This window comes from Cervus elaphus, chromosome 28 (assembly GCF_910594005.1).
Source record: "Cervus elaphus chromosome 28, mCerEla1.1, whole genome shotgun sequence".
NCBI lineage: Eukaryota > Metazoa > Chordata > Mammalia > Artiodactyla > Cervidae > Cervus > Cervus elaphus.
In genome coordinates this window covers 36,516,417-36,660,595 of record NC_057842.1, presented here as the reverse complement: position 1 = coordinate 36,660,595, position 144,179 = coordinate 36,516,417, and the positions used below count along the sequence as shown (strand labels likewise).

The following is a 144,179-nucleotide window of genomic DNA, read 5'->3' as shown; positions in this document are numbered from 1 at the left end:
AAGTAATTTTACTTTATATGGTCAAATACAGAGTTTAGCAGTCTTTAAAAAAAGAAAACACCAAAAACTAACACATTCGCTATGTTAATTTTTTAGACTGGTATTTAAAGGCTGAAGCAAAAACACTTGCTCAAAATGTGACAGAGTTCAAGGTAAATGAAAACTTTTTATTTTTGCTTAAATTTGGAAGATGAGGCCAATAATAGACTAGAGAGTAATTTGAAATCGTTGGAACTCAATCAGAAACTGAATACGTGGAGATGAACCTCTGTCTTATGGAGCATTGGTTGCTTTAACCAGTGAGCTAGAAGTGACCTTGGTGATTTATTTGATAGTAATTTTTATTTATAATATATCTGTATTAGTGTTCTCCAGAGTAACAGCAATATCAGGAGTTAGCTATAGATACCTTTATTTGGGGGAACTGGTTTATGTGATTGTGGAAGCTGAGAAGTCCCATAATCTGCCATCTGCAAACTGGAGACCCAGGAAAGCCCATGCTGTAATTCAGACTGAGTCCAAAGGCCTGAGGACCAGGGGAGCAGATGATGTGAATCCCAGTCCAAAGCAAGGAGATAGAGATGTTCCAGATCAAGCAGAGGCAGGGGAAAAGAAGTGAATTCCACTGCTTTTTGTTCTATTCAGGCTCTCCGTGGATTAGATGCTGCCCACTCACATTAGGGAGGGCAATCTACTGAGTTCATTGATTCAAATGTTAGTCTCATTCAGAAATACCCTTCACTGACACACCCAAAAATAGTATTTTGTGTCCAAAAACACATAAAATTAACTGTCACAATATGCAAGTTGTCACAATATGCAAGTTAGTAATTAGTGAATAGTTATTAAGTATGTCTGTTTTTCATAAAAGTTTATTTTATATGAAAGAAGGCTTAGAAGCAGGGTGCTGCAGTTAGCCAAAAATGGCAGCTTTCAAGATAAAAATAGTCTATTATAATTTATTAGAATTTCATTTAAAATAGGAACACTCCTATGTTCGTACCTTAGTTTAAGTAACTTAAATAACCTGTAAACCAACCTTCTTAGGTTGAACTTTGGGATCTAGACGTGTTAAGGAATAGGAAAGCCCTATTCTACTGATTATTAAAGTCAGTAGAAGAAAAGGTGTATAGCTTTAGGGTACAAGAGTCCTTGAGGACTGAAAATAGATGAGAGAGTATTCATAAAGGGTATTCATAAAAGGAGGTAGAAGATGTTAATTAAAAGACCTGCGAGATAGTATCTTACTCGTGGTGTTAGAGGTAGTATAGCAAGTCAGAACCTCAGTCCAGACTCTTCACTAGTCTCTGGCCCCATCTTGAGACCAGGAGAATATAAAGAAAAGGAGGAGACAGGAGCATAGCAAGTCTCTCCCTCAATCTCCTCCCATCCCATCTTTATTAACAACTACCAAGGCCAGTGATGCGAAGCGTCGACTCATTGGAAGACCCAGATGCTGGGAAAGATTGAAGGCAGGAGGAGAAGGGGATGACAGAGGACTAGATGGTGGGATGGTATCATCAACTCAATGGACATGAGTTTGAGCAAACTCTAGGAAATAGTGAAGGACAGGGAAGCCTAGCATGCTACAGCCATGGGATCACAAAGAGTCGGACATGAATGAGTAACTGAACAACGAAAACAACTGTTGTCGTTCTGCAGTATGCAGAGCATACTCTCTCAGAACCCTGGAGTGTATTGAAAGAACACTATTTATTCCTGGGCTTCCCAGGTGGTGCAGAGGTAAAGAATCTGCCTGCCAGTGCAGGAGATGCAAGAGACTCAGGTTCGATCCCTGTGTCAGAAAGATCCCCTGGAGTAGGAAACGGCAACCCGCTCCAATATTCTTGCCTGGAAGTCCCATGGACAGAGGTGCCTGGGAGGCTACCGTCCATGGGGTTGCAAAGAGTCAGACAAGACTGAGCACACATATGCACACACACACAGACACACACACACATTGAGACTTCCCAGGAATATATGAGAATGGAGGATTCCAGGATAAAGACACAGTTCCTGCCCTGAGAGATTATCCAGTGAGAGGTAGGACATTACATTGCCATTTGAAAAGGGGAACATTAGGCGTGTTTTACCCATTATAAACTGAGCACTCAGCACAGAAAAAAAAAAAAAAAGCACCTCCCTGGGGGTTGGAGAGAGCTTTATAGAAGAGGGGACACAGGCTGGGACTTGAAGGAAGACAAAAGGCATTAGAGGAGAGGACTGGAGATGAGCAAGTACAGACAAAGTCAGTGGCATGGGCAGGGGAAGAAGGGGGAGGGAGGAAGGCTGGAATGTGGGAGCTGTATTTTGGGGGCTTTGACGCTCACCGTGGAGTGTTGTGTTCTGCCATCAGCATCCTGTTGAACCCTGACTGTGTGCATTTATTTTTTTCCTGTTTAAAGTTTGCTGACTTTATCCAAACATTTTTTAATTTCAGGGTCTTTATATAAGATGAGATGTGATCTAATGAGTAAATTAGCCAATGTGTAGAAAGAGAAGGCAGGAAATACCACATGGAAAATAAAATATAACCACCTTAATTTAAATATTTAAACAAGAAAAGCTTTCAGATTTCAAGAAAGCAATAATTTACCTCCTGGAAATTGTTATGTTTTCTGATGCTGTTAGTTTCAGTAATTTTTCAATGCATGACTAAACCCTGGAACAGAACAATTTTAACTGAAAGCTACAAATGGGTTTACTTCAGGGGAAATAGAAAAATTGGAAGTTGTCATTTTATTTTCTTTCTAAAAATAGCTAGAACATTATCATTAAAAACCTCTTCAGAAGTAGAACTCCATTAACTGGGACTCCACTGATGAGAAATTTTCCATAATCTCACCAGTTTTGCCTTTTCTTAGCAAACCATCTCTTCTTAATTATTGTATACCAATGATAAACAGGGTATATTGAAGTTATGTTTACAATGTATAAGACAGAGAGGCCCTTTCATTCAACCTCATTAACCTTGGAAACATTTTTTCAGTGATGAATGTTTCTGAAATCCCTAGTATGCTCTAGGTACTGGGGATATAGCTTTGAATTCCTGCGAGCATGCCCAGCGGCTCAGTCATGTCTGACTCTTTGCGACCCCATAGACTGTAGCCCGCCATGCTGCTCTGTCCATGGAATTCTCCAGGCAAGAATACTGGAGTGAGTAGCCATTCCTTCTTCCAGGGTTTCTTTCCAAACCAGGGATTGAATCTGAATCTCCTGTGTCTCCTGCATTGGTGGGCGGATTGTTTACCACTGTACCACCTGGGAAGCCCCATAGCTTTGAATAATGCATGCCAAATCCCTGACTATCAGGAGTGTACTTTCTGGTGTGCAGACAAGAAATATGAAAACATATAAAAAGATAATTAGGGAGACTGATAAATGCTCTAAGGAAAGGCAGTTTATAAGGTGGTTACGGCTAAGATAGTAAGAGGAAGCCTTTGTGGGGAGGTGATATTTGAGTTATACCTGTGTGGTTAGAAGGTGATCCACTGGAAAGAGCAATATTAACAGAAGGAACAACAGAACAAAGGTTGAGACAAGTCTAATCAACACAGAGTGGGTGACTGGGTAGTCAACCAACTTTACTGAGGGGATAAGGTCAGAAATAGTGGGGCAGAAGATCATGTAAAAGGCTTTGAAGTCTGTAAGGAAGCTGGATTCTGTTCTGTAATCTCTGAATTTTTGGCAGAGTAAGGATGATATAATTGGAATCATGCTTTGGAAAAATCATCTGGGCGGTTTTGTGGGGATTTGGTGGGTGGAAGAATACAGGCAAGGAAGCCAATGAGGAAGCAGCTGCAGTGTTTCAGGAGAGAGTTGACATTGGCTTGGACTAGGGTTGTCACTGTAGAAAAGATAAGAAGTAAGACTCAGGATATAATTTGGATAGGTCAATTATAGGAAGACTGTTGGTCTATATTCTGTCCACATTCCCTGGACATTCACTGTTTCAGCGATGCCAAAGGCTTCCTACAGCCAGGCCAAAATGCTAACGAATTAGAGGAATAAACATCCCAGCTTCCTTTCCTTTCTGGTGGAGAACAACTCTGATGCATGAAAATCTCTCAAAGGTCCCAATGGGATGTAGTCCCAGCTACCTTCATCAGTAACCTGCTTATCATCACCCCTTACTGGCTTCCTTTCTTCCTTCTCTTTCCCCAGCCTCTCACTAGTGACTTTTGGGATCATCTCCTAAAGAAACTACTTGCAGTCCAGTACCTGACCCAGGGTCAGCTTCTGGGGGAGCTCAGTTTATGATACTAATTTTGGTAGATTCTAAATAATTACTGTAGACTACAGTGAGGACCTATAATAAGTGTGTTCCTTGCTCAGTCGTGTCCAACTCTGTGCGACCCCATGGACTGTATCCTACCAGGCTTCTCTGTCTGTGGAATTCTTCAGGCAAGAATACTGGAGTGGGTAGCCCATTCCCTTCTCTAGGGGATCTTCCTGACCCAGGGATCCTGCATTGCAGGCAGGTTCTTTACTGTCTGAGCCACGAGGGAGGCTCCAGACCTTTGATAGATAATATTTTAGGATTATTTGATTAGCTACACGTGCTGTGGTCTTCTGTGGTGTCTCAGTGGTTAAGAATACACTGCCAATACAGGAGACATGGGTTTGATCCTTGGGTTGAATCCACCTGTTAATGCAGTCCCTGGGTGGGGAAGATCCCCTGGAGAAGGAAATGGCAACCCACTCCAGTATTCTTGCCTGGGAAATCCCACGAACAGAGAAGCCTGGTGGGCTACAATCCATGGGGTCGCAAAGAGTCAGACAGGACTGAGCAACTAAACAACAGCAACACATGCTTCAAAATGACAGAATTGCATTTCCTTCTCAGATGTGTTTTCCCATCTAGTTTCAAGGTCCTGCTTATGAATCTTCTTAGGGTAAATTATCTGGACCATTTCCAGCAATTCACTTTTTGTCAAACCCGGGAAAAGGTGACTTGGAGGAAGAGGTAGAGTTTCTCTAGCAACTTTTGGTCTCATAAGGAATCGTCTCCCACCACAATGGAGTTCTCTGGAATTTAGATGTGGTCTGTGACCATCAGGCTTTTAATAAATTCTTGCTAAACCTTTGTAATTGGGGCTTGGGTAAAAGGTTCAGACATGGTGATTAACCATTCTGGTTTGCCTGGATGACATAAATTTGTAAATTATTAAGTATTATTAAGTAATAAATATAGGTAACAAGGAAGTAAAGGCAAGCAGTTTTCTAATGTGACCTAAAAAATCCCACAATCATATCCACTCACATGCCAATGGCAAAACTTGGTTTGCAAGAGAAATGCGTCTCTAGCTAAACTGGTTTTGTGTTCACCTAAAATTCTGGGGAAAGAAGGAAGGACTGAATATTGAGGAACAACTAGCAGTTTTTCTCCCTCTCATGGTTTTAAGAATAATTTGAACCAATTAAAAGTTATCTGTAATTATGGGTTTATAAAATTATGGGAACAAAATGACCCCAAGGCATGGTAAACTAAAAGAGTACTAAACTCTCTCATCTGGAAAGTCTGCTTAAATTTAAAAAAAAAAGATTGATTTTGTAGAATTTGAGCCCGTCTGAGTCTTATAGCTATTATGATTAGAATATATGTCTATTCTAGACCAAAATTTTTAAGAATATAAGCCAAGCTAAGTCAGCTTTGTAGACTGCCCTTCCGAATTTCCTCTTTTTCAGATTCCTGGGTTGAATGGTGCACAGAGTAAGAGAAAAAAGAAATGTGTGCTACATTTGTGGGTAGTGGAGAGATGGGTAGAGAAATAAATTCCATAGTATACTGTGTATATTAAAGTTCAGAAAGTAAAATTAACATGGTCTGAAAGAAAATTGCTTTGTACATTTTTCTGTTTTCTGAGATTGCTAGTGTTTTGGCAGTGGTTGGCTGTGGACAAGCATAATGTAGAACATGAGATGGAAATACAGTTGTGGAATTTTAATAATCTGCTGGTCTGCTAATAATTTGCTTTTGTTCAAACCATTTCTTTTTAATTTGACAGTTATTCATAAATCTTAGTCCAAAAAAAGAGTGTAAGTTTATCTTAGGAAGATCTGTACAGTAATAAGAAAGTAAAGTGTAGACACACTTTCACATCTTCTAGGAAGACATTTTATTCAGCACTAAACTACTAAATTTATGCTTCTGAAAGTTGCTGTTGTCCTTTGGGGCCCAAAGTCACAATTAGGAAATAAGTGGAAGTAGTAGAATCATGCTTGAAGCATAAGTTTCAAGTAGTACATTTGAAGTGGCTGTTACTATTTTGGGAATAATAGTAATAGCCACTTTAATAATACAGTACTCATTTCATGTTATATTTGGATATGATTTTCATACAAATGCAAAAATGAAAGCAAAAAAGCTCAACTTCAAATGTCCAAGTTCCTTTAACTTCTGAGTGTATAATTTTATCACTCTTTTTAATCAAATTCCACATGAATGAAGAGCTGGGAATTTTTAGAATTTAGAGGGTCTGGGTACAACATTTGCAGTTGCTTAATATGCTTCATTACATATATTTATCTTATCTTTCCCCTCCTTTGCAAAGATCTACTTTGCAAAATTGTTTTGCTGACTGTTCTGCCTCAGGCTATCAAGTCTAATAAAGAGATTTTTGGCCTTCTACTAACTTGCTTGTGTCAAAGAACTATTGTCCTTCCCGTTCCTCTCACCCTTTGAATTTAAGTCCAAAATAAATGAAATGGTAACAAGTTTTCTTCACTGCTTTTTAGTGTTGAGTTCCAGTTCAGAAAAAGTTCTGTTCAAGAATGAATTCCAGCAGTGTTCCTATTGCCAGCAGGCAGCATTAAAGTCTTGGAATATGGAAGTAAGCCAGAGTAATTGCTGCACTAGTTGAGTGAAGTCGTTTATATATGATAACACATGACTGTGATTCTTAATGCAAACTTCACAGCCATCTTATGATGAGCATTTATAGACAGTAAATTTAAAGGTGAAATCATCTCAAGTATGATTTTTATTCAAATACTGTACAAACAAAATATGGAGCAAGGTCCTAAGAGATAGAGCATCCTTTGATTACAGAGCAGTCGTTGGATTACTGAGTTGGTCAGGCTGAAAGATTTTGGAGTTGGTGTATGTGCTGGCATAAAGAGAGAGAGAGCAGGCAAACTGTTTGGGGTCAGGTTTCTCCCTTGGAGGTCAAGGCAGTCCTGAGGACCCACCTGGAGAGGGAGTCTTGTTCCTCTTCTTCCCTGGAGATGGCCAGGACTTCTGGAATCCCTGGCCTTACCCATGTGGAGCTAGGCTGTGTTTCAGGAGCAGGGAGGTCCAGTCCTGCTCAGGGACATGCTCCTTTGCTACGTTTCTGTATTACGTCTTATGTTATTAATAAATGTGTGTCCTAAGAGGGAAAAACTGTATTATTCTGTTCTTCATACATTCAGCTTTGATCTTCTAATCTCTTCACTGCACAACCAGAGGGACCAGATAGGCAGTAGCTGATTATGGCACATCCTTCCAGTAACCACCCCCCCCCCCCGCCCCCACCAACCCGTGGCTGATTATCTCTTAGCATAAAGACCTCACCCCAGGCCTCTCTCTTCCTTCTAGCCACAGTTAACACTTTCACTTCCACATTTAGGCAAAGTTCCTTCCTGCCTTGGGTTCTTCTGATGCAGTTTGCTTTGACTGGCATTCTCTCTACCTCATCCTCCCTGCTTCCTCGCCCTTTATACCCAGCTGCCTCCTTCTTACCCTCTCCTGTCACCTTTTCTGGGAAGACTTCCTTGAGCCTCTACACCAAGCCGGGCGTCTCCCTCTCACACACTCTGACTGCACTCAGCATCCCCATTTGTAGCACTTAACAATTGTAATTATTTATTCAATATGTATCCCTTGATAGATTGGAAATGCAATGATGACGTCAAATCTGTTTGTTAATTGCCATACTTGAAGAACCTAGCACAGCATCTGGCACATTATAGACATTCACTATATATTTCTTGAATAGATGAATAAATGATGAGCCAATAAATGGCCAGCTGGATGGTCTGATTCCTTTTTGCACACTCCCTCCCAACCCCACGGCGGGTGTGGGACAGGACAGTAGAAGAGAAGTGTAGGTGAAATGTTCTATAGTTTTCCAGATTTGGAAATTCTGGATGGGGGATTGTGAAGCTGGTACAAAGCATTGTTCCTCTGGGACCCTATTAATTCCTGTTTGAGTCTCTGCAGTGGGGAGGAGCCGCCCTGATCAGCTCAGGGCTTCCTCAATTCTGCAGGGAAATCCCCAGAATCTTCCCAGCCCTCATCTGCCTGGAAGAAAACTTGACCACCCTTTTGCCTTTCCCTTAAGCTATTGTGAGATGGTTGTCAGGTTACAATCCATCTTAAGCATCTCCTGTGTACAAGTCTCAACTGGAAGATGCAAAGCTCAGCAGAAGATAGGCTATTTAGGTTTGTTAGTCTTCAGGTACTCCTTCTCTACCCTAGATATCTTACCTAGGGTAAGATATCTTACACACAGAGCTCTGTGTCTTATTTCCAACTGCATGATACTTAGATCCACTTAGGACTCAAAAGCAAGACTGGTTGTCCTCCTTCAACCTAGAATCAAACAGAAGGCAAAATCTTTACTCATAATCCTATCACCATCCATTGAATGGACCAAGCTAGAAGCAAACTTTAATTTCTTGACTTTTCTCACAAAATCAACACTGAATGCTGTTGAATTTCCCATGTGGGTGCCCTTTTCACCGTCCAACTGGATCTTTATCACCTCAAGCTGTTTCTCCCAAGTCACCTCCCTGCCCCTTATTTTCTCATTCATTCATCTCTTTTTCACTGACCTTAGTGATTTTTCAATAATAAAGTATTTTTAGCTTATCATTTTCTTTAAAAATTCTCAATGTTTTTTAAAAATGTCATTATCTTGAAAAAGAAGGCTGAGGAACTTTGCAGATTAAAGGACATGAAAGAGACAAGAAAATGAAATGCAATACATGGTCCCGGATTTGATTCTACAGGGTAAAATTTTTCACAGTGTAAAACTCATTATTAGGACAGTTGACAAAATTGGAATTATATGGATTAAAATTTCTTGAATTTGAAAATTGTAATTTGCTTATAAAAGAGAATGCCTTCATTCTTGGAGAATACACACTGAACTATTAAGAGATAAAAGGATGAACTACTCTTACTTAGTTCGGAAAAAAATGTGTGTATATACGTGTGAGTACATATAAATGTGTGTGTGTGTACCTACCCATGCATATCTATGTGTCTATATAAGAAATATATATTTATATATATGAGAAATATATATATGAGAAATATATATATATATATATATATGGAGAGAGAGAAAGAGAATAAGGTATATGTGGCCAAATAGTAATAATTGGTAAATCTGTGTAAAGACTATACAGGAGTTCTTTGTGCTATTCTTGCTTTCTCTATGTTTGTTGTTATTTCATCATAAAAACTTATAAAAAAATCAATTTAAAATATTAAATTTGGTTGTAGTACTTTAGTCCAAACAACAGACTTTGTTAATAACACACACACAATTTCATCAGCTTCCTGCTACCCATACAAAGAAATTTTAAGCTTCTCAGAGTCATGCTCAGGACTTCCTATAATCTGGTCTGAAACTAATCTTCTGCCTCATTCACTGTTTCCTATCCTACAGTTACTCCTTATTCTATCCATAATGCAACAATCACCTTTCATTCTTCCCCCTGTGTTTTTTTTCCCCTGCTATTCTTTCTACAAAGTATGCCTTCACTGTTTCTTCACTGGCGACCTTTTATGTGTTCTGAGACCTCACGGGTCAATTCTTCTGCAATGCCCTACTCCATAACCCTAGGCAGAGTTAACACATCCCTCCTGTTATGGACTGAATGTTGTGTTCCCTGAAATTCATATGTTGTAATTCTAACCCCCAATGTGATAGTATTTGAAGATGGGGACTTTGGAGGTAAAAAGGGTAAGATGAGGTCATGAGGATGGGGCTCTCATGATGGGATTTGTGCCCTTATAAAAAGAGACACCAGAGAAGTTGTCTCTTACTCCATCATGTGAGGACACAGTGAGAAGGTGGACCTCTGCAAGCCTTAATCTTCTGGCACTTTGATCTTGGCTTCTCAGGTTCTAGAATAATGAGAAATGCATTTATGTTTGTTAAACCGTGCATTCCATTATGGCAACCCAAGCAGACTAATGTATCTCCTCTGTGTAAACATAGCAATTTGCATAGAAGTAAGCTATAGCAGTTAGGACTCTGATGTACAATGAGTTGCTGATGGATTTTTCTATCACACAAGAAAGTGAATCCTAAGGGCAGCAGGTGTGTACCTTATTTTTCTGTCCCTGAAACAGTGCCTGACCCACTGGAGTCCAGGCTTACTGAATGAAAGAAGCAGAATCTAAACCTGACCACTTCAGTTATTCATTAACTCTACTGTTTGAGTATGGATTCATTGTGACTTCCCTTGAAATTGTGACAGATTGATTTTCTCATTTTACAGAGAGAGCCACAGTTTCTAATGAAGAAGAGACATTGCAGATAGCCCTGCCTTCCTGTTTCTATATCAGCAGTGATGGATTCAGTAGCCTCAAGAGGATTCTTAGTAAAGAATATTTTAATTGAAAACTTATTCTGAAAAGAAACTTTCCTCCATACACTTTATATGAACATGAACTAGATAATACAGCATGCCTACACTAGTTAAGAAAGTTTTTTAAAGTGAAGTAACATTATTAATAAATTTCTATGAGCAATAAATAAATAATGAACATTAGGTAGTGCAAAGTTGAACAAGCGTAAAATATTAATCTCTATTTGTTTCTTTTACTCCAGCTCATTTTTTATTAAAACCTTATCCCTATATAGTCCCCTTCCCACCCCCTCACTCAGCAGACATTTCAGCAGGTATTTTACTCAAAACAAAACTGTGCAGCCTATGCTGCATATTGGAGGACATGTGCACAAGATCATTCCAAAGGGGAAGTATATATTTCCAGTTGAAAGTTGGAGAAAGGTTGTATAGATATGAACTATTTAGTCAAATTCCAACATAATTAGGAAGAAGTATTAGAAATACTGAAAAAATTGATATATTCCTAAATTCTAAGTTATCCAGTAGTAATTGCTGTCAACTCAGAGATCACTTTTGCTTGATTTCTTTGTTTTAATTTCATTCTCTACATGACCATGAATATTCAGTGAGATCTATAGCAATTGCCAAAATCTATCAATATACTCTATGTTCTCTGAAAGACCAGCTAGACTAATTCTGAATGTCCTGAATCACATATAACTCCAGCTCTATGTTAGCTATGTTACCGAGTGTCTTAGTCAATGCCTAGCTTGGGCTGCTATAACAAAATACTGTAGACTGGGTCATTTTTAATAGCAGATATTTATTTATCATAGTTCTTTAGGCTAAGAAGTCTAAGGTACCCAAATATTCAGTTCTTAGTAATATTCAGAACTATAGTATATAGTTCTTATAGAACTTACTATAGAAGTTCTTATATTACTATAAGAACTTACTATAGAAGTTCTTATATTACTATAAGAACTTATAGTAATATAAGAACTATATCCAGTCCTTAGTAAAGGCCTTCTTCCTGCCCTGTAGTCAGTCACTCTCTCTTGCGTGCTCACATGCCCAATCCTTGATCTGTGTGCGTGGAGGAAGCGAGAGCTCTCTCTCTCACTATTTTTATGCAGGCACTTACCCACCATGAATATACCACGCTCACGACCTGATCTAAATTTAATCATTTATAAAAGGCCCCTGCTCCTAATACCATCACGTTGAGAGCTAGGGCTTCAGCATGTTAACTTTAGGAGGAACACAGCCATTCAGTCCACAACAGAATAGATTCATTTCCTTTGTTGGCTGGCATACAGCCTGACTGATTCCACTCACTATTTGTTTGGCTGACACTGCCTGCCCCCATGACGTACATTGATAGCATTAGAGGCAAGTTGTTCCCTGGTAAGCTTTAGACTTAGAAATTCTGGAGTTTTTCTTGTTTTGATCTTGGCTTAAATTTTATAAGGGATTTGTAAATCTTGTAAGTGTGTAAAGTAACATAGAACTGGATGTGTCCTTTCTTGTTCTAATATATTTTGAACTGTTTAAGCAGAAAGTATCTGTTTGTAAATGAAAATGAAAACATTAGGAAGGTTGAACATGAAGAATAACTGTCAAAATATTATGATGATAGTCTAGTATAGTGAATGCAATGAGGCTTTTCTAATGAGAAAAACCAGAGTCCATGGTCTTGTTTTGTGACTTATTAACTCTATTTTTAAAACAACTTACATAAACCCACTGGGTCTCAAGTATTGACATATCTTTTTTCTTTATTTTTAATTTTTTTCTATTTCTTGAATTTTTTCCGCATACTGCATAGCTTATAGGATCTTAGTTCCCTGACCAGGGATTGAACCTGGACCCTCAGCAATGAAAGTACAGAGTCATAACCACTGGACTACTAGGGAATTCCCTCAAGTATATCTTCTATAAAATGGTGATAATAGCACCTATCTTTCTGTGGGACTGTTTTGAAAATGAAAAAATACATGTAAATTATGAGCTCCAGTTCCTTGAGCATAGTAGATACACAATAGTAGCTTTTATAATTAATAATTTTTATGTCAAGAGAAGAAAATAAACTGATAGGTAATTAGCATCTCTGATTATTGCTTTTATTCAAATTTCAAATTTTTTAGAACACCCTTTAGTAAATTGAACATATTAATACATCTCATGTTTTCTGAAGTTTTATGTCTATGTAAGTAAATCTGAATAATCTATTATAGTACATGACACATAGTAAGCACTCATAAATACTCTTTTTATTCTGTTCTCCCTCCAACCTTCACACACAAACTCTCTTTTTAGGAAACTTCTAAGATGGTCTAGAAAATAACATACTTAGTCATGATGTCATTTGAGTATGTGCACACGCACACACACACACACGCACATCACTCCAAAATGAAGGTCAGTTACCTATTGATTTTCTGTTATTTTCTGTGAATCCTACTCTTGCCACTTTGTGGCTTCAGATATTCATAGAGGAACACGTTCATCTTTACTTACCTTAACTCCAGTATGAAAATAGCCCAATAGTCATGTGTATAAACAACATTCTAAGTTTTGCCAACTATTAGAGTCTATTGAATATTTATCATGGCTAGGTTTTCTTACTTAACATATATAGTACTTAACATACATAGTTTCATTCATTCCCCACAAGTTCTTATAGGTAAGTACTGTTTTACAGATGAGGAAGCCAAAGCTCAAAGCCTAGATCGTGTAACTTGTATGTGGCTTCGGGATGCTTCATTCTCCAGTTGTTGCCCTTATTTTATAGGCAACTATTTCTTATCTTTGTTTGTCCTTCTTTTCTTCATAGCTTTTAATCATGGGAGGGTTCCAGATTTGGCCTCTTTTCTCCTCTGTATATGCTCCCTCCCTAGGTTGCTTCATCTACCAAATGGCTCCAAATATATTGATAAGTCATCTGTAGGCCGAAGAATTTTCTTTTTAAGTCACTGTCAAGGCCCTCTTATATCCAATCATTCCCTAAGATCCTCATCTGGATGCCTAATAGGTTTCTTACTCTTAACTATGTTCTTGTTGTGTGTGTGTGTGCATGCTAAGTTGTTTCAGTCGTGTCTGACTCTGATGCTTCCTAAGGCCCAGTTGACTTCACATTCCAGAATGTCTGGCTCTAGGTGAGTGATCACACCATCATGATTATCTGGGTTGTGAAGATCTTTTTTGTACCGTTCTTCTGTGTAGTCTTGGCACCTCTTCTTAATATCTTCTGCTTCTGTGAGGTCCATACCATTTTTGTCCTTTATTGAGCCCATCTTTGCAGGAAATGTTCCCTTGGTATCTCTAATTTTCTTGAAGAGATCTCTAGTCTTTCCCATTCTGTTGTTTTCCTCTATTTCTTTGCACTGATCACTGAGAAAGGCTTTCTTATTCTCCTTGCTATTCTTTGGAACTCTGCATTCAAATGGGTATATCTTTCCTTTTCTCCTTTGCTTTTCGCTTCTCTTCTTTTCACAGCTATTTGTAAGGCCTCATCAGACAGCCATTTTGCTTTTTTGCTTTTCCTTTTCTTGGGGATGATCTTGATCCCTGTCTCTTATACAGTGTCACGAACCTCCGTCCATAGTTCATCAGGCACTCTATCAGATCTAGTCCCTTAAATCTATTTCTCACTTCCACTGTATAATGGTAAGGGATTTGATTTAGGTCATACCTGAATGGTTTAGTGGTTTCCCCTACTTTCCTCAATTTAAGTTTGAATTTGGCAATAAGGAGTTCATGATCTGAGCCACAGTCAACTCCTGGGCTTGTTTTTGCTGACTGTATAGAGCTTCTCCATCTTTGGTTGCAAAGAATATAATCAATCTGATTTCAGTGTTGACCATCTGGTAGTGTCCATATGTAGAATCTTCTCTTGTGCTGTTGGAAGAGGGTGTTTGCTATGACCAGTGCATTCTCTTGGCAAAACTCTCTTAGCCTTTGCCCTGCTTCATTCTGTACTCCAAGGCCAAATTTGCCTGTTACTCCAGGTGTTTCTTGACTTCCTACTTTTGCTTTCCAGTCCCCTGTAATGAAAAGGACATCTTTTTTGGGTGTTAGTTCTAAAGGTCTTGTAAGTCTTCATAGAACCGTTCAACTTCAGCTTCTTCAGCATTACAGGTCGGGGCCATAGACTTGGATTACCGTGATATTGAATGGTTTGCCTTGGAAATGAGCAGAGATCATTCTGTCGTTTTTGAGATTTCATCCAAGTACTGCATTTCAGACTCTTTTGTTGACTATGAGGGCTACTCCATTTCTTCTAAGGGATTCTTGCCCACAGTAGTAGATATAATGGTCATCTGAGTTAAATTCACCCATTCCAGTCCATTTTATTTATACTATCTCTAAAATAAAATGAAACAAGCAGCAGACCTGTGCTCTGACCATCTGCCTTCCTCCTCTGGACATTTACTCATGCTGCTGCTTCTCTCGAGGATGCTCTTCAAACCTTCTCACTCTCTCAAATAGCACTTCTCAGAGGACACATCCCCACACGCTATTTAAATCATTTTTAAAGCCTCCTCACTCATTACTCTCTTCCCTTGCTTTACTTTTCTGCATGGTGATTATCACTATCCAAGATCATATTATTTACTCATAGATTTATATTGTTTTTAGATTCTTTGTCTGTCCTACAAGAATGTAATCACCGAGATGACAGGGACCTCAACAGTCTAATTTGCTCTTGCATTGTCAGGGCCTAGAACAGTGGCTGGAGTAAGGCAGAAATAGACAATGAGAGGGGACTTTTCTGGTGGTTTAGTGGTTAAGATTCCATGCTTCCATTGCAGGGGCATGGATTTGATCCCTGGTTGAGAAACAAAATTTCACATGCCCCATGGTGCAGCCAGAAAAAAATTTTTTTCAGAAACAAATATAGAAAGAGGTGGAACTAAGTTCCTAAATCAGGTTCTGTTTCATTGTAGAGCATATCAACTACCACAATGTGTTATCCCTCCTTCTTAAAATCTTCTATGTTAGGACCTTAGTGTTTTCAGATTGAAAGAGACCTTGGAGATCATCTAGTCCAAGCCTTCATTTTGCGGAATAGATGAAAGTGATGTGTGCAGGTGTAGGGAGTGTGGGGTTCAGGGTTGATTTGTTCAGTCGCTCAGCCGTGTGCTACTCTTTGCAACCCCCATGAACTGCAGCACGCCAGGCTTCCCTGTCCTTCACTGTCTCCCCAAGTTTGCTCAAACTCATGTCCGTTGAGTCAGCAATGCCATCCAACCGTCTCATCCTCTGTCATCCCCTTCTCTTGCCCTCAATCTTTCCCAGCACTGAGGTCTTTTCCAATGAGTTGGTTCTTCACATCAGGTGGCCAAAGTATTAGAGCTTTGGCTTTAGCAATAGTCCTTCCAATGAATATTCAGGATTGACTGGTTTGATCTACTTGCTGTCCAGGGGACTCTCCAGAGTCTTCTCTAGCACCACAGTTTGAAAGCATCAATTCTTTGGTGCTCAATCTTCTTTATGGTCCACCTCTCACAATGAGAGGACAATTTTTTTTTTTTTTGCTTTTATCAACTTTGGAGAGTGTAATGTATTCCTTTTTTGTTTTAGCTACTTAAGTAAAGTTTGAAAAATGTCAGTAAGATGGTAACCAGTTCAGTAATTCAGGCACAAAACTGTGAGTCAGGTTTAGAAAAACATAACTCACCATGTGCATAGTCACTGGTCAGGGCAGCCTTCCTGAAGAAGATTGCTGATCCTGAAAGGACGGAAGGGATGTGATAATGAAGAGGAAGGAGCATTTCAGGAACACAGTGAAGGAATGAGGAGTGGTTGGTGGGGTGATTCAGGTACAGGAGGGAGAATCTGAGAAGAGAAAGCTGTAAGGACTTAACAGGAGATCAATTAACACTTGTAATATGGTTTACTCTGGAAATAGAAACTGGAATGTCAATCTATAAATCTTTAGAGCTAATAATGGAGAAACTTACTCTCACATTTTTCTGGTTTATATACTTTAAACTTTTTTTCTTCTTTTTTGTAGACTGATAATGTAAGCCAAACACTAGTTATAGATTATTATGGTTTGAATTGTGTTTAGAAAAAAATGCTGATGTCCTAACCCCTAGTACCTCCAAATGTGACTTTATTGGGAGATGAAATGTTGCAGATGTAATTGGTTAAGATGTGGTCATATTGGGGTAGGGTAGGGCCCTAGGCCAGTATGACTCGTGTTCTTATGAAGAGATGGCCACGTGAAGACAGAGGCAGAGACTGGAATTATCTGCCAAGGAACATCTGGGGCTACCAGAAGCTGGAAGAGGCAAGAACAGATCCTCCCTGGAGGCTTAGAGGGAGCATAGTCCTGCCAATACTGTGATTTCGAATTGCTAGCCTCCAGAATTGTGATGATACATCTTTTCTGTACTAAGCTACCTAGTTTATGGTACTTTATGTATGGCAGCCCTGGAAAAATAATATACAATTTACACTTTTTTTTTTTTTTTTTTTTTTTTTTTTTGTTTTTTTTTTACAATTTACACTTTTGCAACCTAATTTTTAAATGAAGCCAAACCGTAGTAAACCATAGCATTGCTTTCTAAATGGGTTTATGCAGCACTTTGTATATTTGACTAGAACTCACTGTCTTTTTGTTGGTTAGTAATAATGATTGCTTACAAAATACCCATAAATATGTGAGCATCTTTAAATGCTTTTTGCATATAAATCCTTTATAAGTTAATTGCAAGCAGAGTTGGAGTAATTTAAGCCACCAAGAGTAAATCACCAGCAGATTCAGACATAGACCTTCAATAAACATTTTCCAGTTTAAAAGCTAAACCTTCAGTAGGCTTTCTTTTCCTTTTTCTTACTTGAAGCATTAATTTCTGTGTACAGCTGATCAAATGATTTAATTATTGCTTTCTTATAAAGCACAAATTCCAACTTTTTGGTTTTAAGCTCATGAACAGTCTGTCATCTAGTCATTTATTATGCCTATTCTTTTAGCTATTATAACAGATTTAGGACTCACTATCCTAGTAATTTTGCTAACTCATATCCTGAATCAGAAAATTCATAGAGAATTTAATTATACATAAACGTAAACCCTCCTAGGCTCAGAGTAGTTTTCTCACTGTTTACATCAAGTTTCACTTTACTTATCTTTGTATTCAAGACTCTCAGCCACTGCCTTGATGATTGCCTTTTTTCCTTTTTTTTTAAAAATCAGTGTAATCTCTTATACTAAAGCACGATTTACTATTTTGTCTTTTTTCCAGTTCATGTGCTTTCACAATAAGGATAAAAGAAAATTTTGTTGTGTTATCATAAGTCATGACCCTAATGGAACAAATTAGATTTTTCAAATTAGATTCTAGTATGTATTGCAACATGTTTAAATTGATTGCCTCTCCTTACTTTGTGTTGTTTAGCTGCTAAGTCACATCTGACTCTTTTGCGACCTAGAGGACTGTAACCCTTCAGGCTCCTCTGTCCACCAGATTTCCCAAGCAAGAATACTGGAGTGGGTTGTCCTTTCTTTCTCCAGGGGATCGTCCCAATGCAGGAATCAAACTTGAGTCTTCTGCATTGACAGGCACATTCTTTACCACTGAGCCACCAGGGAAGCCCTTCAATTTTGGGGTTTTTTTTTAAGACTTGAGGGTCATGGGAACAAGTTTGAGTTTAGTTATATCATGTGGATTTTAACCTTTATAGTTATCTTGTAATGCAAACAAATATTAGTAATTCAAATAAATGATTAGAAGAAATGTTTGGACATCTTATAGGAGTTTGGCTCAGATAAGTCATTCCAGTACATTTTCTCAAGGAAATGTCTTCAATTATTGCTTTCCTGACTTGTGGCCTCCTGTAAGCTTTCTATGTTCCATCTGACTCTAAAAATGCTTTAAAATAACACTCTGGCTTAAATATATTGGGGAAATTATCAAATTTGCTTTATTCAAAAGATAGTGCTATTTTATTTGAGAGAGGTTTTAATATTATAATTTTATATTAAATGCTATCAAAATATATTTTACAGCTGACTTTTACATTTTTCATACTGTTCATGGGGTTCTCAAGGCAAGAATACTGAAGTGGTTTGCCATTCCCTTCTCCAGTGGACCACATTTTGTCAGAACTCTCCACCATGACCCGTCTGTCTTGAGTGGCCCTACACGGCATGGCTCCTAGTTTCACTGAGTTAGACAAGGCTGTGGTCCATGTGATCAGATTGGTAAGTTTTCTGTGATTGTGTTTTTCAGTCTGTCTGCCCTCTGATGGAGAAGGATAAGAGGCTTATGGAAGCTTCCTGATGGGAGAGACTGACTGAGGGGGAAACTGGGTCTTGTTCTGATGGGCGGGGCCATGCTCAGTAAATCTTTAATCCAGTTTTCTGTTGATGGGTTGGGCTGAGTTCCTTCCATGTTATTTACCTGGGGCCAAACTATGGTGGTTTAGTCAAGTCAAGGCTATGGTTTTTCCGGTGGTCATGTATGGATGTGAGAGTTGGACTGTGAAGAAAGCTGAGCAGTGAAAAATTGATGCGTTTGAACTGTGGTGTTGGAGAAGACTCTTGAGAGTCCCTTTAACTGCAAGGAGATCCAACCAGTCCATCCTAAAGGAGATCAGTCCTGGGTGTTCATTGGAAGGACTGATGCTGAAGCTGAAACTCCAGTACTTTAGCCACCTGATGTGAAGAGTTGACTCATTGGAAAGACCCTGATGCTGGGAGGCATTGGGGACAGAGGATGAGATGGTTGGATGGCATCACTGACTCAATGGACATGACTTTGGATAAACTCTGGGAGTTGGTGATGGATAGGGAGGCCTGGCGTGCTGCAGTCCATGGGATCGCAAAGAGTCAAACATGACTAAGCAATTGAACTGAACTGAACTGACTTTACATTTTTTTCCTTTGTCATTTTTTACCTATTCATAATGTAAATGTAGAACAGTAGAAGAAGAAGTGAAGTTTCTCAGTCGTGTCCGACTCTTTGCGACCCCATGGAGTATAGCCTACCAGGTTCCCCGTCCATGAGATTTTCCAGGCAAGAGTACTGGAGTGGGTTGCCGTTTCCTTCTCCAAGAACAGTAGATAGCCCCTCATAAATGACTGTTATAAAGGTACTTAGAATTGGCTGGAGCTTCAAACAAGATGAGTTCCTTTAGCTCTTTATCTTATCTATGTCCTCAGGGATGTCAGATAAAAGTTTCATTTAGCAGTGTTTGTTTCTGATATATGGCACCAGCAAGTTCTCCATTCAACATAGGGGTCTGTGTCAAGAGACAGGCTCTGGCCGCATTGTTTTAGCATCTGTCTTCCAGCCCTAGACTGAAATTCTAGGAGTGAGTTGAGAGAGGTGAGCTGGGGGTAGCCTGGAGCCTGATTTGCCTCCTCTGTTAGTTACTTAGGGGGCTTCCCTCGTGGCTCAGATGATAAAGAATCTGCCTACGATGCAGGAGACTGGGGATTGATCCCTGGGTTGGGAAGATACCCTGGACAAGGGAATGGCTACCTGATATATAGGCAGACTCCTCTGGAGGCAGATATCCCTCTCTGGATATCAGTTTCCTCATTGGTAAAAGAAGGAAATAGCAGGTAGCATATGTTGAACCTTTTATACCAGGCACTGTTCCTGCTGCTGCTAAGTCACTTTAGTCATGTCCCACTCTGTGCGACCACACGGACAGCAGTCCACCAGGCTCCTCTGTCCCTGGGATTCTGCAGGCAAGAACACTGGAGTGGGTTGCCATTTCCTTCTCCAGCACTGTTCCTAGCACATCTTCACATACTCTCTCAATCCCCTTCCCTTGCCAAGATGTCCTTGCTCTAGAATGTAAACGTCACAGGGTAGGGATTTCCACCTGTTTTGTTCACTGGTATACCTCTAGAACTGGGTTTTCCAGGTGGCACTAGTGATGAAGAGCATACCTGTTAATGCAAGAGACAGGGGGGTGTGGGATCCCTGGGTTGAGAAGATGCCTAGAGGAGGAAATGGCAACCCACTCCACTGTTCTTGCCTGGGGAATCCCGTGAACAGAGGAGCCTGGTGGGCTCCAGTCCCTAGGACCACAGAGTCAGACGTGACTGAAGCAGCTTAGCACGTGCTCCACCCTCACATTTCAGTTGAATCATGACTTCTGAGGACTGTCTGACTCGCCATCAAATTTCTTGCCCCTTTCATTGTTTTTCATAAAACCTGATGCAGTGTGTTGCAACTGGGGGAGAGAGATGGGCTCCTGCAAGTGAAGAAGTTTATACAGCTTCTGTTTTGTCACGGTGTGACTCACGCTCTGCTGCATGTTATACAATTGTCCTCTGCCTTGCAGGGAAGACCACTACTCTCTGGTTTATAATTCTGCCTCCTCCAATGCCTGACCCATTTATAATTTGTTGTCTGACTTTCAGCGTGCATTCAGGTATTTCCCTGGCCCATCACTGTAGTAACGGCAAGAGAATCCTCATCCTGAAGGAGCTCAGAAAAGAAGAAAGCAGAAGCCTGAGGAACAAGCACTGACAGAATAAAGGAAAGTCTGAGGTAAGGGTCCCCTTCAACTCTCTCTGTGAAAGAAAATCCTTTCTGTTTGAAATGCCTTAGGAGCTGCTCGGGCCAAATGTGGCGAAATCTTTTGGAAGTCACTGTGATCTTCATACCTCTTTTGATCTTGTTGATAATATTTAAATGATGCCAGCATAGCACTGTTGGACCGTCTGCAAACTCACTGCCCTGTACTTTCATCTAAGTGCTCAGGCAGTCTAGGTGGTTTTTGGCTGATGCTGACGTGGCCAGATCATGACTCACTGTAGTCACAATCTGTCTCTCTCTTGCTTGGCTAAAGAAACTGTTACATTCTCCCTTCATTTCTCTGATGCAAAGCTATTGGGTGTTCCCTTAAATTTACTGCAGAGCTATAGGGCCTGAATTAAGATGTAGACTTCATGGAAGGAAAAGTAAATATAACTAAATCTAAATGGGGAAAATAGTGTGTAAGAGGAAAATGCAGCAGAAAATTACTAGAGGGGTGAAAAAATAAATACATTTTCCTAAATCCTGTCCAGTGGAAAAAGGGAAACCCCAAATAGAAATATAATCCTAAATAGACTGTTGAAAATGATTACAGTCAGGCAGTTAGATGTGATGATTCACATTTACTAAACTGTAGCCTTGGGATTCATGTTTGTTTGGTGTTATTTATATGATCTTCAAAGATGCAGGCCCTCTACGTAGGCCTTGCAACACCAGGGAAAATAAATTGACAGGTTCTAAAGGGGATTACAGTGCAGATAGTAAGAAGAGGACAGAACGGGGAAGAGTCAGGAAAAGGTATCCTCAGCTGGCATAGTGCCTTGCTTCTCCAGAGCAGACCCCGTTCTCCTCAGTTACCTGCTTACCCACCACATCACAAAGGGCAATATGTTGGCCCTGAGGTACTAAAAGGGGTGAGTCAAAGACTTAGGACATTACCTCCTAGTAGAAAATTACAATACACATTTCATGGGTTTCTCCTTTTTTTCTATCACAAGCTGAACGAACCAAGTAAGAAAGAGGAGGGTTAAGTTAAGGGGCAGGATTAGAATAAAATGTAAGCTTCCAAATGTGATCTGGAGAGCTTATAACTGACCCTGAATTATCTAGTATGGTGTTGGGGTTCCAGAAAATTGAGCAATTGAGGATGTAGCAATTGTTACAGAATTTTAGGACAATAGATTTTTTTATATGCATCATCAGAATCTTGGACAAATGATTTTCTGGAGGAAACATAACTGGTGTCCAAGGGATAGAAGTCATTGGATTACAGGGCATTTAGAGTTTAGAACTTTGAAGCATTCTCAGAATACTTGACTCTAGAATGCTCTTAGTAAGTAGTTCTGTTATCGAAGGGCCCATTATTGGTGTATGCTTCCAATCTCACTGGCCGTTTTATACATTTTTTAGAAAATGCCTTACGGGGTATTTTATCTGCCTAATTTTGAGGGTAGTTGAAACCATTAGGTGTGTTACTAAGAAATTATGTTCTTACACAGGAAGCTTAAAGACATGACTGCTGAAGTCAGACTCTTGACTGGCATTTTCACTACACCTCACAAGTTCATGTCTGTTCCTTCTCCGCAGAGGCCAGAACAGTACATTAAAGCCGGAAGTTCAGCTTGTCATCAGAGTTCAGATTCTTTCCTGGTTCCCTGTGGAGGGGTCAAGAATACAAACATCCTCAATTGCTACAGCAGAAGGGAACATTAGTCCATTAGCAGAACCAAACAGGAAGCACCGATGGGCATTTCTGCTATTTATTTTCTGACTATTAGGAAACATGTAGGTTAGCTCTTTGAACAAAATTTGTCAATAAAGCATAGAACACTTAAAAGGTGTAGTCATTTTGGTTAAACTCTGACTGCAAAATGATTTAATGCTGTTTTTCCAGTCATTTTACTTGCTACAACTTATGCAATACTACATTCTTCAGATGTTGGAATTTGACCATATCTTAAGTAATTTTTTTCTTTTTTTAAACTGTAAATCAGCAACTTACCATTTGCTCTAGCCTATTGAGAGTCACATTATAATTCTCAAGTCTTTAATTAAACTTGCTAGGCATTTCCTCTTTAGATTAAAAAAATTTTGCATATATTGAACAGAATGATTTTACCTCGCTTCAGTTTGTAGTAGGGTGCTAAAAAGGACAGATAAGGCAGGAAATACCTCAAATAGTACTTCAGAGGTTTGTTTGCCTTGTTTAATCTTACTTTATCAGTTGGTTATCCACCCCTATTACATCAGAGTAATTCTGCTTCTCCACTGTCAGTGACAGCAGATAAGCAATTGAGGCAGTGTAATGATTTCAACAAGTTTAATGAAGGAGCAAAAGGAAGTATAATTTGTATATTTATTAATATTTCTAGAAATAACACTTCATTGTATTATTCTCATAATTACTTGAAATCACTTAATTCTAAAAGATATGTGGCCTGCTGGGGTTAAAATGAAATAAATGTTTCTTGTCATTTCCTTCATTATTTTTTAACATACAGCCTGTGGTGTACCAAGGATGGGATGGTGCAAGTGGCCCACCCCTAATATAGGTAATAAGGGACTGCTTTGTGTGTAGAACATTTTAAAGAGATAAAATGAAACGAGAATAAAAAGCCAGTCTACCTTTTATTATCACTGTGTTGTGAGCTAAGTCACTTCAGTTGTGTCCAACTCTTTGCAACCCTGTGGACTGTTGTCCACCAGGCCCTTCTGTCCAGGGGATTCTCCAGGCAAGAATACTGGAGTGGGTTGCCATGCCTTCCTGCAGGATATCTTCCCAACCCAGGGACTGAACCAGAATCTGTTACGTCTGCCGCATTATCAGGCGGGTCCTTTAGCCCTAGCACCACCTGAAGCCCTTTATTATCACTATGCACTGACAATTCTAGGCAACGCCAAAGGTTCTACCCCTCTGTAAAAAAATTTTTTTGTAGGTCTAAGTTCTAAAGAACATTTGCCATTACTGAAATTTAACAGTATAATTATAAGCTGAAAATTATTTTTTTTTTGTGGTTACTTGCTCTTTAACAAACATTGTAGTCTACATGAAAATAAAACTAGCTCCTCTGGACATGTACTCAGCTACATATGTTTATTTCAAGAATAAGCAGCCAAGTTCTGTTTTTTCAATTTCATAATTACTGTGCTATAATTGTTTATTTTGAATCTATGTTTAAACACAGGTACATAGTACCAAAGAGGTTAGAGATATGAACTGAGCCTGAAGCACTTTCAAATAATTTGTTACCACTATATGCTTTGAAGAATTTTACTGAGTATAACATAATTTATGATGAATTTTCTGGTGAAGGTATTTTAGTGGAAATTTTTCAACTGAAGAAATGTTTAAAGCACTAGAGCTGATCCCAAAGAGCAAAAATATGGACAGTATTGCAATTTCTGGAATTTACTATGAAATGGGATTTGTCAAAGTCATTGACAAATTTGCAGAAGTGAAATCTCAAAGCCAGAAACCGCAGTGGGATTACTTGTTGCCACGCGGACCAATATGTAAGTATTTTTCTCCACTTTCAAAACATACATCAATGTACTTAAAAATACTAAAATTTTACTGTTTTACATTTATTAATTTTTTTACTAGCACTATTATTTATGCATTTCTTTTCTGGACATGATAACTGTTGTTTCTTTTATTTCATAATTATTACTGAAAATATTTTTTTATATTAAGGGAGAGGTGTTAAAAAATGTTCCTTTCAGGTGTCAAATACATTAGGTGTGCCGCTACATTCCTCTTTTCATTTTAACTCAAAAGAATATAACATGTTTTTAGTCTTTTTGGTACCAAAACTTTGTTTTTAAAAATTATGTTAAAAAGAAGTTCATTTTAATAAGGCAAACTTTTAATAAGAAATAGAACTACCCCTAAATGCACCTCTCATCCACCATAAAGTTTGGTAATAATTACATTTCTAATAAATGTATGGTTCATATCTTAACTATTTTGTATAAATTTCAGTTCAGTCACTCAGTCGTGTCCGACTCTTTGCGACCCCAGAGACTGCAAGCACACCTGGCTTCCCTATCCATCACCAACTCCCAGAACCTATACAAGCTCATGTCCATGAGTTGGCAATGTCACCCAACCATCTAATCCTCTGTCGTCCCCTTCTCCTCCTGCCTTCAATCTTTCCCAGCATGAGGTCTTTTCCAGTGAGTCAGTTCTTGACATCCGGTAGCCAAAGTATTGGAGTTTCAGCTTCAGCATCAGTCCTTTCAATGAATATTCAGGGTTGATTTCCTTTAGGCTTGACTGGTTGGATCTCCTTACAGTCCAAGGGACTCTCAAGAGTCTTCTCCAACACCAAGTTCAAAAGCCTTAGTAGAATGAAAAAAGATACAAAAAAATATAGCCTGTTGAAGTTTGACATGAAGAAATAGAAATTATGCATATTTCATAACAACTGAAAAAAGCTGAATCCCTAATTTAAAACTCTCCATTATAGGTCCAGAATTTCACTATTTAATTCTAGCAAATGTTTAATGAGTAAACATCTTTATGCTTTTCAAGAAAACAGAAAAAAAAATTAGGAAATACTCTCCAATTTAATTCAGAGGCTGGTATAACCCTGAAAACATGAACAGGAAATTATGAAGAAAAAATTGATTTATTTCAAAGGTGCATATCTTTCTGGACTCTGATTTGTGCCACTGATCTTTGTCTATTCTCACCCCAAAACTACACTATCTTAATTATTGCCCTCCTCCAGAGGATCTTCCCAGCCCAGGGATTGAACCCAGGTCTTCCGCATTGCTGGCAAATTCTTTACCAACTGAGCCACCAGGGAAGCCCTCTTAATTATTACAGACAGACAATAAGTATTAATACCTAGTAGAACAAATCCTCCTACTTTTACCCTCCTATTCAAAGAATGTCATGAACATATACAACAAAACTCTTCATTTCAGCTAACCAAATAACATGTATAAACAATAATATGTCACAAATAAGATGGGTTTGTTGTAATTATGCAATGTTAGTTTAACATTAGAAAACTAATCAGTAGAATTTACCATATTAAAAGAATAAAAAATAATCATATGACCATCTTAATAGAAAAGCAGCTAACCATCTTTTGGCAAACTAAGAAGCAAATTCCTTTAATAGAGGAAATCTACAAAACACCAATAGGCAGACACGATGGAAACACTGAAAGCTTTTCTTCTGAGATCCGGAATAAGACAAGTATGAGAGTTATCACCATTTCTGGTCAACCGTTTACGATATTCCTAATCAGTGTAGAAGGAAAGAAAGAGAATTCAAAGAAACAAAACTGCTATTATTTGTTATGATTGTGTGCATAGAAAATCCCAGAGATTCTACCAATAGATATAGAATTAAATGAGTTTAACAAGATTATCTTTGTGAAGCTCATTTAATTCTAATATCTACCTGTAGATTTTTAAAATTGCAGGACTATGACAAGTAGCAAACGAAAACAGAACTGAAAAATTTATAATAGTATCAAAATACTTAAAATCTAGGAATAGATATTGAAAAGTTGTGGGGCAAAAGCATAAAATATTCCTAAGAGACATAAAAAACAAATTAATGCAGGCTTATGTCACATTCACATATTGAAAGACCCAGCATTTTGTAATTATAATTATAATAATGTGACTCTCAATAGGCTAGAGCAAATGGTAAGTTGCTGATTTACAGTTTAAAAAAAGAAAAAAATTACTTAAGATATGGTCAAATTCCAACATCTGAAGAATGTAGTATTGCATAAGTTGTAGCAAGTAAAATGACTGGAAAAACAGCATTAAATCATTTTGCAGTCAGAGTTTAACCAAAATGACTACACCTTTTAAGTGTTCTATGCTTTATTGACAAATTTTGTTCAAAGAACTAACCTACATGTTTCCTAATAGTCAGAAAATAAATAGCAGAAATGCCCATCGGTGCTTCCTGTTTGGTTCTGCTAATGGACTAATGTTCCCTTCTGCTGTAGCAATTGAGGATGTTTGTATTCTTGACCCCTCCACAGGGAACCAGGAAAGAATCTGAACTCTGATGACAAGCTGAACTTCCGGCTTTAATGTACTGTTCTGGCCTCTGCGGAGGAGGAACAGACATGAACTTGTGAGGTGTAGTGAAAATGCCAGTCAAGAGTCTGACTTCAGCAGTCATGTCTTTAAGCTTCCTGTGTAAGAACATAATTTCTTAGTAACACACCTAATGGTTTCAACTACCCTCAAAATTAGGCAGATAAAATACTCCGTAAGGCATTTTCTAAAAAATGTATAAAACGGCCAGTGAGATTGGAAGCATACACCAATAATGGGCCCTTCGATAACAGAACTACTTACTAAGAGCATTCTAGAGTCAAGTATTCTGAGAATGCTTCAAAGTTCTAAACTCTAAATGCCCTGTAATCCAATGACTTCTATCCCTTGGACACCAGTTATGTTTCCTCCAGAAAATCATTTGTCCAAGATTCTGATGATGCATATAAAAAAATCTATTGTCCTAAAATTCTGTAACAATTGCTACATCCTCAATTGCTCAATTTTCTGGAACCCCAACACCATACTAGATAATTCAGGGTCAGTTATAAGCTCTCCAGATCACATTTGGAAGCTTACATTTTATTCTAATCCTGCCCCTTAACTTAACCCTCCTCTTTCTTACTTGGTTCGTTCAGCTTGTGATAGAAAAAAAGGAGAAACCCATGAAATGTGTATTGTAATTTTCTACTAGGAGGTAATGTCCTAAGTCTTTGACTCACCCCTTTTAGTACCTCAGGGCCAACATATTGCCCTTTGTGATGTGGTGGGTAAGCAGGTAACTGAGGAGAACGGGGTCTGCTCTGGAGAAGCAAGGCACTATGCCAGCTGAGGATACCTTTTCCTGACTCTTCCCCGTTCTGTCCTCTTCTTACTATCTGCACTGTAATCCCCTTTAGAACCTGTCAATTTATTTTCCCTGGAGTTGCAAGGCCTACGTAGAGGGCCTGCATCTTTGAAGATCATATAAATAACACCAAACAAACATGAATCCCAAGGCTACAGTTTAGTAAATGTGAATCATCACATCTAACTGCCTGACTGTAATCATTTTCAACAGTCTATTTAGGATTATATTTCTATTTGGGGTTTCCCTTTTTCCACTGGACAGGATTTAGGAAAATGTATTTATTTTTTCACCCCTCTAGTAATTTTCTGCTGCATTTTCCTCTTACACACTATTTTCCCCATTTAGATTTAGTTATATTTACTTTTCCTTCCATGAAGTCTACATCTTAATTCAGGCCCTATAGCTCTGCAGTAAATTTAAGGGAACACCCAATAGCTTTGCATCAGAGAAATGAAGGGAGAATGTAACAGTTTCTTTAGCCAAGCAAGAGAGAGACAGATTGTGACTACAGTGAGTCATGATCTGGCCACGTCAGCATCAGCCAAAAACCACCTAGACTGCCTGAGCACTTAGATGAAAGTACAGGGCAGTGAGTTTGCAGACGGTCCAACAGTGCTATGCTGGCATCATTTAAATATTATCAACAAGATCAAAAGAGGTATGAAGATCACAGTGACTTCCAAAAGATTTCGCCACATTTGGCCCGAGCAGCTCCTAAGGCATTTCAAACAGAAAGGATTTTCTTTCACAGAGAGAGTTGAAGGGGACCCTTACCTCAGACTTTCCTTTATTCTGTCAGTGCTTGTTCCTCAGGCTTCTGCTTTCTTCTTTTCTGAGCTCCTTCAGGATGAGGATTCTCTTGCCGTTACTACAGTGATGGGCCAGGGAAATACCTGAATGCACGCTGAAAGTCAGACAACAAATTATAAATGGGTCAGGCATTGGAGGAGGCAGAATTATAAACCAGAGAGTAGTGGTCTTCCCTGCAAGGCAGAGGACAATTGTATAACATGCAGCAGAGCGTGAGTCACACCGTGACAAAACAGAAGCTGTATAAACTTCTTCACTTGCAGGAGCCCATCTCTCTCCCCCAGTTGCAACACACTGCATCAGGTTTTATGAAAAACAATGAAAGGGGCAAGAAATTTGATGGCGAGTCAGACAGTCCTCAGAAGTCATGATTCAACTGAAATGTGAGGGTGGAGCACGTGCTAAACTGCTTCAGTCACGTCTGACTCTGTGGTCCTAGGGACTGGAGCCCACCAGGCTCCTCTGTTCACGGGATTCCCCAGGCAAGAACAGTGGAGTGGGTTGCCATTTCCTCCTCCAGGCATCTTCTCAACCCAGGGATCCCACACCCCCCTGTCTCTTGCATTAACAGGTATGCTCTTCATCACTAGTGCCACCTGGAAAACCCAGTTCTAGAGGTATACCAGTGAACAAAACAGGTGGAAATCCCTACCCTGTGACGTTTACATTCTAGAGCAAGGACATCTTGGCAAGGGAAGGGGATTGAGAGAGTATGTGAAGATTAAACAGTTTTAATGTAAGTTGCTAGGAACAGTGCTGGAGAAGGAAATGGCAACCCACTCCAGTATTCTTGCCTGGAGAATCCCAGGGACAGAGGAGCCTGGTGGGCTGCTGTCCATGTGGTCGCAGAGTCAGACATTACTCAAGCGACTTACCATGGATGCATGCCAGCCTCATGAATTAAATTGGAGAGTGTTTCCTAATTTCTACTAGGTATTAATACTTATTGTATGTCTATAGTAATTAAGATAGTTTAATATTGGGGTGAGAATAGACAAAAAGATCAGTGGCACAAATCAGAATACAGATAGAGATGAATTTTTGCAATAAATCAGTTGTCTTCATATTCAACTGGACATAAAAGTACCAATAAAAGGAAAAGACTGATAATTGAACCATTCTAAAATGAGGAACCTCCCTTTTTCAAAAGACACTCTTAATTACCTGTAGTCAAGTTTCAGGGTAGTGGAATATATTACATATGTGAGTCTTAGATAGATCCAGCATACATATAAAGAACATGTGCAAATCGATATTTAAGACAACCCGATGAAAAACCAGCAAGAGACCAGAATAGGCATTTCACAAAAATAGGATATCACAATTGCCAACAACTATAAGAAAAGGTCTTTAATTTCTTTAGTAGTCAGGCAAATGCATATTAAATTAAATTAAATGCAAATTAAAACCACAGTGATATACTGCTAGAATTCCTCTAGAAAAGCTAAAAGTACTGACAATCTTAAGTATGGGTAAGGTTGTGGAGCAACAAGAATCCTTATTCACTGTTAAAATTTTTAAAAAGTGATAAATTATCCATAAAAAGAGAATGGAATTAGCATGTATTCATATTATTCATACATTCAGGTGGCAAGCACTGACTTGTTGTGTCTCAACTGCCTTTCAGGATACATACAGTATCTAGTTTACAAATAGGAAAAATGAGGCTCAAGAAAGCCAGAGATCTTCAGTGTAAATTTATTAAATGGAAGAGCCAGCATCTGAACCACGTCTTTCCAACTCGCAACTCCATATTCTTTTCACTAAGACAGTGCAGTTTAGAATATAATTATGATCTGTGACAGAAGTTCAGTTCTTTGCTATGTTGATCTCTATCCTAGTTGCTTTCTTTTTAAAAACTTTTTATTGGAGTATAATTGCTTTTCAATGTTGTGTTAGTTTCTACTTGTACAGTGAAGTCAATCAGCTGTATGTGTACATTATTTCCTCCTCCATGATCCTCCTCCGACATCCCACCCCTCTAGGTCATCACAGAGCACCGAGCTGAGCTCCTCGTGCTATAGAGCAGCTTCCCACTAGCTATCTGTTTTACACATGGAAGCGTATATGTGTCAATCCTAATCTCCCCATTCATCCCACCTTCCCTTTCCCCTCTGTGTCCACATGTCTGTTCTCTATGTCCAAGGCTCTGTTCCTACCCTGAAAATAGGTTTATCTGTACCATTTTTCTAGATTCCATATGTATGGGTTAACATACCATATTTGTTTTTCTCTTTCTGACTTACTTTACTCTGCATGACAGACTCTAGGCCCATCCATTTCTCTGCAAATGACCCGATTTCATCCCTTTTATGACTGAGTAATATTCTGCCATATATACATATTACATCTTCTTTATCCATTAATCTGTCATTGGACATTTAGGTCCAGTTTAGGTTTCCATGTCCTGGTGATTGTAAACAGTGCTGCAATAAACAGTGGGGTACATGTGTCATTTTGAATTATAGTTTTCTCATGGTATATGCCCAGCTGTCGGATTGCTGAGTCATATAGACAGGGAGTGGGAGAAAAAGGAATCCACTTGCACTGTTGATGATGGTGCCAAATGATAACAGCCACTGTGGAGAGCAGTATAGAGATTCCTTAAAAAGCTAAAAATAGAACTAACTGTCTTCTTTTAATGTATTTTTACTTAGTGAACATTATTGTACTAATTTTACATGTATCTCTTATTACTAGATTCTAATATTTTTGTGGGAAAGCTCTTATCTTTGTGTCTTTATATCCACAGCATATCACACAAATGTCTGTTGAATGAATGGATGAACTCTTACCCTTGACACCTTGACTCACAATGGGCAAATTCCCATTTCAACTCTTTAACATTTTAACTCTTTAAAGAAAGATTGAAATCACTCTGCTCTCTTCTAGGGATATTAAAGCCAAATCATGTTCTCAAAGATAGACGATTCTATTTCATCTTTCCATTTGAAGTGATTTGCAAACAATTCCACTTCTTGTTGCTCTGCTCATTCACACACTATTCAGGTTTCACAAACTATACCCAGACAGTGTGCTGAAAGTTTTGTTTTCTTCTCCTCTTCTGTGTGCATTTAATCATAAACATCTCTCTCAGAATTATATTCAGCATCATAATTTGTATACCTGCTATACATTTGCATTCATATGTCTACCTTTTTGGAATCCAGGAAGAATTTTATTTCAGCTATACTTAGTAATTAAAAATAAATATCTGTTTCATAGGAGAAAAATCTAAAAATAGATATCTTGCAGTATATTAACAGAAAATGCATTTCTGGGAGATGATATACAAGGTACAAGATGCTGCAAGATGTGATAGAATTAATTTTAGCCAAAGTCTTGCTCATTTGAATGTAACAGTTAGTTATAACTTCTAAAAGTTGTGTTAAAAATAAAGATTATTTTAAAACTAACATTAAAATGCCACCTACTTGAGTGACATGTGGTCTGCTGTATTTGCTTGCAGCAAATTCTACTAGTATAATTATATTGTGCTCAAAATATCTATGTATTTTAGGCTAAGTTCATAGTCTTTGTTGCAAAAACAGTTAATGACTGTGATATGTATAAATATTTATGACTGTAATGAGAATAGCTAATAATAGTGATATACTGATAATGTCTAAGTTTAGATTTTGTCTATATTGGGTATTCCTGGTTGCTCGGTGGGTAAAGAATCTGCTTACAATGAAGAAGACACAGGGGATGTGGTTTCGATCACTGGGTTGGGAAAATCCCCTGGAGAAGGAAATGGCATCCCTATCCAGTATTCTTGCCTGGGAAATCCCATGGACAGAAGGGCCTGGCAGGCTACAGTCCAGGGGGTTGCAAAGAGTCAGACATGACTGAGTGATTAAGCACAACACTGATAATGTCTAAGTTTAGATTTTGTCTTTATTAATGCAATAGCCCTAGCTATATCTCTATTTTAACTAATAGAACTAGTTATGGAACTAGTTAATTAATAGAATTAGTTATGGAAAAAGTATCTATCATTATCTCTGTTTTACAGTAAGAAAGCTGAGGCACACAATAAATATTTTCTCAGTGTTACACAGTTGATAAATGGTAGAGATGGTACATAAATCTAAATAATCTGACCCCACAACCCCTGCTCCCCACTGCAATACTATGCAGTACCTCATATATATGAGGAAAGCATATATAAGAAAAGTTGCTTTGTGCAGGTTTTACTTTAGCTAAAATTTTCAATAGTATCATAATTCACCATTTAAAATCAGAAATGCTCTAATTGCAGAATTAATCTGGAAAAAATGAAAAGCAATATTATTACTGATTATTAGAGAGAGTCTTGAAGTCAAAGATTTACAAAATTGTGCTTTGATGAAATCTGTGGTTTCAGATATATCATAGAAAATGGTTTTACCTACTTCCTAATGACTGTTTGTAAACTAAAATGTCCCATGTAATTTTCTCTTTTTAGAAATAGCTCTGAGGACATCAAATATGTTAAATCTGCTTTGATTTATGTAGACTTTTTACTCCTGCATTCAATAACACCCGTGGCAATTTGGGAGGGCATAATAAAATTTGGTATAAACATGATTATCTTCAGCACTTGCAGCAGAAATTTTGCACTTACATTGATCCTGTCAGATAAGAGAAACAAAAATAACCACAAAGGATAAACTTCATCAGTTCCTTTCTGTAACAAGAGCTTTGTTTTTCTTCACATCTCTGTTTTGTGTCCTGATTAACCTTACTTTTCTGGCTCTATTTACGTTTAATTAATAGGCATCCTTTCATAGCAAAACATGTAAAATTTTGATCCTATAAATTAAGAATTCATTATAATTCATAAACTGAACCAAAAATTACTTTTGGCATAAGTACAGAGAAAGTGGAAAGCTTAGCTAAGAAATTTGACCCATACCCAACCAGCATCTGCAGAGTTTTGTTACCTAATTTGCAGAATCCATGTAGCTTATTCCATTCACAAAGCCATAGAGTGACAGAAAACTTTTTCCATTTTCCAGCAAAATACTGTATAGACAGCAGCATGTTTATAAAACAAAGCAGTTCTTGCCAGTTAATCAAGATTCTCCAGCTTCCCCTTGTAAGGGGAAGGGTGCCTGGACCTCTGCAGCCTTGCCCAGACATCCTTGCCTATGTCCATCTGGAACTGTATGTTCCTCTATAGTTCCAAATAGCAAAGCTTGATATTCCAGAAATGTTTTATCTAATCCTGATTTGTCTCACACACCATGTGCTAGAATCTCTGTTCATCTGTATCCGTTTACTAGTAATTTGCTCCTGTTCAGTAGATGAATTAGTTTTTCCTGTCTATAACTGGATGACAAAGTCCAAGATAGGATCTTCCATCCCAGTCCTGTTCATCTGTTCACCATATCCCATGGCCATGTGTCCTGAACTTTTCATCTCCCATAGCTGATGTGGCTATTTCACACTTCCAAGAACTTACATAATGTTAAAACTTAGAACATTTACAAGTTGTCAGGGAACACGTACCCACCCACAAATAATAATCTTTTTTCTTGTGTTTTTTTTTTCCCAAAAACTAAACTATCCTTTTTTTTTTTTTTTAACTTCATGATTTATTTCAGTTGAATTGAAAAACATCTCCAAATTTTTTTTTTCAATGCTGAAATTGGGGCTTGGTGAAGGGAAGTAGTACAGTTCAGAGAGGAAAGTTCTGCTAACAAACTCATATATATATATTTTTGAGCCATGGAAACTACCATTTTGTTGTTTTAACATGGAGTGAAATGATCTGAGCTATGGTTTAGAAATATTAATCTGACTACTGTGTTTTGGATGGCTTAAAGAGAACAGAGTCATGAAAGCCAGTTGTAGGGTCGATCTGAGTGAGAAAGTAATGAAATCTTCCCTTAAGTAGGGAAGTAGTAGTGGAAATTATGGAGAAGGCAATGGCATCCCACTCCAGTACTCTTGCCTGGAAAATCCCACAGGTGGAGGAGCCTGGTAGGCTGCAGTCCATGAGGTCACTAAGAGTCGGGCACGACTGAGCAACTTCACTTTCATTTTTCACTTTCATGCATTGAAGAAGAAAATGGCAACCCACTCCAGTGTTCTTGCCTGGAGAATTCCAGGGACAGAGGAGCCTGGTGGGCTGCTGTCTGTGGGGTCGCACAGAGTCGGACATGACTGAAGTGACTTAGCAGCAGCAGCAGCAGTGGAAATTAATAGGAAGAAGACAGTTGTTGTCTGTAGAATCTGACAGGATTTAACAACTAAGTTGGGGAGAAGGAAAGTCAAAGGTAACTGAGGTTTCAAGTTGCCCACTGCCCACTCTTAGGGCTAATGCTGTTATAGAAATACGCAACAACATAAGAATGAATCCATTCTGCAGTTAGGGAGATAGTGAAATATCCAAGAAGAGGTATTGAACCAGGCAGTGGAAATACAGAATTTATGCTATAAGATTTGAAAGTCTCTTTACCGATAGCTGTGAAAATGGGTATAATTTCTGTGTGACAGTATATAGTATAGAAATATGAGTTGCATGGGACTTTAAGATACATTCACTGAGGAAAAAAAGGATTGAGAAAGGTTAGTATACAAGAGGAATAGTCATGAAGGTGTGAGGGGACCCATGAAAAATTTTGTTTGTTCAGTCCTCAAGTCATGTCCAATTCTTTGTGACCCTATGGATGGCAGCATGCCAGTCCTTCTTATCCCTCACTATTTCCTGGATTCTGCCCAAGTTCATGTCCATTGAGTCAGCGATGCTATCCAACCGTCTCATCCTCTGCTGCAGTCTTCTCCTCCTGCCTTCAGTCTTTCCCAGCATCTTTTCCAATGAGTCAGCTCTTGGCAGCAGGAGGCCAAAGTATTGGAGCTTCAGCTTCAGCATCAGTAGTCCTTCCAATGAATATTCAGGTTTGATTTCCTTGCTGTCCAAGGGACTCTCAAGAGTCTTCTTCAGCACCACAATTCAAAAGCATCCATTCTTTGGCACTCAGCCTTCTTTATGGCCCAACTCTCACATCCGTACATGACTACTGGTCCCATCACTTCATGGCAATTAGAAGGGGAAAAAGTAGAAACAGTGACAGATTTTCTCTTCTTGGGCACCAAAATCCCTGTGGATGGTCACTGCAGCCTTGAAATTAGAAGATGCTTGCTTATTGAAAGGAAAGCTATGACAAACCTAGACAGCATATTACAAAGCAAAGACATCACTTTGATGACAAAGGTTTGTGCAGTCAAAGCTATGATCTTTCCAGTAGTCATGTAAGTATCCATGAAGATACACAGTCACAAAATAACCAGTGAGGAGAGCTTCTTGCAGAAGGTTTATCTGCCTGGGGTTCTTTGAGTCTCTTAGATATGCATATTAATGTTTTTAATCAAATTTGTTATATTTTCAGTTATTGTTTTTCAAATATTTTTCTCTGCTGTCTTCTCTTTATCCTCTTCTTGTGGAACTCCCACTACTAGGATATTGGTACATTTGATGTTGTCCCACTGGTCTCTTCAGTTTGGATAATTTCTACTGATCTGTCTCCAAGTTCACTGATTCTTTCTTGTGCCATCTTGAATCTGCTAGTGAGGCCTTCTAGTGAATTATTTTATTTTATTTTTCAAATCATGAATATATGGTTTGCTACTTTTTTTCTAATTTCTGTCACCCTGCTGAGAATCTCTATTTGTCAATTCATTGTTGTCATACTCTCCTTTAACTCCAGACCATAGTTTACTTCAGTGCTTTGAACTAAATAGCTACTTTTTAAAAGAAATGTTTTGTATTTTTTGTCTGTAAAATTCAACATTTGAGGACAATCAGACAATGTTTTTATTAACAGCTTTATTTCCTGAATATAGGCCACACATTCTTATCTGTTTGCACATGTCATAATCATTTTCTTGAAAACTCGATGTATTAGGAGTCCAATGCCCTACCCATAGCACCACAGAGCCCGACATAACTAGATATATTAAGCAATATATCTCAGTGAGCCTGGATTCTGATTTTTGTTTTTACTTCTGAAGGTTATTTTTGCTGCTGATTTTGTTTGCTTGTTTAGGAATTTGCCTGGGTTAAGTTTGTGAAAAATTTTTCCTCTGCCATTTGCCTATTTGCCTGTGCAAAATTTGTCTATGCTCAATTTAAAAAAATATGTAAATGAAGAGACTTCCCTGGTGGTCCTGTGGCTATGACTCTATGCTCCCAATGCAAGGGTACTGAGTTCAATCCCTAGTCAGGGAACTAGATCCCACATACTGCAACTAAGACCTTATGCAGTCAAATAAATAAGTAAATATTAAAAATATACATATAGATATATGTAGAAATATGTGTACATTTCATAGATATACATGTACATCTATATGTATCTGTACATTATATATCATATCTCTCTATATGTGTATGTTGTATCATTTTACACAGAATTTACAGTCTTAGAAAATAATTTTTATTCATTTGCTAAAAGCTACTCAAATTGGCTAATACTATTGAGACTATAGTTTCTTTTTACACTGTGGCTAGTAGAACATTTGTTGTGATTGAGTATAAATTTGGGTTTTTGTCTACTTTTCTTTTTACTTGCATATAGTCAACACCATCAATAACTTTCCTAAAACAAAGACATGAATGTTTTCTCCTTGCTGAATTCTCATTCTCATGAATCCAGTCTTAGAACCCTGATTTTAACACAAGAGTCATCTGATTTTTAGTTTGATGGTTCCATACTCAGATCTCCCGGCAGCGAGAGAGTAACCCTTCCTGGAACCAGGAGAGAAAACAGTCTGTTTTGAGTATGGTAGAAGGTAAAAATAAATCTGATAACTCATGTCACATTTTAAAACGTGTATTTATTATTTAAGAAAAGTGTTAAGAAGTTGGCAAACTTATTAACATTTAAGTTTCTAGGAACCGTTTTTATAGCTGATTATAATATGATTAAATATATTCTTATTGGCTTAATATATCACAACTACATTCTACTGTAATTTTACTATAGTAATGTTTGTTATTTATTAATAACTTCATTATTTTTACCTCCTTATTAAATAGTTGCATGTCTACTGAAATTTTTAATAATGTTCCACAGAAAGATAAAAAGAATAAGAGTTATTGACCATCTTGGATTAATTTTTCATGAATGCAGTATCCTCAAGTATATTCTTTTATAACTCAGGTTTATCAATTTAATTCAAATGATTAGTCTTTGCTGACTAGTCCTCTCTGTCATCAGGTGTCCTCCAATTCTAATCTCAAGACTTTAGGAACTTTTGAGTTTGTAATCAGAAAGCTCCCTAGTAAGCATGAATGAGACAAAGGTCTTGAATGTTCATCTCAATTCTGGTAGAACCCAGAGAGTTGTGTTGTACATTTTATCACACATCTTTCTAGTGACTGCAGTTCTCCTATCCCAGAGCTCTGTGCTCCTTAGTTTATGAGAACTTTAAGTTCCATCATTAAACCTTTACTAATTGCATGTAACCTCTTTGGTTATAATTAGTTTCCACTTGACTGTAACCAAAGCCCATTCTAGTCTCTATCCATCATCTAGGAAAAGTTAGAATCTCCAGACCTCAATTTTCTGTCTATAAATATGTAAAATAAAAGGGTCAAACTAAATATCCAGCTAGAATGTTTCATAATTTTATGTGTTTATGTATTTTTGGAATCAGTATCCACATACAGTGGTGCCTTGCTTAATGCTACTTTGTGTGAATTGGCTATTATTAATATATCTATATACCTGGCAGACCACCTGACCTGCCTCTTGAGAAACCTGTATGCAGGTCAGGAAGCAACAGTTAGAACTGAACATGGAACAGCAAACTGGTTCCAAATCAGGAAAAGAAGTATTTCAAGGCTGTATATTGTCACCCTGCTTATTTAACTTATATGCAGAGTACATCATGAGAAACGCTGGGCTGGAGGAAGCACAAGCTGGAATCAAAATTGCCAGGAGAAATATCAATAACCTCAGATAGGCAGATGATAACCACCCTTATGGCGGAAAGTGAAGAGGAACTAAAAAGCCTCTTGATGAAAGTGAAAGAGGAGAGTGAAAAAGTGGGCTTAAATCTCAACATTCAGAAAACTAAGATCATGTCATCTAGTCCCATCACTTCATGGGAAATAGATGGGGAAACAGTGTCAGACTTTATTTTTCTGGGCTTCAAAATCACTGCAGATGGTGATTGCAGCCATGAAATTAAAAGGCACTTGCTCCTTGGAGGGAAAATTACGACCAACCTAGACAGCATATTAAAAAGCAGAGACATTATTTTGCTAACAAAGGTCCATCTAGTCAAGGCTATGGTTTTTCCAGTGATCATGTATGGATGTGAGAGTTGGACTGTGAAGAAAGGGGAGCACCGAAGAATTGATGCTTTTGAACTGTGGTGTTGGAGAAGACTCTTGAGAGTCCCTTGGACTGCAAGGAGATCCAAGCAGTCCATCCTAAAGGAGATCAGTCCTGAGTGTTCATTGCAAGGACTGATGTTGAAGCTGAAACTCCAATACTTTGGCCACCTGATGCGAAGAACTGACTCATTTGAAAAGACCCTGATCCTGGGAAGGATTGAAGGCAGGAGGAAAAGGGGATGACAGAGGATGAGATGGTTGGATGGCATCACTGACTCGATGGACATGGGTTTGGGAGGACTCTGGGAGCTGGTGATGGACAGGGAGGCCTGGCGTTCTGCAATTCATGGAGTCACAAAGAGTCGGACACGACTGAGCGACTGAACTGAACTGAACACGTTATCTACACATAGCTTCCAATTTTTTCAGGCTTAACTTACCTTGTTACTATATCCAAGTATCAGTTCATCTAAAATGACCAGTTAGAACTGTTTCTTCTCTCAATCATAAAGATTCCCCAAACATAGGACTTGCCCTCAAAGAATCTCTCAGTATATACTGAATTGAATGGGTCATTGATCCTTATTTCTAGACTCTGCATGGAGGTAGCTGTGCTGGGAATGGTGGTTCTGAAAAGCAAAAGGACTTTAAAAATCTACACGGTCAGTACTAGATAGGGTAGAGGCCAGTAGTTCTGAAACTGGGTAGTAGGAAATAGAGAAACAAAAAACAGGAACTTTGGGATTCTTTGAGGAGCTTTAAACCACCACAGCCCAGATGTTTGTGCTAAAGAAGTAAGAGGGCCAAGGAGAAAATATTAGTCAGGTCTGGGACTTCATTCATTCCAATAACATGCCTGGCAGAGAAATCACTATCCGTTTTGCAACATAACCTTAGGGCAAGTCTGGGCAGGCTTTGGGAGGGCAAAAAAGTTGCCTTCCACAAACTGACCTGGCTTGCCAAGCAACCCACACACATGCCCCACACATGGAATCTTCCTTCTTTCCTCTTTCCTTTCCTCTTTTCATTCGTCCTTCATCCTTCCCTCCCTCTATTCTCTTCTTCCTCCTTCTCCTTCTTTCTGCTCCCCTCCTCCTCCACATTCTCCCTTCCTTCTCTCTCTCTCTCTCTCTCTGTCCTTCTCCAGAATAATCTGTGGGATTGTGGAATGTGTTTGTCAGACAAGTGCATCAGGGAAGATTAAGAATAAGACAGAGGCATGAGTCTTGTGGTCATCATAAGTGCTTGGACTTCTCTACACCTTAATCATTTATTTTATCTAAGCACTAAAATGTTGGTCTTTACTAATTTATAGTTCAAGTACACATATTAGTAAATGTCTTTGTGTGTATGTGTGTACGTGGAAGTGTATATATCTGTGGGTTTGTCTTTGTATAAACACTGATGGATATTTTTCCAAATGAACTGGTGCTGACCTTTATTTTGTGTTTAAGCAGAAGGAACTTTATGTTCTACTTTTCCTCTGGAGAGATGGAAAGACTACTAAGGGTGGTGGGGGGGGGCAGATTTGTGTGTGTGAGTGTGTATTAGGTAACATTTAATGGAAAATTTGGGGATATTTTCCTTTGTCATGGTCCAAATAAATCTGTTTATGTCATGGTTACTGGGAATAGATATTTTTCTTCATGAGGGCCTTCTTAGTTTCTAGAAAATCTTATAAATGTTTATCAGTAAAGTCTATATAGTAGACTTTGTTTCATTAATAATAATAGTTACCTTTGAGAATCTGCTCTGTCTGGCATTGTGTCTAACACTTTACTTCATCCTTTAAACTTGCAAGATGGGCATTAACATCCCCAGAACCCTGAGATTTGGGAATGCAAAGCAATTTCCCTGAGGCTATAGAGCTAATAAATTGTACAACTGTTATTTGAACATAGATTGACTATCTCTATCCACAGGACATCTGCCATTATGACAGAGAGGGACTCAGGTAGATGTGGGATTTATTTTAAAATTATGAGAGCTTCTCTATCAATATGTTTGCTTTTTGTGAACTTTAATGGCCGGCCAATGGAAAATAATTTGATCATCATTATTATTTTAAGTTTAAAAAGTCTTAGAAGCCATCTAAACCTAGTGATATGTTTTCTTAGATTCTTAGAAAAGGTTTTAGAGTATGCATAAGCAGCCTTCAGATACTAAATCATAATGCTTATCTGCTTTTAAAAGTGATGTAGTGTCATTTTCTAGAATCTAGACTATAGATAATGTTTAAATATATACCTTTATTTGCAGTATTGTTTTGAGGTAATATTTTCTGATACACAGTCCATCTCTTAGAGAGAATGAAGATAGTATTTGGTGTAGTCTGCACAGGAACAGTCTTCCTTATATTTGTCCTTGAGAAGTTAGGGTGTGTAGCAACACTGGGTTCTTAGGGAGAGATCATGGGCTCAGGCTGCTGGGGTCCACCTTAGTGACAACTGTGCGATGCTTAGTGAATACTGCTAGAGATCTGCAGTGGCCGCAAGAGTTATTGGGGTCCTCAGTGACGCCTCTAGGTCGGGTGGCTAGGAACCAGGGAAGGCAGCAATAGTAGCTGGAGCAGATGGTGTGACACACTCCGCTGCGGGGGCCAGTTGCAAGTGTCTGTGTAGTGGTGGAGTCTGGCCGCAAACACACGCATCATGGTGGGGGTTAGGAGCCAATGACAGGTTCACTAGACTCTGCAGGGGCCCTGGCTGTTGGCCTGCTCTTCTGTGTCTCCACAGTCCGCTCTAGGTATGCACACTTCAGGAGGTCTTTTCTGTCAGTAAAATGGAGTACTGTGGGATGTTTCACTCTGATAAGTTCTCCCAACCACTCTGTTTCCACTCATTGGAAGACATCTGAAGATGAGAATATCTCAGACTGAAGGCAACCAGTCTACAAACAAATGTTAAAAAGCTTAACAGTAGATCTATCACCACAGCTGCAGCTCCATCAAGTCACCAGTTGGCAGAGCAGAATCTGGCCTCCTTTGTTTTGCAACATCAGCTCACTGTTTTGTTTTGTTTTTTTAAATACTTTTTAACTTGAAATTGCCCTCCATAACTGAAAGCACCCTTTGCTGTCAGGATTAGTGTTGAAATCTTCCAGCTCACTTAGCAGACAGCATAGTCCTCTCTGGAGGGTCTCTGGAGGGTCTCTGGAGGGGTTGCTAACCATAAATCACTGCTTCCCTTAGGCCAGCTACCTCTGAACAGCACGAAGCCTCAGTTAGGTCGGTAAAAAGGTTTTAAACACTGCTCTGTAGATTGAAATGAACTGGCTGCATCTCAGATTTATCTAGTGAGATTTTTAAAGATATGATCCATGCTCAAGGAATGAGATGCGCTCAGAAATATTTTTTTTAAGTTCCTCTATTAATTTTGATGAATAGCCAGGCTTTGGAACCATGACTCACAGTATCGAAGAGAAATGTAACTCTTACTCCTTCCTGTTTATGAACTCCACTACTGTCAATAGCAGCGTTGTCCAAAATGGGAGATAGCCGCCACTAGCAACACATGGCGCTTGTGAGCACTTGATGTCACACGGCTATTTATTTAAGATTCCAAAGGGGTGTTGAACTAACAATATTTCGGACACACTGGGTTAAGGAAAATTTTTTATAAAACCTTATCTTACCTGTTTGTTTTGATATATTTTAATGTAGCCATTACACATTTCAGATTACCCATGTGGCCAGCATTATATTTCTTCTGGACAGTCCTTATCTAGAAGGCCACAGCTACCTCAGTTCAGAAATCCTGAGTCATAAAATTCTAAAGGTGAAGGAATATTGTAGATGATAACAAACTTTCATTCCATGAATGAGGTTATTGGCACCAGTTGGGGGCAGCGACTTATTCATGTCCCTCATTTGGTGGTAGAGCCAGAAAGTACATACCAGGCTCTCTCTCCATCAAGCGCCTACCCGACTTTTCCCTCCCACGAGGCCTGTGTTTGGCTGCAGTAGCCACACTGAGTGTTTCAGGACTCCTCTAATTCTGGGGCACGGAACGGCCTACTAGCCTCAGCCCCTGTTGCCATCTCTGCTCACCCGATCAGGCTTCATAACTGGTGGTGGTTGTTCAGTAGCTCAGTCGTGTCCGACTCTTTGGTGCTTCCAAATTCATTACTAAAAAGACATATTTGGGCCTCAAGTTAATGTCTCCCCCTTTCATCATCTCACATTAATTACTGGTTTTGACATCCACAGGGAGCTGTGGTTTTAGTAAGGTCTTGGTATCTTTCCAAAGCATGGCTCGGAAAAACAAAAACAAAAACCCCAACCAACCAAAAAAAAAAAAAAGAAAAAGCAGAAACAAACCCCTTCTAGCTAATGGAGAAGTGTGAACCTTTGAAATTCATTATAATGTTCCCTCTCAACATTTACTACATTTTCATTTTCTCTGGCATCCACCAAACAATGTTACTTCTCCTGTACTAGTGCATTCTTCAGAAGGATCAAGTGCTCATGGGTGGTGAGCCACTCCCTAGCTTCTGCCCTTTAGCTGTAAAAACAAATTATTTTTTACATGGCATCAACATAGCCTTGCTTATATAAGACTTTTTTTTAAGCCAAAAATATTTTTCCTTCTTTCTCATCTGTTAATAAACTATTTGAGAACTTTAAGTAAATAGATAGCATCCAAAATATTTCTAGAATCCATCACCCTGCAATAGGAATATTTGCTGCTCTGAATGGTACATTCCAGGGACCCAGCTTCCCAGATGATTCCAAGCCTGTTGAAGTCTATGTACATACATGTCCCAAAATGTATGAAAATCTGTTTGTGTATGTATGTGTGTCAAAATTCTGAAGACACAGGGAAATTCCTGGCTGACAGCTTTGCATTTTGATGTATATTCTTCTGGATTCCCTAGGTTTAAGATGAGCTGTCAAGTGCAGAATTTATAGAGTAATTAATCAAGTCACTGATAAATTAAACTGCCCCAGGCAAATAAGACTAGATAAATAAATCTTGTTTTAGAATTTCTTAGAACTAGGTCATAAAATGCTTTCTAATTTCAGTTCATCACTATCTAGTTGAATCCCTGCCACTGGCAGAAGGCAAGCAAGTTAAGTTCTCTTTCCCCAGTTCTAAGGCCCTATATCCAGTGCAGTAAAAATTTCTGATCATTACCCTGTTTTCCTCAGAACTTACAGGTGTCTTTCACTGTTGCTGATTCTTCTTGACCATAGAGATATTCACGCTATGAAAAGACATAAAAATAATAATCAATAGTTGACTGTTTAGAGATTTTACAGTATCAACACCATCTGCAACAGCAGTCTGCAGCCTATGCTTCTATGTATACTACCATATAATTATTTATAAATGTAGGAGGTGGAAAGAATCTTTGACAGTCTTAACTTTGTTGAGGGAAAGAGATATTCTTTGCTGATAAAAAACCTGAGATGACATAATGAAGAAATATGGCAAGTCTTGGATGTGCAGTCCTTGGAAGCCTTCTCCCCAGTGGCAGGAATTGATGACTCATGATGAGGATGAGATGGTTGGATGGCATCACCGACTCAATGGACATGGGTTTGGGTGTACTCCGTGAGTTGGTGATGGACAGGGAGGCCTGGTGTGCTGCGGTTCATGGGGTCACAAAGAGTTGGACACAACTGAGCGATTGAACTGACTGAACTGATCATCCAAGTGGACCTTCTCTTTGATGAACTGATTACTTCTAAGGTGTGGGAAAACCCTGGTGCCTTATAGCTCTAACAATTGCTAATTTTCTTGGTGTGTTTCAAAAATGCATAATTTTCCTGTTAAAAGATCTATGTGACCCTTGGAAAAATCTTAAATGTAGTGTATTGCTTTAAAGAGAGGACTCTTGAGGGTCTCTTGGACTGCAAGGAGATCAAACCAGTCAATCCTAAAAGAAATCAACCTTGAATAACCATTGGAAGGACTGAAGTTAAAGCTGAAGCTCCAATCCTTTGGTCACTTGATGCAAAGAGCAGACTCATTGGAAAAGTCCCTGATGCTGGGAAAGATTGAAGGCAAAAGGAGAAGATGGTGTCAGAGGATGAGATAGCATCACAGACTCAATGGACATGAACTTGAGCAAACTCCAGGAACTAGTGGAGGAAAGGAAAGCCTGGCATGCTGTAGTCCATGGGGTCGTAGAGTTAGATATGACTAAGCAACTGAACAAGAACAGCAAATTGATTTAAACCTTATCTGTGTTACTGCTCTTTCCTTCTCCTGCCACTCTGAACAGACTTCTCAATATCACATGGTATCTGTTTTTAAGCAGATTTGCCTCTACTTCTCTTTTTAAAGCATCAAGGCATCTTCTTACATGATTAACAGTTAGATTTATGTAGATTAGAAAGAATGCAGAAGCCACTGTTTCCGTTTTATACTTCTGAGAGGTCTATATCTTTAAACTTTGAAAATAAACATAAACAAGATCTCTCTCCATGTACACAGAAGCCACCAGTGCAATGTTTTTAAGCTGCAAGTCGTAATCTATTAGTGAGTTTTGAAGTCTATTTAGCCAGTGAAAAATTTTTTTAATGGAACAGACTAAAATAAACTGGTTTCTGAAACTTTGTTTTATACATACCTATTTCAGTCTCTTTATCATGTATCTGTATACTTAGCTATTATTGAGATCTATTTTGTCGGGAGCCGCCGGGGTGCGCCCAAACCGTGACAAAGTCGCTGCATGAGAGAGGAATCTGCAAGGCAGCTCTTCCTCACATGGGGCTGCCCCGGGCACCCAATATGTCCCCTCGGGAGCCGCCGGGATGAGAAATGAATCTGCAAGGCAGCTTTTCCCCTCGAGGTTGTCCCGGGGGCCGTGTATGTCCCTTTCTTCTTTCTGTCTTACTGTTGTTGGGCTTTCTATTAATATTTGGAAATATAATGCATAGTAATAAGGCCTCCCTGGAAAAGTCCAAGCCTTTTTGAAAATGCTCATGATTGCTCTGGCTCAGGACATGACCATAAATATCAAGTCAAAAAGGAAAAGGCCACAGGTATAGTTTGGCTGCTTGCTTAAAAGATTATAATGTTCTAGAATAGGAAAGAGTAGAGAGGCATTTAGGTTTAGAAGTAGATGTACTGCTTTAGTTTACTTGCTCCTTGGTTGAGAAGGTTTTCATTATTGCTATTTCCTTGCTGCTATTTGTTCATTGTTTCCCTTTCTTTAAACAACTTGGAAGATTATGGGTATTTTTGTAGAGCTAGGAAATGGGGTACATAGGATTTCAATAGAAGATTTATATTAACCAGCTTCACTGCCATTATCTCACTATTAATAGAGGTGTTTTGCTGCTTTAGAGATGTTTTTGCTGTTTAATAGTTAATCATTGTAAACTGAGGTTTTGTGGTTTCAGGTAAAGGAAAATATCAAGGTTTTTCTCATGGTACTATTCTCAGAAATGTCAAACATGTTACTGTGACCCTTCCCATGTATTGTTTTATTGTCCAAAGAATTTACACTATACCTGAGATTTGTGGAACATTATTTTTGTTAGAGTGAAAATGTTAGGCCATTGAGGCAAGAAGACTATATGTACGGGACATTTAAGAAAAAACCCTGTAATTGGAAATGTTCTAGATGAATGCATAGGGAGAAAACATGGGAAAGAAAAATATTGACAGAAGCACGAAACCAATATCTGATGTAATATGTGGTGACTTAAGGGGGAGGTAATGTTCATTCTATAAAAACTGAGCTGTTCTAAAAGTCAAAAAAAGCTACCTCTTCTACACAATCTTCTGTGTGTCTGTCTGTCTTCTTCCTCGCCAACGCCGCTCATCCCTTGGGTATTCATGGACCCACTGGGGCTGGATCCCAACACTATTTTCTGTCATCTCCTCTGTCCATATTAGTTTTTAGTAAAAAAAAAAAAAAGATTTGAGGAAAATCTGCTTGATTATTAGATTTTGTAACAATTCTTAAGATTTTCTAGTAGACTAAATAGGGAACACTCCTGTAAGTTTGTGTATATAATGCTATCTTCTTTTTATAACATCTTCCTCCCAGAACTCCATGTTGGATATTTTGGGGGAGTTTGGAGATTTTGATTTTTTGCTTTTAAAAACTGTGTAGAAAGATGAAAAATGCTTAATGCTGAGTCTTAAAGACACCTAGATCAATTATTAGAGGCCTTTAGATCACAGCTCAAAGCTCTCTGGGCCAAATTAAACTCATATTCCTCCTTACTGATGCCATGTAACAGAAGAAACAGGTGGAATGTCAACTCCTCACAGTCCTTGCCTTGGTGGGCACTGTCTGTTAATGGTGCATCAGATGAAAGAGGTTATAGAAGATCAGGGACCTATTCAAATACTGTCCTTCATGTTCATACTTCATCCATGTATCAGTACTTGGAGGTCAATAGCCAGTGCACCTTGTTTAAACTTCTGAGCAATAGGGACACCAAACCAGTAACAGAAATTTAAAGTGAAAACTTTATAGTGATATGAAAAGCAGAGCATAATTTCTAAAGGAGTTGATACCATGAGAATTATTGCTTCCCTATACAGTTCTGATACTGAAGTCTTCCACTCAGACTATAGAATCTGACACTTCTTTCATTGTCCATCCAGAATAATCAAGCTGTGATTTGCCATCTCAAAGTCTAGGCAATAGAAGTCACCTACAGAGACAGAAACCAGCAATTATTTGTATTTTCTTCATTTCAATTCAGTTCAGTTCAGTTGCTCAGTCATGTCGACTCTTTGAGACCCCATGGACTGCAGCACACCAGGCCTCCCTGTCCGTCACCTACTCCTGGAGTTTACTCAAACTCATGTCCGTTGAGTTGGTGATGCCATCTAACCATTTAATCCTCTGTCATCCCCTTCTCCTCCCACCTTCAATCTTTCCCAGCATCAAGGTCTTTTCAAATGAGTCAGTTCTTCGCATCAGGTGGCCAAAGTATTGGAGTTTCAGCTTCAGCATCAGTCCTTCCAATGAATATTCAGGACTGATCTCCTTCAGGATTGACTGGTTGGATCTCCTTGCAGTCCAAGGGACTCTCAAGAGTCTTCTCCAACACCACAGTTCAAAAACATCAATTCTTTGGTGCTCAGCTTTCTTTATAGTCCAACTCTCACATCCATACATGCCTACTGGAAAAACCATAGATTTAACTAGACAGACCTTTGCTGGCAAAGTAATGTCTCTGCTTTTTAATATGCTGTTTAGGTTGGTCATAGCTTTTTTTCCAAGGAGAAAGAGTTTTTTAATTTCATGGCTTCAGTCACCATCTTCAGTGATTTTGGAGCCCCACAAAATAAAGTCTGTTACTGTTCCCATTGTTTCCCCATCTATTTGCCATGAAGTGATGGGACCAGATGCCATGATCTTAGTTTTCTGAATGTTGAGTTTTAAGCCAACTTTTTCACTCTCCTCTTTCACTTTCATCAAGAGGCTCTTTAGTTCTTCTTCACTTTCTGCCATAAGGGTGGTATCATCTGCATATCTGAGGTTATTGATATTTCTCCTGGCAATTTTGATTCCAGCTTATGCTTCATCCAGCCCAGTGTTTCTTATGATGTACTCTGCATATAAGTTAAATAAGCAGAGTGACAATATACAGCCTTGAAATACTTCTTTTCCTGATTTGGAACCAGTTTGCTGTTCCATGTTCAGTTCTAACTGTTGCTTCCTGACCTGCATACAGCTTTCTCAAGAGGCAAGTCAGATGCTTTATTAAAACTATTCTCCTTATTGGGGAAAGGAAGATACAGACACTGGTGTCAGTTCCTCATAAAACTGGCAAATAAAACTTTTTAATTTATTTCTGAACTGAGAAAAAAATAATAATTCTAACTGACAGTGCTTCTTTTAATAAAAACAAAAAGATTATATTTAATGTGATATTTTAGCAATTTTCTTACTGAAAGTGAACAGTGTATTTTACCCAGTTTCTTAGTAATTCAATAATGACCATTATTGTCAGAATCTTATAATTTTCAGTAGTCATTGTCAGCCATACATGATCAAATTTAAATACGTCTTTTTTTCCTATTTATAACTTTGGTTTAGCTACTATATTCACATATTTTGTCTCCTATACATAGTTAAGACTATAAAGAAGGCTGAGTGCCGAAGAATTGATGCTTTTGAACTGTGGTGTTGGACTGAGCGACTGAACAACAACTATATATAGTAAACACTGTTTTAATACTTAGCAAATGCAGTTTAATACTGAATTGTGACATTAGGAAGCTTTTTGGTTTTCAGATAATGACATCTGAAGATTAAGAACATACAAAAGTTACTACTATTCTTTCACACTCATAAGTAGAAACTCTGTAATAGAGATTTTTAATTTCAATACAGTATATACAACAGGTGATGTGTTTAAGTGGAAACAGCTGGGTGTTTTGCAATATTCTTACAAATCAGAATTGTCTAATGCTTCCTTTTCACTGCAAACATTTGTTAATCTCAGCTCATTTGTGGTTTTAAGTGTTGGTATAGTTTACTTTGTTTCATAAAATTGTATCCGTTGACTTGTGAGGCAAGATCTCTTAGGTTAACATTCTCTCTGGTAACTAGGTCCTGGTCATTCTTACTGGTATCCAATAAAGCAAAAGCAATATGGCAGCATTGCTTTCAAACAATTTTCCACCAAATTATCTTTTGCTTATAAACTTGCTTACAGAGAAGGAATATTGCCATGTATCTGCATATGAAAAGAAAATTACATCTTGACATGTTTTCTAATATTTTATTTGTAATTTCCCTTTAATGTTTTTACATGTTGAAAGATGCAGAAAATATTTGAAAGCTAGTTTTTGACGGAGTTGTAAACAAAGGTGACACCATTATCCCACTTTGATTAGAGCATGAATTTCTGAGTGGATGTACCAATTCAGTGTTAATTCTCAAGTTGCTTTGTGAGCATTAGTGTGGATATTGAACGTATCCATATGTTTGAAAATGTTGCCCCCTTGGTCTCATTAGAACAGAATTATAATTAAGTCAAGTGCTCAGATACTGTTCTTAATACCTCTGCTGTTAGACTCAATATTATTAGGAAGATTGTTAGTTTTGATTCATTAGTTACTTGTTCCTCTCTGATGAATTTAAAGTTTTTAAATAGTTCATGTGCCTGAACAAAAATGACAAAATATCAGTAGTGTTTTTCTACTTTTATGTGCTAACTTTTGTGCTGACAGAATTACAATTAAATTCACTGGTCAGAGCTCTGGTGATCTGAGATATTTTAAAATGTCAGCTTTCTACAACTACTGTTATAAATTTTGGGGGGAAATGGCATCCACAGTTTTTAGCCTAGAGCAATTTATATCCTGGTATCAAAAGAGATTTTAAAATTATATAAATGAATATAAGTTTTAATACTAAGAAATACCTTTATTTCCTTTATTTATACAGTTGAATAAACTTTTCTGAGATTTATAAAATAATCATATTATGTTTGTTTTTTAGAATTACCCCTGGTCTCCAAATTTGTAAGATTCTTTTAGAATGTGTCATAATCATCTGGCTACTACCCAAACCCTCCTTTAGTTTTGTACTGTGGAAAGACATTTGACCATCAAATAGATCTTTTATTTTTATGAAGAATAAAGTGAAAGTGAAGTCGCTCAGTTGTGTCTGACTTTTTGTGACCCCATGGACTGTAGCCTGCCAGGCTCCTTCATCCATGGGGTTTTCCAGGCAAGAATACTGGAGTGGGTTGCCATTTCCTTGTCCAGGGGATCTTCTCAACCCAGGGATTGAATCTGGGTCTCCCACATTGCAGGTGGATTCTTTACTATATGAGCCACCAGGGAATCCCCTATGAAGATATATGGTCCCCTATGAGGACCATATATCCAGCAAAATAGTACTATCAAAATAGAAATTCTCAAAATAATTTCAGTTTCATGCATCATATAATGAAGTCATGAAAAGGGACTAACAAATGTGTTTGCATCTGAAACTACAAAATAGAAAGAGCTATCTGATCACCCTCCTTTTGATGTATATTATCTAGATTGTTAATATTATTTTACATATATTATATGTATGTCATTGTATTAAAATCCACACTATTTTAGAACCAAAAAGATCCTTAGAGATCTTCTACACTGGAAGTTCTCAGACTGGAGTCACCTGCAGAGCTTTAAAACTCTGTAGGCATCCTGTAACAAATCAAAATTTCTGGGATAGGGCCCCAGGCATCAAAGGTTTAAACATTCCCCAAATGATTCAATGTGCAGCCTAGTGTAAGAATAAGTGGTAGAAGCCAGTAATTCTCAAACACACTGTGCCTAAGAACCACCTGTAGAGTTTGTTAAAACATGGACTTCTGGTCCTTACTCCCAGAATCTGGGCTTGGAGCTGACATTTAAAAAAATCCCATGGTTCCCAGAGGAGAGGGGATAAGTGGGAAGGAGAGATAAATTGGAAGATTGGGATTGACATATACACACTGCTACATATAAAATAGATAACTAATAAAGACCTACTGTATAGCACAGGGAACTCTACTCAATGCTCTATAATGGCCTATATAGGAAAATATGCTAAAAAAGAGTGATATACATAAGAGATTCACTTTGCTATACACCAACACTAACACAACATTGTAAATCAACTATACCTCAATAAAATAATTTAAAACAATTTTTTAAAGTCCCAAGTTCCATGTACTGAATTGTATCCCCCCACCACCCCAACTTATATATTGAAGCCCTGACCCCACATGACTATATTTGGAGATAGGACTTTTAGGAAGCAAAGTTCCATGCAGTTGTAAGGGTGGGGTGAAAATCCAATAGGACTTGTGGTCTTAAAAGAAAAGGAAGAGAGAGAAAGGTCTGTTTCTCCCTCCACATGTGCCTGCGCCAAGGGAAGGCAGTGTAAGGATATAGCAAGAAGACAGGAAGAGAAACTGAATCAGCTGGCACCTTGATCTTGGACTCGCCAGCCTTCAGAACCGTGAGAAATAAATCTCTGTCATTTAAGCCACCCAGTCTCTGGCATTTTGTCGTGGCAGCCCAAGCTGACTAATATACCACATGATGCTGATGCCAGCAGTTAATGAGCCACATTTTGAGTACTGCTAGCCTAGGCTGCATTCCCCAGGACTTGTTTCAGTTTGCCTGAGGGTACTGCAGGGTGTCATTATTTTTTAACGTTTCCTGGGTGATTCTAGTGTATAGATGGAATTGAAAACCGCAGATCAAGCCCAGTTTCTTCAACTTATAGCTAAGGACACTGAAACTCAAAGAGGTTAAGTGATTTGCCCAAGTTTTAAATGCAATTGCTGAATTTTTCCAAATTTATAGGGAAAAAGAAAAAGAAATTTATTCTGGGGTCACACTGCTGGCATCTGAAAGACTTAGTCCTAGAACCAAGTACTCTCAGTTTCTAGTATTAACCCATTCATTTCCCCCCAAACAACATTAACATTTGTTTAATTCAGGCAGACCCACTATCCTTTTCCATGATAGTACAATCCAAGAATGTTGTAGTCTGTACTCTGAGTCTGCTTAATAACCGTTGCTGTTTGTTGCAACATGCTTAAAGACTGAATAGAAGGTGAGATCATACACACACACACACACACACACACACACACACACACACGTGTATATGGGCTTCCCTAGTGGATCAAGCAGTAGAGAATCTGCTAGTAATGCAGGAGCCATAGGAGTTGAAGGTTCGATCCCTGGGTCAGGAATATACCCTGGAGGAGGAAGTGACATCCCACTCCAGTATTCTTGCCTAGAGGATACCATGGACAGATGACCCTGGTGGGCTACAGCCCATGGGGTTGCAAAAGAATCAGACATGAGTAAAGTGACTTAGCAAACACACATACAGGTATATGAATATACATGTGGCTGACCTTCACACCATAATATTAATTTGCTCACCGTGAACAGAAACACTGGTACTATTCTTCTTGTATAATAGCAAGAAACTTAGAAAATTGACTTGTGCAATAGAAAGATGAAAATTTAAGACTTCTGAATGCCTTAAAAATCCCAGGTATAATGTGAATAAATTACCAAGATGAGTAAAAGTTTACCGAAGATTTCACCCCAAGGACAAAAGTTTGGTTTGGTAGCAATTGCAAGTATGTGGTACTGAGCTTACTTTGCCTAAATCTCAGTGGCAAATTATATCATGAGTAACCTATAGCATCAAATTTAACAATGATAAATGTGCTATTTTGAGTAGGCATTTGATTTTTCCCTAAAATAAAGCTTATTTCTCCTTATACATTGACATTTTGTTAATGGAAAAAATGAATCTTGACATTTTAAAATAAATTGCCATAGTTCATGTGAAATATGAGGACCTCAAAAGAAAGAAGTTAATTGTGCTTTTTGGTCAATGATGCAGAATGAAGAAGTGGGAGAAATGAAGCTTGGCTAGAAACCAGGAGGACTGAAGTCTCTTCCCATCCCTATCAGTAATTAGCAGCAGGAACTGTAACAATGACCACTTATGGTAACCTCAGTTTCTTTGTAAGATGAAAGGATGGGTATTATTCCAAGTTTCTTTTTACCTTCATTGTATATAGATCATAAGCACCTCTAAGGAATGCTGCTTTTCTGTCAAATTTTATTTGGGTTTTTAAATTTTGTTTCCATTTGTCCACAAAGAGTAAAAATGGCCACTCAAAATTTGCACCATTTTAAAATAAAAACTAACACAGAAGAAACAATCTGTATTCTTTGGAGTCAGGTTAGAAAAAGATGTTGAAAAATACCATTGGATCACATACTTAGATTTAATATCAGTAAACTGTCAATTATTCCTCATCTAAAAGATGCTATACATGAAAAGCAGATAAGAATTTCATTGCTTCATACAGTTAATCTCACCAGTAGAAGAAAAAGCCTAAATAGCCTGACTTTTGGAATTCAGTATTTATAGTACTTGGGCAGCAGAAATGTGAAATGAACATTACAATCTGAAAGCAGCTTCACTAGTTCAACCAATATTGAAATCAAGCATCATGTCCCCAAACTGCATATCCAACAAATGTATTTAGAAATAAACATATCAGTGAACTGATATAAGTGAAACTGATCTTCACAATATTTTATACAATTATTAAACCAGGAGAAGCATGGCAAATAAACAAACCTATTTTTTAAATCTAGTGCTTCATTTGATTCAAGTGCCCATTACCCCTGTAGAACAGTGGTTCTCAAGCTTTCTCTACACTGGAGTCATAGGGCTTTAAACACCCTGTTAATATGCTTTGGTTGGTACAGTTGCAGTCTGGGCATCACGAGTTCTAAAAGTGCCCCCCACCGGGTAGTTCTAAAGTACAGCCAAGTTGGGGAACCATTGTTTCGGAGTCTTGGTTCTAACTTTTGCTGCATACTGGAACCATCTGCATCTTAAAAAGAATATGGGATGCCTGGACTTCATCCTAGAAAGAATTAAATGAGAATTCTGAGAGGAAGTCTGAGCATTTGTGTGTTTTAGGTCCTCCCCTAAAACGAATATTAGGTGATGTTAATATTCAGCCTTAAGGTGAATTACTACTACAGAACACTTCCTGAGTATTCCTCATGGCCTCCCAAATACATGAGCATGAAGTCCCATAAGGTTTGTCTTCCACGTTAGTGGAAACCTGGCATAAACTCAACTACTTGCAGCAGGGCTGTGAGGGGGTGGGTGCATGAAGAGAGAAGTAAGGCTATTTCTTGAAATAACAGACCATAACAATACACGGACATTGGGCAATCAACTTCCTGGGCCATGAACCTGTCCTCAGAACTTTCTTAACATAATTCTTCACTAATTATACTTTTCTAGAAAAAGCCAGAGTTTCGTAAAAAGAGGAGAATTAAGTACTACCTGAGCACCTGATCGCCCAAATTAAAAAGTCTCAGTAAATATTTACTTTCTAATCTTCTCAGTGATACCCACATTGCTTTACATTCTTGAATGTTGACATGGCATACAGACTAAATTTACAGAACACATGAATGTAGAATTACTCAATTACCTCAATGATACCTAACATGTCAAGCTAAAGGGGCCTAACTTAACAGGTGATTCTATTAAATTTTATTGTACAAAATGCTGAACAAACTATAATGGGAATAGGCTGGGAAGAAGTGCTTTGGAGAAGACATGAAAAAGTCTATTCTGCTTCAGAGTTTTAGTAGGTTACAACATAGGAGTCAATAGGGTGACATTGCTTCCATAATAGTTCCTAGGATTTACTTGGGAAAGAATAGTAATTAGAACAAAGCCATTAAACATTTCCATTATTTGAATGAAACCTTGAATTTCATTTTTGGGGGTCAGATTTTGAAACGAGCAATGGCAAAGTAAACCACCTTCCAAGGGCTTTCAGAAAAGAGGAGGAAAAGCTGATGGAGTTGGTAGATATCCAGGCAAATTGAAGCACTCTCCCATGAAATTAAGGCTACAGGCATCCTGGAAGACTCCAGAGGGCAGGATTGCAGATCTTTTGAGTCCTACTATATGCGGGACCCTTTGCAAGAGGTGGATGTTACTCAGAAGCAGATTTCCAGGTCAATTTACAGCAAAAGTGGGGGCAAAGGGTAATAAATGACAGTTGGTACTGTCTCCTTTGAAGATTTCTTAGTCCTGGTTGCATATTCTGATCACCAGGGAAGAGATTTTAAAATGCTGATGCTTACATGTTAGCCTTAGAGATTCTGATTTATTGGTCTGGTGTGGGGTCCCCATTAAAAACTATTTTATCACATCTCCCCCACTGATTTAATGTTTTGGGTTGGAGAATCACTGAGTTAGATGACTACTTATGGGGAGGTTAAATAAGTCAAACCAGATGCTTTTTTTAAGGTCTCTTCCAAATTTGGGAAGGTAAGTACAAACAACACTTATGGGTTACATACTACAGCTAGACCCTTTCACAATTAATCTTCTCTAATAGCTGAATCAATACATGTAATTCGCTTAGCACAGCATTTGGCATGTAGCAACTCTCAAATATTTGATATTCTTCAATGGCGGTATTATACCTCTATGTTACAGTTAAGAAAACCAAGGCTCCGGGGTTAGCTTTCCAAGGACCCTTGTAGTAAACTGCAAATGAGGATTATCATTATTATTTATTCCTGGCTTCGCTGAGTCTTTGCTGCTGCACCTGGGTTTTCTCTAGTCGGTGTGAACAGGAGGCTACTCTTCTTTGCATTGTGCAGGCTTCTCACTGGGGTGGTTTCTCTTGTTGCGCAGCATGGGCTTTAGAGCACCGGCTCAGTAGTCAGTTGCACTCGGTAGTTGTGGAGTTTAGTTGCCCTGTGGCATCAAGGATCTTCCTGGACCAGGGATCGAACCTGTGTCCCCTGAATTGGCAGGCATATTCTTAACCACTGGACCAGAAGGGAAGCCGCTCAAATGAGGATTTAAACCAGATTAAACTAGTTTTAAGTTATAGAGCCGCTTATCTCTTCCGCCATCCCTCCCTAAAACATCTGGAAGTTTATGCAAATCAGTGGTGTACTTGAGTGAACATTTAATATATTTAACAAAACCACTTCCTCTTGACCATTTTGTAAGGAATCTCTCTTCAAATGCAATTTTTGGAAAAAACAGCAGAAAAGTCGACATCTACATTTTTTTTTTTTTTTTCCTAATGTGGCCTGAGGAAAACTGTAGGTCTTGAGAGCCTCTGAGGACCGGGAAAATGGATGGAGGTGGTCCTTTAGAAGTCATAAATAGCGGAGGGCGAAGGGAGAAAAGCGCCCCTCTCAGGTAAAACCTCTCTAGTGCTAACGAATGGATGAACATCTGTCACTTCTGTACCTTGTAGCTTCAGTAGTTTAATTACATGCTAATATTGAGGGAGGCGAAGTTATTAGCCCTGGGATGATCGCTCTGGTCTTATCTGACACCTTTCTGAGGTCAGGTTGAACCAGGCTGTGTGCAACAGCTGCTTCAAGAAAATGCAGGAAACTTCTCTAAAGGCTGTGACTACTAATGTTGCAGATCGTCTACCTGAAAAACTCGGATGACAGTCTCTCTTTCTCGTCCACCCAGGTTAGGAGATAGGGTAAATTAAATTTCTTCCTGTGAGCTGTATATTTCCAATGTTCTGTTCCTGACCCTTGACCTTTGATTACAATCTGTTTCGTTTGTAGAGTCCCCTGCTTTTGATTTACTGTATTTTGTTCGAACAGTTAAAGCGAGAACTACTTCTAAATAGACGCTTTCCTCCCTTCTCTCTGAAGAGAGTAAAAACCGAATCCGGGAGAAACGGGGGAGTAACAATTTTGGGAAAGGCGCCGGGAGCGGGGAACAGTCTCCGGTAGTAAAGTTTTCTCCACGTTTTCCTCTCCCGGAGCTGTTTTGAAGCATCCATCAGCTCCTCCCCTCGGGCCTCCAAAAGTACCCTGCGACTGGGGCCGATTCTAGAGTCGAACCCGAAGCGTGTGCGGTCATTAGAAACTAGAGCAAGTTGAAGCCAAAGAGGCCTGGCAGGGTAGGGGGTACGTGGATTCGGGCCCGAGTGGAGCGGAAGGCCGACAGCCGGGAGTCCTCGGAGAGGAGGAGGGCGAGAAAGCGGGGCGGGCCGAAGGTCGGGGTCCCGCAGCGGGAAGGGTCCCCGTTTCCCCCTCCCCATCCTCGCCGCCCGGGGCTCTGGTGACGTTGCGGTTTCCTCCTCCCTCCAGCGAGCCTCAGCGCCCGCCGCGTCCCGCCCTCCTCCCCTTTCGCCCACACCCACCCGCCCGCGCCGGCCCGGCTCGGCTCGCAGTAGCGCCGCCCGAGGCTGCAGCGGCGCATCCCTGTGGCGCGGCGCCCACCCGCACCCATGGCGCGGCTGGCGCGCTGAGGGTTCGGCTCCGAGGGCGCCGGGGGCCCGGGCGCCTTGGAGAGAAGGGGGCCGGCAAGGGGTTCCGGAGCCTGGGCCCAAGCTGGAGAGGCGACGCCCGAGAGGACGAAACCGCGGCGGGGAGCGGTAAGCGGAGGGGCGCGCGAGTGGTGGGCAGCGGCGCGCGTGGACGTCGCTCCGGACCCCGCGCCGCTCAACTTTCTTCCGGAGTCTCGGGCGGGTAGTCGGCCGGACTGGCCGGGAGCCGGCGAGAGGCAAGCGGAGAGCCACGTCCCCCGCCGGGCGCCAAGCGCCGAGCGCCGCGACCTGCGCGCGCGAGCCCAGCTCGGCTGGGGGGCGCGCGAGGCGTGAAGCCCGAGCCGTGAGTTTTCCTGGCGGCCGGGCAGCTTTGAGCCCCCTTCCAACCCTTGGCCGCCCAGCGCAGAGCTGGGCGCACGGTAAGAACTCGGAGATCACTTTCGGTGCTTCGGGTCCGGCCGGCCCAGCCGCGATTTCCCGGACGGCCGGGGGCTCCGGCTTCCCTCTGCCGGGTAGGTTGGCACAGTTTCGCGCCCTCCTTTCCCTCCGTCTCCCTGATAATTGGGGTGGTGGTGGTCGGGTGTGCAGATCCTGGCGCTGGCAGCCCGCCTCTGCGACTGTGGAAGCCAGGCAGGCACTTCCCGAGCCTCCCTAGACGCCGGATTCCAAAGGCGCCAGGCTCCACCGACACTTGGAGAAATTGTCGGTCAGCCTCCCTCCCGGGCAGCCCCTGGTGGGGGGGTGGGGTGCGGCGTGCTTGACTCACAGGCTGGGAAGCTCCGTGAGCAATGCCACATGGGCTCTGGATCTGTCGCGGATGGACTCTAAGTTTGTGACCTCAGACTTTTCTCATTTTCATCGCTCGATTGAGGCATCAACCTCCGCTTAGGCTGGTGGGCATTGAAGGCTGAAACCGAATCCACTGCTTAGAAGTAGGAGGTGAACCTCATTTACTTGGAATTCTTTAGATCAGGAAGTGCCACTTTTAGTTTCTAGGGATCTCTGTGTTATAAGGTTCTTTTAAACATTTTTTCATTAGTCATGCTTTAGAGAGTCCTGGTTTAGTTGACATTAAATTTGAGGACGGACGTTCTCACTGAGAAATACTTTCAAAACAATTTTTTTCCCCAGTATTTTATTTTTCACATAATAGACCTTAACTTTTCAGGAATTTCCTTTTCTTCAGTTTTTTTTTTTCGCAATAAATGATAACTTGTATGAAATGAAATAGAATATGCAATATTTTATAGAATATTCTGCCAGTACTTCTAAAATGAGATCCCCAAATTGTTTGCAATATTCATGGAAGAAATAAAATATAGGGTGTTTTGTTTTTTTTGTTTTTTTTTTTTTTGAGAAAATATAGGGTTACCTGAGTATTTGTGTATCATGTACTACAAGGTTACCATACAGATACGTGTCCTTTATAAAATGTGCAGGTAAGATGTGTTCTGTAAAAATAGAGAAGAGAAAATGTGGACAAAAGGGAAATTTGCAACAGAAAACAGTATAGACCCCTTGTCACTGAAGGAATTATTAGCACCTTCCTAGGCCTTCTGGGTAGAAGGTTTTTAAAGTTCCTCTCTCTGAGGTTTGGGGCCTGGTTACCGAAAGACTGGGTAAGAGGTTAGCTAGGTTTGCCACCTGGAAGTCAGGACCATCATAATACCTAACATTTGTGTGTCTGTCTACTTTAGTATTTATAAAGTTAGTCCACAAATTAGCTAATAACATGTTTTCGGTGAGATTTGTTGACCAGTCCAATATCCCACAGTGCTGCCTTGAGGGGACTTGGTGGTCATCCAGGAGGAAAGGTTCTGAACTTCACTGAGGTTGTACTGCCCTTCCCAAGACCTCATTATAAAGGTTTCTTTTAATCTCTGAAAAAGTATTTTAAGATCATAAATGAAAATATATTCTGCAATTAAGTAATAAGATGTTTGTTTATACATTTCTTAATATTTGTAGTTGAATATTTTGGTATTTATTTCTACTTGCCTTCGATGACACTCTGTCCCATGAAAGAAATTACATGATTTCCACTCAATATTATGATTTCAACAAATGATTGGAAAGGAATAAAGAAAGATACAGCGTTTAGACTGGGGTTTTACTGTATCAGTAATGTTTGTTTCCCAAAGGGGTAAAGAAACTAGTAAAAGATGAGCATTTTGTAGTTGCAGTGTGTATTAAATATTACTTGCATGCATGCTAAATCGCTTTAGTCATACCCGACTCTTTGCAACCACATTGACTGTTATCCCTCCAGGCTTCTCTGTCCATGGAATTCTCTAGGCAAGAATACTGGAGTAGATGGCCATGCCCTCTTCCAGGGATCTTCCCCACCCAGGGATTGACCCGCATCTCTCATGTCTTCTGCATTGGTGGGGATTCTTTACCATTAGTGCCATGTGAGAAGCGCATATATCATTAGCATGTTTGAGTCCTAAATATAGTACATGTTCTTATCCTTTTTTCACCTTCTTCCCCCATAAATTAAAAAAAAATACTTTTCTTATGCTAGAATATGTTTGTGGCAGGCCTTTGAGGAGATCAAGACCCTCTTGTAGAGGGAAGGTCATCATTGTAGTGGATACTTTTATTCTGTTTACTGAGAGGGGCTGGATCTTTACTATTATGAAGGAGTGGGTAAGGCAGACATTCCATGTCCAGCAATTCTGAAAGAATGGCTCCAAGTAGAGGACAGAATAGTTCTTTTTACTGTATTATAAAATGCCTTAGGATTTTCTCATCTTGGAATTATATTATCTTCACCCATGGTAATTTGTAGGCTTTCCAGGTGGCCCTAGTGGTAACGAACCTGCCTGCCAATGCAGGAGACATGAGAGACATGCGTTCAGTCCCTAGGTAGGGAAGATTCCCTGGAAAAGGGCATGGCAGTCCACTCCAGTATTCTTGCCTGGAGAATCCCATGGACAGAGGAGCCTGGTGGGCTACAGTCCATGGGGTTGCAGAGTCAGATGTGACTGAAGTGACTTAAGCATGTATGCTTGTTGATTTGTAGAAAAAAAACTTGTTGGGGGCACCAAATTACCAGTGGATATTTGGATGACACAGTGTAATCTAAACCAAGAGTCAGTGCCTGACATGGGAATTGGGCAAGTGTATAAGTTCAGAGTACCAAAAAGAAATTACTTCCCAGTGAAATTCACCTGATGAATTAAGGGCAGAATGAAAGTAGAGCTTAAAGTCCTAGATTTCAGTGGCACCGATCCACGCTCCTATTTGATGATGGCAGTAATTATTAGAAATGGATGAATTTCAAAAAGTCTTATTGATTCTAATGCCCAACTCTAATAGGAAATTATATATTTTAAAAGTGAAACCTTGCAATAAGTGGATAATATTTTTAATTGAAGTAATTTTTCTTTAAAGAAAATTTTTCTATATATTTTAGTAAATAAATGTAGTCCCAGGTTCTTACCCATCTAACTTTAGTGTTTCACAGCTCCTACTTGCACGTAGAAGAGTGGTTTGATTAGGAGGTGGTGGGGAGGGATTACAGGAAAGAATCATACTAGAAAAAAAGGTAGATAGTGTTGTGGACAGGATAAAAAGAAGCCATTAGGGTTAGTAAATTCTTGCTTATGAATTCCTGTGCATTAGACAATGGAAGGAAGGCAAGAGTCCCTGGTAGATCATATAGCTATGTGAATGCTTCTATTTAAAACTGCCTAGGGCTTCCCCATGGCTCAGCAATAAAAAACCTTCCTGCAATGCAAGAGACATAGGAAGGGTGGGTTTGATCCCTCAGTCGGGAAGATCCCTTGGAGGAGGAAATGGCCACCCACTCCAGTATTCTTTCCTGGAGAATCCTGTGGACAGAGGAGCCTGGTGGGCTACAGTCCATTGGGTGGCAAAGAGTCAGACATGACTGAGCATGAGCATGAGAAAGTAATTCAATATTTTTTCAAAGAATTCTAATATTTTCATTTTTTAGCCTAGTGGAAATGAAGAGTGATATTTAGATGATTTAGATATTTAGATATTTAGTGATATTTAGAGCAGGTGTCTTATTCTTATTTTAGGGCTGTAGAAATGGAAATACCATGAAAAGAAGAGACTTGCCTGTCATTTACAAGTAATTAGTGGCCTATTTTAAATATGAGATTAACCTAAATGGCATATTTAATTCTACTTTTCACCTTTATGATTCCATGTCCATGTTATTAAAGACTCTTCCATTTCATTTTCTTACAGATCTAATTTTTATCCCATTTACTACACATTACTGTCCATAATTTGTCAGCTCCCTGGAATGCTTGCTTATGTGTTTTCCAGGCTTCTGTAAACTGGCTGTTTTGGGGCCCTCTTCCCACAGCACCCTCCTCTCACTCTGCTTATATCTTATCATCCTCATCAGGGTTCCATCCTGGGGCCCCTTCTGATTCCCACAGAGCGCTATGCCCATTGCTCAGCTCTCATTTGCTGGCTTCAGGTTTTGGGGTGTTTTATCAGTTGTGTTGCTTCCATCTGCATGTCTCAGCAAGCTTCAGCCTGTCAATGGTATGGATTTCAGATCCTCTGTCATATGCCCAGAAGAGTATAAACCTGCAGGAGGCAGAGTGTTTAGAGAGTCTGTTAAATAACACAGAAAAGAAAAGGGAATGATTTTACTTTGGAAAAAGAAGAAATGATGGTTGAGACCATCTGTTTATCTTTTTTAATTTTTTAAAATTAATTTGTATTGGAGTACAATTGCTTTTTTTAAATTAATTTTTATTAGAGAATGATTGCTTTCCCACCCCAACCCCACCCCGTCATGCTACACAGCATGTGGGATCTTAGTTCCCAGATCAGGGATGGAACCTGCACCCCTTGGCTTTGGAAGCATGGTGTTTTAACCACTGGACCACCAGGCAAGTTCCATCTGTTCATTTCTTGAATGGAGTTCTGTCCTTAATTACAGATAACACTATGAATTTTAATGTGCTTTAAGATTACCACTGGATTTCCTTCTATTTGTTCCAACTCCCTTGGGGTAGTCCATAAACATGATCTTGGTAAGTGTTGTCATCAAATGTTAGTAAACAATTTATGAAAGAACAGAATTTGCCTCTTTAGTAATATGTAGAAGCTATAAACATCCTGTTAATAGCATGATTTGTTTGGGCATTTTATATTTGAGAATAGTTATAACCATTAGGTAAGTGTAGTCCTGTTTTTAAAAATATAACAAAACACATGTGTGTAGTTAACTCTCAGTTATGCGTATGTCGTGTATCCATTGTAGACTGAGTCCATCTGCTTTGCTCTAGACAGAATTTGCAGCTGAGTGTATGTATGTGTCCACATTGGAAAAATATTTTTGGTATTATTTATGGAATTAACAGGGCCTCTCTACTGAATTAATGGAAAATATTAGGATAATCATAGTAAAATTCCCTATGTGTTTAGTGTACATGATCATTCAGTAGAAATTGAGTAGGTCCACAGTCATTTAAAAAACTGTCATTTAAATCTTTCCATTTGAAATATTCATTGCATATACAGATGCCATAGGGTTGTAAATTTGTTGGTTAAATTAAGGTTTTTGCATTTTTCTCATGTGTAACAAACTTAGCTACTAAGCAAAAGGGATTTAATGCTTGCAGATGTTATACCACAACAGAGCTGAGTCAGCATTTAATAACTCTTAAAAAGAATTTGTAAAGGAAATGGGCTCACCAAGCTGTGGGTCTATAATATTTTTTATTGATGAAGTACACAGGCAATGTACTGGCTTTACTGTTGGAGTCTAATGACTGTTGCGAGAAAAATGGGGATATTTGTTAGCAATTCTTGAAGTGGGAGTTAACAGCATTAGTGTAAAAGGTAGTCATTTGGAGATTGTGTTGTGAATCTAGAATTACTAATTTAAAAAAAATAGACTGGGAGCACGGCTGGTGAACCAGGGGATGCAAGTGATGTCCTAGATGAAGCGACAGTCCTCCCTAGCTGAAAGATCAAATGGATCATGGTAATTGGCTGAGGCCCATGAGCCTCTTGAACAAGTCTGTTCTGTTCCGGAAACCAAAAGTGCCCTTCTTTATCTTTGCATACATTTTACTGTCACATCCTCTTCTTCAGACTGTGCTATCTCTACTACTTAGGGATTGGAAATCCATGCTGAAGTCACTTTTCATTAGAATTTGGTCATCTGCATTTGTATGAGGTGGAGGTAGGGATCTTTGGCGGGTTGGGGGAGGAGAAAAATTGTCATCCCTCTAAAATACCTATCATGAAAGAAAAACAGCACAGAATGTAAAGGAAACAGAGGTTGTAGGCAAAAAGGAGCAGAGAAGAGCTGTGAACAATGCTCATTTATTTCGAATAAACATATTTTAAAAAATGAAAAAAAAAAGAAATAGAAATAAAAGGCTACAGATTAACACCTTCATTTACAGTAGTTCTGTACCTTGGAGTATTGAAAGGGTTATTGCATTTCTAAAGTAAGCCAACATCCAGAAAGTTGCGTCAGTGACAAAGGAACTCAAGAATTGCATGATAAAAATCATCAAGTAGTTTAAAAATGTTTCATGCCAGGGTGCACTCAACACTCTGACACCGGGTAGAGTGGTAAAGACCGCCAGGCGCAGGATAACACTGCTTACCTTCTTTACAGTTGTGACTGTCAGCTTTTCTTCTTGACACAGCGCTATTTTTGTTGTCTTGACTATATCTGAGGACAGACTCTAAGTAAAGGATTTCTGGAATTCCATGCATTCTGGTAAAGAGCTCTTCTTGGGGCCTTGGCAGTTGGATGACAGCATCCTAGGAGGCTCGCATGGGGCCGGGCTCACCAGCCCCTTGGATAATCGGGCAGGGGCCAGCTGGATTTAGGAATCACCTGCAGTGTTTACACTTCTCCCAAGGCGGGGAATGGGCCTGGCAGGAAGGAAAAAGGGGCCTGAAAGGGAATGTTGAACAGCTGTTTTCCATCTTCCCTGAAGAAAAAGAAGAGGAAATCGACTTACAGCAGGCATCAAGAGGGATTTATGCTAAATACAGGGAAGTTTTTCTGAATGTTTTAACCTTTAGAATGGATTTATGAAGGAGGCCTTTGAGTTCTTCTCTGTTTAGAAAGGTTTAAGTGAGGTTGTCCAGGAGGGATGTTAGCATTTGTCTTCTGGGGTTCTAATTTTATGACTGCTGCTCATCTGGATTTGAAAATCTTGAAAATTAAAAGTGACTTAATTATGTGAATGTAGAAGATATGGTGAGTTTTAGTGTTTGAAATATAAGTTGTCTATAGTTTACACTTAGCATTTTTATTTATTAGAGCAAAGTATTAATATTTGCTAGGTGGTTAAATATTGATCATGCATAAGTTTGCTTCAGCGTTTCATTCAGATACACATTACAGTGTCTGAAAGCCCTTCTTCCCTATGCTTAGTCTATTTTCTCCTCAAACGGATCACGTTCCTCTATATTTCTTTTTTATTTTAGAAAATCTTTTAAAAACAGGGCTTGGCAGCAGATTGTGGTGTTCCATTTTGGACTTTCAGTAATATCTTTTACATTTCTCTACCCCATTTTTATAGTAGAACTAGACTGGCAACAGTGGTCACATGAATGTATGGGGCATTCATTAGCCATGTGGTCAAAACATAGAGGTTGCCCATGTCAGAAAGAGCTTGGAAGCTTTGCTTGTATTCCAGACTTCTTAACAGCAGTATTTTTGGTTAAAAAGAATGGCATGTATAGAAACAAAACGTGAGCTTTGTTTCATTTTTGTTCAGGAAAATAGACTTTAGTAGAATTAATTCATGGTTTTAGGCCACTGGTTGTGTTTTTTTCACAGTAATAAAATTAGGCAGGATTTAAGATATAATCATCTTAAAAGCAGGTTCATACTGATGCTGCTAAAGGTGTTAGAAAACAGACTCAGCCAATATTGGGTCAGTGGGTTTGGGGGATGCCAAGAACAGGAGCCCAACACTGTCAATGTCTTAGGCAGCTGAAATGGAATGTTTCCACTTAGTTTTACAGCCCATAGTTTTAAAGCAATTTTGAAATGTTTTTCACAGTTACCTTTCTCAGAGGAAACTGATTTCTTGGAATCACTGAAAAGCCTGCAGAGTTAACCAGTTAAAGTGTCTTTTGCTATCTCCCTTAGTTATGAGGTTGATTTCTTCTTTTTTCCTCTATTTTGAATGTAAGTCTTTTACAAGTTAGAGCATGTTGGTTTTAATGAGAACCCAGGTGAAACAGAGAGCTGAATAAGAATTGATCTGTTACTTTTATGCAGTAGTTCAGTTTATCATTTCTTAAACTCTAGTGTAAAAATTTAAGATCCACTTTTTTTCTCTTAAGGAAATCAGTATTGTTCAGATTGGATTCATTCTGTTAATCACATGCTCTGTTAGGGTTCTAAGCTTTTCAGAATTAACAGTTTTTAGATTTACTGTGACTTGCATAGAGTTATTCTAAATAAAATTCAAACTAACAAATGGTATTTGAGTATCGGCTGCAGGAACTTGAAAAATTCAGTTTCACCTCAACTTGTTAAATGTAATCTGGCAAGTTTCAGGGTAAGTTGGGCCACTTTCAATATCTCTTTCTTGGGGGAAGAAATGTGTTGGCAGTATTTATACTACTAAATTGCCATAAAATGATAAATCCTGTGCTTAAAGAAGTTGAATGGAGCTAGCAGTGTTAGGGTGGTTATGTAACAGACCCTTCTTTATGTGCTTACACCTTTTTTTCTTGTTGGTGAAGCCACTGAAGTTTGGTTCAGTGATTGCAAGTTTTAGAAAAGATAAATCTGTGTTACCAGGAATGAATGCTTTGATATATAACTTTTTCCAGTGTACTTTTGAACCTGAGAGTCAGATGAAAGAACGTTCTACTTTAGCGATAGAAATACTGAAAGGATTTAGTCATTCAGCAAGCACTTGCCAGGTACTTCATGTTTGAGGGGACGTCTGGTTGGAGCCGAAGCGGGGCAGCATGCAAAAAAAAAAAAAAAAAAAAAGATGGTTTCCAGCCTTTGGGAGCTATAAAGTCTGGTTGGAGAAGGATAACTGAGTATGAAACTTTATGAGAACAATTAAGTGTTGAACAGACAAATCCTTGCAGCAGGTTTGCAGGAAGAAAGATGTCTGTGAGGGTTACGTGGGCGAAGAATACTCAGCAAGGAGGGAAGAATGAATTGGGCCTCAGAGGATTTTATGCCAAAAGAGGGAGGAGAGAAAGCCTTGCAAGCAGAGCCCCCAGCTAAGCAAAGGCACCGGAAGAGGAGTGAGCTAAGGAGTGGGGTAGCCGCCAGGTCAAGGAGAACTTCTTAGAAAAATCATGGGAATTCACTTATCTCCTTTCATGACAGTCTGTCTCCTATCTTCTGTACCTTCTTCATGAATTCTTTCCTTGTTTTCCACAAATATTTTTGAAGGCCTGTGTTGCACATCATCATTGGGGCATGACACCATAGGGAAGACAAAGAAGGCTAAGGTCCCCGCCTCCCAGCGGCTTATACCTGAGCAGGTGAGATCTGTCTCAGAGCCCTTTTGGATTCAGAGAGGACTGAAACAGTAAATGTGAGTAAAGAAGAAAACAAGTATCTTCAAGTAACTCAGTATGCATGTTATTAGGACTGAGTATATTAATTAGTGGGGATAGTCACAGCTATAGACATGCTTCCTGATCTCTTTTTAAGACCTAGTTCAGATGCCCCTCCTCATCCATCCTTCTTCAACTCAGTTGGAAATATTGATTTCTATAAATTTCAGAAGTACTTTGTATTTCTCATATAATTCTTTTTCTTTTGGCCTGTAGGATCTTAGCTTCCCAACCAGGGATCCGACCCATGCCCCCTGCCATGGCAGCTCAGAGTCCTAACTACTGAATTGTCAGGGAATTCACTTACTTCCTTTTTCTTTAGTGGTTTTAATAGATGTTTTCTTTGTTTTACCATTTTATAACAGGGCAGATGCACTTTCTTGGTTGGCATCATCCCTGAATTCCCAAAAGAGTATTGAGCAATGCATGTATGGGGCCAGAGGGGAGGCCACTTGTGGATAGAGTTGCTGGGGAAGGCTTCGTAGATAGCACTGTGCTCTTTGAGAAAGGTATGAGGTTGATGTGGAGCAGGTAGAGGGGACCCCCAGAGAGAGTAAAAATGGGAATCAAGGGTAAAATATGAGTCATGCTCAAGCAAGGATGACAGTTAAGTGTGAAGGGAGAGTTTGTGCGGGGAGGACGTGAATGCTAATGTTGAAGAGACGGGCCAGAACTAGACTGTGGAAGCTCTTGGAGGAGAAAATTGTTATTTCTGCTGTGGGAAATAGAGGCTCTTGAGTAGGGAAGTGGTTATGATGATAGTGCTTTATTTAATTTGGAAGGACCTTGATAGTTTACAAAGATAGTTATTTCATGGGTGATACTGTCAGACTGCATGGGTCTGGCCGCTTCACTTTCTGTGTGACCTTGACTGGTAAAGAATCTGCCCGCAATGTGGGAGACCTGGGTTCAGTCTCTGGGTTGGGAAGATCCCCTGGAGAAAGGAACGGCTACCCACTCCACTATTCTGGCCTGGAGAATTCCATGGACTATACAGTCCATGAGGTCGCAAAGAGTCGGACACCACTGAGCGACTTCCACTTTCACTTTTCTTTTCCTTACTTACTCTACTGTGCTTCGGTTTCCTCAGCTGTGAAAAGGGAATGATATTAGTATCTGTGTTATGGCACTGTGGTGAAGATTAAATGAGTTAACCCATGTGAACTACCTAGCATAGTTCCTAGCATTTGGTAAGCACTATATATGTTTATTGTTTATAGCAGCCTTTGGTGTAGATATAATAAAAATTACGATCCCTACTTTAGAAATGGAATGAAGCCTGGAGTGCTGCCGTCCATGGGGTTGCAAAGAGTTGGACACGACTTAGCGAACAACAACAATTTTAGGAATGAGAACATTGTAGAACTAGGACTGTGTATAGTTTATTAGGGCTGCTATAACAAAGTACCTCCACTTGAGTGGCTTACACAACAGAAATCTATTGTCTCACAGTTCTGTGAGGCTAGAAGTCCAAAACGCAAGCATCAGCAGGATTGGTTCCTTCCAAGGCCGAGAGAACCTGCTCCATGCCTTTCTCCCAGCTTCCGGTGGTTTCTGTCAGTCTTCAGTGTTCCTTGGCTTGTGGACCCTTCACCCTGATCTCTCGCTGCATCTTGTCCTGGCATTCTCCCTGTTTATGCATTTCTGCCATCAAACTGCCCCTTTTTATAAAGATAACCATCGTATTGGATTAGTACTGGATTACTCCAGTAAGACTTCATCTTAACTTAATTATAATTGTTATATCTTAATTATATCTGTGGTTTATTTGGACCCTGTTTCCAAATAAGGTCATATTTTGAGGCATTGGGTATTATAACTCCAACACAGGAATTTTTGTAGGATCCAATTCAACCCATTACTGATTTCAAGTTAGATCTTTTGAGTCTACCACACTACGCCATGACATGCCTAAAGGACTGTAGAGAAGAGGAGACCTCTGTGGTTTTCTATGGGAAATGAGTAATGAGCTGTCCGTAGCTCTTCTGTCTCCTGTTTGTCTGGACTTGCACTGTTTCCCAAACAGCCAGTGGACACATGGTGCGTGGTTGGCCTTGGATATTAGTGTGCTCCCTAAGTCCTGAAAAGATCTTTTGCCTTTCGTCTTTCTTTCCAGGATGGCACTCTCCATGACTTCTTTCCATTTAGGATTAGAGATAAAGATATTAAGGTGAGTTTAGGGACATTATACTTACACCGGATAATTACAATTTTCTCTGTAAATTTGGATGATATGTCACTGTCCCCAAATATAGGTGATAAAGGAAGAATTGAATACTTTTGAAAAAAGGCAAAAACCTAATGTTTCATAATGAGGATTTTGCTGAGGATTAATTATGGGTAAGTGAGTAGATACGCAGCTGTGAGGTAAGATAGAAATTGATACCTCCGGGCTTCCCAGGTGGCGCTAGTGGTAAAGAACCTGCCTGCCAATGCAGGAGATGTAAGAGATGTGGGTTTGATCCCTGGGTTGGGAAGGTCCCCTGGAGAAAGGAATGGCAACCCACTCCAATATTCTTGCCTGGAGAATCCCATGGACAGAGGAGCCTGGGGGACTACAGTCCATTAGGTTGCAAAGAGTTGGACACTACTGAAGCGACTACACACACATGCACGTGGGTTTTTAGTAGGGCTAAGTGTCCCACATCACTGAGAGGCTGAGAAATATTCCAAACCAATAGTAATGACTCGTGAAGATTAAAGAGTGCAGAGACAAATAACGATTGCAAGAGATGAAAGCCCCAGGAGAGTCACCCCTGGCGAGTCACTGAGACAACTAAGGTGGTCCCAGGAACGGAAGAGGCTGGTTCCCATCTTGCTTGTGGGTTGGGGAGAATGGCTTTCAGCCTCTGTGGAGAGCACAATAGGGGATGTATCACTGAAAGAGTCAAAATTACTTCACAGAATCTTTAATTTGGAGCATCTTAAGTGTCATCTCTGCCCCCTGTCCCATTTAACTCAGGAATTGACCTGGCAGATGGTCATCTAGTCACCACATTCATGTAGGACAGAACATGGAAGAAGGTCTAAAATAAAATCAGTACAAGAGGAGTTTTCTCCAGCATGGATGAAGAGAATTCCTTCAGGTTTGATCAAAAGATATAGCTAGGTAGAATCTGGCCATGGGCAGAGGTGGGGTGAAATGAGTAGGGTGGACATGAGAGGTGTATTCCTAGTTTAAGAGATGCAAAGAATGGGGCTACTACTACCAGAGTAGAATGCTAAAGTCAGGGAAAAAAATGCAGTTAATTCACCGATATGAGGATATGCTACTGCTGCTGCTAAGTCGCTTCAGTCGTGTCCGACTCTGTGCGACCCCATAGACGGCAGCCCACCAGGCTCCCCCGTCCCTGGGATTCTCCAGGCAAGAACACTGGAGTGGGTTGCCATTTCCTTCTCCAGTGCATAAAAGTGAAAAGTGAAAGTAAGGTCGCTCAGTCGTGTCCGACTCTTAGCAACCTCATAGACTGCAGCCTACCAGGCTCCTCCGTCCATGGGATTTTCCAGGCAAGAGTACTGGAGTGGGGTGCCATTGCCTTCTCCATATGAGGATATAGACAGCAGTTAAATGTTTATGACCTGGAACATACAGACACAAACATTAAATATCTGGTAGTTTCAGGCTCTGAGTTGGGCTATTTCTGGCAGGAAAATGTGTTTTGGCCTGTGGATCTGTCACCATCAATTCCGAAATTATTGTCTTACTCTTCACAGCATGCGTGGTCTCCACTGTCTAGTAATATATCGCCTCAAAAATTGTTTCTTGACTGGTAATGTTTTATAGACAGAACTATAAAAACTGTCACAAGAAGTTTTTAGCACAAAATAATAGGAATAATGTAGGTGTGAAAGGAATAATAATTCATTAGATAGCACCCTTATTCTTTTGACATCTGCATAAGAGAAATGTTGGCAGTACAGAGGATTTTTTTAAAAATTTCCAGTAGCATCGACACATACACTATTGTGTGTAAAATAGACAACCAGTGGGAAGCTGCTATATAGCACAGGGGGCTCAGCCTGGTGCTCTGTGACAACCTAGGGGAGTGGAGTGGGAAGGAGACTCAAGAGGAAAAGAATATATAAGTATAGATACATAGGTATATATATATATAAAATTAATGTTCATTCACATTGTTGTAGGGCAGAAACCAACACACATTACAGAGCAATTATCCTCCAATTTAAAATAAAATATCCAAAAAAAAAGAAAAAATAAAATAAAATATCCAAATAATAGCAATAATAAAACCTTTATAACAAAGGTATATGCTATGATGATAATCTTTGGGAATATGGTTAAAAGAAGGGACATGAAGAAAATTTAAATTTCAAAACAGAAGATCCTCAGTGAAAGTCCTAGCATCTACAGTCACCCTGCATGAAGGGAGGCCTGGCTGATCTGAGCTTGAGAAGAAAGGGGAGGGGCAGAATGTCTAATTCCATGCAAAAGTGGCTGAAAGTTTTGAGGTGACATTTAGGAGAAAACTCTGAGAAAACCCATAAAAACCACTCATGGAATGTTGGGAAACAGCAGGGAATCCTCAGGGAGTGGACTGTGGTCAGAGGTGGGCCAGGCACATTGACCAGGGCATGGTGGGCCTGGGGGTATGGGAGCCAGCCACAGTCAAGGGTATACATGGGGCTTTGCTTGAGTGACGGTTGGGAGGGCACTGGGCAGAGGGCAGCTCTCAGTCAACTCTGTCATTAACAATCACCCTCAGCAGTCTTTTAGGGTTCAGGCATTGTAATACATTTTACCTCCAAAAGTTATACTCAAAAGATCTTTATTTCTTCTTTTTATATAGCTGTATTTATATAGTTATCTAACTATATGTCTAGTTATCTCTGAGTATTTAAGGGTTTGCATCTTAAACACATTCATTAAATTAATTCCATCAATATTCTCTGTTTCTTAAGTGCTGGGCATGCTTAGATGTTGAGGATATAGCAAAAAGCAAAGTGCCCTCATGGAGCTTACATTCTAGAAGGGGAAGCCAGGCACACACACAAAATAAGTAGGTTGTATAGTAATTAGACAGTTATAAATGCCATGAAGGAAAATAAAACCTAGAAGGGACTTAGGGAGTGATGGTGATTATATGTGGTAAGGATGTAACTTAGATGAGATGGTCACATCTGGCCTCATTGAGAACGTGTTCAGTTCAGTTCAGTTCATTCACTCAGTCATGTCTGACTCTTTGCGACCCCATGAACCGCAGCACGCCAGGCCTCCCTGTCCATCACCAACTCACGGAGTATACCCAAACCCATGTCCATCGAGTCGATGATGCCATCCAACCATCTCATCCTCTGTCGTCCCCTTCTCCTCCTGCCCTCAATCTTTCCTAGCATCAGGGTCTTTTCCAGTGAGTTAGCTCTTCACATCAGGTGGCCAAGGTATTGGAGTTTCAGCTTCAGCATCAGTCCTTCCAATGAACACCCAGGACTGATCTCCTTTAGGATGGACTGCTTGGATCTCCTTGCAGCCCAAGGGACTCTCAAGAGTCTTCTCCAACAACACAGTTCAAAAGCATCAATTCTTCAATGCTCAGCTTTTTTATAGTCTAAATCTCACATCCATACATGACCACTGGAAAAACCATAGCCTTGACTAGACAGACCTTTGTTGGCAAAGTAATGTCTCTGCTTTTTAATATGCTTTCTAGGTTGGTCATAACTTTCCTCCCAAAGAGTAAGCGTCTTTTAATTTCATGGCTACAATCACCATCTACAGTGATTTTGAAGCCCAGAAAAATAAAGTCTGACACTGTTTCCACTGTCTCCCCATCTATTTCCCATGAAGAGATAGGACCAAATGCCATGATCTTAGTTTTCTGAATGTTGAGCTTTAAGCCCACTTTTTCACTCTCCTCTTTCACTTTCATCAAGAGGCTCTTTAGTTCTTCTTCACTTTCTGCCATAAGGGTGGTGTCATCTGCATATCTGAGGTTATTGATATTTCTCCTGGCAATCTTGATTCCAGCTTGTGCTTCCTCCAGCCCAGCATTTCTCATGATGTACTCTGCATATAAGTTAAATAAGCAGGGTGACAGTATACAGCCTTGACGTACTCCTTTTCCTATTTGGAACCAGCCTGTTGTTCCATGTCCAGTTCTAACTGTTGCTTCCTGACCTGCATACAGGTTTCTCAAGAGGCAGGTCAGGTGGTCTGGTATGCCCATCTCTGTCAGAATTTTCCACAGTTTATTGTGATCCACACAGTCAAAGGCTTTGGCATAGTCAATAAAGCAGAAGTAGATGTTTTTCTGGGACTCTCTTGCTTTTTCGATGATCTGTCGGGTGTTGGCAATTTGATCTCTGGTTCCTCTGCCTTTTCTAAAACCAGCCTGAACGTCTGGAAGTTCACATTTCACGTATTGCTGAAGCCTGGCTTGGAGAATTTTAAGCATTACTTTACTAGTGTGTGAGATGAGTGCAGTTGTGTGGTAGTTTGAGCATTCTTTGGCATTGCCTTTCTTTGGGATTGGAGTGAAAACGGACCTTTTCCAGTCCTGTGGCCACTGCTGAGTTTTCCATATTTGCTGGCATATTGAGTGCAGCACTTTCACAGCATCATCTTTCAGGATGTGAAATAGCTCAACTGGAATTCCATCACCTCCACTAGCTTTGCTCGTAGTGATGCTTCCTAAGGCCGACTTGACTTCACATTCCAGGATGTCTGGCTCTAGGTGAGTGATCACACCATGGTGATTATCTGGGTTGTGAAGATATTTTTTATACAGTTCTTCTGTGTATTCTTGCCACCTCTTCCTAATATCTTCTGCTTCTGTTAGGTCCATACCATTTCTGTCCTTTATTGAGCCCATCTTTGCATGAAATGTTCCCTTGGTAGCTCTAATTTTCTTGAAGAGATCTCTGGTCTTTCCCATTCTATTATTTTCCTCTATTTCTTTGCACTGATCGATGAGGAAGGCTTTCTTATCTCTCCTTGCTATTCTTTGGAACTCTGCATTCAAATGAGAATATCTTTCCTTTTCTCCTTTGCTTTTCGCTTCCATTCTTTTCACAGCTATTTGTAAGGCTTCCTCAGACAGCCATTTTGCTTTTTTGCATTTCTTTTTCTTGGGGATGGTCTTGATTCCTGTCTCCTGTACAATGTCACGAACCTCCATCCCTAGTTCATCAGGCACTCTGTCTATCAGATCTAGTCCCTTAAATCTATTTCTCACTTCTACTGTATAGTCATAAGGGATTTGATTTAGGTCATACATGAGTGGTCGAGTGGTTTTCTCCACTTTCTTCAATTTCAGTCTGAATTTGGCAATAAGGAGTTCATGATCTGAGCCACAGTCAGCTCCCAGTCTTGTGTTTGCTGACGGTATAGAGCTTCTCCATCTTTGGCTGCAAAGAATATAATCAATCTGATTTCGGTGTTGACCATCTGGTGATGTCCATTTGTAGAGTCTTCTCTTGTATTGTTGGAAGAGGGTATTTGCTATGACCAGTGCATTCCCTTGGCAGAACTCTATTAGCCTTTGCCCTGCTTCATTCTGTACTCCAAGGCCAAATTTGCCTGTTACTCCAGGTGTTTCTTGACTTCCTACTTTTGCTTTCCAGTCCCCTATAATGAAAAGGACATCTTTTTTGGGTGTTAGTTATAGAAGGTCTTGTAGGTCTTCATAGAACTGTTCAACTTCAGCTTCTTTGGCGTTACTGATCAGGGCATAGACTTGAATTACCATGATATTGAATGGTTTGCCTTGGAAATGAACAGAGATAATTCTGTTGCTTTTGAGATTGCATCGAAGCACTGCATTTCGGACTCTTGTTGACTATGAGGGCTACTCCGTTTCTTCTAAGGGATTGCTGCCCACAGTAGTAGATATAATGGTCATCTGAGTTAAATTCACCCATTCCAGTCCATCTTAGTTCACTGATTCCTAGAACGTCGATATTCACTCTTGCCATCTCCTGTTTGACCACTTTCAATTTGCCTTGATTCATCAACCTGACTTTCCAGGTTCCTATGCAATATTGCTCCTTACAGCATCCAGTCTTGCTTCTATCACTAGTCCCATTCACAATTGGGTGTTGTTTTTGCTTTGGCGCCATCCCTTCATTCTTTCTGGAGTTATTTCTCCTTGGATCTCCAGTAGCATATTGGGCACCTACCGACCTGGGGAGTTCATCTTTCAGTGTCCTATCTTTTTGTCTTTTCATACTGTTTATGGGGTTCTCAAAGCAAGAATATTGAAGTGGTTTGCCATTCCCTTCACTGAGAAAGTGGCATTTGAGCAAATACTTAAAGGAAGTGAGGGAGCAAGCCATGTAGATGTCTGGGGGAGGCATTCTAGGCAGAAGAACAAGCACATAGGCCCTAAGGAGGGAGCACCCATGTGTGTGTAAGGATAGCAAGGAGGCCATGTGACTGGGAGGGAAAAGATGGGGAGAGTTGTAGGACGTGGAGACAGAGGTGACACAACCAGTCCACATAATGACTTGGGAGCTATTGTTGGTACCTTGGGACTTGCCAGGTGATACAGAGGTAGGGAATCCTCCTGCCATTGGAGAAGACCCAGGAGATGCAAGTTCAATCCCTGGGTTGGGCAGATCCCCTGGAGGAGGAAATGACAACCTACTCCAGTATTCTTGCCTGGGAAATCCCACAGCCATACGAACCTGGCAGACTACAATCCACTGGTTCTTGAAGAGTCAGACATGACTGCACGACTGAACAAGCATGCATATTGGTACTTTGGTGCTGACTCTGAATGAGCTGGGAAACCTTTGGGGAGTTTTAAACAGAGTGGTATAATAATCTGAGTTATGGTTGAACAGGTCAGCTCTGGCTCCCGTGTCAAGAATGACCACTGGAGCTGAGGGCGAAGGCAGGGAGACTAGTTTGGAAGCTATTGCAGTAATTTGGGCAAGACATGATGTGACTTAGGCTGTTATGGTGGTGGCGAAAGTGGCTGGATTCTGGATGTATTTTGAGAATGGAGCCAACAGAATTTGCTGATGGTTTGAACATGGAGACAAAGCGGGGAAGGGAAGGAAGGGAGTTTGGGCCTGAATTTCTGGCAGGGTTGATTGCCAGTAACTGGGACTGAGATGGGGAAGTCTGAGATGGCAGTGCCTGCGTCTTTGGGTTAATTACGTCTCTGTATCTTTGTTCTACAAACCAAGTCTGTGGTATTCTGAGTTTTGATTATGATTCATAGGAGGACATTTGGAAAGTACTCAGGGTAATTTTAATGCCAAGGAACTAAGAGCCTTGAGACAAAAATGAGAATGAGAACAAAAGTACACATAAAAATATTTGAGAATGTGAAGACAGAAAAAAAAAGTAGAAGATTAAAAAAATGGAAGAATGCTTAAATATAAGAGATGAAAAAGAACTGTGTATAGTGTTAAAAGCATCACTCCATACGTACCATCCAATAAGTGGCATTTTATTTATTGATTGATTGACATTTTAATTTTAAACAAATGAACTGGAATTGTATGTTTAGTGCCAGCAAATTACTTCCTAGTGAAAGTCTTCTAAGCTTTTCCTCCTAACATTATGTATTTCATTTTTAGACAATATCCAAAGCTTTTAAGCCATTTAATACTAAGTCCAGTATTCTGCTGTGTCCTTTACTTCAACAGCACCATCCTTGGACACAATCATTTTGGGGGGTTTACAGTGGAACAATATCAGAAGTTGAGTAAGGAGAAAGAGTTGGCGAAAAGTATCATGACATTTTCTTAGGTAACGGGACAAAGTGCTATAGCAAGACTTTCAGAATTGTAACAGGGATTTAGATCACTGAAGTGAAAAGGAGGTCAGGGAGTTCCCCAAGACCACGGTTGGGCTCAGTGATTTGCCAGAAGGACTCAAAACGCTGTTAAAATTGTGGTTATAGTTTAACACAGCTGAAGAATAGAGACTGAAATCAGAGAAGAAAAAAGGTGCATGGGGTGAAGTCTGCAAGGAACTGGGCACAGGCTTCCGATGTCCTCTGCTAATGAAGTTCTGCTCCTGGCAAGAATATGTGACAACACTCACAAAGAGTTGCCAGCCAGGGGAGCTCACTTGAGCCTTGGCATTCAGGAATTTTATTGGGGTTCAGTTGTGGAAGCTTGTAACACCTGCATGACTGACTTTAGCTATTCAGATTCTGGTCCCCCAGAGCAAAGACAGTTCATTGTGAATCCCATTGTTAGTATATACTGTCCGATCTTAATAGTATCACATGGCCCAAGGCTTCAGGCACCCAAAAATCCTCTTATCACATAGAATATAATGAGGGCTCAGAACTCATCTCCCATGAATCAGACACGGGCCAGTCCTTTCCTAGAAATGTGTAGGATTTGAGTTAACCCTTTCCTGCATAGCTAGGTAGGGCTTTGAAAACAGTATTAGTGCTTCCTAGAGTCATTATCATTAGTGGGTAAATTTATAGGACCTAATGCTTATATGCAGAGTACATCATGAGAAACGCTGGGCTGGAGGAAGCACGAGCTGGAATCAAGATTGCCAGGAGAAATATCAATAACCTCAGATATGCAGATGATAACCACCCTTATGGCAGAAAGTGAAGAGGAACTAAAAAGCCTCTTGATGAAAGTGAAAGAGGAGAGTGAAAAAGTGGGCTTAAAGCTCAACATTCAGAAAAAACTAAGATCATGGCATCTGGTCCCATCACCTCATGGGAAATAGACGGGGAGACAGTGGAAACAGTGTCAGACTTTATTTTTCTGGGCTTCAAAATCACTGCAGATGGTGATTGCAGCCATGAAATTAAAAGACGCTTACTCTTTGGGAGGAAAGTTATGACCAACCTAGAAAGCATATTAAAAAGCAGAGACATTACTTTGCCAACAAAGTTCCGTCTAGTCAAGGCTATGGTTTTTCTAGCGGTCATGTATGGATGTGAGAGTTGGACTGTGAAGAAAGCTGAGCACCGAAAAATTGATGCTTTTGAACTGTGTTGTTGGAGAAGACTCTTGAGAGTCCCTTGGACTGCAAGGAGATCCAAGCAGCCCATCCTAAAGGAGATCAGTCCTGGGTGTTCATTGGAAGGACTGATGCTGAAGCTGAAACTCCAGTACTTTGGCCACCTCATGCGAAGAGTTGACTCATTGGAAAAGACCCTGATGCTGGGAGGGATTGGGGGCAGGAGGAGAAGGGGATGACAGAGGATGAGATGGCTGAATGGCATCACCGACTCAATGGACGTGAGTTTGAGTAAACTCCAGGAGTTGGTGACGGACAGGGAAGCCTGGCGTGCTGCGATTCATGGGGTCTCAAAGAGTCGGATACTGAACGACTGAATTGAACTGAACTGAATTCTGAAGGAGATGATATAAGGACATATTCAAAGTATGCATAATTTTAGGTAGATAGGTAAATGAGTGAACCAGAGTAGATTATGTATGAGAAGTTAAATGTATTTTGTGATGCTTTGCCTCAAAAATATATAATTGTTGTCATGACTTATCTCACAGAAGTTTGCAGATACTGGGCTAGAAGAATAGAGGCATTGACCTCCGAGTATGTGGTATTGATTGGAGTCAGGAAAGAGGTAGAAAGGAGGGAGGGTAGCCTGGAAGTTGATGTTGAGGCAGAAGAATTGACTCATGCAACTCATGAAGCTGTGGAAGCTGATTGTCTGCAAGCTAGAACCCAGGAAAGGTCGGTGGTATAGGTTCCAATCTAAGGGCAGGAGGAGATGATGTCCATGCTCATCAGTAAGGCAGAGAGGAAGGGAGGGAGATGGAGGGAGAGGGGATTTCTCCCTTCCTCTGCCTTTTTGTTCTATTCAAATCCTCAGTGAATTGAACAAGACTCAGCTATGTTTGAAACAGCAATCTGCTTTACTCAGTCTACCACTTCTAATGCTAATCTCTTCAGGAAACCTTTTCACAGACACAACCGGAAATAACGTTTCATCAAATACCTGAGCACTGTGTGGCTGCAGTCAGGTTGACACATAAAATTAACCATCACAGGTGCTAAGAAAGAAGTCATATATCTCAAAAATCAAAGGAGGAGATTTGGTTACAGAATTAAAGGTACTTATGTTCACAAATTCAAAGAATTACATTGCCAACTGAAAATGAATATATAATGCCATTTATGGGAAGTAGAAAATGTATTTCAATCAAACATAAGATTTAAAAATTTTAAGTTCAAAAGTAAGTTTTTCATCTTTAAACTTCAAGACTGTTGTTTCTGTGTTGAGGATATTTTTCTGACTGGGTGAGCACATATACAATCAGAATGGTTTATCAGTAAGCTCTGTAAAATTTGGTTGCCAAAGAAATAGTATTAAATGTGGAAACGTCTTTTCTCCTCACATGTGTTCAGTTACTTGGAATATGTAGCCTCAAAGTTATAAATGTGCTGTTGAGCGGGAAGAAAGACCAACTTCTTGGCATCAAATACTTTATATTTGTCAAAATTTGGTATTTGTAGGCTTTTGGAGACTCTACAAGGTTATGATGCATGGTGCATTGTACCTGTTTTAAAAATCACCTCCTGTGAGTGATGGTTTGTGAGCACTTCCTCCTGGTGTCATGGCACGCTTTCTCTCATGTGGACTGACCTTGGTGTTCTCATTGACAAGATGATGACAATTGCTAGCATTTGTTGAGCACTTTCTAAATCTCAGTGACCCTTTTAATGCTTGAAGCTAATTTAAGATCACAGAAAGCCTGTGAGGAATGTATTATTTTATCCATTTTACAGAGGAAGAAACAGGAACATAGCTCAGGATGTGGTGGTGCTGGGATTCAAACTCTTAAGTCTGGCTCCTGCTTGTGCCCTCAATCACTGATCAGGTTCGGAGGTGAATGATGAGAACTACCATTTTGGGGGAACCCTTACCAGAAAGTGTTAGTTACTTTATAGGTGTATGTCATTTAATCTCCCAACCAGCCGTGAGACAAATACCATTGTCCTCTTCATTTTAAGTAAGGGAATCGGTTTAGCTTGTCCACAGTCACATAGAGGTGAAAAAAGCCACTCTGACCCCTGAGCCTGCCTTCTTAACTGCCTCACCAGTCTGCCCTTATGAATCTATGGCAGGAAGAAAATTTTTCCTTTAGTTTTCATGGACATTTCCTGGTTTAAATGAACTGTTATTTGAAACTGTATGAGGTTATATTTAGCTCTTGGCTTCATTATCTTTATTCATCTTCTTTACATGCTTTATACTTTTAGTCAGTTATGCCAGAAAATAGTGTTTTCATGTTTAAAGCTATTGCTGAGAAAGTCAAAGCTAGTTGTTGAGACTCATCTAGAAAAATCTTTGATTACGAAAAATTTTGAAAACAAAAAAGATTGCTAATTTTCTTTGGGGCCAGGTGCAATAAGTTAAATAAATTACTTTGGACTAAGGGAGAAATTTTACCTTGTAGCCTCATGCCTAGTATAGTTCCTAGGTTTATAGCTGCTCAATACATAGCTGAATTAATGAATAAATACTTACAAGAAAGTCTTACTCCCAGTATAGGTAGGGAATTGGTATTCCAATTCTGGAAAACAATACAGTGGAAAACTTAAAATATATAAGCTACCACTTTTTAAAAGATTCAGAATGTCAAAAAAGAAATACACTTAATTATACTAAGATCTGCTGAAGAAGGGATAGGCTTCCAGTATTCATATTCTTAGGCTTCCCTGGTCTCATCTGGCAAAGAATCCGCCTGCAATGCGAGAGACCTGGGTTCGATCCCTGAGTTGGGAAGATCCCCTGGAGAAGGGAAGGGCTACCCTCTCCAGTATTCTGGCCTGGAGAATTCCATGGACTGTATAGTCCATGGGGTCACAAAGAGTTGGACATGACTAAGCGACTTTCACTTTCATACTCAGCACTAAATTATTCTGAAAATAAAGTAAGAATAAAAAATTCTGAAAATAGGATATTGTTGTCCAATGTCATCTTTAAGAAAATCCATTAAAACTTTAACAAGTACCAATCAGAAGATATCCAACTGTTACACTGCTAGATAAACTAGAATTTACTTATAGCTTGTCTTAGAAAGTATAAAGCCATTTCATTTTCTCTTTGAGCATTTTTGCAGGCAAAATTCAGTACTCCAGTAGTCTCATCAGTGACTTTGTAGATAATTCTCTCCCCCTACTCTCTATCCTGTTCTCTCTTTGCCTCCATGAGAATTTTACAGATTTTACTTCCTCTCTGCTTTCTATAGGACAACCACTCTCCCAAAAGCAGAATCTTAATGGTTTTTAGTTTTGAAAGAATGCATAGCAGGCAAAACTCTCCTCCTGAATTATGCCTTCAGTTTGATAGCCACTAAATTACTCGAACAAAAGTCTGCAGTGCATGCGAGATGGAGATTCCAGATTTGACACCAGAAAATATGTATGACCATTTAAAAATATAATCTAGCTTAATTCTTCTTCTTATAAAAAGAAGTTATACAGTTACTATTGTTGGTGTTGCAAAGAAGTGAACTTCAGAGAAAATGTGGAATCTTCTAAACAACTTTCCTAGAGACACGTGGAAATTTTCTTTCACCGTGCAGGACTGCACCTAACTTACAGACCTAACCTAAAGTTTCTCCAGCGTTGAGTGGGAAGGGGGTGAACACCATTATTATACACAGTGTGGTTTTGCTGTGTGTGTTCAGGGTTATGATTACTCCCTCAGTAGTTTGTGTAAATTCTTGGGGTTCCATATGTTATAATTTCATATTGTGGATTTTTGTTTGGAAATGACTTTTTGGGGAGGTATATTTCATTTCACCCTTAAATAAGGAAACAGTAAGCCCTCAGTAAAAAAAAGAACTTTCATTTTGATTAAGAGTGCTTGGTTTTTAAATTTTTCTTTTTTGGCTGAGTCCATAGCTTTACACATCAGGTAGTATAATTTTAGGGAATGATTGTATGGTACCAAAACCATATGTTTTCTTAGCATTTGATATATTTAAGAATAAGGTTAGATTTATTTCACTACAAAAGTCTACCAAGGACCTACCTATAAGGTTTTATTTTGATATTGAGGAAAAATAATTTTAAAAATTATCCTAATGATGCATTTAATAAAATTGAAATAGAAAAGTGAGGAGAACTTTAAATATATATATATATATATTCTATTACTTAAAACATATGGAAACAGTACAGTAGTATGTGTGAGACCACAGCAAGATATTTCTCAAATACTTGGAAATAGGTTTCTTTGAGAGTCAAATCCTAAAATAGATCAGAGAAGGAAATATATAGCTCTGCTGGGAGATATTAGTGCTCTCAGACCATTGGTTTGCCTAAAACCTGACTGGAGGCCTGAACAGGAAGGGAACTTGGGCTTCAGTGGAAGCATGAAGAAGGAGGAGCTGTAGTTGGAAACCTCTACGAGGTCTGCGCGTTTACCAGGGCATAGGGTGCAATGTCAGGGGCGTTCAGTTGTCTGGTTTACTAGACTGTTTTAGCCCTTCATCAATAAGGGCACCTCCAGTTCTAGTGTGGGAGGGTCAGCTGTCCTCGACATATATTTGGTTGGCTAAAAAGTTTGTTCAGCTTGCAGGACAACCCAAACAAACTTTTTGGCTAACACAGTATTAACTATTGGGCCTGTCCATGGGATTGGGCAAACTAGAATGGTTACTGTTGAGCTGAGCTTAATGGAGGTGGTGCAGGAGCTCTGGGGAGGGGTTGGTGGTACATATTTTACGCTTCTTTCCTAAATAACATTACAGTTCAATTTTTTAGCATTTATTTTTAGTGGTATCCCAGGGGCATTTGTGACAGGGGCTGACAACGCAGACTCCATTCAAGTGCAGTTACGGTGGTGTTCTTGACCATTTGAGTTGCTCCAAGCCCAGGGCCCTTTCCACTGCCTTTGTTCTGATTCCTTATACACCAGGCAATTATCTAATACTTCTGCTTCCTGTGTATTTTTCTGATGAAGCCAGAAAATATTTCCCAGTCTTTTTGATAGTTGTATTTCTGAAAAATGAGTGCACTGACATTCTGGTTTTATATATGCTGAGGGAGAAGGAATTTAGTTTTATCATCATAACATCAGATGCCATCTCCTCAGATGATAGTCTGAGCCAAGACCAGACCCTGGACTGAGATGAAATCATTAACTCTGACAATGGCAGTAGATATCCTCCAAGTACTCTTGTACTCCTTCCACGATATAAACCTGTTACTAGGAAATAGCTCCCCAACTATAGATTGTTTTTCCCAGCACTTACTGTATCATTGTGCCTTTCTTTCCAAAGAATAGAGTAATAAGCAGTCACTTTTTGTACACTGAGAATAATTAACTGGCCTTGGAAAGTAATCAAACTTGGTTAATAGTTCATTTAATGTTTATGGTTTTCTTTGGGGGCAAAACCCCCAACAAATTTTTGAAAAATGTCAAGGATCATATCCTTTCCTTTCCAATGAGCGTTGAGCTTACTATGAATGATGCCTTAAAGAATCGGGAGCCTTGAGTTCTAGTTTCAGCCAAGTCTCTTAACATGGGGCATGGCCTTGCTCTAGTCAGTTGACATCTCTAGTTCTCATTCTTTTACTTATGTACTTTTTTTTGAATAAAATATTTTATGGGTAGGTTAATATAATCCTGCATGTCTGAAACTTCTTCCCTTTTGTTAAAAGTAACAAATATTTATGGAGCTCTTATTTCATGTCAGGTTCTATGCTAAGTGCATTATATAATATTTATTTGCCTCAGGAAGTTGGGACCATTTTATGAATGAGAGAATGGTGGTTCTGAGAGCGAAGTCAGTTGATCAAAACTAGTCGACAACAGAGCTGGAGCTTAAACACATGTCTGCCCAGCTCCACGCCAATAATGTTAATTAGTGCCATGCTCCTTAGACTTGGCACATAATTTAAGGGGTTTTTAAATCCATCTTAATTTGGGACATGGTTTACTTTCTATAGGGTGATTTCTTACTTCCATCTTTATACTTTCTATACTTCTGAAACCAGAGGAATTGAAAGAACTTTTGTACTACTGTGTGTTTCATTTATAAATCACCCCAGACTGTTTGGAAACCCACTTCATTTTTGAAACCCAACGTGCTGGTATAGTTTTCAATTCTTTTCCTTCTCGGCATACGCTTTCTGTGCTTTCTTTGTCTAAGAATGACAAAAATGGAAACTTTTAATGTTATTGAGTGTTAAGCATTTGGCTAAAGGAGAGAACTTTGGTTTACGCCTTAGGAGATTCAGGTTTATTTCTGTGTCAAGATATTTATGCCGAGATATTGTGAGAGTAACTCTTAGTACTGTTTTGCCATGTTAAGTTATTATCAAATATGTGAAGAGCATTTCACACAAAATCGCTGTGTGTCAGCAGTCATAGTATCTCACTGGATTGTTGGAGCCAGAATTAAAGCAAAATAACTTTAGGCTTATTGTTGCTCTGTGTGGACCTACTTAAGATAATTGGAATTCGGGCAGTTTGTTAAATCCTTTTTATGTCATTTGACTTGGCCTTAGCATAATGCCAGTTGGACTGCTGCAGATATATGTGGTGCATACAAGCAGATAAATGATTATATTTCTGTCTGAATTATCTCAGCTATACTGTGTTCATTGATTAGGTCTAAAGTTAGGAATGTTTTGCTCTCTGGGCTGTGTCGAGTGAGACAAAAGAATAGGAAGGAAAACTGAATTAGGAGAGAGAGTTGGTGGAAGAGAACAGGAAAGAAAGGCTGTTGGGGGAAATGAGGCTAAAAAGCGTCATTCAGAACCATCCTGAGAACTGAATTATGAGTAAACTGTATACTACTCATAGGCAGCTTCTGAGGGGAGCTCACGATTTAACCATTTTGAGGGTGCCTTGCTCCTGAACTGGGCCAAGGACAGCTTAAAGATTTAAGGGAACTGGCGGTGTTTTGTGTTAGAGAGAGGGGGAAAGTCACGGTTGGTCATTTTAGTAAACTCTTTAGCTTTTAATGCCCATTGTTTCACTCAGCATTTTTAGCATCTTCCAAACTTTGGTCATTCAGGCACCACCATCAACAGTTTTTGCCTTATCCATTTGCTTTTCTTTTAAACTTAAATGTATTTTAAACAGGAACTTTATGTATCTGTTGAAGTCTGGTTTGATATGATAGTTACAGCTTTTCCTAATGTGCACTGAAATAAGTACGTGAAGTTAGCATAAAGCCTAGCCACCAGTGTCCACCTAAAATTACCTTGAGAAACGCTCCTTTCATTTAATTCCGGCTCTTCCCTTGGCAGAGAGGGCACACAGAATGCCGAAGGCAGATGGTTAAAGGGAAACCCAAAACCTGGATATAGGGGCTTTTCAATAAAAACCTAGACAGATTTAAGACAGTAGATGAACACTAGGTTTCTTTGGGTTATCAGCCTAAAGACTTTAGTTAAGTTTCATTTCTTTTCCTCTTTCTTTTTTTTGGTAAACTATTGAATGTTTTTTAGGTTACAGGAGTGTCTAGGCCTCATGAGTATTTTTCTCTATTTGTTTCCTGGCAGAAACTGTGTCTCGAAAATTCTGAACTTGCTTTAGCTTCAAGTAAGGAGGAGTGAGATTTCTCCTTGCTCATTTTAGTGATAAGATCCCCTCTATCAGCTCCTAAGCCCAGAAATTCAGTATCTGTGAACTGCCTTGTACATGCCAGGCACACACTGCTAACCCCTGAGATGTAAAAAGGAAGCTGTGGTCCCCCTCTTTGGTGAGGTCTGGCCTAAACAGCTGAGACAGTCCCATGTAATAGAGGCACCAGCCAGATACAGGAGATGTTAACTCTGGGTAGGTCAGCAAAGGCCTTCATAGCTGGTGGAGAAGGGGAGCTGGGCTGGTTGCATGTATGCCATAAGGAGAACAGCACAATTTGTGCCCCTGTGAGTGCCATAGTCTTTTCTCCTCCGTCTTCGTAGATGATCATTTAGCACAATTTCTGTGGGTTGCACCCTGGGCCACATGTATTCCAACAGGAATGTTTTCAATGTGTGGTAACTCAAGCCTTGCTGCCCTGACACCTCCACATGAATTCGAAGCAATAACTAGGGAACCTTCAGTAACAGTTGGCATATTGAGATGGCATCGTTCCCAAAACAACATCTTAATGAGGTCTGTGCTTCAAGAGCAACGCTTCTAGCTTAAATATACTCGGGCCTGTCCTGTGTAACTGGAAGCCATGTGGCAGAAGCGGCTGCGATCGCAGCGTGGTTCGGTCCTGCATTGGGAGGGTCTCATTGGAGCAGCTTCTCTAACCTCAGCGACTCCACACCTGGGTAGGAGGGTACTGTACATAAGGCAGGAGAAGGAGAATATAACAAATCAGGGACTTCTCAGTGATTAAGACTCTGCCTTCCAATGCAGGGGGTGTGGTTTTGATCCCTGGTTGGGGAACTAAGATCCCACATGCTGCAGGATGCAGCCAAAAATTTAAAAATAAAACTTTTTTTTTTTTTTTTTTAGAAAAAGAGAAAGAGAATAAAACACATCAGCCTTGGCCCCCTTTAGGGAATGTGTGTGTAGAAGAACCCTCCTGCAAATGCAGGAGACAAGAGAGACCCAGGTTCAATCCCTGGATCAGGAATATCCCCTGGAGGAGGGCACAGCAACCCACTCCAGTATTCTTGCCTGAAGATTCCCATGGACAGAGGAGCCTGGTGGGCTACAGTCCATGGGGATGCAAAGAGTCAGACATGACTGAAGCAACTTAGCGCGCCTCCATGTACAAAATCTGAGATACAGATTCCCGTCTTCATATAGCTTCCAACCCATCCCTCCATACCCCACGCCCCTGCTTACCCACCTAGAACCTGAGCTGCACATTTAAAAACCAGTAGTTGAGAGAAGATTCTCAGTTCTATGTATGTAGAGGTCAGATAAAGGAGAAACCTCCAAGCCATCCTCACCCTGGGTGCCTAAAACCCTCACAGTGCTAATTGCACTGATGGCCCCATCCAGTTTTAGACCTTTGGGGATTTAATATAGGCAGGCTTTTTTTTTTTTTTTAATTAGCACACTTGTTCTCTTAAAGAGCAGAAAATAAACGCCAGGGTGAGGGTGGTAGGGAGTGAGCTTTCAGACCAAGCCACGTCTCTTGTGTTACCAGAGACCACATCCCTCCTCAGACATAATCACTGAAGACTGTTTCTTTTGGCCAACTCTCTGACCTTGAAGGATCCAGCCAGCCGCCTTGAAGGTTTGGGTGCTAGACATAATACGGGTAGAGTCCAAGAGTTATTTCTATTTTATATATTTTATGTAGCTTGGCTATATTCATTTTTTGTTCATTAAAAGTTCTGTTCTTGAAGTAAGTCTAAAATACTTAACATACACACTGCCACTGACTTTTTTATATATAGGCTAAAGCACATTCAGAAATATAAAGAATGCTAGAATTTATGGTAGCATCCACAAGTGATACTGTGTTGCATCACTTGGACACAGACCAAGTTAAGAGTATGGATTGTTCTCCAATGTGTGTTAAACCCTTGGTTTTCTTTCTTCTGAATGTGATGAGGCAGATTTTCCTTGGAAAAATGGTTTGCGTACAGCTGGGGAGATTGATATTTTCCCCCATCAGTTTCTCCCTTTAATAATTGAAAACTACTGTTCATTATTTACATAAAACTGTCTTTTTCTGGTCTGCTTTCCATAACCTTTCCCCTCTGAAGAATTTTAAGAATTCCCTGACTTGCCTCTGGGGGATTATGCCTGCTTTATCCCAGATGTGGGACATAGACCAGGCTGAGGGGTTTCTTTTTTTAATGTTCCTACTTTGAAAGACATTCTTTAACCAGTGAGCAAAGCTGCCACTGAAGAAAAGGATTTTCAAGAAAGTTAAGCAGTTAAGAAAATATGTGAGCTTGGTTTAAATGTCTGACTTAACTGAATGACACCAAAATCCCGAGTGTGAAATGAAAAAAGTAGACAGTAGTTTCAAATGATAATGGGGAAATGCACACGTGTTCTTTCAGGCTTTTAAGTTTGGAATTTTACTTTCTGAATGAAGGCATGTCAGTCTCCAGCCCCAGCAGCCCCATGTCTGATCTTGCCTTGCATGCCTGCTGATGTCATCCCAGGGAGCGCACGGGCTTAGCAGATGTTTACCCTACTTCTGTTAGTCCTCGTCCCCACCTTCTGCTGACACAAAGAGGATATTCAGCTTTACTCATAATATTTTGTCTGCTCACATTCATATAGATGTATTGATCCTGATCCCTCTTTCAGAAGGGAGAATGTTAGAAGGAGGGGAGAACTTAGAGTGCCGGAGGCCGTATTGAGACAGGATTTTCTTATTTTTTTCCTAATGTCCATTCAGCTTCCCAGACATTTCACCACCAGCTTTTGGTTATTGTAGCCTTCATAGTAATGTCCAAAAATACCATAAAATTGAAACTCTTTTGTGCGATAAAATGTGAGAAGAAGGCCAGCAAGAGTTTTTCTTCTCTACTCGAGTACATATTACACCATTTTCCCAAGTCCAAAGTTCTGTTTTCCACAATGAATATATCTGTTGTATCATGTGTAATTAATTAAATTACTAGGTTTTAGTTTCTTCCGAGTTCAAATTTTTGTTCAAATTTGCATTTTTGAAATATCTGAAAATTCTTAAGCTTAATTTTCATAGTATGCAAGGTGGCTGCCTACCATATATTTCCTGCTTCACCACGGTCCCCTGGCTGACATAACCTCCTCTCCTTTTTATTCTCCTGTAGAATCTTTCGAAGATGGTTTGGCTGCCTTGGAGATTTGGAGATCTGATGCCACGATGAGGACTCACACACGGGGGGCCCCCAGTGTGTTTTTCATATGTTTGTTTTGCTTTGTGTCAGCCTGCGTCACCGACGAGAATCCAGAAGTCATGATCCCCTTCACCAACGCCAACTACGACAGCCACCCGATGCTGTACTTCTCCAGGGCCGAGGTGGCCGAGCTCCAGCTGAGGGCCGCCAGCTCCCACGAGCACATTGCCGCCCGGCTCACTGAGGCCGTGAACACCATGCTGTCCAGCCCCTTGGAGTACCTTCCTCCTTGGGATCCCAAGGAGTACAGCGCCCGCTGGAATGAGATTTACGGCAACAACCTGGGCGCCTTAGCCATGTTCTGCGTGCTGTATCCTGAGAACATGGAAGCCCGAGATATGGCCAAAGACTACATGGAGAGGATGGCAGCTCAGCCTAGTTGGTAGATTTTTGTCTTTTTCTTCTTACTGTATTAACTCTGTGATTTAAGGAATGAATTCATAGGGGGATGAAATCTCAGAGGCCAGATTTTCATATATTCTGTGTGTGTGTATGTGTGTGTGATTGAAGGGGAAAGATTGCTTGTTATTTGTGTTGTCAATGGCTTATGAATGGTCTCTAGTTTCAAAGACCTAGTAACTTCCATGTTTAAAGTTAGAAGAAAAATATTTATAGATACAATCTAACCAAAGAAAAAATAATTTGCTGCCTTGAGTAAACAGTATCATCTTGATTGTTGAGATTTCTTTCCCGTTGGTTCACACACTTGTATTACTATCATCAGGTCTTAAGTTCTGACTGACCCCCATGTGGTTAAAACCTTTTGCCAGCAAGAGATTTCCTCCAATTAAGATTACTTTCCAAAAAAAAAAAAAAAAAGATTACTTTCCATTTTAGGACAATCAGGAGCTTGAAGAGCTAAAAGTAAATGTGATAGGATTAACTGGCAATTTATAAACAAGATCTTATCCAATACCCAGCAAATTGCCCAAACCTGTATGAAAACCAAAGTTGTAATATAATTATGTGAGGAATTCTAATTATGTAATAATTTACTTTCAGAAGTTCAAAATTTGAGAACAAACTTCCTGTCACTTCTTGATTAGCTTAAATTTATTTGTTTATAGTTAATGTGCCTACCTGATTCCAGAAGGTATGTGATGAATTAATTAGAGATTGTGTGTATTCTTATTTAAACTGTTTTAATACATATTCATGGACCAGTTACATTAAAAAAATTGCAAACTATATGAAATATCCTTTTAAAATTATATAGGCTGTTAATTGTCCTAGGGTTAGAAAGAGTTCATTTTTAAATGATTAGAAAAATCAGTGAATGCATTTAATGTTGTGGTGAGTTACATCTCACATATCATAGGGGTGGAAAATGGTAGCTTGCAAGCTTCCTGAATTCCGCCAATACAATAAATAAATTTAATTCTTCCTAAATTTCTGCAAATATGATAAAGAATGTTGCTTGCTTATAGAGTTTGAAGGATTTTCTGAAATTTCTTACTGAAAAAGATGATAGAAGTGTTGGTATTACATTCATATCAGAGCTTATTTTTAAGGCTTATAGTTAGGTATATATAATCATTTTGAAGCTTACAGTATTTTATATTGAAAGAAGCTTTTTATTTGGATTGTTTCAAAGCTGAGCCATGTATGCCATAGTTTCTGTTCTTGATTAACTCATTCTATTCCTGTCTCCAACAAAGAACATGAAAGATGTATGACTTCAGTTTTTATTTGCCAACCATACCTCAGTAAAGCTTGGAAAATTTTTTTAAATAATAAAATATGATGTATGAAAATTGGATATTTGAACTATAAATTTCTGTTGGCAGGTATCACAGTTACTTGACATTGTACAGTTAGTTAAAAATGGCTGCCATATTTATAGTATTTGAGGAAAAAATCTTTGTTGTCTATAAAGGTAAAGTCCTTTTTGTTTTAGATAGATAAGTGAAATTTGACAGATTAAGATACTGATGAAAATGTTCCAGAGAGCCATTCTGGAACATTAATTTCACTTCATGAAAGAGTAGGTAACTGGGAAGTACCACTTTATAATGGAGACTTTATTAGTATAAATACAATCACATGAAGAGACTTGCACAAGACCTGTGCAATTTTATTATAATAAAAAACATTGAGGCATATAAACACCAACATAAACGAATGCTGTCATTAGAAAGGATTAAAAGAAGGAAAATTGATCATTTTAATAGTTTCTACAGGTTCAGAATTACTGGTTGATGGAGATGTGTAGAAATATACTAGAGGACTGGTACTTTTTTTGTGGTAGTTTTGATAAAAACAGGTATAACTCTATGCCGTTATCCAGTAACCCAAAAGCCAGTCGGTGATTTAACAGAGCTGAACAGTTGAGTGCTTTCTCTTGACCTCCTGGTAGATGAAGGTCAGAAATTGAGAATTTACCTTTATATCTGGTGTGTATTTCCAGAAGTTTTCCTAGCATAAAAAGTCAAGCTATGAAATATTTTTATCTTGGGAAGAACTGTTACTAGGTGGTACTTTTAAATGATTTTATGGAAATTACAAGTTTTAAGAGCTATTGCACCCAATCCCTAGACTCTTAAATTTTTATTAAATTGTAGTTGAATATAATCAGTCCCTTTTTGAAACTTAAAATACTGCTGAATGTTTTTGTAGTTCAACTATCCATATTTAAATCAACTAAATCATATGTCCCTAATATGCCCAGAGAAAGTATTGTAGGTGTTGTCACTGTCTTAGGATATAGTTCACCTATATTTGGTTTCAGAGAAAAATAAAAGACTTTTATTTATAAAAAAAGATCAATATTTAACTGTGGAATTTTTAAAAAGCTTCCTGCAATGGCTTCATCAAACTTAATACATTTGCCATATTCCATGAAGATCCTTCCTACTCTTTATAAAAACCAATGAGTTAATTGTGTCCATTCACTTATTCAATTAATAAACATTAACAAACATTTATTGAGCATCTGTTGTATGTCATGTACCATATAGATGCTGGGGATTCAATGATGAAAAAAAAAAAAACTCTGTACATTTAAAATTTGCACCTAGGATAAGGGCTGCAAACACTGGGTATTTGAAACCTAAGCTAGGACTATATTCTCTGCTCGGAATTAAGTGTAAGGATCACTTAATTGGGGGGTGGTGATCATTAGTTTTATTCATGAATTACTTAAAGATTTGAGGAATAAATGAGATAAGGCAAAATACTTATTAGCACAGTTCCTGTCACATAGTAAGCCTTCTATAAATAAGAATGACAGCGATAATTATTGTTACTGGTATTTACTTAGTATTTAGACCTTGTTTAGTTTATAATTTGGTGTATGTAGGCTGTAAGGAAATAGTATTTGTTTGGGATTTATTTGGAGACTTTGCTTATCTATGTTCAAATTGCTCTCAAAACTAGAACATCTGTTTAGTGTATAATATGTTCCTTTTGGCGTTGTTCCATTAAAACTTTCAGTGTTGCTCCCTTGGGCCCTTTTTGTTAGCAGATAAGAATCTGATGGTAGCACCAATTGTGACAGCTTAGGGGGAAGGAACAACGATGTGTCTTTTGTCTGGTATTAAAAAGAAGTACTTCTGACATATATATGCATACAGATTTATTAATGTAGTTCATTTAATTTGAATATTTTGTAAGTAAAGAGCTAAAAGGTTACAGCTGTAGATTTACTTACTTAACAGTCTAAGGCCATTGGAAAAGTTAAATGGAAAATATTATCTAGTTATATACTGATCTTATGTGTTCATCTGATAAAGTAGAAAGGGATCTCATAGATTGATAATGATGTTGGTGACTGAAAAATAACCACATGCAGTACTGTCATCTTTTAACATGATAATTTTGTGTGTCAGTGAGTACCCAAAGATGAGACGTGTCTATGTCCGGTATCTGCTTTTGTGGAGATGTCCATATTCTCTTTCAGAAGCGCTCTCTCCTCTGTTCTTCTACCTTTTGTTAATGTCATGCATTCTTCATAACATTCTCTGTAACAGTAAAAGTAAGAAGGTAATTGAATTATTCTTAATTTGGTTGTAAAAATCAAATTTTAAAAGATGTTACTTTAACCTATATAATGGCACATTATTTTTAGCATCATCAATAATGTCTTTGACCTTTAAATTAAGCCCTTTTTCCTCTATAGATCTCCTCTTCCAAATGAGAGCTAGGATTTGGGTTACAGTTGGCCCTGTGTTATATAAAAGAGTGATTAGAACTTCATTATATAACTACTTTAAGGAATTTAATGAGCTGAGATCATAAATCTAGACCTGGTAACAATAGAAAATGTGTTCTATTACACTTAAAGTCATTTCACTTTTTTATATCATCTAATCATCAGAGCAAGTTCTATATATGGCAGTTGGCACATGGGGAAATTCTCTTTTATAAATGGTTGATTTCTGCATTCAGTCCTTACCTAATTAAAAAGGGAACACTGCTGGATGCCAAAAAAATGAAAAATTTTCCATCAGTTTTTTTCCCTCAAGAACTTAAACTTTAAGGTGAGAAAATAATAAAAACAGATCTTAGTCAAGATTTAAGAGATTTCTAAAGAGTCAGCTTTTGAAGTTTTGGAATAAGCACATATTGCTCAGTTTTCCTAAAATTTTCATATGTATGTATATTTTTATTTACTTATCTTTACTTTTTTCTACTGTACCTTTCTTCCCAAAGATTAGGGAAACAAAATATAATACTCAAATAAGAACTAGCTGAGAAAGAAGAGGAAAGGAAAAGATTAAGAATATCAGCTGGACTAGCAAAGAGGCAGTTGCTGAAATGCTTCTTCTGTCTGATGGGTGAAAGGGCCACAGGTGGGCCCTGAATTTTTTTAAAAGTAAAGAAAGTAGGTTCAGTTAGTTTTGAAGTATAGTGTCCATGGGATTAAAAATAGATCAGTTACTCCAGCTACTACTCTTGACTCAAGGATCAGAAGGAAATTTCTCCTGGAGTTTTCATGAAAAGCTCTCACGGTAGTTTCATGAACATCCTTCCAGTGCATGTGTGATGAATTGCACAGTGCTGTCTTTTTTTATACAATACTGGACTAGACTGAGGGCAGAACTGGATCTGTTTTGCTCATATGTACCTCTGTCATCTCCTAACAGAGTATCAGGTATATTTTTGCCCAATGAATGAATGCTCTAGTATCCTTGGATGAAGGTTCTTCAAAGTGAAATTGACTAAAACTACAGTGGAGGTAGAGGGGAGGGACGTATGGTTTAGTCCCAGGCTACCCTACTTTTCTTTCCTAGTCTAGCTTAGTCCTTCAGCAAACTTTTGCCCGTGCAGAGAAGTGAGATGACGTATACCTGTCAGGCGGCCTGTCTACACATTGTGTGTCTCAGCTGAGCTCATGATACATGGGTTCTCTGAGCTTGGTATTACACTATTCTGCCTGTTCTTACATAATCTTCTATACCTAAAAACAAACAAAAAACTCACTTAAATGATCATCGGAAATCACGCCACACCTGAATCACTTAAGAAAGATACAGATAAGTTGACCATATCTCATCTACTATGAAGAAGTGGATGCATTGAACAGAGATTTAAAATAGAATTGTAACAAAAGATTTGTTGTTCAAGCTCTACTGACAGCATATAGTTACCCCATGTGCATTTCTGAGCAACGAGCTTTTCAAGGCTTTTGTCTAAACATCGTAAAGCTGGGGAAGGGGGCACGCATAGAGTCCTCGGATGCAGAGCTGCACTTGTATCCTGACTCTATTTTATTAGCCCTTAGCAGGTTTTTTTTAGCTTCTGTAAAACCCCAGTTTCTTTGTCTTTAAAATGTGGATTGAGTCTTCCCATGCAAGCAGTGTTGTTCCAAGGGTTAAATGAGATAATGCATGTAAAGCTCTTAGCATTATGTGCCTGATATATATTTTACTAAAAAGTTTGTTTTTACTATGCAGAAATAGATATGATCATGTAGCTTTATTCTTGACACACAGGACTTCATTTTACCTACTCACTCTGGAGTTGTGTTTTTGAGAAGTACTCATTTTGCATCATTTTCTTCCCTTTCTTTATAGTATTTTTGCTTGCTTATCATCAGAAAGTAAATCACAGAGGAAAGAAATTACTTCACTCTTGTGTGGGTGCCAGTCAGCTACAGGAATTCAGAACTGGTGAGGGAAACAAAGAAAGTTGAACTTTTGGATAGAGAAGTAATTATCATTTTATTTGCAACAGACGGTGTATTAAATTCCTTGCCTGTGCAATGCAAACTTCTGGAGAGTGACATCTGAGGGCCCATTTGCAAAATAAAATACAAAAAAATAATAAAGTAAAGAAAAAAAATGCCCTTGGCATATCAAAGTGAACCAATCAGTTTTATTCCTGTATGTTCCAAAATGAAGGGTGAGCACGTCACGCAGCATGGTATGCTGGGCTTCAAATGCAGTTCCCTACAGCTGTCTCTCAGGCTTTTTACTTCTCTTAAATTGCACAATAAAGCTGAGGATCAAAGTAGGGGAGGATGTAGAGCCACAGCACCCTAAGTAAAAGGATCGAGTTTTCCTCTCATGACCTTACAGTGGTGAAGACCTGGAGGCGTAGCCCATGGTGCACCTGGGATCCATTCAAGGGAACAAATCCAGTGGACTCAACTGCAGGGTCTCTATTAACCCAGCCCCCGAGTCCCCTGGCTTTTTCTCCTTCATGCTTTCCCTCCCTTCTGCCCTTCCTCCTCCTTCCCCTTCTGCCTCTCTTTTTCTCTCTGTTCCATTCATTCTGTGATCTAAAGAAAGACACTGCTTTTACCTTGCTATAAATCCTTGCAAACAGAAGTCTAAAACTGGTGACAACAAGGCTTTGTATAATGATCAGATTCTTTCATATTTACAGAAACACGTTTTAGGAACCTGGTCATTGGGAATTCCCTTCTGGTATACCATTTAATGAACAGGTTTTTGCCAGCATCATTCCAGGTGAAGGCAGTGGGCAAGGACTGGTGTTGCGAGACCTGTGGCAGGAGGAGGCAGGTGAGGAATTGCTCAGGGCGAGGCCAAATCAGGTGTTAAGGTTGGCTGAGCATCTCGGTGCTGGTTTTCATACGCAACAAGGAGACTCTTCTCCATTCAAATGAAGTGAGGTTAAAATAGTTTAATAATGCTTCTTTCTAACAACAAATGTGAGACATCTTATATCATCTCTGTTGTTGTCGTTCAGCTGCTAAGTCGTGTCTGACTCTTTGTGGCCCCTTGAGCTGCAGCACGCCAGGCTTCCCTGTCCTTCACTGTCTCCTGGAGTTTGCTCAAACTCATGTCCATTGAGTCAATGATGCCATTCAACCATCTTATCCTTTGTCTCCCTTCTCCTCTTGCCCTCAATCTTTCCCAGCATCAGGGTCTTTTCCAGTGAGTCAGCTCTTAGCATCAGGTAGCCAAAGTACTGGAGCTTCAGCTTCAGTATCAGTCCTTCCAATGAATATTCAGGATTGATTTCCTTTAGGATGGACTGGTTTGATCTCCTTGCTGTCGAAGGGACTCTCAAGAGTCTTCTGTAAGCACCACAGTTTGAAAGCATCAGTTATTTGGTGCTCAACCTTCTTATGGTCCAACTCTCACATCTGTACATGACTACTGAAAAAACCATATCTTTGACTACATGGACCTTTGTCAGTAAAGTGATGTCTCTGCTTTTTAATATGCTGTCTAGGTTTCTCATGGCTTTTCTTGCAAGGAGCAAGCACCTTTTAATTTCGTGGCTGCAGTCACAGTCTACAGTGATTTTGGAGCCCGAGAAAAGAAAATCTGTCACTGTTCCCACTTTTTCCCCATCTATTTTCCATGAGGTGATAGGATCGGATGCCATGATCTTAGTTTTTTGAATGTTGAGTTTTAAGCCAGCTTTTTTATTCTCTTCTTTTCACCCTCATTAAGAGACTCTTTAGTTCCTCTTTGCTTTCTGCCGTTAGAGTGGTATCATCTGCATATCTGAGGTTGTTATTTCTCCTGGCAATCTTGATTTCAGCTTGTGATTCATCCAGCATGGCGTTTCACATGATGTGCTCTGCATGTAAGTTAAATAAGTGGGTGACAATATACAGCCTTGACGTACTCCTTTCCCAATCTTGAACCAGTCCGTTGTTCCATGTCCCGTTTTAACTGTTGCTTCTTGTCCTGTGTGCATGCATGCTAAGCTGCTTCAGTTGTGTCCGACTCTTTGCAACCCCATGGGCTGCAGCCCACTCAGCTCCTCTGTCCATGTTATATTCCAGGCAAGAATACTGAAGTGGGTTGCCATGCCCTGCTCCCCGGGATCTTCCCAACTCAGGGGTCAAACCCAGGTTTCCTGCATTGCAGACAGATTCTTTACCACTGAGCCCTTCGTGTCTTGCATACACCTCTAAACATACCCAGTAGAAAAGAAATCCAAAGTCAGTTTTCCTGTGGGATATGTTTGTTGTTTGAATGTAACATTCAATATTGGTGCAACCCTCAGCTGTCTCCATGATGAGTAATGCTCTCTCCTACCTCCTGCTCTGTTAGTGTCACTTGTTGCCTTTTTAATAAAAAAATTCACTGTGGGCTTTCAGAGTTGTCCTAGGGAGTTGTGCTTAAGGCCAGAGGAATCCTCATCCATCTTCTGAAGGGGTTCTAAATCTGTGCTGCTCACCCCATATATACAACAAAGATGCAAATGTGGTAAGTTCCACACCATCTTTACAATCTGGTTCTCACATTTATCTAATACTAAAACTTGCCAAGCATGTTGTTTAAATTTTATGCATTCCTTGCCCTTATCTTGAGAGATTTGAGTTAGCAAGGGCTAGGCATATATATATATGTGTGTATGTGTGTATATATATATATATATATGCCTGTATTCTATTTCAATATTGCTTTATAATCTTTCTTAAATTTGCCTTTATTAAGTGAAATAGTACTAGTACCACTTAAGATGTAGGGCTTTGCTGACGTTAAGTTCTGACTAATGGTGTTTGAAGAGATATTTTTAACTCCTGGAGAATAGCAGTAACGTGAGTATGTCTGTGCAGTCTTCTCTAAAGCTGGCTGGTTCTTTTTACCATAGTTATCTTAAGAATGGCTCTTTCCTTCTTCATCTCCTTCTGCCGTATCTGTTAAGAGAGCATGTTTTAGCTATGTTTAACACAGTCTCTTTCCTCCATCCTTCCTTTTTCATTGCGGTGTCAACATGCCGGCTTAGGATAGCAGGAGAAACCATAGTCAGGAGACAGATCATTACGTTTCCCACGTAAACCTGCAATTTAGAAGCTTTGTGTGTGGATGAGGAGTAGAATCAGGAGGAGGGGAACTAGGTGGAAGCTTAGAGAGGAAGTGAAGATCACAGCTAAGCCAGAGAGGATAGGAACAAGAAGGAATGAATTTAAGGGACATTTAGGACAGAGAATCTACAAAGAGATTGATTGGATGTGGGACACTGTTTCTCAAACTATGGTTCCTTCATCAGAATCATACAAGTGTTCTTAAAAACAGAGCTTCCTGGAACTGGCCCAGACTCAGGGAAACACAATCATTTGGAGTAGGCTGAAGAACTTTTCCTTTTAGGGGAACCAAGTTCCCCCTATGGTTCTAAGGCACCTAAAATTTAAATAGCGAAGGGAAGGGAGGTAGAAAGCTTGGGACTTGGCTTTTGTCTTGGGCAAATGGGTGCACAGGGATGCAGACAGGAGATAGAATGTATAGTGGGTGTGTGGGAGAGAAAAGATAGTTCACTTTTAAAAATATATATTTATTTATTTTTTGGCTGCACTGGGTCTTCATTGCTACGTGCAAGCTTTTCTCTAGTTGTGGTGAGTGGGGGCTCCTCGCTAGTTGCGGTGCGTGGGCTTCTGATGCAGTGGCCTCTTGCAAAGCTCGGGTTCCAAGGTGCGCCGGGTTCAGTAGTTGCAGCGTGTGGGCTCAATAGTTGCGGTCCTCAGACTCAGTTGCTCCTCGGCACGTGGGATCTTCCCAGGCCAAGGATCAAACCCGTGTCCCCCGCATTGGCAGGCAGATTGCCAACCACTGAACCAGCAGGGAAGTCCCTAGTTCACTTTTTTGTATGACTTTTCTCTCACTTTAATGGTCTCACTTTGTTGCTATCACCAACTGTGTGGAGAGATGAATTTCAAAGCCCTCTGTCCTTGTAATCATTACAAGTGCTCATAGGTTCTCTTGGCAAATACTTTGGTATATATTTATTAGTATAGTTTTAAAGACTTCCTGGCCCTATCTGTTCATTTTCACACGTTCACCACCTTCCACTTTCTCTGTCCTGTGGCTGCCCCAGAACAGAGAAAGTGCCGCAGTCCTTGCCTCTAGCCGTTTTTCTGCTTTCTCCCGTTTATTCTGTGCTTCACTCTCGCTACTCTGAATGCATTTTGCTGTTGGTGGTGGTGGTGTCATTGTTGGATATGGGTGAGCTCTTTAGGAAGAATTATCTTTAGGCTGTTAAAAAAGATCAGCCTGTAAAACATGCCCCCATCCAGAGCTTTCGGATTCTCGAAATCTTTTTATTTCCTAGAATGTTGTGATTTTAGTGTTTTAAGCTTTTCACCGGCAGGCATTGATGTGCATCCTCAGTGCTTCACTGGGCCACGTGTACTGACATTTTCAACTCGGCCTCGATCGGGGTGATAATAAGTTTACAGACCAGCCCTCAGCTGAGCTTTCTGCCTGCAGGGATCCAGACTCATCCACCCCTTTCCTTCCTCCTTTTCCCCAACTCCATGTAGACGTCAGGATCCTGTTTAACTTCTCCTTCTTCCATTAACGTTTTCTCTAGTCCCTCATCCATCTCAATTCTCATAGGTGTTATTTTTCATGTGACTTGTTGGATTTGCAGTAGTAACAGGGTTACTTACTTGGTTCTCTGATTAGGAGTGTGTGTCTTCAAGATGCAGCCTAAAGAAGCTTCTTCGTAAAAACCTTTAAACTCCAGTTTCTCCCCTACCCTGGCCAGTGTAATTCAGGTGTGCCAAGGAACCCGTGCAGAACTCTTAGAGGATGTTTCGTCTACACTATAATTGTATAGATTCTACCATTTGTTTGCCTCTGGCACATAAGCTTATTGAGAGTAGCACCATCATCATGTTTTACATCTCTGTCCTGAGAGCTGAATATGCTATAGGGGCCACAAGGACACTAATAATAACTTAAATTGAATGAATGAATGATCATATTTTGATGAGTAGTCTAGGCTTACCATGAGCAGGAGTCCAAGATCTGTTTTCAGATTCGACTCTGATTTGGTGCCTTGTTCACTGTGGATGTTCGTACTTATTTGGCCTCACTCTCACTCTGAAGACCTCCCTGCTGTTAATCTGTAATCAGAGGTGTTGCACCTTTGGCCCACTTGGAGGCTGGTGGCGGGTATGTCAGGATTTGACATCTCTGTGTCTAATTCCCCAGGGAGTCTCAGATTCCCTGCTCTCTGAAGCACTTCTGCACCTGGTATTCTCTCCTGCCTAATCTCTTGAATTTTGGTGTCCATCATCTTAACTTCCACATAATATTCATGGGTACTCCTGGTCAGGTAACCCCAATAGAATTTTGTTTTTATTTTAAAGCCACCTGCTTCAGTATTTGGAATGAATGGTAGTGATGTTAGGTGGTGGGAGTGATACTTTATTTGAATTAAGATCAAGCACCGTGGCGTCAGACATCCATGTTCTAATCCCATTTGTGAACCATATGACATGGAACATGTTACTTGATTTCTTAATGACTCAATTTCCTCATCTGTAAATTGGTGATAAACATTGTATAATACTTACCACATAGTGTTTAGAGGGTTAAATGAATTAATGAAACAGTAACTGGCATAAGGTGTTAGCTATTATTTTTATCTCTGTTGCTTTGCTTTTATTTTGTGTTCTTATACTTTGATGTCAGTAAAGGTAGTTTTCATTTATAAACAAATGTACGCATATAATTCATTAAGGTTATTGTGTACTTATTCTGTTCTAGATGTTGTGCCTAGGTATTGGGATATAAAAATTTGACACAAGTTCTACATCTTGCCTAGGATTGTTGATCTAAGGAAAATATGAACTAATAGACAATATTAATGCAGATGATAAGGCTGTGATTGAGAAAGTACAGTGCAGTGGAAGACAGAGAAGTAATTAATACTTCAGCATGCCCAACATTGGAGCATTGGGAAGGCTTTCCTCCAGGGGCCTGAAGAACAAATAGGAATCAGCCAAGTGAAAGGGAAAGAGCATGTTTGAAAGTTCTGAGCAGAAGTAACTGGTGTTCAGAGGCCGAGACATAAGGAAGCACAATGCTTTTTTTTTTTTTTCCCCAATCTGAGCCCCGAGCACAATGCTTTTGAGGAACTGAAAATTTAATGTAGGGTGGAGACAAACAAGCATTGAGGCTTTAAGTGGACAGCCAGATGCTGCAAGACCTTGCCCACCCTGTGAAGGAGTTTGGACTTTTTCTTACAAGAACGTTGAGGCCACTGAAAGGTTTTAATAGGGTAACAACATGGTCAGATCTGTGTGTGTGTGGGTGTGTGTGTGACTTTTTCATTGTAAAATAAAAGTAGAACAGCATAGGAACAAATGTGTGGCTTAGTAAAGTATTTTAAAGCCTACGCCCTGGTAACCACAGCCCAGCTCCAGAAATAGAACTTTGCCAGCCACCCTGGGGAAGCCCCTCGTTGGCCCCCTGTCACAGCTCCCCCTGCCTCCTACAAAGACTCCCCTGACTTCTAGGGTCATCAATCACCTCCTATGTTTCTTTATAGTTCATTCAAGTGTGCATCCCTAGGCACACGTTTAGTCTTGTTCATTTTTAAAAATGTTTTTTAAGTCTTTTTTATCTGCAGTTTCCCCTCCATCCCTTTATTTTTGTTACAACTTATCTGTGGAAGAACTCAGACCCTTTGACCTGCTCAGCGTCCTGCAGTCTGGATGATGTTGGTTGCAGCCTCAAGATGCAGTGTAGCGCGTTCCTCCACCCCTGGTGCTTCCTAGAAACTGGCAGCTGGGTGCCGCAGCTTGATCCAACTCCGTTTTGATCACTTTAAGGCAAGCATAGGTGGTGGCTGTTCTCTCATCAGGAGACACAAACAGGCTGCCAGTTTCTCCATGTGAAGGATTTGTGTTGTAGGAAGAATCTCTGATCACATGGGAAGAGGAGAGTGCAGAGGTCAAACCAGGCAGACCAGTTAGGCTTTTGTGTTTATCCAGATGACAGCCTGGATTAGGGGTTCTGAGAAGGGAAAGAAATGATGGGTTCCAGAAAGGTCTAAGGCTTCGCATGTATGTGCTATGTGTGTTAAGTTGTTTAAGTCATGTCTGACTCTTTGCGACCCCATGGACGATAGCACACCAGGCTCCTCTGTCCAGGGTATTCTTCAGGCAAGAATACTGGAGTGGGTTGCTGTGCCCTCCTCCAGGGGATCTTCCCAACCCGGGGACCAAACCCATATCTCTTGCGTCTCCTGCATTAGCAGGCAGGCTCTTTACCACTAGGGCCACCTGGGAAGCCCCTTAGCATGTATAAGACTTGACAATTATATTTGAGGACAAGAAGGACCAGAAACATTCTTTATGGGATGCTGAGAGGATGGTGGGACCTTTCAGTGAGATAGCAACACTGGGAACTCTTGGAGAATACTAATAGAGGGTTTGGTTTGGGATCAGCAAAGTTTGAAGAGCCTGTGGGCCCAAGAGGAGATGTTGAGTTCATGTCTCTCCGGCATTATTTTTAGCTACCTCCTGTTTGCTGGAAGTATACTGTGACTTTAAAAACTGTCACTAGGGAAAAAAAAAAAGATTTTATCCAATAAAAAATTTGCTTCTAAATACGATGGACTTAGTTTCTGTTGATGATAGCAAAATTTAGAAGGAAAGTTCAGAGCAGGTCAGATTTAATTAAAGTAGGCTAACCACAATAAATAAATGAATAACAACAAGAAGAATGAGAAGGCAAGGTAACGTGCTAAAAGAACAGTACAGTCACTTGGGTGTCCTCAAATCACTTTCTGGATGTGAAGCCAAAATGAAACATCATGCAGGCGGCACTCCAGGAGGAAAGTATCCACTTGAGTGAATCATGCTGTTTTTCTGAAGTTGAGGGGAAAAAAAGAAAAAAAGATTCTTGATGAGGTATGGATGGCAATTTGGGCTTGTAACAATTTAATGTGCAGCTTTTGGTTTGTTTTTGTGATTCAATTACAGGGAATTCACTCTTCTAAGAAAAAAATCTAGGGAAAGGGAGAGATGAGAATAAATCCACACATATTGCTTAAATTTTACATTAACTTTAATATCTTCCCACCCTAGACTTTGAGTCATTATTTTGAAAAACCATATGAAGTTTACTATTTTACTTTCTTTGGAGAACCTGTTGACACGGGGAAGATTTTACACTATTATTAAAGCCGGTTTGAATCTTCTGCTCTTTGCTTTTCTATCATAGCCTGTTACTTGGTAAAAGAAGATGTGATTACCTTCAGCCTTTGGGGTGGCTTATGAGTTTATGTGCTCAGTTCTTTCTGACTGTGCAACCCCATGGACTGTATGTAGCTCACCAGGCTGCTCTGTCTATGGGATTTTACAAGCAAGAATACTGGAGTGGGCTGCCATTTCACTTTTATTTTCAGTATAACACTTTTATTTTCATTATAACAGATAACTCTGGATAAGTCTGGATCTAAAACTTGGGGATATGTTTACTGCCCTTGGCATGTTGAAGTGGCTTACAAATTTGGCTCATAATTTAATCTAAATTTACTTTACCCATTAATTCTGTTTTATGGCAAATGGTACATCTTCCAAATTTTTTATGATTCACAAAGAAAAATCCTAAGCTGGCTTACTCCACTTTGTTGCCAGATGACTTTTTAAGAAATACTCTTTAAAATTATGTCCCCAGGACATGAATGAAATAAACATTATTGGACAGGGTGCTGTTCATAGGTATTATTTCATTATCTCTCTTAAAAATAAATGACTTCAAAGCCAAACAGATTGTTTGGGGGGATGAGAAATGGGGTTTTTTTTTTTTTTTTTTGGTTCTTTTTCTACATGGTGACAAATTATTTTTCGTTCTTGAATTGACTGTGTGGATCTGTTTGCTGTTTTATACCTGCCTTCATTGTATACCATCTTCTGCCCTCTTTGAACATTCTGAGCTTCTCTGGTGGTCTGGCTTCCTTTCCAATGAACTCTCAGTGGGTTTTCCCTTTTGGCTAGCTCCGGATCCTCTGCTGGAAAGTGTTTGGGGAAACCAGGTCTTGACCTCGATCCACGCACAGAAGCCAGGACCTGAGCCTGGGTCCTCTCCGCATACAGGATGCATCTGATGTGGCACATTTATTCTCTAAGACAGTGACTTTCAAACCTTTTTTGACTCTGACCTACAGTAAGAAGTAAAATAGACATCATAACCCAGTATACATATAACTCTACATATGTAAATGTGTAAGTAGAACCAGGCCTTGCATTTAAGTTATGCTCTGCACTCTATTTTCTATTCCATGCCATTCACTTCAGTTCAGCTCGGTTCAGTCGCTCAGTCATGTCCAACTCTTTGCAACCCCATGAAGCACAGCGCGCCAGGCCTCCCTGTCCATCACCAACTCCTGGAGTCCACCCAATCCCATGTCCATCAAGTCGGTGATGCCATCCAGCCATCTCATCCTCTGTCATCCCCTTCTCCTCCTGCCTTCAATCTTTCCCAGCATCAGGGTCTTTTCAAATGAGTCAGCTCTCAGCATCAGGTGGCCAAAGTATTGGAGTTTCAGCTTCAACATCAGTCCTTCCAATGAACATCCAGGACTGATCTCCTTTAGGATGGACTGGTTGGATCTCCTTGCAGTCCGGGGGACTCTCAAGAGTCTTCTCCAACACCATAGTTCAAAAGCATCAATTCTTCGGCGCTCAGCTTTCTTTATAGTTCAATTGTCACATCCATACATGACTACTGGAAAAACCATAGCCTTGACTAGACGAACCTTTGTTGGCTAAGTAATGTCTCTGCTTTTTAATATGCTGTCTAGGTTGGTCATAACTTTCCTTCCAAGGAGTAAGCATCCTTAATTTCATGGCTGCAATCACCATCCTCAATGACATTAATTTCCACTAAAAATATGCTGGTCACAGCCCCTTATATTCATTCCATAATCTATTAATAGCTTGTGATTTATAATTTGATATCTCCTTCTAACATTCTGATAAACACATTCCCTAGAATCCCTTCTTGAAGATCTCCAGGGAGGGGACTGCTTCACTCTTTGAGGTGGCTTCTTTATTCCATAATTCTAGTGTTCAGAATATTTGTTCCTAAGATGTATTATTAAGCATCTTTTTTTCATTAGGAAACAGTGCAAGTCTGTGATTAATGATTACATTTCAGGTTTCCAGGGCCGAGTGGAATAAATTCTGCAGCACATTACTTCCAATTGGCACCCATCATAAAATCAACCACAGTTCATTCACTGTTTTAAAAGGGCAACTTCAGCAAAACCTTGAAAAAGCATATTGTAAAAGAGAAAAAGTCTGATAAAGCATAAAAAAGTAGAAATCTTGGGTAAATATTAACCTTATTGAGGAAACCATAATAGAAAGTAAAATATTGTTTCATGTATCCTAGCACCTTAAGGTCGGCCTCATTTTGAGTTTGATATTTTGCTACCATCAGGGTGGCAAGACTTAGCAATTTGAGTACCATTTTTGCCCTCACGTTTTGTCCCTCACCTTTTTTAATGTGTTTTTTTTAAATTAATTTTTATTGGCATGTAGCTGCTTTACAGTGTTGTGTTACTTTCTAGTGTATAGCAAAGGGAATCGGCTATATGTATACACATATCCCCTCTTTTTTGGATTTCTTTCCCATTTACGTCCCCGCAGAACTCTGACTAGAGTTCCCTGTGCTATACAGTAGGTTCTCTTTAGTTATCTGTTTTATACATAATATCAATAGTGTATATATGCCAGTCCCAATGTCTCAATTCATCCCACCCTCCCCTTCCCCCTTAAAGTACCTCTCTCAGTTTTTCAACTCAATATCACAGGTAATTATTTGCCCTTTTGTATGTGGTAATGTCAGAATATAAGAGGATTGCTTTAAAATAAGTAGGAGTCACCATGTGTTCAGACAGCAGTGGGAAGGTGGAAGATGGTGCATGCAAGATGGCGGTGATGACAAGTCAGATTCTGTAAGGTCGGTCTTATTCTTAGGGCAGCTGTAACAAAGTACCATAGACTAGGTGGCTTAAAACAAACAGAAGCTGATTTTCTCACAGTTCTGTAGACTAGAAATCTGCAATCAAGGTGTCAGCAGGTTTGGTTCCTTCTGGAGGCTCTGAGGAAGAACTGTCTTATGCCACGGTCCTAGCTTCAGGTGGTTGTAGGCAACCCTCGGCATCCTTTGGCTTGTAGATGCATCACTCATCCATGTCTCACACATACCAGCTAACATAAACACATACAGACTTCTTGTCCCTCCAGCTTTCCAGTGTAGATATGTTGTGATTTTGATTGAATGAATATTGTGTTTGCATGTTTTAATGAAGCAAAAGCTATTAACAGCTGAGCCATGTCTTATACTGTGATTACATTCAATATGTGTACAACTTTTTGTTTTCTCTAGGATTACTTATAGCCTTTTTGCTTTATTTGCTTAGTTTTCTATGCATTTATCACCAGTTGCCAACCAGACTCTCATATGGTTATGTAAATCTCTTAACCCATTCCATCCAGATTATTTTTAATAAGGCATTCTTAACAATTCGTCTTCTTGAAGAGGGAACTGCCACATCGTTTGACTGGTTATAATCTAGATCTGCTGTATAGCTGTTGACTTACTCTTCTTTCCTCTTGGGTTGTGGATCCCCTGTGCCATTAATCTCGTGTTGTCTTTTCCTTGGTATATATCCTAATTTGGGTGGAGAAATTAAATTCTCCAGTGGCTTCCAGAGGAAGTATTCGTGAGAGGTAAATTTTGAAACCTTGGTTGTCTTTTTACATTGTGTATCTATTAAAAATTATTATTAAAAAATATTTACTTATTTGACTGTACCAGGTCTTAGCTGCCACACACGGAATCTCTGAGTTGCAGGATACAAACTCTTAGTTGTGGCATGTGGGCTCTAGTTCCCTGACCGGGAATAAACCCGGCCCCCTGCATTGGGAGTGCGGAGTCTTAGCCACTAGACCACCAGGGAAGTCCCTAATAATAATTATTATATAGTTATTTTTTTAATGCCGTCTTCTTTTAACTTTTATACTAGGTTTATAAGTGATTTACCCGCCACCGTTACACTATTACTCTGCATTTAAGTGTATATTTACTTCTACCATTGAATTTTATACTTTCATGTGTTTTCATGTTGCTAATTGGTGTCCTTTGATTTCAGTTTGAAGAACTCCCTTTAACATTTCTTGTAAGGCCAGTTAGTAGTGATAAACTACTTCAGCATATGTTTATCTGGAAAACTTTCTGTCTTTCCTTCAATTCTGAGAGACAGTTTTACTTGGTTATTTTTGATCCACAGTTGTTTTCTTTTTTCTTTCAACACTGTTAGTGTATCATCTCACTTTGTAAAATTCTGCTGATAGTATTATGGGAGTTCCCTTGTATATAATAAGTTGCTCTTGTCTTTCTATTTTTAAAATTTAATTATGTGTCTTGCTGTGGGTCTCTTTAGAGGCATCTTTTTTGATACTCTGGTCTACCTCTGTCTGAGTGTCTGTTTCTTTCCCCTCAGGCTAGGGAAGTTTTCAATCATTATATCTTTGCATAAACTTCTCTTTCTTCTTCCCTCTTCTTCTTACCCCTATAATGTGTATACTGGTCTTAATGGTATCCCAAAAGTCCCTTCCCTTGGAGCTCAAGGAGATTCAACCAGTCCATCCTAAAGGAAGTCAGTCCTGAATATTCATTGGAAGGACTGATGTTGAACATGAAACTCCAGTACTTTGGCCACCTGATGCGAAGAACTGACTCATTTGAAAAGACCCTGATGCTGGGAAAGATTGAAGGCGGGAGGAGAATGGGACAACAGAGGATGAGATAGTTGGATGGCATCACCGACTCAATGGACATGAGTCTGAGTAAACTCCCGGAGTTGGTGATGGACAGGGAGGCCTGGCGTGGTGCAGTCCATGGGGTCGCAGAGTCGGACGCGACTGAAGTGAACTGATAAGTCCCTTATTCTGTCTTCACTGGGGGGTTTTTTTTGTTGTTGTTCTTTTTCCTTTTTTCTCCTCTGACTGGGTGAATTCCACTATCCTCTCTTTAAGTTCACTGATCCTTTTTTCCACTTGGTGTAGTCTGCAGTTGAATCCTTTTGAATTTAGTTCAGTGCTACGACACTACAGTGCTTCGTGCTTTTTAATATTTTCTGTCTCTGTTGAAGCGCTCCCTTTTGTTCATGCATTGCTCTCCTAACTTTGAGCGTGTTTATGACTGTTGTTTTGACTCTGTCAGGTAATCACTCATCTCCATTTTGTTAAGATTGATTTCTAGAGATTTAGATTGATTTCTAGAGATTTATCTTATTCTTTTGTTTGGAACATATTTGATTTCTAGATATTTATCTTGTTCGTTTGGAACATATTCTCATATTTGTTCTTCTTATAGTGAATCAAATCCCAACTGTATCCTTTCATTTCAGTATTTATTTCTGGCTTATGTTTAATTTTAAACATCTGAAATGTTTACATGGTTCACAATTTACCATGTTAGGATCATATTACAAATAATGCCACGATAAATAACCTCATGCATATATGGTTTTCTGTTTGTGATATTACTGGCTCAAAATACAAAATCCATATAAAATTTGGTGCCAAACTCTGCCCCATAGGATTTATACTATTCTGCATCCCTGACAGCTTTTTAAGAGTGTTTCTATTTCTCCACAGCTTTTACTGGAGTGTTTATCATACTTGATTTTTTTTCACTGATAAGATTAGTTGTTGCAGATTTAATTTAAATTTCTTTTTTATAATAAGTGGAGGTGAACATTTTGAATGGGAGATGTTTGCCTCTTTTTTGTTGTTGTTAACTGTCTTGTTTGTCACTTGCTCATTTTTCCAATGAGGTTTTTTTTTTTTCTTACGTTTTAGGAGCCTTTGATATTATTAGGGTAAGTCTAACTGTATTTAAGATCCATGATTAAAATATTCTTCCCAGTTTACTTGTGTTTATTTGTGGTCTTGTTTTTCCTATGCAAAAAGGTTTTTGGGTTATTTTTGTTTCATTTCATTTATATGTGGCCAAAATTGTCACTCTTTTCTTCTGTTGCTCCTTGTTTTTGAATCTTAGTTGGAAAGGCTTTCCCTTCTGGTCACAAAGGAATTCATCTATGTTTTGCTTTAAGATTTATATTTCTTATTTTACATTTAGATGCCTAATTGATTTAGAATTTATTTTCTTATGTTCTGTAAGGTTTGAATTCAGTTTTCTTTTTTCTTCAAATGACTATCTAGTTGTTCCAGTGTAACCTGTTAAAAGGTACTTCATTTCACTGTTGATTTTTGATCACATATCTTTATCATACACCAAGTTTGCATATGTTTTTGCATCTATTTCTGAATTTTCTGTTTTGTTCCATTGGTATGTATGTCTATTCTTATGTTAGTACCACTGTTCTGAGTAGTGAAGTTTTGTGGTGTGTTTTCTTCTCTGGCAGAGCTAGTCACCCTCCACCATTGTTATTCTCATTTACTTCCCTGGCTCTTCTTGCATGTTTAATTTTTTCTTAAAATGAAATTGTCTACTTCTAGGCATTTTTTCTCACATAATCACTGGATGCTTGCATAGTCATTGACTAAAGTGATGACATCTATGAATTGTTCAACTGAAACATTTAGAAATGTTTTACATATATAAATATAAAGCATGCTAAACATATAAAATACCAAGCTACTTTTTAAATGGCCAAAAGTCATTTTATTAAGCTTTTCTGAACAATACAGGAAACTCTGTGTTATTCTCTCCTACCACCTTTTCGTTTCAGAAATTTCTCCATTATAACTGATTCTTTCATAATTTATTATTAGAATTTGATAGATAAGCCTGTTTTAAACTCTAGTCCTTTGAGCTCTGCCATTCTTACAGAACAGAGGTCTTCTTATCAAATTTGAATCATCTTACTTACAGTGTTTCTCCTACTTACCTTTTTAGGGTAGGCAATAGCCCAAAGAACACTTGGCTAGTAAAAATGGATTACAATTATGAATGCTGTTTGGTTCCATTTATGTAGATTATACTTGGAGAGCATAAATTGAGTATTTGGATAAAAAGACTTTGTGTCAGTGAATTAAACATTGGAATAATGACAGGGCAGTGCCATTTTCCATTTAACAGCACTGTTCTATGTTTTATTTATATTAACTTGGTATGTTTTGGCATTCAGACTAATTCATTTTCTCTGTAAACCATATAGAATACTTAAGTAAAAAAGAATATCGTTTTTAGTTTCTGCTTTTGCATAATTGACTCCTCAATATTCTTAAGTAGGGCCAGACTGACCTAAACTTTTGTTAGAATTTAATATTTGCAATATTAAATGTATAGCTTTAAAATGAAGTTAAGTGGTAGTGTTCTATATTGAATCCAGAGATTTCATGAATATAAAAATGAAGATTGTGGAAGAAAATGGTCTTTTTTAGTTCCGAGTTTAGTTTTGATACGTCATTTTCCCTGTAGATGTCTTTATATACAGTCAATTCTAGTTCCGTCCTTCTGCTTATCCTTCTAGCGGTTGTTCTCAAGTGGCTTCCCAGGTGAGTCAGCAGATAAAGAACCTGCCTGCCAGTGCAGGAGACACAGGAGATGCAGTTTCAATCCCTGGGTCAGGAAGATCCCCTGGAGAAGGAAATGGCAACCCACTCCAGTATTCTTGCCTGGGAAACCCCATGGACAGAGGAGGCTGGCGGGCGGCAATATGTAGAGTTACAGAGTTGGACATGACTGAACGACTAAGCATGCATGCAGGGTGCAAAGTAGAAGTTCAAAAAGGAAAATTCATTGTCTATTTCTGTGTCTCTAGTCTTGGCTAGCTTAAGGAGCTAAAGATTCTCAGCTTGCAGGTTCAAGCCCAGCAGCCCCTGGACCAGCTGTCTCTGGAACAGTACATTAGGAGCCCCAGGCTCAGCAGAGGTCTGCAGGGAGAAGAATTGTTTCAGGAATGTTTTGTGGTTGGAGTCACATGTTCCTTGGGTGGACCCTGAAGAACCATGTGAGCACACTGTCATTTCTCACATCTGCCCCTTTCTCCACATCTTGTACCTTATTTCTCTCTTGAACGTGGTAGGGTTTTGGAACCCTGTGTTACATTTCAGCATAAGTGCCGTTCTGCCTAGTTAGCTCTTGGTAGGTTTGCTGACTAGCACTTTCTTCTGGCTGGGTTCTTATGCAAAGTTCGTGACTTTCTTTAAAAGCACAGTACTTCCCATCAAGAAGAAGTAAAAATTCTAGATTCAGATAGTTCTGGATTCTGTTCATGGCTCATCATTTAACTTAACTATGTGATCTTCAATGAATAATTTTCCTGTCCAAATACCACTTTTACAATCCATGAAATGGGGATATTACGTCTAATGTGCGTTTTGAAGATTAAATGAAATAAGTATATAAAGGGCGTGGCACATACTACCTGCTTAATTAACATGAAGTATAAGTTTCCTCTTTCCTCCCAACTATAGTTAATTTTGCTTTATGATGCAAATACCACCCCTTAGTCTCCTGACCAAACACTTGGAATATGGAATACATGCTAGGCCAGAGCTGAGTTGAACATGTCCCTTAGGTAGCTCACTGCCTACTCAGAGGCCCCCAGATCAAGTTTCTCTATATTCCAGGCTAACTTGGCTCTTGTTGGCAGTTGACAATTCACAATTCTCAGAGTCCCACTCTGCTTCACAGACACGGCCAGGTTAGAAATCCACTTCCTTTGGCTAAATGTTGTAGGAATTACTTACAAAATGTAACATATTACTGACATTTAACATTTATGGCTAGTTTTTACGTTTAACTTAGCGGAAAAAAAGATGAATCACAACGGCCGTTAGTCATATTTTCAAAAGCCTTGGTAACACAGGACTCTCCTAACTTACAGGAGTTTGTTTCCAAGCATACAGAGGCATTTGGTTGAAAAATGGAATGACTGTCTATCTGGTGACTGTCTTTAGGACACTTTTAGAATGAATGAATTGATTTACATTTAAAAATAGAACTGGCCTTATATTAGCGTGTTTTGTTGGTATACCCAAGTACATGCTGTAGGCAAAGGTGTGGCTTATGTGCAGTAGACATAGCTTCAGTGAAGCTGGCAAATGTGAAATTGGTGCTGCTTTGCTCTGTAAAGTTATATTTGGGAATTTCCGAAGAGTTCATCGCTGTATTCTACGTTCAAATTCTTAATTCCTTTAAAGCTTACTTCATTTTCTCTTAAATTTATGTTTACATAAACATCTATTGTCTAAAATAAACCAGATTTTTAAATGAGTCATCTACTTTATGAATTTACTATATAAATATTTTATAGGTTACAAAACTATGTGTTATCTCAAAATGAAAAAAAAAGAAGGATTATTTGGAGTTCCGCTTTTTGAAAGGTTTAATAAACAGTGGAACCTCATTCAGACATACTTGTGAAAACACTTAAATTTACCTATGCCATGAATCAATCAAATCATGACCTTCAAAATGTAGTTACATATGAAAAGCCTGGTATAAAATTGTCAAGCTGTAAAAAGTGCTCAAAAACAGGACTAATAATCAAAATATTATAAAGGGAGTTACATTATCCCATTGTTTCTAGTATTTTTAAAAATAAACTGTTGATGCATTTAAATAAATATCAGTGATTTCTTGACAGCTCTTGGATTTTTAAATACAGAACCTCTATTACTCCAAATATACACTTTAACAGTATTTGTCAATGAAATAGTATAAAAATTTAAACAATATTATACATAGAGTATTCTGCAAACATTATAATGCCTAAGGTTAATCTTAGATATGTAAGTATTAATCTTTTCACAGATAATAATTTTCTACAGACTGTGTTTCAGACTATGTTTCTACTAAGACTATATGAAAAAGTTTTAATATAATTATTTGAGCATTTAAAACTAAAATCTATGCAAATAAAAATAGATGTCAACATTGTTACTATGTTAACTATTTTATTATTTCATCAAGTCAGCTGTCAAACTTTTAAGTAATAGGCTCCTTAGATTACCTATTTTTGTACTCTTTACATAGTAGTTCAAAAGTGTGTATGATAATAGAAGCCGTCTGTCTCCATAAAATTATTATAAAAATTCTGATTAATGAAGCTACTAATTTTGGAAAGGTTACTATGTTTCTTCCTTTTACAGTCATAACTTGATTTATGGTAACAGCACATCATGATAAATCCTATGCCTTTCCATATCAATACTGTGCGTTCCAACCTGAGCAATTCATAGTTTCTATGTTCACATCATTCTTTTTCACATAAATTCACCTAAATTCACCTTTGAAAATATTCTAGGCAGTAGATTTTAAAAATTTTGGACTCAGAGTTCTTTTACACTCTTAAAAATTAATGACACTGAACATCAAAGAGCTTTGTTTATGTGGGCTATGCCTATTAAAATTTACCGTACTAGAAACTAAATCTAAGAAATTTTTAAAAATATTTATTCATTCATTTGAAAAAAAGAGGTCCATTTCATATTAACATAGGTAACATTTTTAGGAAAAAAATAGCTAGGTTTTTGGAAACAAAATATTTAGTGTGAAAGAGGTCATCATTGGTTTATGCTGTTGCAAATCTTAAATATCTGCTTCTGTATTCAGTTGGTTGCAATGTAGTATTTAGGTTGAAACACATGAAGAAAATCCAGCTTCATACAGACATGTGACTAAAAAGGGAGGGGGTATTTGAGGAGTCTTTTCAGATAATTATGGATAGCTTCTTTGATACCATACTAGAACTTGACATGTGGTAGTTTTGTATAGGTTAGTTTTATGTGGAATCTGGATTTTAAAAGTTAGTTTCAATGTGGATTCTGAAATTATGTTAGTTAATAAGCTCCTTATATATTTTAACTGGTAAAAAGTCCATTGGTATGTTTTGCACTTAAAATAAATCTTTTTATCTTTGCATGGTTTTGTAATGTCATGCCTGTTTATTTGAATGTTTATTCTCTGAGTTATTCCCATCTCTGAAATGTTGACACGTTTATGTATGCATGCTAAGCCGCTTCAGTCCTGTCCGACGCTGCGACCCTATGGACCATATCCTGCCAGGCTTCTCTGTCCGTGGGATTCTCCAGCAAGAATACTGGAGTGGGTTGCCATTTCTTTCTCCAGGAAATCTTCCCAACCCAGGGATTGAACCTGCGTCTTTTACATCTCCTGCACATTTGTTATCACTGACCTCATCAGAAAAGTCTTTTAAAGTATTGTTAAACTTTTAAGTTCATGGTAACAAGTTTTCCAAAATTCTTTTTTTTTTTTTTTTGATTGAAAGCTCAAATTTTGTCACTGTCAACAAAACCTTTTCCTTGAACTGGAAGGCTTCCTTGTTTCAAGGGAACTTCCACTTAAATACCCAAGTCTAAAAAACTGAAATTTGTCAGTTAGTCATTGTCTCATGTAAAAATGATGTTTTTCATAAAAAAACAAGGAGCTGGTTCCACTCTCAACTCAATGCACAATTTCTTCTCCTCATTACAGCTATTTACTTTGCTACCCACAGTGCTTTATACATACTTTCCATTTCATCACTCAGGATATTAGAAAGATATGTACTAAAAAGTTTGATATTTTATAAAATCAATCATTTTTACCACTTTATTAAGGATATTCTCAAATGAAACTGGGTTTATTAAAGATATTCTTAAGTGTATTGTTCTTCTTTAAAACTTAGAGTGCATGGCAGTGTGCAGAATCTTACAAGGATTTCTAGAGCAGTTCAGTGCCCCTACCTGGATTCTTGCTGAGATGCCAACATTTTTAACCCACTACTGCTTCTGCACCATCAGTGTGAATATCAATATATAACATCTTTATAGTATTATGTGAATAATTTTTATTCATGAATCCCCTGAAAGAGTCTCAAGAGACCCCAGGGGTTCATGGGCCTTAATTTAAGAACAGTTCTCTAAACAGGTCAAAGACCTGTTCTCTAAACAGGTCAAAGTACAGCTTATAAAAAGAGGAATACAGTAAAAATTTTCCTAACTAACCTCTTAACTTCTTTAATTTTCTTAACTAACCACCTGTTAACTGAATTGCCAATGAAATTAACCTCCATCCCTTGTGTAACTGGCAGCAGCGCTCAGAGATTGCTGAATGTCAAAGCTGCTGGGCCACCTTCTACTGTGTCTATTCATTTCTGTCACCACCAGTAGGACATTATGTGCTTAGGAAGTATCAGTTATATTTGTTCTCAAATCAGTTTATGCCACTTTCACTAATACATTGTTGTTGTTCAGTCGTTCAGTCATTTCTGACTCTTTGTAACCCCACGCATGGACTGCAGCACACCTGGCTACCCTGTCCTTCACCATCTCCACGAGCTTGCTCAAACTCATGTCTATTGGTGATGCCATCCAACCATCTCATCCTCTGTCGTCCCCTTCTCCTGCCTTCAGTCTTTCCCAGCATCAGGTTATTTTCTAATGAGTCACCTCTTCCCATCAGGTGGCCAAAGTATTGGAACTTCAGCTTCAGCATCAGTGCTTCCAATGAATATTCAGGATTGATTTCCTTTAGAATGGACCGGTTTGACCTCCTTGCAGTCCAAGGGACTCTCAAGAGTCTTCTTCAGCATCACAGTTTAAAGCATCAATTCTTTGACATTCAGCTTTCTTTATGGTCCAACTCTCATGTCCATACCTGACTACTGGAAAAACCATAGCTTTAACTAGACAGACCTTTGTTGGCAAAATAATGACTCTGCTTTATAATATGCTCCCTAGGTTGGTCATAGCTTTTCCTCCAAGGAGCAAGTGTCTTTTAATTTCATGGCTTTAGTTACCATCTGCAGTGATTTTGGAGCCCAAGAAAATAAAGTCTGTTACTGTTACCATTGTTTCGCCATCTATTTGTCATGATGGGACTGGATGCCATGATTTTAGTTTTTTGAACGTTGAATTTTAAGCCAACTTTTTCACTCTCCTCTTTAACCTTCACCAACAAGCTCTTTAATTCCTTTTCACTCTTTGCCATACTTGGCTGTCCGGTGGCTCAGACAGTAAAGCGTCTGTCTACGATGCGGGAAACCCGGTTCGATCCCTGGGTTGGGGAGATCCCCTGAGAAGGAAATGGCAACCTAGTCCAGTACTCTTGCCTGGAAAATCCCATGGACAGAGGATTCTGGTAGGCTATAGTCCATGGGGTTGCAAAGAGTCAGACACGACGGAGTGACTTCACTTTCCTTTTTCCTTTCTCTGCCATAAGGATGGTGTCATCTGCATATGGCTTATTGATATTTCTCCCAGCAATCTTGATTCCGGCTTGTGCTTCCTCCAGCCTGACATTTCACCTGATATATAACTTAAATAAGCAGGGTGACAATATACAGCATTGGTGTACTCCTTTCCGAATTTGGAACCAGTCCGTTGTTCCATGTCCGGTTCCAACTGTTGCTTCTTGACCTGCATTCAGGTTTCGCAGGAGGCAGTTAAGGTGGTCTGGTATAAGAATTTTCCACTGTTTGTTGTGATCCACACGGTCAAAGGCTTTAGCCTAGTCAATGAAGCAGAAGTAGATGTTTTTCTGGAGTTCTCTTGCTTTTCCTATGATCCAGTGGGATGTTGGGAATTTGATCTCTGGTTCCTTTGCTTTTTCTAAATGCAGCTTGAACATCGGGAAGTTCTTGGTTCACATACTGTTGAAGCCTAGCTTGAAGAATTTTGAGCATTACTTTGCTAGTGTGTGAAATGAGTGAATTGTGTGGTAGTTTGAGCATTCTTCAGCATTGCCTTTCTTTGGCATTGGAATAAAAACTGACCCTTCCAGTCCTGTGGCCACTGCTGAGTTTTCCAAATTTGCCGGCATATTGAGTGCAGCACTTTTAACAGCATCGTCTTTTAGGATTTGAAATACCTCAACTGGAATTCTGTCACCTTCACTAGCATTGTTTGTAGTGATGCTTCCTAAGGCCCACTCGACTTCGCATTCTAGGATGTCTGGCTCTAGGTGACTGATCACACCATTGTGGTTATCTGGGTCATGAAGATCTTTTTTGTACAGTTCTTCTGTGTATCCTTGCCACCTCTTATTAATATCTTCTGCTGCTATTAGGTCCATACTGCTTCTGTCCTTTATTCTGCCCATCGTTGCATGAAATGTTCCACTGGTATCACTAATTTTCTTGAAAAGATCTCTAGTCTTTCCCATTCTATTGTTTTCCTCTATTTCTTTGCACTGATTCCTGAGGAAGGTTTTGTATTCTCTCCTTGCTATTCTTTGGAACTCTGCATTCAGATGGGTCTATCTTTCCTAATACATATAATCACTAATACATTTAATTGCACAGTTTTAATAATCTACAAATAGAATAAGTGTAAGTTTTAAAAAAAGAATGTTTCTAAATGCTTAAATGCTTTGGAATGACTTACTATAAAAAACTTCCAGCATAATTTAATGTGGATAAGATTAGTAAAAGTTTAGAGAAAAACTCAAAATTCTGGAAGGATTCTATATTCCTTCACAAATATCTTTAATTTCTTTCTATATTAGAGAAACCAAGGCTGAAAATTGTGCTGTTATGTGTTCTTTGCAGGGAAAAATAATGACACCGATCCATAGACCCACATTCAAAGAGAAGGCTTTCGGCTCCCCTTGAAAAGATTGGTGGATATGTACATATACATATTTTAAAGTGAGATAAAATTCATAAATTAATATCTATCTTTTTTTATGATTCATCTCTTAATGTGATTCTTTAGTATAAACCTACTAACTGATGGTTAGGATGACACTGAGTAAGATAGATCCTTTACTGCCATTCATGAGCTAGAAGCAAATTTCCGTTGGTTTCCATGATAATAAAATATACTCTCAACCGTAATTACTCTCTGTATCTGCATAAGAATTAGTAAAGAATTTAAGTAATCTCTTAGAAATGTAGCTATCACAGGTCAGATTTCTTAATGATATAGTGATGCATCTGATGGTACCAGGAACTTTTTAAAAAGATTTTTTATTACATAATTTAAAGTTTTTTTTATGAAGCATTGACTTACCATGAGGAACTTTAAAAAAAAATTCAAAGGTTTTGTTGGATTGGAAACTGCTTAGAATAAGCAACTGTATGTGGGAGCTTGGAAATTGTTTTTTTTACCCATAAAAGTAAGTTCACTGGTCAGTTCAGTGGTGTATCAGACAGGTCAGCCTGCAGGAGGTGGTCACGGCTCATTGATGTCGGCTTTATCACAGCTGTGCGCATGTGCTGCCATTTATAGATGACATGGTGCAGAGACACAGGGCTGGGGGGAAAATGCCTTGGAGTCTCTGTCTGGCTCTGTGGCCACCATGAATCAGTGAGGACTGTTTCTGACTCCCTGGCAGTGAGCTTGCAGTGTGAGTTGTTTTCTTTCCTAGAAACAGGGAATTAATTCACCCTCCTCACAGTGTGTTTACAACCACTACACAGACTGGCAAGCTGACTGGCAGGGTGGCTTAGTCCGTGGCCAACTGGGTAAGAAGCTCATCAACTTTAGTCTTTTAGCACCAGGCTGTATCATTAGCACAGCTAACCAAACACTGAGATTATTGTTAAATACCAAGTGATTCTTCTAAACTGCTAATTTCTTAATCATCACATATTCACTGTCAACAGTGTGGCCTGCAGGCTTGTTCCTTCATTTTTTTCTCTCTTCCCCAAAAGATTTATTGAAAGTCTCCTGTGTGCCAGTCACTGTTACGCGATTGGGGATCCAACAGTGAATACAGCAGAGGAGAGAAGATATCCCTGCCTTTTAGGACTTCAATTCTGGTAGAGGATATATACACATAAACCTGGGCTTTCCCTGGTAGCTCAGACAATAAAGAATCTGCCTGCAACGCAGGAGACCTGGGTTCAGTCCCTGGGTTGAGAAGATCCCCTGATGAAAAAAAAAAAAAAAGAAGATCCCCTGACGAAGAAAAGGGCAACCCACTCCAGTATTCTTGCTGAAGAATTCCATGGACAGAGGAGCCCGGCAGTCTACAGTCCATGAGGGTCACAAAGAGTTGGACATGACTGAGCACACACATGTCTAGTGTGTGTTACTTGCTCAGTCGTGTCCAGCTCCTTGTGACCCCATGGACCATAGCCTGCCAGGCTCCTCTGTCTGTAGAATTTTCCAGGCAAGAGTACTGGAGTGGGTTGCCATTTCCTTCTCCAAGAGATTGTCCCAATCCAGGGATCAAACCCACGTCTCTGGCTTCTCCTGCGTTGACAGGTGCGTTCTTTACCACTGCTCCGCCTGAGAAGCCCACACATAGACACAGACATACTTAAATGCCAGGAGGACAGAGAAATGAAGAAGGTGAATGAAATGCTGTGGGTTGAGGAGTAACACTGAACTTCTGAGAGTGGGCAGAGAAGGCCTCACTGAGACTATCAAGTCTTTAGTATTGGATTGGCTGAAAGATTCGTCAGGAGTTTTCCATTATGGAAATGGAAATGATCCTATTGGTCAACCCAATATAAATGCCTGAAGGAGAAACACAGTCTAGAAGAAGTAGTTTCTCAGAACTTCAGTTTTCTTAATCTGTGTCTGTGGGGTTTGTATGAGAGAAATATTACATCTAAATTTTCACTGTACCTGAAATTTTAGCATCTCTTCTAAGTCATGTATCTAGATAACCAACTATAGTAATCTGAGGAGAACCTGTGTCTTTGTCACAGATATTTTCATATCACATACACTTATTGTATACACCTCAAAATATTATGTATATTCATCACTACTTACAAATTACCCTAGTTACTATCCAAGCCATTAAATCTTGAATTTTAATATCGTAATAAAGAAGCACATATATCACAGTTTTAAAAAATATCTGTACTGATAATTGTGTTTCAAAATAATACATTTCCTGGTACCCCTATGTATTATATGTTATGAGTTTTAAAACACATTGAGAAAGAGGCTGAGGCGTCACTAGTTTGCCAAAAAGAGGCTCTGGCATAGAAATGTTAAGCTTTTGTTTAATCCCTAATTGAGAGCTGTCTTCCACCTCCCAAAAGTACAGTACACCCTTCATTTATTTCCCTCTTTCAGAGATTACTCAAATACATCCTGAACAGATAGGGAGGGTTTTCTGGATAATTCCATAGAACTGTGATTGCGAAAGATCCTTTTCAGCTTCCTGTTTCCTGCAGGCCACACACTATTAACGTATTAGGTTGGCCAAAAAAGCTCGTTCGGGGTTTTTTTTTTTTGCCAACCCAATATTGCAGAATTACATAGCAAGTCAAGCAGACATGTAGCTTCCTAGAAAAGGACAGTTTAGTACTTCACGGATTAGCTTTTAGACTTCCTTAAAAAAGTACTTGAAGATCCTTGAAATCAGTGCAGTTCACTCTGAGAAAAAATGAGATGCAGAAATCTGAGTTGAAATCGGCTCGCTTTACTCACTTACACCAGCTTTTTAGCCACTCTCCTCATCATGATGTTGACCAAGTGCCTCTGCCTAGATTGAGAGGACCTAGACTATATACCATGGCACCTTCACCTGGATCAGCCTATGGGAAATAAGATGGGATATATATATATGCTTTTAGCATGTTTTAGCTGAACTGTTTAGCATGATAATTGTAGAACAGAGCCAAGAACCCTACTGCAGGTAGAAAGGGGAGGGCCAGCACTAGTTAATGGGTTAGTCCAGAGAATTTTGCTCTGTCACTACATATTACGTACTTTCAATCCCTCGAGAATATAAATATACTCTTCTCTCTCTCATCAACAGTATAAAAAAAAAACTTAAAAATGAACATTTTAATGTTGCCAGAAGCTGGAAAGAGAAAATGTTAAGTCTGTAATTTTCACATTAGACAATCTTTTATGCTGTGTCTTATATGGAAGGAAATCTATTTTTTATGTCATTAAACCTTCTGGACTGCACCTTCACTTGTGTCCTTTGTTGTTGTTCTGAGAAGTAGATACTTGAAAAGTGTGATGAGAGCTCTGAGCCATGTGGCACTCATTTGCATGGTCTCTTTTCTTTTATAGGTTGGTGAAAGATGCTCCTTGGGATGAAGTCCCACTTGCTCACTCCCTGGTTGGTTTTGCCACTGCCTATGACTTCTTGTACAACTACCTGAGCAAGACACAGCAGGAGAAGTTTCTTGAAGTGATTGCCAATGCCTCGGGGTATATGTATGAGACTTCATACAGGAGAGGATGGGGATTTCAATACCTGCACAATCATCAGCCCACCAACTGCATGGCCTTGCTCACAGGAAGCCTGGTTCTGATGAATCAAGGTGTGTACAGCTGAGGAATTCCTTGAGCTGACATCAGTCACAGTTCCAACAATGTGAACCAAACATTTCTATAACTAGTCTAAGTACACGTTCATGCGTGGCTCCTAACTAAGCCCAAGCCATGACAATACCTCTGGCACCTCTTGGAGAGTTGAGAGACCTCTCCTTCCTCATTTCTGCTTGTTACATTAGCCTGCTTGTTATTTTAGTATGCTCTTTTATTGTCCCAAGTCATATCCTTACACACAGGATCAGTGGTGAATATTCCTTTTTCCAATTTTTGACAGTGAAGGCAACCAGCCTGGATAGAGTTTATAAAAGCTGAACAGGTGGTTCATTATTTGAACTGCATATTCCTCACACACAGGTTGTGTTTCAATATATTGCTACTTTTTATCCCCTCTAAAGACTTTAAAAGAATCTATCTAAGGACTTCTTGATGGTCCAGTGGTTCAGACTTTGCCTTCCAATGTAGGGCATCCTGGTTCGATCCCTAGTTGAGGAGGTAAGATCCCACACACCTCCTGGCCAAAAACCAAATATAAAACAGAAGCAGTATTGTAACAGGTTCAATAAAGACTTTAAAAATGGTCCACATCAAAAAAAATTTTTAAAAATAAAATCAGTTAATCTAGATCATTCAGGTCAAATTTACAGTTGACTTTTATGGACCATTTAGCTGCTTTGCCTTATTGTATTGTATAATAGCTAATATCACATTTTCTTTTTTATAATTAAATTTATTTATTTTTAATTGAAGAATAATTGCTTTATAGTAATTGTGTTGGTTTCTGCCATTACATTTTCTTTGTTCTTGTAATTCTGACTTAATTACAACTCCTGTTGAGAGACATCTTTAAATAACTAAATAAGGTTGTGTTTAAGAAAAATGACCCTTGGTTCACAGTGAATTACTAGAATATTAAATATTCTGGGAAAATAACTGGGAAATCTAAAAGAGTTTAACTCAAAAAATAAAAAAAGTTTTTAAAAATAAAAGAGTTTAACTCTTGATTATTTTCCGTATAAGACTTAGTAAGCATTTTGTAGATTATCCAGCATCAGATTTTACCCAAGCCTAAGTTTCTCCCTTGTCATATCAACCATCACTTTTAATTAGGTCTTAGAGGAAAGGAAACTAAAATTAATTGAGCATATGGCATGTGCTAATCCTTGCCCATATTTTATTTAATTCTCACGTCAACTATATAAGGTAGCTGGGTTTTGGACCCAATTCTAGCCAAATTCAAACTTCATTGTCTTTCCACTATATTTTGTTGCCTTTCTGAAAATAAAAATTCAACTTAGAGTAACTTAAGGAAAGCTTGATTAAGAGTGTAAATTTTTGCCACTGTCACGAATACAAACCAAATTTTAAAAGTCAAAAAGTAAGCCACGTGAACACCTACCATCAGACCATTTATAAATCCTCAGGCCTGTGGAAAGATAGCATCATGAATTGGTGGAAAGAACCCTAGAGTGAGCTGGATGGTAGCCCAGGGCCTTGGATTTTAGTCTAGTACAGTTTAATTCCCTTAGATAAATTTTTAGTTCTTTACCAGCAGGAATAGAACTTATTTCTTCATTCTCCACAATAGATAAAATTGTTCCAGATAATAAACAGGCACCTAAAATACTGGCTCGAATTGGATTACAATTTGTATTTGGCCTTGGTAAGAGTTTTCACATGCATTTGTTTTCTGAGTAAAGTCATAAGGTTTGCTCTGGGATGCAGTCTTCCAGGGCTTTTCCACAAGCAGCGCCCACAGTGATGAGAAAAGGGAACAGAAAAAGGAGTGGAATCCCTGGTCCTTCACCTCTCTGTTAAGTCATCAGGCTTACAGCCCTGGCTTTCTCAGCTGCCTCGCTCTCACTGTAGGAGCTGCCTTGGCCACACTGCACTGATCATTCCATGTGCTTGGAGCAGCCTTGTAGATCCTGACTGCGGTAGCTTTGTCATGCGTGGCTCCCACTGAATTCACATGACATCTCAGCAGCGGGAGAATTAGGATTTGGTGGCCCCCTTGGTGAGGAATCCACCCGCAGTGCAGGAGACCTGGGTTCAATCCCTGGGTGGAGATCTCCTGGAGAAGGGAGTGGCTACCCGCTCCACTGTTCTTGCCTCGGGAATTCCACAGATAGAAGAGTCTGGTGGGCTATAGTCCATGGGGTAACAAAGAGTCGGACACAACTGAAATGAGCTAACACCTTCACTTTCTGTTCTGCTAACCCAGTCTGAGGCTTGGTACAGAGGGCCCACAGGATCACATGTATTCAGTTTACAAATTAACTGGAAAGAAGACAGAAATGAAATGTTTAAATGATTACACCATACTTGCAATAAGACCAGGGATTGAGATAAAGAGTATCATGAAGTTATGATTAAATATCAAATGAGTGTATTAAGTTTGCATTCAGGAGAACAATTTCTTTAGATGAGTTTGAGATGGTTCATAGAACTTTTAAGGGTAGATAGGATATGGATAAGTGAAAATAAGGAGAAATCCAGGCAAGATATATGGGTGATGGGAAAAACACAGGGCAGAACATTAGTAATAACAATATTGGTACCTCGTATGGATAGATTTGAAGTTTACAAAGGTAGACATTACCTCATCTCTCCTGGATAGAGTTTTTTAGAAGGGAAAAATAAGGAAAATCAGGTAATGAAATATATGAGGAGCAGTGAAATAGCAGTCCTGATTTTAAACATCAGTTCCATTGATGTCTGGCTGGAGATGGAAGATACAGATGAGGAAAAGATGAAGATGATTGGGATTTAAACCCTAATAATTGGAAAATGGAAATTAAAACCTATCTGGAAGGCTGGTAGGTCAGGTGTGGAGCTGGCTGGGAGAAGGGGCCAGTGCCCAGCAGAGCCTGAGAATGGTGCTGCCCCCATGAGATGAGATCTGGGACTTACTTAGGCTGGGACCTTGGCTTTAGGCTGGGACACATCTGCTGGTACCTGGGCCTGCTGGTACCATGCCCAGCACATCTAGTAGGCCAAGGTAGAGGGTTCAGCATGGATGACCATGCACATGTCTATAGGGAAGAAATAACAAAAGTTACTCACATTAGGAGACTGGGAGCTTAATTTGATCCTTAGGGGTTGTGTATTTTAAATACAAGCAAACAAAACAAACTTTAAAGATGTAAGTTCAGATCAAAGCTCTATTCACTTTTAGTCATGTGCCAGAGGACAAGTCAACCTTTCTGTAATTTTGGAGAAATAGTGCATAATTGAGTTGTTAAAAGGATTAAGTAAGGTTATGTTTGGTGCTATGTAACTTCCAAATGCTACAAAATGTGAGGAATTGTTATTGTTGCCTAAATGCTGGTTTCACAAAAATGATAGAAAAATAGCATTTCTGAGTCAAAAGGATTTTATAAAATATTTTAGACCTTTAATTCTCAGTTGGGGAAAGTGAAAACGGTGGCAGGTGAAGAAGTACTTGAACAAAATCATGTAGCTCATTTTTGGCAGACTTGGGACTCCCAGTTGATCTTTGTCACCTTTAGATCCCCACTCCAATGGTCTCTCCACTCCACTGTGCTGCCTTGTCTGATGCTGTGACATCTAAACGCACATAAAAGACAAGATACTGTCTTCTAAGAACAGGATAAGTGGGAGAGTATTTCTAGTATTTGCAGCTTATTACAGATTCTGTAAAATAATGGTAACAGTTGTTGTGAAGTGGAAAACTTCAAAAATATTGTCAGTTGGTATATTTTAGACAAATTGAATGAAAGTCTCAATATACAGATCTTTTCTTGCAGGCATGAAGTATGTCAATTTGTAACCTCAGATGTGTGATTTTAATTTATTAAAGATTATTAAATTACTGATACTTATTTAAAGGTTTGCCTTTAATTAATAAATGACCTGGATTAGCAAGATGCTGTTTATAACGTTGATAAGTGAGAGTTTTACAAAGCGCAATTGCAGTATAAAGTAGTTAGATAACTAAGGGTTTAATTTGGCCACATTTTTGTTTCTGCTTTCTTACATCCTTAGTCATTGTTTTCATGTGTTTGCATCCTTTAGGGTACCTTCAGGAAGCTTACTTATGGACCAAACAAGTTCTGACCATCATGGAGAAGTCTCTGGTCTTGCTCCGAGAGGTGACAGATGGCTCCCTCTATGAAGGAGTTGCATATGGCAGCTACACCACTAGATCACTCTTCCAGTATATGTTTCTTGTTCAAAGGCACTTTGACATCAACCACTTTGGCCACCCATGGCTTAAACAACACTTTGCATTTATGTATAGAACCATTCTGCCAGGTACAGTGAAGACTTAGAAGTGAAAAAAAACATTGAACTATTATCATTTTTTCTGATTATGAAGATGAGCTAGATTAAGAAATGTGGGATTTGAGCCATATTGAGGTTAAAGGGATTTTTTTTTTTAATTGAAGAATTTAAGAGTTGTATATAGCCAAGAATATTCTGGACGTTAATGTGAGGATTTGTGATTTAAATATTATAAAACGTAGAGTATAACAGATCAAATATAATTTGTAGTCCCACAGTACTTTTATTTTTGTGTGTATACAAACTTGGGTACATATACAAATTCTTCTTCATGAATCTGAAAATATAAATATTTATGGTTACATGTTATTTTCCTCTATGTGTAAATCCTAATTAATCCTATTTATGTATTTTTTTTAGTTTTAACTTTTTTTCTTCTAAACTATACAGACATGATTCAAAAGAGAGATTACACTTGGAGGTTTAGTATTCTCTTTAAATATTTTTGGGTTTGATCCCTGGGTCAGGAAGATCCCCTGGAGAAAAGAATGGCTATCCACTCCAGTATTCTTGCCTGGAGAATTCCATGGACAGAGGAGCCTGATGGGCAATAGTCCATATTGAAATAAATGGTATAAAATATAGAAAGCTAACCAAAAAATGAATTTCTATGAAACTTCTGAATTCTTGTTGTTATGTAAGTTTTTAAGTAAGCATTTTAAGAGAACTGGCTTTTAAGAGAGAAGCCTTTTATTCTCACTAAATTCATTTCTAGGACAGACTATAACTCTGCGTACTTCTAAACAAGAGTAAATTTTCATCAGGATGGATTTTTCCCCAGTGAAATGCAATTTTTAGTTGAGTGATTCTAGACCTACAGCAAACAATCCAGGTTTTAAATCTTTTTGCTCTGGATATATACACATGGATTGGATAGAACCTCTATTATTGCATTCGTTATCAAAAAAATACTACAGAGCCCCCAGAAGAACCATGTTATGATTTGGTTTAGACTCACATTCAGAACCCTATTGTTTTATTGCTTATCCTTGGACATTCAAGAGAGGCCTCTTGTTTCTTTGTTTATCTTGGTAAACACAGGCCATCTAAAGCAAGTGCTTTTAAGAAGCCTCAAAGCTTTGTAATTTGATCTGAGATCTAATAATCCGCCACACTGGGGCTTTGACTTGCTGTGAACTGTGTATATGGCTACTTCCTAAGGTGGAAAAGACAATAGAATCACCTTTAAGTGGAGAATCCATGTGTTTGTTTCAGTTAGTGAAAGGACCTTTATTGAACGTTGATGTGCTAGGCACTATCATAGGCAAGGGATTCAAAGAGTGATAAGACATACCATCTGCTTTTAAGATAATCACAGATTAGCAGGAGATTCAGAAAGTCACAATTTATACTAAGATTTACCTGGAGAAACATTTACTAAATTGGCAGGAGCAAAAACATTAGCTGTAAATTATATAAATACGACCATGCAGGCATTTTTAGAAGGGATTCTGTGTTAAGTCAATCTGTTCTCAACAACGTTTTTTTTTTTCTCTACACTATCTATTCCAGTAACAATCATTCCTGTCTGAACCAGAGTTTTCTCCCATTATTCTTTTTCAAGGATGCCTGGAGTCTATCTGTTCTGACCTGCTTCTGTTTTTCTGACCTATTCCAGTATGATCTTTACATTTTTTTCTCTTTTCTTCAACTTCTGACAGTACATGTGGGCAGGATCTTCTCTGGGAATGGTTTTGTTTTCTTCCTACAGATACTCAGTTTCTCCCCTAAACCTTCTAATTTCTACTGTTGTTCATTCGCTAAGTCATGTCTGACTCTTTGCGACTCCATGGACTGCAGCAAGCCAGGACTCCCTGTCCTTCATTATCTCCTGGAGTTTGCTCAGGTTCATGTCCATTGAGTCGGTGATGCCATCCAACCTTGTCATCCTCTGCCACCATCTTCTCCTCCTGCCCTCAATCTTTCCCAGCATCCTGGTCTTTTCCAATGAGTCAGCTCTTGGCATCAGGTGGCCGAAGTATTGGAGCTTCAACTTCAACAGCAGTCCTTCCAATGAATATTCGGGGTTGATTTCCGTTAGGATTATCAGCTGGTTTGATCTACTTGCAGTCCAAGAGACTCTCTACTTCTACTGTATTGAATCCCAAACTGAAGCACTTTATGTTATTATCTTGGCCTGGGATGTGGGATGTGTTGGTGGAAAAGCTAATGCCCATTCCAGGTTCAGGGACTCACCATGCACAAGAGATAGATAGCCCATGTATCCATGCAAGTATAATTGCATATGGCATGAATACTGGAAAATGAGGAAGCTGAGCAACACACGTAAGCATTCCATTACCAATGACAAGTTGCCATGTAACAAACTTACCCACAAGCTTTGTGGAAGACCTTTGGAAGGATTCTGATTAATTGGGGTAGAGCAAAGGGATCATGGTTCTCTTTCTTATTTTTATCCTAGAAGACAATTGATTCCAATTTGTAACCAGGATTCAGAATCATTGTTTGGGGTTTTATGGAAGTATGTAGTTTTTAAATTTATCTTAATTCTGTCAAACATCTTTCCTCAGGGTTTCAAAGAACTGTGGCTATTGCAGACTCAAATTACAACTGGTTTTATGGTCCAGAAAGCCAATTAGTGTTCCTGGATAAATTTGTCATGCGTAACGGCAGTGGCAACTGGTTGGCTGACCAAATCAGAAGGAACCGTGTGGTGGAAGGTCCGGGGACGCCGTCCAAAGGGCAACGCTGGTGTACTCTTCACACGGAATTTCTCTGGTATGTTACATTGTGCTGGCTTGAAAGAGAAATTGTACCCAGGGGCACCCTGTGTTAAATTTTTTTGCTTTAAAAAAGAAAAACTCATCTCTCCATGCCACCTACGCACTCGCAGCTTCTGTTCAGTTCTTATTGCAGTTTTGAGACTCTGTTAGAAACATTTCCTCCCATTTAAGATCTAATTACTGTTTGCTGTTTTTGCTCTTCTTGCATTAGAGATATCCTTGGCTCACACTGTTTCATAGATATGCATGTTTTGAAATCATCTAAAGAGAAAAACCACAAAATTTAGACCTAGTTTTTCTGATAGTCACACTGAAGAAAAAAAAAGGTAGTAAAATGTTTTGTTTTGGTAAATGGAGCATTATAATCTTCTAATAGCAAAGCTGTTCCTAAATTTTCAAAACTATTTAAAAGTGTTTGACAGTATTTGACAGTTTTACTTTGATAATAAAAGAACCATGTAATTTTTTTTGCCTTAATCTTTTAAGCCTAGAAACAGCAGCCAGGGTCTCCTTTTTGAAAGTACTGCCAAATACATTGTTGGCATCCAATAAATTAAGGTTAAAATAAAAGTTACAGAGAATTGGTTAATCATTAATCTCTGATTTCTTTTCAAGCTATTGAAATTTGCATTCAACTCCAAAGTAAGCTTGCATGGTTTGATTGCTTCTTTTCATTAAAAAAAAAAAAAATCAAACAAGAGGAAGAAAAATGTTAGTAGAGTTATAACTGTCTTAGTTTAACCATCATTTTTAAAAACAACTTCACAGATGAACTACATATATTAATATGTAGACATTCCTGACTCCATTTAGGGGTATGAAGTAATTACTTAATAGTGTCTTCACTTACCCATAAATAAACAACCAAGAGAATTCTATAAAGTTGCTTCTAGGAGTCAGATTCCAGTACTCTTGCCTGGAAAATCCCATGGACAGAGGGGCCTGGTAGGCTGCAGTCCATGGGGTCGCTAGGAGTCAGACACGACTGAGCGACTTCACTTTCCCTTTTCACTCATGCATTGGAGAAGGAAACGGCAACCCACTCCAGTGTTCTTGCCTGGAGAATCCCAGGGACGGGGGAGCCTGGCGGGCTGCCGTCTATGGGGTCGCACAGGGTCAGACACGACTGAAGCGACTTAGCAGCAGCAGTAGCAGCAGGAGTCAGATTAATGGTAAGTCTAACTTGGTTCAGAATGTGCCTTTGTGGGAATATGAAAACTGACTGAGGGATTTCCCTGGTGGTCTTAGTGGTTGGGGAACTAAGGTCCCGCATGCCGTGTGGCTAAGGAAAAAAAGAGAGAGAGAAATAAATGGTAAATACCTGAAAAAATGACCAAAGCCTGAGAGAAGGATGACCAGTTTGCTTATATCTGGATTTGTTAAATCGCGATAATTAAGCCAACCCTCTACTCAAAGTAGAGATTTTTGATGTCCTGAAACAAACTCCAAAACAATAGACAAAACAGCCCAAACCAAGTATCAATAAGCTGAACTCTACCACAGCTGACCGATTCACTTTCGAGACCTGTCTAAGAGCTAGCACAGGTCTGCCTTTCGTCCCTTGAACAGCAGATCATATATGAACCTGTCAAGGCTGTTGTCTGAAGTCACCAAAAGCAGACAGTCATCTTCATTATTATTTTTACAGCCTTTCTTAATCAAGATCTGTGTTCTTAATTATGGGTTAATTAAGTAATGTTAATTATTGTCTTTGATAATAAACCTGTATCATAAATTAAGATAAGAAATTTATTATTAAAAAAGCATGCAGATTAAAACAAAACAAAACCTTTGGATTTTTGTCTGGGCTGAACAATAGGAGGAACAATCATAAATCCCGCCCACTATTAGATTGTTTCCTGAATTTCATGCATTTATATTCTTAGATATTGCATTGGCAGTAAATTTTATCTAATATGTGAGATTTGTATTTAAATTTATTTAAATTTATTTTTTTAGAAGGGAGGAAAGTACCAAATTTGAATTTCAGTTGTTTGCAGAACAGTCCTTGCTTATCACTAAGTGATTGTGCTGTGCTGTGCTTAGCCACTCAGTCGTGTTCCACGCTGTGACTCCAACACGCCAGGCTCCTCTGTCAATGGGGACTCTCCAGGGAACAATACTGGAGTGGGTTGCCATGCCCTCCTCCATCCAGCAGGTCTTCCCAACCCAGGGGTCAAACCCAGGTCTCCCACATTGCAGGCAGATTCTTTACCGACTGAGCCATGGAAGCCCAAGAATAGCGGAGTGGGTAGCCTATCCCTTCTCTGGGGGATTGTCCCAACCCAGGAATCGAACTGGGGTCTCCTGCATTGCAGGCGAATTCTTTTACCAGCTGAGCTACCAGAGAAGCCCACTCAAGGATTGCTAGAGTCTAAATATTTTTTTAAAGATTTTTTTTTGATGTGGCCCATTTTTAAAGTGCTTATTGAATTTGTTACAGTATGGCTTCTGTTTTATGTTTTGCTTTCTTGTCCACGAGGCATATGGGATCTTTGCTCTCCAACCAGGGACTGAACCTGAACCCCCTGCATAGAAAGGTGAGGTCTTAACGACTGGACCACCAGGGAAGTCCCTAGACTCTAAATCTTAGTGTGTGGTTTCCTTGAATAGGAGCACCTCAGCTAGAGAGGTTTGAGTGAGCTGCTTCATTCTGTGAGCCCCAGTCTCGTTTGGGTGGCAGTTCTGAAATCGTTAAGTGAGGAAGGTCCACGTAGAGATGATCAGCAGCAGTCATTTCAGCCTCACACCCTTCACAGATGTCAAGGTCCACTCGTCTCCCATTCACCAAGGACATTCCCCTTCTCCTGCTGACTGCATGGGTGTTTTCAGAAAAGTCCATGATGCAGTCTACACCGCCAGGGCTCTGGGTGGCATTTGTGTGTTTCCTCTAGCCACGTTGCCACGTGGCATCACTGTTCTGATATGTCCTTTCACTTCTATCAGAAAATCATGTCGTTTTTAAAAATTAATTCTTTCAGGTACGATGCCAGCTTGAAATCTGTTCCCCCTCCAGATTTCGGCACCCCGACATTGCATTATTTTGAAGACTGGGGCGTTGTGACTTACGGAAGTGCGCTGCCTGCAGAAATCAATAGATCTTTCCTTTCCTTCAAGTCAGGAAAACTTGGGGGACGTGCAATATATGACATTGTCCACAGGAACAAATACAAAGACTGGATCAAAGGCTGGAGGAATTTTAACGCAGGGCATGAACATCCTGATCAAAACTCATTTACCTTCGCTCCCAACGGTGTGCCTTTCATTACCGAGGCTCTGTACGGGCCGAAGTACACCTTCTTCAACAATGTTTTGATGTTTTCCCCAGCTGCCTCCAAGAGCTGCTTTTCTCCCTGGGAGGGCCAGGTCACAGAAGACTGCTCATCAAAATGGTCTAAATATAAGCACGACCCGGCAGCTAGCTGTCAGGGGAGAGTGGTTGCCGCAGCGGAGAAAAATGGGGTGGTTTTCATCCGAGGAGAGGGTGTGGGCGCTTACAACCCTCAGCTTCACCTGAGGAATGTTCAGAGAAATCTGATCCTCCTGCACCCGCAGCTTCTCCTCCTTGTGGATCAGATACACCTGGGAGAGGACAGCCCATTGGAGAGGGCAGCAAGCTTCTTCCACAATGTGGATTTTCCTTTCGAGGAGACGGTGGTAGACGGGGTCCATGGGGCTCTCATCAGGCAGCGAGATGGCCTCTATAAAATGTACTGGATGGATGATACTGGCTACAGTGAGAAAGGAACCTTTGCTTCAGTGACATATCCTCGCGGCTATCCCTACAACGGGACGAACTACGTGAATGTTACCACGCACCTCCGAAGTCCCGTCACCAGGGCAGCTTACCTCTTCATAGGGCCATCCGTCGATGTTCAGAGCTTCAGCATCCACGGAGATGCTCAGCAACTGGATGTGTTCGTAGCCACCAGCGAGCATGCCTACGCCACTTACCTGTGGACAGGAGAGACCTCAGGGCAGTCTGCCTTTGCGCAGGTCATTGCTGACCGGCAGAAAATTCTGTTTGACCGGAGTTCAGCCATCAGGAGCAGCGTTGTCCCAGAGGTGAAGGACTACGCTGCTCTGGTGGAACAGAACCTGCAGCATTTTAAGCCCGTGTTCCAGCTGCTAGAGAAGCAGATCCTGTCCCGCGTCCGGAACACAGCCAGCTTTAGGAAGACTGCCGAGCGCCTGCTGAGATTTTCAGATAAGAGACAGACCGAGGAGGCCATCGACAGGATTTTTGCCATATCGCAGCAGCAGCAACAGAGCAAGTCCAAGAAGAACCGAAGGGGAGGCAAGCGCTATAAATTTGTGGATGCTGTCCCTGATATTTTTGCACAGATTGAAGTCAATGAAAGAAAGGTTCGACAGAAAGCTCAAATCTTAGCCCAGAAAGAACTGCCCGTAGATGAAGATGAAGAAATGAAAGACCTTTTAGATTTTGCAGACATAACATACGAGAAACACAGAAATGGCGATGTGATAAATGGCCGGTTTGGCCAGGCTCGGATGGTGACGACGACTCACAGCAGAGCCCCGGCGCTGTCCGCCTCGTACACCAGGCTGTTTCTGATCCTCAACATTGCTATTTTCTTTGTCATGTTGGCAATGCAACTGACTTATTTCCAGAGGGCCCAGAGTCTTCATGGCCAAAGATGTCTCTATGCAGTCCTTCTAATAGATAGCTGTATTTTATTATGGTTGTATTCTTCTTGTTCCCAATCACAGTGTTAGTATCGAAACTCTAAGTGGCTTGATTGTTTTGTGGTCACAGATCTATGCAAAAAAAAAAAGAAAAGAAAAATTCATTACCCTAGTTTATTACTGGATTTTTTTTTTCAGATTCTTTTTAACAAATTAAGGGGAAAGTACTTCCACACAAGAAATCAGGGACATGGAGAACTCAGTATGCATAGAGGCAAAGAATTAGGAATAAGGGTAGCTTGGTTGTCACACGGTGTTTCTGGAAATGTTTGGCTTGGCTGATTTAGGAATCCATATAATACTACTCTTAAAAGAACAAAAAGTCCGGTTTTAAGTACTGTTTCTTCTTAAGAGAAGGAGACTTAGATAGAATTGGATTTTATTAATATTAATTTAATGCTATTAGCACTCTCCAGATACTATTTTATGGAAAGACAGGCACACAATTCTGAAAAATACAGAGTTTTTTAATGTTGTGATCATGTTGAAAATAAATGTTGGTAAGTCCTGGTTATGATGGTGTCAACTTCCTTGGAGAAAAATTCATGTGAATAACAGTGTCTGCATATTGGGTTACTGTTCAGATAACATGGTAAAATGATGGCAGAAGGTTGTTAAAAACTTGAGATATAGCTCCAGCAGAAAACATATATTAGTGAATGAACATTTCCTTGATGATATTGGTTTCTGCATACACATAATTGACTGCTTTTACACATCCATTGGTTGTTCAATAAGTAAAACAATTACAGGTAACTTAATTTCCTATTTTCCTTCTATGGAAAACTGTTACAGATCCAATGACTAACTTCAAAATAAAATATTTTATATTTGACTGTTGATTTGAATACCAAAGAAGATGGGGAAACTAAAATTTGAATGTAATTCTCATGTTTTTTTAATAGAAAACTTTCTTTAAGTTTATTTTGCTAAATAAACATTATAATTGTGATTTTTCTGCAGTGTCTTTCTTTTTTCCATTCCATTCAACATGTATTCAAAAGTTTTGAAATCTTTGAAGAAAACTGTTTATTTGAACTTGCATTAATTAAGCGTAAGTTGGAATAAGCAAAATAAGTTGCTTATTTTCCTTTTTGTTGTTTAAACATATTTTAAACAGTTAAACAAAAGCCAAATTCTGATATTTAGGTAATATCAAACTTTAAAAATGATTTTTAACATTTTATTTAATGAATTAAATAAGAGCAAGGACTCCTCTCTGGTTGCCGCGTGTGGGCTTCTCCTCGTGTTGGCTTCTCTTGCTGAGGAGCAGACTCTAGGGCACTCAGGTGTCTGGAGCTGTGGGGCACCAGCTGAGTTGCCCTGAAGCATGTGGGATCCTCCCAGACTTGGGATCAAACCAGTGTCCCCTGCATTGCAAAGGGCATTCTTAACCAGGGGACCACCAGGGAAGCCCAGTACCAAACTTTTAAAACATAAAATTTTCTAATTTTGAGTAAGTCCTCAGGAGGTAATAGCAGTACAGAATGCTGGATATGTATTCCACAGATGGATATTTCAGCAAAAGAAAATGATATCCTTAAAAGGAAGTTGAGTGGGTTGTCTTACGTTTAGCACATTTGAGTCTTCTATATTTCTCCCTCGAAAACAGAGATTATGTTTGGCTCAAGTTTATAATAAGAATACATTCGCTGATACAAATCTAAGGTAATAATGACCACTTTTTCCTTGTACATGTCCTTTGGGTTCATGGAAATACTGATAAGTAACAAAACAAGAGCATGGAGAAACTACGAGCCCCTTTTCTCAGTTTTAATTTTGAATCTTCTTACACTAAAAAAAACCCAAGTCTGACTTTTCACTGTGCTTCTTCACTCATACTGGAAATCTAGAAAATGACTTCTGAGGAAGTATTTTTTTTTTTTTCTTTCATGGAAGAAATCTCTGGGGAGGATGTCATTACACACTGTTTGAAAGAATAATGTTTTCAAAAGAATAATGCTTCCGTTTGTCCTGCATGGATGCTGTTACGGGGTTTTAAACTTGCTTTATGTGACAGATTCTCCGTTTACTTAACCTCATTCGACATTTCTCTCTTCTACTCTTTCTCATTCAGAAAGGATGAATTGTCTGAAATGATCAAAAGCAAATTTTGAAAAAGAGAGTAAATTGCTCTTTGAGGCTACCAAGCAAACCTGATCTCAGACCCAAAAACTCAGGCATACTTTCTCATAGAGATGAAAAGTGCTTTCCTTTTGTTTTCACTAGTTTAGGGCAGCCAGTGAATTTGTCCCCATAGCATGATCCAGTGTAATACATTAGCTCACTTATAAAGCAACTTTTAAAAATGCAGTAATTGCATATCTTTAAAACAAAATTAATTACAGGGTTTGTTTTCCTTCTAGTGGATCTTGTGTTTATTTTAATTGAAAAGAAACTTCCACAGTCAGGGACTTAAGTGGTGAAGCAAGAAAAAAGTGCTAAGACAGATCTCAGCTCTTTATAATGCTACATGCTTTATATCAGGGACACTGCATATTTGAATAAAACTTAAGGAACTCTTTGTGTCTTCCAGAAAAACAAGTGATGTTAAATCTCTCTTGAAACTGAGTAATTAATTATGGAATCTGTTTCAGCACTGCTCACTGTGAAAGGAGTATTTCAGGTTTACTGTATAACATGGGAACTTTGTTCAGAGGATTGGCAGGACTTTGAGTTCTCACCCTAAAGAAAGTTCGGGCATCTTGAGCCTACAGAGCTTGTCTGTGTTGTGGAAGAGGCATGTTTCCTGCCTGGTAACTGGTTAGGTTCTTAACAGCCATAATGATGGATGAAGCCTATTTGCTGAGAGAAGTCTTTTGAGACCCTTGTTATAACTGTTAATAAAGTCAACTGGAAGACATTCTCAAACTGCTTTAATAATTAGAATCTATTATGTCACCTAGAATATTGAATTTAATTCTTCCACAAAGATTTTAGTCATGGTTTTTAAGAAGTACCAACTGTTCCAAGGTTACTACAAAATAGTTTTAAACATACACACTGTTTAATTTTTTAAGAAAAAAAATTTATATTACAACTTAATCTGCTTTTAAAAAATTTTTTGACAGTTCACAAATCACCACAAAAGAATTGGAAATTTCTCCAAGTTTTTGAGAGCAAACAAGTTATGAAATGCTTGTATTTTTAAGTTAATTAATAAAAAGTAAATGCATGTTTTTTGTTAGAAATATAAATCAAGATCAACTGGGCACTTCTGAGAGTTAAAAAGAGAACCAAACAAGATTCTGAGACTATTCTAGGAAAATTAGGACATATGGTCATCTGAGTCTTAGAGTAATTCAGGAAATAAAAGGGGCGAGGGATGTGTATGAAGATCTGAGTTCAGTGCTTAAAAAAGAATTTTGAGATGATCTTGTCAACTACAAATTGGCACTTGCCATTGGCTTATCTACTTATCTGCCTCTACAAGGATTAAATCATGTGCTACTGCAGCTGCTGATTTTCAACACACTCTAAGGGAGTTCAGGGTGGAGAGTAGAAAAGAGGCACTCCATACTCTGAAAAAATTGGCAAGACAGGTCTTCAGATAGTTAGATATTTTCAGGAGCTGATTTTATGAGCCCAATTCTTAGATCTCCCCATATCTAGAAAAGCACTAAAATCCTTCGTGGTGATGACTGTTCCTCGTGATTAGCTAAGCTTCATGAGACTAGCAGAAATCTAAAACAATATGTGCTTGATGGCAAGTATCCCCCTTCATCAAAATCACATATGTACTGATCTCCCCTGCTTCTTGGGAGCAGTTTCTCAGAGCTCTCTGGGGGGGCCGTCTCCCCAACTGCAGTCCACATGTTGCCCCCAATAAAACTGAACTCACAACTCTCACGTTTTACATTTTTTTAAAGTCACCAATCTGATTGAGCCTCCAGGTGCAGAAAACAAACTCAAGCAAAGGGAGGTTTTATCTACTTATTCCTGTACTTACATCACTTCTGTTGGCAAATCACATGATTTTTCCTCGTTATGTTCACGTTGAGAAGAGTTCGGTTTCTGTAGCCTATTTAGCTTATTGGCGTAGATAACTTGTTTTTCCCACAATGTTTCAGCTAGATACGTACTTTACACTATATAACATCAGTGAAGTACTGACACGTTTTCAGGAAATGACTGAGAGAAATCATGCATTCCAATACGTGGTCTAAATATTTAAATTTCAGTCATCAATTATTTTAATAGGTACAAACCCTATTAAGCAAGATGTAGTTGCCATGCAAAAGATAAAAGTCGTTGAAGTTACATTTGACTTTCTTGTTCTTCTTGGCTGTGCAATTTCTTTTGGGGGGATTTTCTTTTTGTTTTTGTTTTCTGTAAGTTATAAGCATACATGATTGGAAAAGTAAAATAGCACTAGAAGGCATGGCTGATTCATGTCAATGTGTCAATGTATGACAAAAACCACTACAATATTGTACATTAGCCTCCAACTAATAAAAATAAATGAAAAAATAAATAAATAAAAAAAAAGCCTCCTGCCCTCTCCCTTTTTACTCTAAGATTCCTACTTCCCGGAAGTAACCAATTTCAGACCATCTTAGCTGTTGGGTTCATTACATCCTTGTTTGTGTTAAAGTCTAAAATTTCGTATCAATGAAAAGAGGATTTAGCTCTTTCACTCATCTCCCCTTACTTCACACTTGTTTCATGAACCTCCTTTCTTCTCACAGATCTATCATAACTTTTGGCCCACTCTCTGAGGAATTTATTCTACTGACAGTATTTATATATTAAAACTACGTAAATATGACTCAAGGGCTAGCCATGTTCTTACTTCCTTTCATATACAACTTTGGTTTTCCCAGAGTTAATGATGATTTTTTTTTTCTTCTTCCATTTGCTTAGTCGTCAAGCAACGTCATTTTATCCCCAGACTTTCCAATGTAAACATGCATCTTACTCTGTTCAATCACATCTAAGTCATCTGGCAGTTCTTTTGTTCCTGGGACCATCCCTGAATGCTGGTTGTCTTCAAATATTTCTCCATGATTCTGAGAATTCTCTGCACCTCTTTTCTGTGCAGATCTTTTGTTTCCTGGGCCCCACATTTCCTTTTTCTTTATTAATATCTCTTTTTGAGATATTAATATCTCAAAATATTTCTGAGAAAGGTAGCATGGGGAGTAAAGTTTTGCGTCCTTCCATTTCTGAACAATTATTTATTCTCTCTTTCTCTTGACTGATCACTTTGCCAACAATCTATTCTGCAGATAACTTAGAGTTGTGAAGGCAGGGCTCCATGACTTTCCAATTTCTGTTGTTGCCATTGTAAAGTCTGTTACCAAGTTTTCTCTTGGACAGAAGTTTTAACTAGAGGGAAAGTCTCTTACCTCCTCCCGGGTTAGTTCAGTGGAGAGAGGTTGGAGGAGGAAGTCACTTAATAGGCCTAATTGCTGTGTTTTCAAAGTCAAGTGGAGAAAGGGGCTAGTCTCAGCATTTGGTAAGAAGACAAGTATTCTCAGTACTGCCTCCCCTCGGTTGTGCTGTGTCTTTAAACCACAATCCTCTTCTCAGTCCCTCCCGGAGCGGAAGCGTCATCTTCTGCGCGGCGTCCAGGTGAACTCTGCCTGCTGTGGTTCCATTTTCCACTCCCTTGCATTCCCACGCCCACAGGTACCAATTCCTGAGCATACTTGCTGTTTTGCTGAGTGAACTGGCTTGTTTCTGTCAACTCCGATCCCATTTTCTAGCTTGTGTGGACTTCAGCCTCCTGTTTAGTTACCATTTACCCACCTACCCTCAGCTCCCACTGTCCTGTTCTATTCTTCACTCATTCACTCTGAAAATATTTTTGAGTACCCACTAAGTAGGAGGCACTGTTCTAGTGCTTAGAATACTCCATCTGTGAGTAAAATAAAGAAACATCCTGCCTTCTTGGCGCTTACCTTCTAGGAATGGGTCTGACGAATTTGCATAATTCATAAGTAAATTTTATAATCTTATTAAAAGCTAACAGGTGCTGTGAGGGGAAGGGAAAGACAGGATAAGGAAATCCGAGAAGGGAAGGGTGTAATGGGTAGTCAGAATTGTCTTTATTGACGTCCTCATTCCCATTCTCTTTTTCATTTTTAAAATCCCTTAAGTGGATTGCATAGAGTTTCAGTAAGGATTATAAATTCGTTCATATCCAGTATGTGTAGCTAGAAGCCCCACATCACCCTTCAGGTGAGTTAACAAGAATGACAGTGACGTGTGTTTATTGAGTACCTACGACATGCCAGGTACTGTTTGAGGAACTGGAGATTTGGTGGAGAACAACAACAAAATAAAACCTGGTCCTCATATAGTTGATGATAGGAGTGAGTGGGTGGGTGGGAGGAGCAAAGAGCAACAATCACGACAAAAATACATTCTGTCAAGTCACGCTGAGTATTGTGAACAGTCTAGATAGGAGATAATCAACTCCCTTGACTTAGTCTTGAGAGGGAATATTTAAGGCCCAGCTCATAGGCAAATATCTGACCAAAAGAGTGTCTGCTCTGTGGGAGCATGTTGATAAAACATGATGAATCAAAGGGCCCTGAGGATATTTGTCTCTGAGTCTTATTTACTATAGAAGAGCAGGCTGCCTGCCTTGGCTCTGCCCCAATCACCTGACTGTTCCTTAATAAACACAAAATTGTCCAAATTTTCTTGCCATTTCTATTTTCAGCCTGCTTGTCTAAGGAACTTAACCTAGACTGATGCGGCTGGAGTGCAGGGTGAGTAATAATAGAAGGTGATGGGAAACAAGACTGTGAAGGTAAAAACAGGGTTAGGAAGGAGATGCTCCTTTCTTCTTTCCATTTAATTTTAAAAAATAACACCAATTGGGACTTCTGTGGCCGTCCAGTGGTTGTCTCCACACTTCCAATGCAGGGGGTGAGGATTTGATCTTCAACTGGATCCCACGTGCCCACTGCATGGCCTAAAAATATTTTTTGAATTAAAGAAACACCACTGTACGAGCATTTTGAATAATTTGCATTTGCAGTACCTTCTAAATGAGAAAAGTTGATATACTGCTTCTTCTACATGTCTAATTGAGAAGCCTATGTTACAGAAGAATCATATGATTTCAGTGGTGAATCTCAAAGGAAACACCTATGATCTGGGATGGGCTTTTGAGGCTTTGGTTTAAGGCAGACTTTTAAGGCATGAGCTTCTAAAAACACTTCAATAAGCCCATTACTTTCCACATCAAACAATGAAAAGTGATTTTAGTATATATCTATGAATTATTTTCTGAGCAAAAGAGTTTGCAGTAGTTTAGGTACCTACTTTTCCTTTCAACAAAGTGGTAATAGCAGGATACTGGAAATACTTTTTTGTCTGAGGGGAACATCTTGTAAATTTCCCCTACTTTCCTTTTTTTCCCCCATTTTTCAGCATTTATTATTTACCACTTTTAAAATTTTGTCCAGGATAAGAGACAACAGGTGAAAGAAAAGAAATTCCCATGTATTGCCTTCCTGTGAGATATTCTGATTTCTTAGCTCCCCCACCCCACTCTCTGAGGAATTTGTTTTACTGACAGAAGAATGGATCCATGACATTTCTTAGGGTCTGAGGAGAATTCTTAGAGCCCTGTGTATATTTAAAGCTCTGTTCTTAATACAAAAAAAAATTTGAAGAGAGGAAAATATGATTATTTTGAAAGATTAATTCATGGAACTTTTTGTCAAAGTTGAAAATAAGTTGCAATAATAATTTAAAACATTGCTGTTATTGAATACTGCCCTTGAGTTACACTTAAAAGACATAAAGAGATCATTAAAATTGCTAGTTCATCTGTCTTCCCCACTGGATTACACTTCTTGGACTACACTCTCTTGCTTATTATATATACATGGTTCTAACACATAACCTGGCACATACATGGTGCCTAAAGATACTTGGTGAATTGATTGACTGACATGAATGGAGCACAGAAGACTGCAGCCTCCCAAGACCTTAACATACAAAGCTCCAGCTGATATCATTAACCTCCCACACATTAGATCCTGGAGCTGTTTCAACATGATCATCTCTGGGTTATGTGGTGGCCCTAAAAATCAATCTTCAGCGTAGGGTACATGAGAAAGACAGATGTGAACGAGATACACTTGCAGCTGCTCTATGGCCATTACACATATGGTGGGCCCACATGGGATTGAAAGCCCAGATGTCAAAGGACAACTTAAAATAACACACCATTAGAGTGGGATGTTGTAAACCACCAGTAATCAGCAGGCTCTTGCTAAGCTTCAGCTATTATCTGTGAGAATGCCTTTTGAGTTCATGTCATTGTGCAATCTAGGGAGCGAGGCTATGCCAGCACAGCTGACTTCCTAGAGAACATAGGACAATGTGGCGTGGGCCCCAGGAATGTGGGCAGGCAGTGTGGCTGCGAGGGTGGGTTATTCATCTGGATTTACAGCCACACCTACACCGTGGAGAGTCACACCTTGGCACCTCGGGGTATACCCGACTTCCTGAAAAATACTCCGGCAAGGGGAGGATCTCGTATAAGTTATTGCATGTTTTCCTCTATTTTTAAATAGAGTTTCTGTGTTGCCTAGTGGATGTTTTAAGAACCTTATAGATGATGAGAGGACCTTTGTGAATTCACTGCTGAGGAGAGGTCATTTCTTATTTAAAAAAATAATTTAGATGCCAGAGGAAGAAATAGGGAATGAAAGAGTATTTGATAGTTCTGTAAAGCAAATTTTGTGGATTTTTTAAAATAGGATATAAAAAGCCCACACGCTAGGCTTATTTTATAAAATGTGCTAAGATTCTTGAAAACATTGCCTAGTTCATGTTTATACCACTATTATATTAAAGCATATGGATGGCAATGATGATAATAGGCAAGAACTCTGCACACATCTGCACGCTGATTCTGTAAGGACAGAAGGAAGATGCTAGCTACAGCCACATCTTATAAGTAGGAAGCTAGGCCCAGAGAGGTTAAGGAATGTGACCAGAGCCATACAGCTTGCAATTGTCATGGGCTAGTGCATGAAGTTCAATATAAAACAATGTTTTACTATTTGCCTTTAATTATTTGGAATGTTCAAAGTGCCCCATTATAATTTTTTAAACTATTGAGTTATCAGCATAGTTATATCAAACATATTTTGATATATGAATTTTTTACCTTTAATCTTGTGAAACTGAAATGAGTAAGAAAATTTTTTTGGTCAAAGTAGGTTTTTAAAAATAATACAGACTAGAGGATATCCCTATAATTTATTAAAAAATAAGTTGGTAATATTTCCACATCCAATGTCATTATTACTTCATCACTCTGCCCTCATTTTAGAAAAGAGAAAACTGGGGCTCAAATCATCAAATAATAATGAAGAACATCCCCATAATTTAGAAATCACTACAACTCTGTCATAGTTCAGGACCCTGCAGCATGGTTTACAGAGAGTATAAGCTATACAATCAGCTCAAAATCAGACTTTTATTTTTTATTTCTAGTCTCATCCTGCTCAAACTGTGAGTTATTTTGATTCTTCCAAAGTAGAAGAGTTGCATAAACATAAAACAAATTATTTACCAATTTCTTTACTTCCATCTTTAATTTAGTATTTTTTCCTGGATTTCTACTTTAGTCACAGATGCTTGCGGTTTTTCAGATGGTTGAAATCAATAAAGTCATTGTAAAACTAGTGCTTTTGGTTGGCTGGCCTCTACAAAATAAGCCACCTTTTCCTAAAGATGACAAAGATTTGAAATAACTATTGACAAGTGTGGAGATATAGAAGAAGCTAAAAAATATTTCTTTCACAAACAATACATCTCTTAGACTTCCAATCCTTTGTCACACTGATCTTTTTAAACCCCAGACTTATATAGAAGAAGAAAAATGGAACTTTTGTCTTCTGTTTTGACAGATTCTCAGAATTCTCTGTTTTTCACTTTTGATTGAATTTTGTCACTTCTTGATAGTGTTTGTATTTTTGGAGACCATGACTGTTTCTTTAAAAGGCTAGAATTGTATTTATAGAATGTTAGCGTTAAAAGGGACCCCAAAGATGGTCTAGTCCAGCCCTCTCATTTTACTGTTGAGGAAACATCTTGCTTGGCATGGCTTCACTTTAGCTCAGGTGAGGGTACTAAATCATCATTGCTTATTTTAACTTTTCTACTGCTAGTTGGACCATCCCCAGGTTGGGGAATAAAGTTTATGATGCCATCATAGAAAGATCTTCATGACCCAGATAATCACGATGGTGTGATCACTCACCTAGAGCCAGATATCCTGGAATGTGAAGTCAAGTGGGCCTTAGGAAGCATCACTACGAACAAAGCTAGTGGAGGTAATGGAATACCAGTGAGATACTTCAAATCCTGAAAGATGATGCTGTGAAAGTGCTGCACTCAATATGCCAGCAAATTTGGAAAACTCAGCAGTGGCCACAGGACTGGAAAAGGTCCATTTTCATTCCAATCCCAAAGAAAGGCAATGCCAAAGAATGCTCAAACTACCACACAATTGCACTCATCTCACACGCTAGTAAAGTAATGCTTAAAGTTCTCCAAGCCAGGCTTCAGCAATACGTGAATCGTGAACTTCCAGATGTTCAAGCTAGTTTTAGAAAAGGCAGAGGAACCAGAGATCAAATTGCCAACATCCGCTGGATCATCGAAAAAGCAAGAGAGTGCCAGAAAAACATCTATTTTTGCTTTATTGACTATCCCAAAGCCTTTGACTGTGTAGATCACAATAAACTGTGGAAAATTCTGAAAGAGATGGGAATACCAGACCCCCTAACCTGCCTCTTGAGAAACCTGTATGCAGGTCAGGAAGCAACAGTTAGAACTGGACATGGAACAACAGACTG

General features: G+C 39.2%; 1 protein-coding gene across 4 annotated transcripts; it reads left to right on the top strand.

The window, feature by feature from the left end:
• Positions 1-57,550: 57,550 nt before the first annotated feature.
• On the top strand, positions 57,551-133,515 carry DSE (dermatan sulfate epimerase). Of its 4 annotated transcripts, none has more exons than XM_043889894.1 (6): positions 57,551-58,004; positions 89,098-89,566; positions 121,322-121,575; positions 125,624-125,863; positions 128,425-128,632; positions 131,619-133,515. In XM_043889894.1, exons 2-6 carry the CDS (start codon positions 89,151-89,153, stop codon positions 133,372-133,374), a joined length of 2,874 nt encoding a protein of 957 aa, XP_043745829.1. In that variant the 5' UTR covers positions 57,551-58,004; positions 89,098-89,150; the 3' UTR covers positions 133,375-133,515. The 4 variants fall into 4 exon arrangements, with proteins under 4 accessions (XP_043745829.1, XP_043745830.1, XP_043745828.1 ...); XM_043889895.1 differs by lacking the exon at positions 57,551-58,004 and adding an exon at positions 58,293-58,408; XM_043889893.1 differs by lacking the exon at positions 57,551-58,004 and adding an exon at positions 58,300-58,315.
• The last annotated feature ends 10,664 nt before the right edge of the window (positions 133,516-144,179 follow it).

What these genes read in the sequence shown, in the direction of transcription:
- DSE (XM_043889894.1), top strand. Translation starts at nt 89,151, where the DNA reads ATGAGGACTCACACACGGGGGGCCCCCAGTGTGTTTTTCATATGTTTG. An exon ending in CCTGGTTCTGATGAATCAAG is followed by an intron (nt 121,576 to 125,623) that starts GTGTGTACAGCT and finishes TGCATCCTTTAG; the next exon opens with GGTACCTTCAGGAAGCTTAC. An exon ending in GTATAGAACCATTCTGCCAG is followed by an intron (nt 125,864 to 128,424) that starts GTACAGTGAAGA and finishes ATCTTTCCTCAG; the next exon opens with GGTTTCAAAGAACTGTGGCT.